Below are 121,274 nucleotides of genomic sequence, written 5' to 3' on the forward strand. Positions count from 1 at the left end.
GAAGGGCAATAATTTTTCCAAAGTCACGAAGGTGATAAATGTTGAATTCAAGTTTTAAACCCAAATATCTGACCCCAAACTAGGGTTTTTTCCTCTTTATCATGTTGCTTCCATCAGGCTCAAACCAGTCAGTACAGGGCAGACATTTTCAACAGTATGGATTTATTGTATCTCTAGATCTATTTTGATGTTACACATGAATCACTTTAAGCAACTAGTATTCATAGGTGGAGCATTGGTTAACAAGAAACAGAGTTCAGACTGGAATCTAAGGACTGGATCTGGAAACAACAACCCACCTCTTCCATACACTTGACTGATAAACGATTCGAATTCTCCATAGTGACAAAAAGGTTTTTTTAAGAGACTGAAACTTCCTATCCCCAGTATAAGATGGTTGATTTAACCTCAGGGCAGCTTGGGAGAAATTGCTTTGTCTGTCTCAGACTCAGTTTCCTCAGCAAGAAATGATGCTAGATATTGAGTGTTTTATTGCTATCTCTTTTTTTTAAATAAAGAAATAGGAGATCTCCTTAGAAACTGAGAGAAATTATGACATCCTAAATAAAATCTCTCCCTCTCAAGAATTTTTTGCCCCAAAGTCACTATAATTTGATAAAAAGAAAGGAGAGAAAGTAATTTTAAGTTGTCTGATTCTCTCCTGGGCTCAACAACTCTTCTGGGATCCCAGTCAGTTACTTCATTCCAGGCATGATAGTGCATAAAGGAGTTATTGCACGTTCTTAGAGGAAACAATTTTTCTGTCATTGTGATTCATTTCAGTTCAGTCACTCAGTCGTGTCCGGCTTTTTGCAACCCCATGGACTGCAGCATGCCAGGCTTCCAGGTCCATCATCAACTCCCAGAGCTTGTGCAAACTCATGCCCATGAAGTCGGTGAAGCCATCCAACCATCTCATCCTCTGCCGTCCCCTTCTCCTCCTGCCCTCAATCTTTCATAGCATCAGGGTGTTTTCAAATGAGTCAGCTCTTCACATCAGGTGACCAAAGTATTAGAGCTTCAGCTTCAGCATCAGTCCTTCCAATGAATATTCAGACCTGATTTCCTTTAGGATGGACTGGTTGGATCGCCTTGCAGTCCAAGGGACTCTCAAGAGTCTTCTGCAACACCACAGTTCAAAAGCATCAATTCTTTGGCACTCAGCTTTCTTTATAGTCCAACTCTCACATCCATACATGACTATGGAAAAACCATGGCTTTGACTAGACGGACCTTTGTTGGCAAAGTGATGTCACAGTTATTACTCCTAGTACATTGGTTTGTTTTGAACTCCTTGAATAAAAGTTGTATCCTATATTATTCAAGGTTTACATTTGTTGCAGTGCTCTGCCAATTTTCAAATAAGCAAAGTAATCTCAACATTTTCATATCAATAAGAGATCACAGGGTGGAGAAACTCACTTGTTAATTTGCACTAGTGGTCTTAGGGACTATTGAAAATTGCACTTTATAGATTAAAAGGTATGGACAAACAATTAAAACCCACTAAATATATTTTTTTCATGGCAATTTCCTACTTCAAATTATTTACATAAACATCCTTTGCTCTAACTGTACCATGAAAGTGAAATATCACCAAGTTTTAGCAGCACTTTGAATCATTAAGTCTTTTCTAAGCAATGGAATGAGACACTCATTTCTCTTTTTAGCAATGGGATGAGACATTGTATACTTATTTTCTCCAATAAAGCAAGAACAGGAAAAAAAAGATTTAAATTCTGCTTATAAGAAAATTCATTTTAAATGAAGGATAAGGATGGGGAAATAAGGAAGGGAAAAGCTTAAAATAGGAAAAGATATATTTTAAGTAGAGAATAGACTTTGTATCTCCTGGAAAGTTTCAGTTATGGCCCAAGGACTGTCAGTTCCTATACATTTAAAACGTGTTGTCTGTTACTGTTGTGCTCAATTGTGTCCGACTCTTTGCGACCCTGTGGACTGTAGCCCTCTAGTCTCCTCTGATAATGGAATTTTCCAGGCAAGAATACTGGAGTGGTTTGCTATTTCCTACTCCAGGGGATCTTCGTAAGAGTGAAATAATAATAATAACAATAACAAGATAAGAAAGTGGTGTTTTCACTACAAAAGTGAGAAACTGATAGGAAGAAATATGTGGGTCAAAGTTTTAATATACATAAAGTTATACATGTTTACTGTTAAAAATGAGAAAACAGGCCTCAAATGGAGTACCTTATGCTAAACCCTATATCACCAAACTAAGACTTAATTACAGGCTCTAGTTTTGCAAAAATGATATATTAAAGCAGTCAATCAGGAATGGCCTGATCAGGACTAGTTAGGTGGTCTGCCACCATGCCATAAAGGAAAGTAACCTTCCAATAACCAAGCTGCCTTCTTGACTAATGCAAGCTCCTTGTTTCTGCTCCTTTCTGCCTGTAAAATTCTTTCATTTTGTACAGCCCCTCAGAGCTCCTTTCTATGTGCTAGACTACGTGCGGCCAGATTCTAATGAATTTTTGCTCAGATAAACTCAGAAGCTTTAACATGCTTCCATTTATCTTGTAACAGCTCTGATGTCAGAAGAGGGAACCACAGACGACCCTGACAGTCCCCAGGAGTGACAAATAACTAGATGCTGGTACTTGTTGAGCCCCTTGAGTTTACTTCTTTCTGGAGGCGATAAGTCCCTCTCAGATCCTAGGCCCATAGATTTTGCATTAGGAGCTTAAAAGTTTGAGTGTTTCTTTCTCTGCACTGGATCCAGAAATCAGCCAGAGATGAACTGTGTTTGACTTAGAAACCAGACTAGGTACAGCTTAAGCTGAGCCAGATCTGGTGTAAGGCCTTGGGCGAATAAAAATTTGTTTTAAGGCTGAGCAAGCAAATTAACCTTAAGATAATTACCAAAGATAATCTTGAATTACAATAGCCACAGTGGAGAAATTTTAACCTAGATAAGCTTACCCATTTATGAGATGCCCTAGAGAAAATAAAGAACTCGTGGGCAATCCAGGAGATAGGAGTTCAACCCACAACAGTGTTCTTGCCTGGAAACTCCCATGGACAGAGGAGCCTGGTGGGCTACAGTCCATGGGGTCACAAAGAGCTGGACACGACCTAGCAACTGAACCAGCACCACTAAAGAAAATGGGGTCTCGGTAAAGCACTCACCAGAAAGTATGGAGGGAAAATGATTTTTTCTCTCCAGTTTATGGTGGTGAAAATGACACACACCAGGACACCCCAATAATACCAGAGCCTGTAGATGGTGGGAAGACTGGCAGACACTGGCAAAGAGTGAGAGTTCATACCAAAGTTTTCCCAGGTTTCTCTCTGGTGTGTCGACCACAAATCGGCACTTGCCGTGAGTGCTTGCCATCTCTTTCTGCAAGGATTGAATCATGTGCTGCTTTAGCTGCTGACCTTCAACACCGCCTGAATGAGTTCAAGGTGGAGAGCAGAAATGAGGCATTCTGTGCTCTGGGAAACCAGCAGGACAGGTCTTCAGAGAGCTAGATATTTTCAGGAGCTGGTTTTATGAGCCATTTCTTATATCTCCTCCTATCTTGAAAAGCACTAAAATCCTTCCTGGTGACAATTGCAGAAGCTTCACGAGACCAGCGAAAACTTTCTACAAAAAAAAAAAAAAAAAAAGTGTTTTTGATTGCAGATACTCCCCCTTTACCAAAATCACATATATTCGCTCCTTTCCCCCTGCCTCTTTGGAACAGTTCCTCAGAGCTGTCTGAGGTGCTGTCTCCTGGGCTGCAGTCCTCATATGGCCCCAAATAAAATTTAACCCACAACTCTCATGTTGGGCATCTTTTTCAGTCAACAGGTGCTTGGTCAAGAAAGGAAGATTATATTTTGTCTCTTCCTTTCCAAATTCAGGTTAACAGGCTGTCAGAGGAGACCAGACCATCAAGAAAACATGACTTCTGATGACCCCAGAGATTGACCTAGGCCATGGGAGATTCCTCAACTCTTCCTTTGTCCTTAGAATGTATTTTTGGCCCATCATTCCCACAATGGGGACCTTTTTCAAGGATACAATCTTGAGAGCTAATACGTTGTTGAGATCATCTAGGCAGTGTTCTTAACTGAACCCAGTTAAGGCCTCTATGTAAACTTTTAAGATTCCAGTGAGTGAGGGCAAAGATTTACTTACCTTACAGACACCAAAACATCTTTCCATGTAAATTCCCTTGCTTATTAAATCTTTACCTACCTATCAGAAACCATCTGCCTCTTTCTTCAGTCTGTCCCTGCCTTCCATGTAGGGAGGTCAGTTTCAGATTTCACCCAGGAAGATCCCAAGGTTTCAAATCAACAATTCACAATCCAGCCAGGAGACCAAATAGGGTGGGAAGGAATCCCAAATTGGTCATCAATCCCTGTGTGGGGAGGGTGGACCACTGAATGCGTGTGGGACAACTCCAAAAAGCCAGCTGGTTTGATGTGTTTGTTTGAGGAACTTCTGCAAAGTGGGGGAATGAATGGTTACACTGTGTGTGGCTCTTACTATGAACAGGTCTGTGGTGGCCACTGATGCTTAATAAGAGGCTGACTCTCACGTTAGAAAACTGGAAAAAGACTTTAGGTTAGAGAAGGATGTGTACCTGTCTCTGCTACATTCAGGGCTGGCCAACAAGGTGGGAGACCGGGATAATAAACTGAGGACTGTAGCACGCCATTTTGCAAAGCTAAGTAGGGAAAACCTGCTGTGAATTACTGTCCAAGTGCTTGTGACAAAGCCTGATTGGGATGCTAAGAGGTGGAAACCCTAGGAAAATGAGGAGAGTAAAGGAGAGGATGTTGTGGTGATTGACAGTTAAACAAACACTCCAAACTAGACGAAAGCAACAGTGCAGTAACAGTAACTCAACCAGCAATTGCTGTTCAGTCACTCAGCTGTGTCTGACTCTTTGTGACCCCATGGACTGCAGCACCCCAGGCTTCCCTGTCCTTTCTGGAGTTTCCTCAAACTCACATCCGTTGAGTCGGTGATGCCATCCAACCATCTCATCCTCTGTTGTTCCCTTCTCCTCCTGCCTTCAGTCTTTCCTAACATCAGGGTCTTTTCCAGCGAGTAGGCTCTTTGCATCAGGTGGCCAAATTGTTGGAGCTTCAGCTTCATCAGTCCTTCCAATGAATATTCAGGGTTGATTTCTTTTAGGATTGACTGGTTTGGTCTCCTTGCTGTCCAAGGGACTCTCAAGAGTCTTCTCTAGCACCACAATTCAAAGGCATCAATACTTCAGTGCTCAGCCTTTTTTGTCTACCTCTCACATTCATACATGACTACTGGAGAATCCATGCTTTGACTATTCAGAGCTTTGTAGGCAAAGTAATGTCTCCGCTTTTTAATATGCTGTCTAGGTTTGTCATTGCTTTTCTTCCAAGGAGCAAGTGTCTTTTAATTTTGTGGCTGCAATCACTGTTCACATTTCCTACCAGGGAACCAAAGAAAAACTCTGGGTTCCTTAAATTGAGATATCTGGTTTTCTTTAATTACCAATAAATTTTTGATGTCCAGGCTACCTGACTTCTGTTACAAAACTTCTATATAACCTGGTTCCTCCCTTTGACTCCTCAGAGCAGTTCTCCCATGGTTACTTGAGATGCTGTCTCCTGGGCTTGAAGTCCTAAGAATTCCTACTGAATAAAACATAACTCTTGATCAAATCAAGGTGCTGGTGTAGAAGGACATGCACTCATCTCCTCCAGCAAAAGCACTGAAATCACAGCTACTTATTGAACAGCCATTAACAGGAGGACACTGGAACCCACCAAACTAAAAGGCATCCCACATCCAAAGCCAAAGGAGAAGCCGCAACAAGATGGTGAGAGGGGTGCAATCATGATAAAATCAAATTCCATAACTGCTGGGTGGGCAACCACAAATTGGAGAACAGTAATACCAAAGAAGTTCTCCCACTGTTGTGAAGGCTCTGAGCCCTACATTAGGCTTCCCAGCTTGGGGTTCTGGCACAGAGACTAGGAACCCCCAGGGAATCTGACTTTGAAAGCCAGTGGGATTTGATTATAGGACTTCCAGTGGACTAGGGGAAACAGAGACTCTACCCTTGGAGGGCCCAAAGAAAATCTTGAGTGCACCAGGACCAAGGGAAATGAGCGATAACCCCACAGGACACTGAGCCAGACTTACCTACTAGTGTTGGAGGGTCTCCTGGGTAGGTGTGGGTCAGCAGAAGCAATGGCAATAGCAGGCCTAGGAGGTGTCCCTTGGCAAATGAGCCCTCTTGGAAGTCACCATTAACACTACCAGAGAGCCTGCAGACCCCAAGGCTGGATTAACTCGGGCCAACCAACTGACACGAGGGAGTGCAGCCCCACTCATCAGATAACTGGATTAAAGCTTTACTGAACACACACTGCACACCAGAGCAAGAAGCAGTGTTTCCAGCTACAAGTCCCTCCTGTCAGCCTCACCCACCACAGGCCAGACAGAAGAAGTGATAAGAACCACAGCCCCACAGCCTCCACAACAGAAACTCCAACCACAGAAAGTTAAATGAAATGAAAAGGCAGAGGACTAGCTCCTAGATGAAAGAACAAGATAAACCACCAGAAAAACAACTCTATGAAGTGGAGAGAGGCAGCCTTCCAGAAAAGTAATTCAGAATAATGAGAGTGAAGATGATCCATGTTCTTGGAAAAAGAATGGAGACTATGCAAGAAATGTTTACCAGAGACCTAGGAGAACTAAAGAGCAAAAAAAAAAAACAGAGATGAACAATCAATAGTAGAATAACTGAAGTAGAAAAGCAGATAAGCGACCTGGAAGACAGAATGGTGGAAATGGTGCAAAACAGAATATAGAGAAAAAGAATGGAAAAACAAAAATGAAGACAGCCCTAGAGACCTCTGAGACAAAAGCAAATGCACCAATATTTGCATTATATGGGTCCCTAAAGAAGAAGAGGGCTCCCCTGGTGGCTCAGAGGGTAAAGCATTTGCCTGTGATGTGGAAGACCTGGGTTTGATCCCTGGGTCGGGAAGATCCCCTGGAGAAGGAAATGGCAACCCATTCCAGTATTCTTGCCTGGAGAATCCCATGGACAGAGGAGCCTGGTAGACTACAGTCCATGGGGTTACAAAGAGTTGGACACAACTGAGCGACTTCACTCACTCACTCAAAGAAGAAGAGAAAGATAAAGAACCTGAGGAAATATTTGAAGAGATAATAGCTGAAAAATTCCTTAACATGGGAAAGGAAATAGTCAAGTCCTGGAAGCACAGAGAGTCCCAGGCAGGATAAACCCAAGGAGGAACACACAGAGACTCATAGTAATCAAACTGACAAAAATTAAAGACAAAGATAAAATATTAAAATCAGCAAGGGAAGATGACCACCTATAAGGGAACTCCCATAATGTTATCAACTGATGTATCAATAGAAACTCTACAAGCCAGAAAGGAATGGCTGATATATTTAAAGTGAGGAAAGGGACGAAACTACAGCCAAGAATACTCTATCCAGCAAGACTCTCATTCAGATTTGATAGAGAAATCCACACCTTTCCAGACAAGCAAAAGTTAAGAGAACTCAGTACCACCAAACCAACTTTACAACAAATGCTAAAGGAACTTCTCTAGGCAGGAAACAAGAGAAGCAAAAATGCTACCTAGAGAAAATAAACCCAAAATGATTAACAAAATGGTAATAGGATCATACATATTGATAATCACTTAAAATGTAAATGGATTAAAAGCACCAACCAAAAGACATAGACTGACTGAGCAGATGAAAACATGTGCATTTATACACATCCACTTACCACATCACTACTTAACATGCGATATTGTATGCAATTATTTTATATTGTTAGGTTAATTGTGTTTCCATTATGACTTGCAATTGTAATTATCTTTTGTTTCTTGTCTGGCTATTAATTGTGAGAACTGATAGACATCACTTACTATTGTAATTATGTAACTATTATTCACCTAATATCATCATATCATGATGGGTGAACAGAACATAATAGAAGTGTATATCACTAAAACTACCATTTAATAGAAAAACTGCAATCATTTTTTAAAATCCAGATGCATATCAGAATTATCCTGGAATTTTTGAAAAACACAAATGCCAAGGTATTGTTTTTTTGCTCAAAGCTCTAGATGTAATTCTAATGAGCAGCTATGTTTAAAAACAACTAGACTATATGATGATTTCTTCACTAGTTTGTTTCACTTTTTCTATTTCCTATTCAGTGCTCCCATTTCATTTAGTTTTTATTTTCCGATTTCTCTAGCTCTTTTGTTGTTGTTGTTCTTTCTCAAGACTTTATCAAGTGTAGTAGAAAAGCTTTTGTGTACATATATATACAGTATATATGTAGTAAGTATATATATTTTAGAAAATGTGAATTTTTGCTAAATTTTAGCTAAAATTTTTTGAAATTTTGGTTCCACTTGTTTGACTAAGGATGACTAGAATGCTGGATTTCTAACCTATATTCACTCAAAACTGATATATTTCCATTTATTTTGGTATCTAGCATTATTGCTAAAAGTTTAGAAAGTTTATTACTTTAGTGATTAAAAAAAACTTTGAATGAGGCTTCAACTTCTAACACAATTCTAAAAATATAAACAAACACTATGTTTTACGATATAGTATTATTAAAAAAGTATAGGTTTGTTCAAATTTCACAAAATTTAATGCTAGTATCCATTATTTGTTTATATATCTTACTAAAGATTCCACATTGTATTTAGTTGCATTGAGCTGCTTCAGCTGAATGCAACAAGTTCTGATAAATTCTCTTTTCATTGTTTTATTCATTTTTATTCATATTTAGAATATTTTCTACCTTTCCTTGCTATGGCTTCTTAGATACACCCATTATTTAAAAGTGGATATTAAATTTTCAAATCCATGGAATTTTTAAAGTATCCTTGATATTTATTTCTCACTTTGATATTAGTTTAGCATTTAAATGCATTCTTCTCTGAAATCACCCTCTGTGTTTTTTCAGTCTTTTAATTGTTTTGAAGCTTTCAATGGGTAAGTCAAAGATCTCTCTAGGTAAAAGTCATGTTGCACTTGAAAATATGTGGGTTATTTTCAATGATTTTGATATTGATTTCAACATAATTCCACAGTTATAAGAGAACAGATTCCATATGATTTCAATACCTTTAGACCATGAAATTTTTGCACCTTGTTGTATGTCCCTGGATATGTTCCAGTGTTTCCTGGTTTATAGTCTATGGGTCTTGAATAGAATTTGTACTGTGCTGCTCTGTGAAACTTGTATAAATCTTAATTATGTTAAATTGGTTCACAGTGCTTTCAAGGTCCACTAGGTCCACTATGTGCCTTCTGGACTTCCGTGGTGGCTCAGACGGTAAAGCGTCTGCCTACAATGCGGGAGACCTGGGTTCGATCCCTGGGTCAGGAAGATCTCCTGGAGAAGGAAATGGCAACCCACTCCAGTATTCTTGCCTGGAAAATCCCATGGATGGAGGAGACTGGTAGGCTACAGTTCATGCGGTCGCAAAGAGTCGGACATGACTGAATGACTTCACTCATGTGCCTTCTACTTTTCCGTCTATTCATTCTATTAAATTTTTTGTCTGTTAAATTTATGTTTTAATGAAACAAAGATGAATTTTTCATGATAAAATGTACAATTCACAAAGAAGATAAACATCATAAATCATTAGACACCTTAACAACAAAGAAACAAAGATATATTGCAAAGATACAAAGCAAAATTCAGAAGAAAGATGAGAAAAGGAAAAAATATATAATCATTGTTAGACATATTAAATTTCTCTGAGAATATTTTATCAAGTGCAGAAAAAATAAGAATAGGAGCATCTTGAATGATGTCGTTAATAATTTAAATATAATAGGTTTATATTTAATTTATATTAATCATATCCTACACAAATGTATTTAAAATTTTGTATCTCATATGTTGTTATTAGATGTCCATAGGACATTTAGAAAAACTGGCAAAAAGATGAAAGTGAAAGTGAAAGTTGCTCAGTCATGTCCGACTCTTTGCAACCCCATGGACTGTAGTACGCCAATCTCCCCTGTCCATAGAATTCTCCAGACAAGAATACTGGAGTGGGTTGCCATGCCTTTCTCCAGAGATCTTCCAGACCTAGGGATCGAACCCAGGTCTCGCACACTGCAGGCAGACTCTTTATTTTTTGAGCTATTTGGGAATCCATTAAATGTCCATAGGACATTTACAAAAACTAGCAAAAAGATAAACATGACTAAATTTCTATTAAATGCTAGTTTTGGTGATATAGATTTCTATTTTCTGTTGACCAATCATGATACAATAGTATTAAGTGAGTAATAGTTACATAATCACAATAGTAAAAGATGTTGATCAGTTTTCAAAATCAATAGCCAGACCAAAAATAAAAAGATAATTACTATTGCAAGCCATAATGGGAACATGAGTAACCTAACAAGATAAAATAATTACATGCAGTTTGGGGGATCAAGCAGAGTGATGTGGTAAGTGGAACTGCATATGTGCACATGTTTTCACCTGTTGGTGCATTTAATCCATGGAGAAGGAAATGGCAACCCACGCTAGTATTCTTGCCTGGAGAATCCCACGGACAGAGGAGCCTGGCAGGCTATACAGTCCATGGAGTCACAAGCATTGGACACAACTTAGAGACTAAACCACCACCACCACATTTAAGGTAATTATCGATATGTATGATCCTTTAACCATTTTCTTAATTGTTTTGGGTTTATTTTCTGTAGTTAGGGCTTTTGCTTCTCTTGTGTTCTGCCTAGAGAAGTTCCTTTAGCATTTGTTGTAAAGCTGGTTTGGTGGTGCTGAATTCTCTTAACTTTTGCTTGTCTGGAAAGCTTTTGATTTCTATCAAATCTGAATGAGAGTCTTGCTGGGTAGAGTATTCTTGGTTATAGGTTCTTCGCTCTCATCACTTTAAATATATCATGCCATTCCCTTGTGGCTTGTAGAGTTTCTGTTGAGAAATCTGATAGCCTGATGGAAGTTCATGGTCTGGTTAATGGTGATCTCCAAGAGGGTTTACACCAAAGGGGACTTTCCAAAACTGCTTCCAGTCCCCCCCGTCCCTGTGGTGAGCCCCTTCTGACCCACGGCTCCACAGGACACCCTCCAATACGTGCAGGTAGTTTCATCTCAGTCTCCAATGGGGTCTTTGCCCCTTTCCTCTGAGTCTTGGTGCGTACAAGGTTTGGTGTTTGCCCTCCAAGCCTGGAGTCCCTGTTTCCCCCAGTGGAAGTCTTGTAGTCAAATCCCTCTGGCCTTCAAGGTCAGATTCCCTGGGATTCCCAGTCCCTTTGTCAGGTCCCCAGGCTGGGAAGCCTGGTGTGGGGTTCAGAACCTTCACAACAGTGGGAGAACTTCTTTGGTATTATTGTTCTTCAATGTGTGAGTCACCCACCAAGTGGATATGGGATTTGATTATTGTGATTTTTCCCCTCCTACTGTCTCACTGCAGCTTCTTCTTTGTCTTTGAACGTGGGGTATCTTTTTTTGGTAGGTTCCAGGGTCCTCCTGTTGGTGGTTGTTCAACAGCTAGTTGTGATTTTGGTGCTCTCACAGGAGGACGTATGTGTGCATCCTTCCACTCTGCCATCTTGAACCAGACTCGTTCTATTAATTTTTGAGAGTTGATATTGAAACTCCAACTGAACATCTTAATTTATCTACTGAAAAAATAATTGTAATATACAGTGGAACTATATGTAACTTTGTTCTCTATTTTCCAAGTCTCCTGTAAATGTGTTATCATACTTTCATCATTTAAAATATATACTTCTAAACTTTTAGGTTATGACTATTTTTTAAGTCAACAATATGTATACATAAATACATATTGTGTGTGTGTATGTGTGTGTGTGTGTGTATACAGATTCAGTTCAGTCTCTCAGTTGTGTCCAACTCATTGTGACCCCATGAACCGCAGCATGCCAGGCCTCCCTGTCCACCACCAACTCCCAGAGTCCACCCAAACCTATGTCCATTGAGTCGGTGATGCCATCCAACCATCTCATCCTCTGTCATCTGCTTCTCCTCCTGCCCTCAATCTTTCCCAGCATCGGGGTCTTTTCAAGTGAATCAGTTCTTTGTATCAAGTGACCAAAGTATTGAAGTTTCAGCTTCAGCATCAGTCCTTCCAACGAATATTCAGAGCTGATTTCCTGGGTAGATAAATTGTTCAGTATAATTCTTGTGTCAATTCTCTCTCGTTGAATCTTAACTTTATTTAATACCAGGCTCCGCCGTCCCTGGGATTCTCCAGGCAAGAGTACTGGAGTGGGTTGCCATTGCCTTCTCCAATGCATGAAAGTGAAAAGTGAAAGTGAAGTCACTCAGTCATGTCTGACTCTTCGCTACCCCACGGACTGCAGCCCACCAGGTTCCTCCATCCATGGGATTTTCCAGGCAAGACTACTGGAGTGGGTTGCCATTGCTTTCTCTGGAAGACATGCTTATTAACCAGCAAAGTTTCTAATCAGAATATGACTCTGGTCACTTAATACACACACACCAAAAAAACAACCTCTAGGGTTATTGCTCAGCAAAAAAAGGACAGAAGCATATTTCAGATGTTTTGCAATGTCTCTCATTTTAAAATTTTTGATATCCGCAAGAGGAAATGATTATTCTTTCACTACTCACACTTCACATCCACTAATGTTAATGAAAATGGCACTCAGGAAACAAACGCCAAAGTTGCCTATAGTGTTGCTGGAGCCCTCAAAGAGGCTAGCTGAAAATATGCATAGATGATGACACAGTAAATGAATCTCATTGGGATAATTCCGCAGCTGAGTAGCTGATTTGCACCAGCAAATTCTAATTATACTAACTAGCTTCCTTATCACCCCCTATGGCGATACAGACCTATTTCAAAATCATGGGAGTCAGGTGAACTAGTTAACATTTTCGGGTTGTGTACTTTAGTTACTGTTTTTTTCCATAGAACAGTTTATTGAGATGCCGTTATGTAACATATTTGCTTTTGAATCACATTCCATTGACATATCTCCATAGTAAGATTTGAAATTACACAATTCAGAAGTTTTAGTATTTATTTCAAGGGTATCACTAACTATAAAGGATCACTCTAGCTCCAACATGTTACTAACATGACATTTTCTCAAGGGATAATTATGACCTCTCAGATACCAAGAAGTCCATAATGGAATTATATTAAACACAGGTAAGCAAAACGTTGAATTTCATTAAATGAGATCCAAATGTTCTTAACTCTAAATACTTTTGGTTTAAATTAATAAACATTTATTTCACATAAACCCAATGTCTTTTTTCCTGAGAATTATCTGGTACACAAAACATTTATTTTGGCTAAGTATTAACATTTTTATTTATAGCTGGTGGTGTTTTCAACATGCTAATAAAAATATAAACATTATAAAAACATATGCAAGTCTTTCAGCTTTTAAAAGCAACTTAAAATATTCATTCTTTGTCTATGATGAATGTTCTCTTCCCATCCTCCTCCTAACTCTCCATCCTCGCTCTGCTAGTCTTATAGGGACTATGCAGACACGAAATCTCCATATAGGAGAGTCACGGTACAAATGTTCAAGCCGGGGTACCTCAGTGTCACAGTCCTCTTCACTGGGGAAGATTTTCTAAAGCCACTTTCTTAGACTCTCATAGAACTTCAGAGTTGGAGGAGATCTTAAGTGTCAGTTAGTCTGATTCCTTTCTGGTTCTTGATTTTCATCTTCAACAGCCCAAGATACAGAATATCTCGCCTACCAAGATTCCATTTCTGGATAGTTTGACTTGTGGTTTTTTTCTTAAATTTTGAAATTAAAATCCCTATGCCTCTTATCCATTGGCCTTTTGAGGAAACTTTTTAATAAAAGGCAAGAAAAAGGCAGATGGTGTAGGAAATTTTAAGTGCTGAGTAAGTCTGACAACCCAGAAATGTCGATGAGAGCAGAGAAAAGTACCAAGGCCAGTTCTCTGTAGTCAAAGGATAAAAAAGGGGCTGTCTATCAAAAACAGTAAACAATGATAGTAGGCAATAACCTCTCTACTCCAACCAGGTATCATAAAGAAAACCATGGCTATACCTTACCTCTGTCAGCAAAAGTCAAGTGAAGAACACTGACTTCCACGCTTCCTGACTACTGCTGCTAAGTCGCTTCAGTCATGACCGACTCTGTGCGACCCCATAGATGGCAGCCCACCAGGCTCCCCCGTCCCTGGGATTCTCCAGGCAAGAACACTGGAGTGGGTTGCCATTTCCTTCTCCAATGCATGAAAGTGAAAAGTGAAAGTGAAGTCGCTCAGTCGTGTCCGACTCTTCGCAACCCCATGGACTGCAGCCCACCAGGCTCCTCTGTCCATGGGATTTTCCAGGCAAGAGTACTGGAGTGGGGTGCCATCGCCTTCTCTGAGACCAGAAACCAGGCTTAATCACTCAAAACCTTTTCTGTAGAGTTTTATCAATGTGGAGGCAGGAATTCATCCCTGCTCGGAAGTAAGGAGCGTCCCTCACGGTGTCGGCGGAGGCCTTGTGGAGAGTCTCCCATCTCTTTCCAGTCAGAGTGGTATCAGTGCAGGTTCAGCAGGGAGCTTGAACTCCTGCATGCTCAGCAATGACGAGGAATTCTATCCCTACTCTGGGCTGTTAGTGGAAGCTGACTAGAGAACCTGCATTTCCACCTCCATGTGACAACAGGACTTCATCTTTCTTTGTCCACAGACATGTCAGAGGAGACTAGTTACATCTTAAGATTTTCAAAAGATCCATAGTCTCACTAGATGATACCCAAGATGTACAGGGTACAATTTAAAATCTCTCATCCTATCAAGAGTCAGAGAAATGCCAACATGAACAAGAAAAGACATTCAACAGACATCAACACTGAGATGACACACATGGCGGAATTACCTGACAAGGGTTTTTAAGCAGTCATCATAAATATGTTGAAGTTAGCCATCACACTCTTCTTAGTTGAAAAAATAGAGTTTTAGCAAAGAAAATGGAGGTATAACATTAAAACCACATGAATTTTTAAAGTTGAAATATTAAGAAACCTTTTTTAAATTCAGTGATGGCTTTAACATCAGAATGTAGAGGACAGAGGAAAGAACCTGTGAACTTGAAAACAGAATAATAAAAACTGCCTGAACTGAGTAATGGGTAGAAAATAGACTGATCAGCGTTAAACAGGGTTTAAATGGAGCTTCAAAGTTCTGTGAGACTGTAACAAAATATCTAATATTTACATCATGGGAGTCTCAGAAGTAGAGGAAGAGGGAAGGCCTAGAGAAATAATGAAAGAAAATAATGAGGCCCAAATTTGACAAAAAACATAAGCCGGCAGATTCAATAAACTAAAGAAACCACAAACAAGATAAACTCAAAGTAATCTGTGCCAAGACACAGCAAGGATAAATTTCAAATTTCTTACAGCTAAGGATAAAAAAACAAACAAACAAAAACTGGAAAACAGAGAGAACACCATACCTTCAGTGGAAAAGGTATTGGAACGACAGGTCGTTTCTCACCAGATACCAGCCCTGAAAGAAAAGAACTATCATTCCCAAATTCTGTGTTCACTGAAAGTATTCTTAAGAAATGAAGGCAAAATCATAACATTCCCAAATGAAAGGAAGCTAAGAGAATTTGTCACCTATATACCTACTACAATGAATAACTAAATGAAGGTTTTGAAATAGAAGGGAAGTGATGAAGGGATCTTGGAATATCAGGAAAAAAGACAGAAGAAAGGTAACAGTAAGACTTGGGGTCTGTAGAGTTTTCTTCCGCATTTTCTAAATTGTGTTTGACAATTCAACACATTTAACATTAAGAATTACTCATTGAACTGAACATGCATATTTATTGAAAATCTGCACACACAAAAATCCAATTTAAAAAAAAAAAAATCAAAGAACTAAAATGTTGAAGTAAGAGAACTCTAAATCTGAGAGCCGTGAAGCATAGTATTGCAGTTCAGCTGAAGCATAAATATTTAGAAAAGGAGTAAAGAGTTAAAATTTAGTGACTAACAGTGTAAAGAAACTGTTGTTGTTAAGTTGCTCAGTCGTGTCCGACTCTTTGCGACCCCACGGACTGTAGCCCACCAGGCTCCTCCGTCCATGGGATTCTCCAGGCAAGAATACTGGAGTGGGTTGCCATTTCCTTCTCCAGGGGATCTTCCTGACCCAGGGATTGAACCCAGGTCTCCCATAATAGAGGCAGACGCTTTAACCTCTGAGCCACACAGAATGCTGAAGAGGGCTAATGGCTGATCTGAAAAGGGCTGAATAAGACATACAAGTTTTACACGTGCAACTATTAGTTGTAACCTGAGATTCAGTTTCCTGAACCCTAAAACAACTATGTTGAACCATTTCAAAGACCCTTTAAAATGCCAAGATTCTAAGTTTTGTCCCCCAGAGAATGGAAAGCATTACGTAGTAAAATGAACTGCTGATTTTGTGAGTATATAGCTATGCACAGTGGTTGAGAAGGTAGGTTCAGTTACAACCTGAAAAAGAAAAGGTTATTTAAACTATTTAAACATCTTGAGAAATCTGTGTGCAGGTCAAGAAGCAACAGTTAGACCCAGACATGGAACAATGGACTGGTTCCAAATTGTGAAAGGAATACATCAAGGCTGTATATTGTCACCCTGCTTATTTAACTTATATGCAGAGTACATCATGAGAAACGCTGGGTTGGTTGAAGCACAAGATGGAATCAAGATTGCCAGGAGAAGTAGCAATAACCTCAGATATGCAGATGACACCACCCTTATGGCAGAAAATGAAGAGGAACTATAGAGACTCCTGATGAAGGTGAAAGAAGAAAGTGGAAAAACCTGGCTTAAAACTCAACATTTAAAAAACAAAGATCATGGCATCCAGTCCCATCACTTCATGGCAAATAGATGGGGAAACAATGGAAACAGTGACAGACTTTATTTTCTTGGGTTCCAAAACCAATTCAGATGGTGACTGCAGCCATGAAATTAAAAGACATTTGCTCCTTGGAAGAAAAGCCATGACCAACCTAGACAGCAAATTAAAAAGCAGAGACATCACTTTGCCAACAAAATCCATCTAGTCAAAGCTATGGTTTTTCCAACAGTCATGTATGGATATGAGAGTTGGACCATAAAGAAACCTGGGAGCTAAAGAATTGCTGCTTTTGAACTTTTTTTGGAGAAGACTCTTGAGTGTCCCTTGGACTACAAGGAATTCCAACCAGTCAACCCTAAAGGAAATCAACCTTGAATATTCATTGGAAGGACTGATGCTGAAGCTGAAGCTCCAATGCTTTGGCCACATGATACGAAGAACTGACTCATTAGAAAGGACCCTGATGCTGGGAAAGATTGAAAGCAGGAGGAGAAGGGGACAACAGAGGATGAGATGGTTGATTGCATCACCAACTCGATGGACATGAGTTTGAGGAAGCTCTGGGTGTTAGTGATGGACAGGGAAGCCTGATGTGCTGCAGTCCATGGGTTCGCAAAGAGTCAAACATGACTGAGTGACTGAACTGAACTGACTCATTTAAACTAGTGATGAAACACAATAATGAATGTATCTGCCTCCTTCCATCTCCACATGTTCTTTCCTAATATTAATTTATCAATCATGATCTAGTCTCTAGCAATAGTGTGCTAGATGAACTGGCTCTCAAGAGTCAATTGTTTAAATGTTGGAGTGGGTGTTGAGAAATGAGAACCCTCCTACACTGTTGGTGGGAATGAAAACTGATACAGCCATTATGGAGAACAGTATGGAGATTTGTTTAAAAAAAAACAAAACAAAACTAGGAATGAATCTACCGTATGATCCAGCAATCCCACTACTGGGCACATATCCTGGCAAAACCATAATTCTAAAAGACACATGTACCCCATTCTTCACTGCAGCAGTATTTACAAAAGTCAGGGCATGGAAACAGTGTAGATGTTCATCTACAGATGAATGGACACAAATGTGGTGTGTGTGTATATATATATATATATATATATATATATATGCCTTCTCTGAATGGAATATTACACAGCCATAAAAAGAACAAATTTGAGTCAGTTCTAGTGAAGTAGATAAAGTTAGAACCTGTTACACAGAGTGAAGTAAGTCAGAAAGAGAACAACAAATGTATATTAATGCATCTATATGGAACCTATAAAAATGGTATTGATGAAACTCTTTGCAGGGAAGGAATGGAGATGCAGATGTAGAGAATAGACGTGTGGGCACAGTGAAGGAAGGCGAGAATGAGACGAATGGAGAAAGTGGCACCAACATACATCCACCATCATCCAACATGCATACACCATCTGTGTAGAACAGATAGCTGGTGCGACGTGGCCGTATGACACAGGGAGCCCAGCCTGGTGCTCTGTGATGTCTTAGAGGGGTGAAATGAGGAGAGGGGAAGGAGGTTCAGGAGGGAGGTGATATACATATAATTATGACTAATTTGCATTACTATATGGGCAGAAATCAATACAACATTGTAAAGCAATTTTCCTCCAATTAAAAAAAATTTTTTTTAAAGAGTCAGTTGTTAAATACTGAGGGATTTTGCATGACAGTTGTTAAACCATTGGCAGCATACAAGTGACCACGGTGGGAGGATTTACAGCACAGAAATGGGCAAATATTAAAACAACGGAGGATTTTATTCAGAGAACTGTTTACTGGCACACCACAGAACAGCAATTCTCCTTCTGTAGGCTAGAAATGTATTCATATACTGCCAGCCTCATCGCTCACCGTCGACTTCTTTCCATTCCCCCACATTAAACAATGCTTAAAATATGCAGACCTGCAAACACTCCATGCTCTCTCCTGCTTCTCTGCCTAGAACACCCTCTACCATCACAAACACAACCATCCTAATTGAGCATCTACCATCATCACTGGGCCCACTATAGCCGCACTCCACTCCATTTTCCCTAGATAATAATTTCTTGTGATTAGATTTTACTGACTCCAGGAGACTTACCCAGCTTCAGCTGATTGTGTTAAGTATGGTCTGTTTTCTCCCATACTACTCAGCATCATCTTTTTATATCACTTTACATTGTGTTGAAATTCTTTGTTTACTTCTCTACACCTCTAACTAAAGGATAAATTCCTTGGAATTAGAGACACAGAGCTTGTGATTCAACACTGCATCCTCAGCTTGTTTGCAGTAGAAGGCACATAGGGATTGTTGAAAAATTATTTTTGAGTTAAAACTTTGTACACATTTCAGACCAGTATTTGCTTCTCAGTTCCATCATATCCCATGGTAAATGTTCCCAATTATATGACTGGGATAGGTTGGAAAATAGGATTTGCTACATGGAAACTCACTTTAAATTCAATTTCATTAGCACAAATCCATTTCATAAGGTGAAGTATGGCTCATCAACTGCTGATAAATGGAACGTACCTGCCATATCAATAAACAAAGGATGTCACGGTCATCAGTGGTTGCAGCCACCACCCCACAGAGACCTGGTGAGCCCTGAGGGATCTCAGGAAGAGAAGGATACCTGCCATCTAGCAGCCATCGTCGCTTCCCCGGTAGCTCAGCCGGTAAAGAATTCGACTGCAATGCAGGAGACCCCGGTTCAATTTCGGGGTCTGGAAGATTCCCTGGAGAAGGGATAGGCTACCTACTCCAGTATTCTTGGGATTTCCAGGTGGCTCAGCTTGTAAAGAATCCACCTGCAATGCGGGAGACCTGGGTTCTATCCCTGGGTTGGGAAGATCCCCTGGAAGGCTACCCACTCCAGTATTCCGGCCTGGAGAATTCCATGGACTGTAAAGAGAATTCCATGGGGTCACAAAGAGTCAGATATGACTGAGCGACTTTCACTTTCAGCAGCCGTCCGACAGCAGTGACTCCTGCAGTGTGCCCCGAGGAAAGGAAGCTCCATATGTGAAAAGAGGATAGTGTGGCCCCAGAGTGAGGTGCACATCAAAGGAAAGATTTCAGTGAGCCAGACTCTTGCATCTTCCATACATAGAAAAGCGCTAAATTCCTTCACTTGGGATATCTGGCTTTCTTTAAGCATAATCTTTTGATGTTCTAGACTACTTGTCCTTTGTTGCAAAACTCCTATATATACTAGCTCCCCACTCACATCCTTGGAGTAGTTATCTTGGGGTTGCTTGAGATGCTGCCTCTCAGGCTTAATGTCCTAAAAATTCCCACCAAATCATACATAACTATCAACTTTTAGGTTGTAAATATCTTTAGTTGACATTACATATGCTTGTGTGTGTGTATATATATATACATATGTTTCCTTGCATGCGGGCGTGCTAAGTCTCTTCAGTCACGTCCTTAGTACATATTTATAAATAAAGCTCTATCTATTCAGCTTCAAATAAATTTTAAACCTTGTTCATCATAATTAACAGTATGATTATTAGCACTTTAGTTATTTTGCATTTCCCTGGCACCAAACACCATAGTGCTGGATGCAGTACCTCTGAGAATATTCTAATTGTTGTTCATCTGTCTGTTAAAATGCTTCTTTACTGCTCATCACTGCTCTTCCTGGGCACATACATGATTTTTAAGATAAAAATATATGTTACTAGCATTTTCCTAGAGGACATTAAAAGTATAACGTAAAAGCTCTCAGTCTGATTTATTCCTAACCATTCCAAAGTGCTATTATTCTAAGGAAAAAATTATAAAAGAAATCAACTTTTAGATTTTTCCTGGTGTCCAAGAGCATCCTTTTTATTTTATTGGTTTTTTTTTTTTTTTGGCTGTGCGGGGTCTTTGTTTCTTTTCTCTCATTGTGCCAAGCAGGGGCTGCTCTCTGGTTGTGGGGCACGGGCTTCTCATTATAGCGCTTCTCTTGCTGCAGAGCAGGGGCTCTGGGGTGCATGGGCTTTAGTAGTTGTCGCAGCCTGTGGGATCTTCCTGCATCAGGGATCAAACCCATGTTTCTCGCATTGGCGGGTGGACTCTTTATCACTGAGCCACCAGGGAAGCACCCTGAGAACATTCTTCACGTTTTATTTGCAAAAGACACTCACAAATGTCCTGGAATAAAATTTGGTTTGTGTGAACTCGTTCTCCTTGTTTGCTTTCTTTTTGTTGTGTTACTGATTATCTTCTTTTACCCTCATTTTTATGGTGGCCTTGCTGCTCCTGTTAGTTGCTAAGTAATGTGTGACTCTTTGCAAGTCCATGGACTGTAGCCCGCCAGGCTCCTCTGTCCATGGGATTTCCCAGGCAAGAATGCTGGATTGGGTTGCCATTTCCTTCTCTAGCGGATCATCCTGACCTAGGGAGCGAACCCCCATCTCCTGCTTCACAAGTGGATTCTTTACTGCTGAGCCACCTGGGAAGCTCCTTTTTTTCATCTTTCATGAAAGCATTTTTCCCAGGAGAGTTTTGTAATTTCATGTCATGGCTGATTGGAAATGGATTTCCTAAGATTCGTTTACTGAGACTGTGCTCAGCTTTAATTGTCACGAAATATTTCAAAAACACTGTGATAAACAGACCTCATGCGTGTATGCAAGCTCAGTTGCTCACATCATGCCCATCCTGATGTCTTCTTTCTCTTTGATGTGGAGGTGTGTGCCACCTCTGAGCACTAAGCCTTGTGTCCTTGTTCCAGTATGAATGTGACAAGGAGAACCCGACCTTGCAGCTTCGTTTAGCCAACGGCTGCCAACTAGCTCAGGTGAGACCTTGACTTTCTAAAGGGAATTTTGGAGAACTAAAAAAGATTCATACAGAATACAATAAGACAGAAAGTGAAAGTCACTGAGTTGTGTCCAACTCTTTGCAACCCCATGGGCTATAACCCGCCAGACTCTTCTGTCCATGGAAAATTCCATGGACAGAAGAATACTAGAGTGGGTTGCCATTGCCTATCCCAGGGGATCTTCCTTATCCAGAGATGGAACAGATATCTCCTGAATCTCCTGTATTGGCAGGCAGATTCTATACCACTGCACCATCTGGGGAGCCAAATAGACCTCATCTTTATATCTTAATTCATATTGGCATTGCTTGCAATGAATAAGTCAAAAGGTCATTCAAAATATCGTGTCTAGTTAATGAACTGTGATCTCTGAATGAAAATTAACAATAACCATCCAATAATTACACAGCAACAAAAATTAACTTGGAATTTTGCTACATAAAGGGCATGGGAATACTTTCCCCAGTCAATTATAATGAATCAGGATTAGAGAGTTTTAAGATAAGAATCTTGAATCTAATTGAGTACTCTAATATTACTATATTAATCACTAACTACTTGACCCGGCTAGTAGCCTACCAGGCACTTTGCCTCAGGTTTCTATTTTAATTTTACAGTACCATGAGACAGATATCACCATTTTACCATTTCAGAACTCCTCTTAACCAAAGTTACAAAATTAATAAATAGTGAAATCATTATTTTAAACCGGTCTTCCTAGCTGTAAAGTCTGTGCTTTTCCTATTATCAAGTGGTTCTTAATCAGTGATACCTGTTTTCATTTAATGAATACAGAATACTAGCATAAGATATTAATATTTAAAAAACTCCCCATAAACACACAAAAAAGCTTGTCATACTGAATTAAAAAAGCAAAACCCAATAATATGCTATCTAAAAAAGATCTGATAGATAGAGTGCCTGATGAACTATGGAATGAGGTTCATGACATTGTACAGGAGACAGAGATCAAGACCATCACCATTGAAAAGAAATGCAAAAAAGCAAAATGGCTGTCTGGGGAGGCCTTACAAATAGCTGTGAAAAGAAGAGAAGTGAAAAACAAAGGAGAAAAGGAAAGATATAAGCATCTGAATGCAGAGTTCCAAAGAATAGCAAGGAGAGATAAGAAAGCCGTCTTCAGCGATCAATGCAAAGAAATAGAGGAAAAAAACAGAATGGGAAAGACTAGAGATCTCTTCAAGAAAGTTAGAGATACCAAGGGAACATTTCATGCAAAGATGGGCTCTATAAAAGACAGAAATGGTATGGACCTAACAGAAGCAGAAGATATTAAGAAGAGGTGGCAAGAATACACAGAAGATCTGTACAAAAAAGCTCTTCACGACCCAGATAATCACGATGGTGTGATCAATCATGTAGAGCCAGACATCCTGGAATGTGAAGACAAGTGAGCCTTAGAAAGCATCACTATGAACAAAGTTAGTGGAGGTGATGGAATTCCAGTTGAGCTATTTCAAATCCTGAAAGACGATGCTGTGAAAGTGCTGCACTCAATATGCCAGCAAATTTGGAAAACTCAGCAGAGGCCACAGGACTGGAAAAGGTCAGTTTTCATTCCAACCCCAAAGAAAGGCAATGCCAAAGAATGCTCAAACTACCGCACAGCTGTGCTCATCTCACATACTAGTAAAGTAATGCTCAAAATTCTCCAAGCCAGGCTTCAGCAATACGTGAACCATGAACTTCCTGATGTTCAAGCTGGTTTTAGAAAAGGCAGAGGAACCAGAGATCAAATTGCCAACATCCACTGGATCATGGAAAAAGCAAGAGAGTTCCAGAAAAACATCTATTTCTGCTTTATTGACTATGCCAAAGCCTTTGACTGTGTGGAACACAATCAACTGTGGAAAATTCTGAAAGAGTTGGGAATACCAGACCACCTGACCTGCCTCTTGAGAAATCTGTATGCAGGTCAGGAAGCAACAGTTAGAACTGGACATGGAACAACAGACTGGTTCCAAATAGGAAAAGGAGTACGTCAAGGCTGTATATTGTCACCCTGCTTATTTAACTTCTATGCAGAGTACATCATGAGAAACGCTAGACTGGAAGAAACATAAGCTGGAATCAAGGTTGCCGGGAGAAATATCAATAACCTCAGATATGCAGATGACATTACCCTTATGGCAGAAAGTGAAGAGGAACTCAAAAGCCTCTTGATGAAACTGAAAGTGGCGAGTGAAAAATTTGGCTTAAAGCTCAACATTCAGAAAACGAAGATCATGGCATCTGGTCCCATCACTTGATGGGAAATAGATGGGGAAACAGTGGAAACAGTGTCAGACTTTATTTTGGGGGGCTCCAAAATCACTGCAGATGGTGACTGCAGCCATGAAATTAAAAGACGCTTACTCCTTGGAAGAAAAGTTATGACCAACCTAGATAGCATATTCAAAAGCAGAGACATTTCTTTGCCAACAAAGGTCCGTCTAGTCAAGGCTATGGTTTTTTTCCTGTGGTCACGTATGGAAGTGAGAGTTGGACTGTGAAGAAAGCTGAGCGCCGAAGAATTGATGCTTTTGAACTGCGGTGTTGGAGAAGACTCTTGAGAGTCCTTTGGACTACAAAGAGATCCAACCAGTCCATCCTAAAAGAGATCAGCCCTGGATGTTCTTTGGAAGGAATGATGCTAACGCTGAAACTCCAATACTCTGGCCACCTCGTGTGAAGAGTTGACTCATTGGAAAAGACCCTGATGCTGGGAGAGATTGGGGGCAGGAGAAGGGGATGACAGAGGATGAGATGGCTAGATGGCATCACCGACTCAATGCACATGAGTTTGAGTAAACTCTGGGAGTTGGTGATGGACAGGGAGGCCTGGGGTGCTGTGATTCATGGGGTCGCAAGGAGTCAGACAAGACTAAGTGACTAAACTGAACTAAACTGAACTGTTGGCTATAACTGCAAAGAATCTGCCTGCAGAGAAGGAGACCAGGGTTCAATCCCTAGATGGGGAAGATCCCCAGGAGAGGGAATGGCAACCCACTCCAGTCCTCTTGCCTGAAGAATTACATGGACAGAGGAACTTAGCAGGCTAGTCCATGGAATCACAAAGAGCTGGACACAACTAAGCAACTTACACTTTTACTTAAGATAAATTCAGGAGGTCGGGAGAAAGTTTAAGTATTGAGGTGATAGCTTTACACTCTATAAATTCATTAAAAATCACTGAATTTTACACTAACAGTTGGTGAACTTTATGGTACATTTCAATAAAGCTATTAATCTGAAAGTGAAAGTGTTAGTTGCTCAGTCAGGTCCAACTCTTTGTGACCCCATGGACTGTAGCTGGCCAGACTTCTCTGTCTGTCCATGGAGTTCTCTAGGCAAGAATACTGGAGTGGGTTGCCATTTTCTTCTCCAGGGGATCTTCCTGACCGAGAGATTGAACTGGGTCTCCCGCACTACAGGCAGATTCTTTACTGTCTGAGTCACCAGGGAAGCCCCAATAAAATTATGACAAATATTAAATGAGAAAGGTTCTTCAACCTTGGATGCACATTTGAATCACCGGGGTAGTTTCAAGATGTACTCATGCCTGGAGCCCAGGACCGATATCCTTTAGAATGGACTGGTTGGATCTCCTTGCAGTCCAAGGGACTCTCAAGAGTCTTCTCCAACACCACAGTTCAAAAGCATCAATTCTTCAGTGCTCAGCTTTCTTCACAGTCCAACTCTCACATCCATACGTGACCACAGGAAAAACCACAGCCTTGACTAGATGGACCTTAGTCGGCAAAGTAATGTCTCTGCTTTTCAATATGCTATCTAGGTTGGTCATAACTTTTCTTCCAAGGGGCAAACATCATTTAAATTCATGGCTGCAGTCACCATCTGCAGTGATTTTGGAGCCCAATAAAATAAAATCTGTCACTGGTTTCACTGTTTCCCCATCTATTTGCCATGAAGTGATGGGACCAGATGCCATGATCTTAGTTTTTTGAATGTTGAGTTTTAAACCAGCTTTTTCACTCTCCTCTTTCACCTTCATCAAGAGGCTTTTTAGTTTCTCTTCGCTTTCTGCCATAAGGGTGGTGTCATCTGCATATCTGAGGTTATTGATATTTCTCCTGGCAATCTTGACTCATGCACAAAGACAGTGTGTGAAAATGCTCCAGGAAGCAGGAAGTAAATGTGCAAATACCCTGGAAAAAAGAAAAAAGAAAATTTTGAACAACTGAAAGATTCATACAGAATACAATAAGGCAGAAAGTGAAAGTCGCCCAGTAGTGTCCAACTCTTAGCGACCCCATGGACTGTAGCCAGCCAGGCTCCTCTGTCCGTGGAATTCTCCAGGCAAGAATACTAGAGTGGGTTGCCATTTCCTTCTCCAGGGATCAAACTCAGGCTTCCTGCACTGCAGGCAGATTCTTTACCACCTGAGCCACCAGGGAAGCCCAATCCACATTAAAGCAAGTGTGCTGGAAAGAGATGATTCTAAAAAGTGAAACATCAGACTTTATTAATAACTTTTAAATTCTTAAACAATACACAACTGTTTCACTGATTGACTAGCTATCCATTTTCAATACCCTATTCCATTTTTTAATGGCTGATTTTTAAAAATTCATTGCATGTATTGATGAGAACTTTTCATACTTCCAAGTGTTACATCTATGGGCGGGGGGAGGGAAAGCACAATTATAAATCCAAAGATATTAACATATAATGGGTTTCTTCTAGTTAGGTATTAACTCAGATTAAAATCAAATGTGACAAATTTCCTGCCCTGTTGTTAGCCAAGATACTTCCCTTTATCTGGACCTTTAAAGCTACTTTACAAATAACTGTATAATAAAGCTGAGAGACCAGACAGAGAAAATACAACACAGTAATCTACTCAAAGTTACTCAACAAAAAGAAGTATTATTTCTTGGTGAGAGACAGAGAGAAACACCTGGCAATATCTAAACCTGTAGGAAGCTGCTGATTGGGTAGTACTCCAACAGGGAACTATTGAAGAAGGAAAAAAAAAATTTCCTAGAAAAAGAAAAATAACAGGAGCAAAGATTTTCTGCAAATATGCAAGTGGGGTGTATGTATGTGTGTGAGGTTGGAAAGTTAGAAATTATGGGAATGTGTTGTAAATAAGACTTAAAACATATTGCATGGGTCACAGGTCTCTGATTTCTAGTCTGAGAGATTTAAATTCTAGTCTTCACAATCTGTAGATTCAATGCAATCCCAATCAAGCTACCAATGGTAAATTTCTCACAGAACTAGAACAAATAATTTCACAATTTGTATGGAAACACAAAAAACCTCGAATAGCCAAAGCAATCTTGAGAAAGAAGAAGGGAACTGGAGGACTCAACCTTCCTGACTTCAGACCATACTACAAAGCTACAGTCATCAAGACAGTATGGTACACACAAAGACAGACATATAGACCAATGGAATAAAACAGAAAGTCCAGAAATAAATCCACACACCTATGGGCACCTTATCTTTGACAAAAGGGGCAAAAATATACAGTGGAAAAATCTGTTTAACAATTGGTGCTGGGCAACCTGGTCAGCCACATGTAAAATAATGAAACTAAACACTTTCTAACAGCATACATAAAAATAAATTCAAAATGGATTAAAAATATAAATGTAAGACAAGAAACTATGAAACTCTTGGAGGAAAACATAGGCAGAACACTATCTGACATAAATCACAAAAAGATCCTCTATGACCCACCTCCCAGAATAATGGAAATTAAAACAAAAATAAACAAATGGGACCTAATTAAACTTAAACGCTTTTGCACAGTGAAGGAAACTATAAGCAAGGTGAAAAGGCAGCCTTCAGAATGGGAAAAAATAATAGCAAATGAAATAACTGACAAAGAATTAAGCTCCAAAATATACAAGCAGCTCATGCAGCTCAATACCAAAAAAGTAAACAACTCAATCAAGAAGTAGGCCAAAGAACTAAACAGACATTTCTCCAAAGAAGAGATACAGATGGCTAATAAATACATGAAAGATGCTCAATATCACTCATTATTAGAGATATGCAAATCAAAACCTCAATGAGGTATCATCTCACGCTGATCAGAATGGCCGCCATCAAAATGTCTACAAAACAATAAATGCTGGAAAGGATGAGGAGAAAAGGTAACCCTCTTACACTGTTTGTGAGAATGCAAACTGGTAGAACCACTATGGAGAAAAGTACAGAAATTCTTTTAAAAACTGGAAATAGAACTGCCATATAACCCAGGAATCCCACTGCTGGGCATACACACCAAGGAAACCAGAATTGGAAGAGACACATGTACTCCCATATAGCATCTCAAAAGGGCTAAGACTGACCTGTAGGGGCAATTAGGGTTTTTATCACTGATTTTAAGAATTGGTTGGCTCTTTCTACTTTTCCTGAAGACTGAGGCCTCCAGGCACAATGGAGGTAATAAGTAATGCCCAGTGCTTTAGAGACCCCCTTAGGTAGACTTTAGAAGTAAATGATGTCCCATTGTCACTTTGTAGGGACCTGGGCAGGCCAAATCTTGGAATGATTTCATAGAGCAGCTTTTTTACAGCCTCCTCAGCCTTTTCAGTCTACATTCAATCCATCCAGTGAATATATCTATCAAGCCTAGTAGGTATTTATATCCTTGAGAAATTGGCATCTGTGTAAAGTCTATCTGCCAGTCCCAGGTAGGTCCCTCACTGTTGCTGGATGGGCTGGGCCAGCTGGGGTCTTTGAATTTCCTGGGGATTATTTAATTGGCAAGTGGGAGATGAGGAGAATACTTGCCTTATAGTTTGGAGGTCTGATCCTCTGAAGGACCTTTCTAGTAATCTTTGGAGGGCCTTGTCCCCTAAATGAGTGGTGGCATGTAAGGAGTAAATGAACTTCCACTGGATGTTCCCAGGCAGAAAAAGGAGTCCCTCCTTTTGGAACCACCCCATATGATCTTGAAAACCCTCCCTCTTAGCTTTAAGAGTCTCACCTTCAGTATATGAAGGAGTTTCTGGCAAATTAGTCTGTGGAACTAGGGTGGCAACCCCTATTAGGTCATGGTTCTGTAATGCTGCTCTCTTAGCTGCCCGATCAGCTGCTTGGTTCCCTCATGCCACTTCTGTGCTCCCTTTTTGGTGTCCTTTACAATGGGAGACTGGAACCTCAGTGGGCAGATGGACTGCCTCCAAGAGTCTAAGGATTTGATCACCATACTTGATTGGGGACCCTCAGGTGGTCAAGTGGCCTCTTTCCAAATAGCAGCATGTGTGTGTAGCACCAGAAAGGCATACTTGGAGTCAGTGTAAATGGCTACTCTTTTTCCTTTTTCCAGCTCTAAATCTCGAGTCAGGGCTATGAGCTCAGCTAATTGGGCTGAAGTAGCTGGTGGCAAAGGTTTAGCCTCTATGGTCTCAAAATTGGAGACTATTGCATATCTTCCTCTCCTTTTTCCATCCAAGACAAAGCTGCTTCCATCAGTGTACCAGATTTCCTCAGGATTGGTCAGAGGATCTTCTGACAATCCCTCTCAGGGTTTTGTCCAATGGTCCAAAGTTTCTAGGCAAGAGTGAAAGGAGAGAGAGCTCTCAAAGGTAGGCAGGAGGGCAATTGGGTTAAGAACCTCACAAGGGGGTATAGTCAGGCCTGGATTTTCCATCAACACTACTTGATATCTGAGGATCCTTTGATCAGACATCTATAAATGGCCTCTCCCATTCAGGAGTTGTTTCACTTGGTGGCTGGTAAAAATAGTTTGCAAAGAGTTGGACACGACTGAGTGACTGAACTGAACTGAAGAGAAAGTTTTAAAGCATCTTCTATCAGGACTGCAGTACCTGCAAGTTTTTGAAGGCAGGGAGGCCAGCCTTGGGTGGTTGGGTTGAGCCTCTCGAATAAGGAAGCTACTGATTGGGGCTCAGGCCCCAACCTTTGAGTAAACATTCCCAAGGCTATTCTTTCTTTTTCATGGACATATAGATGGATTGCTTTCTCTGGGTCTGGCAACATCAAGGCGGGTGCTTGGATCAAGGCCTGTTTTAGTGTAGCCTCTGCCTCCTTTTGCAGAATCGTCTTGTCCCTTTAAGCATTCATATAAGGGTTGGACGATTAGGCCATAGCTGAGTATCCAGATTCTACAGTGGTGGCTTCCCTGGTGGCCCAGAGAGTAAAGCGTCTGCTGCAGTGAGGGAGACCCGGGTTCAATCCCTACATCGGGAAGATCCCCTGGAGAAGGAAGCAGCAACCCACTCCAGTACTCTTGCCTGGAAAATTCCATGGACAGAGGAGCCTGGTAGGATACAGTCCATGGGGTCGCGAAGAGTCGGACACGACTGAGCGACTTCACTTCACTTTATTCTACAATACCGGGTTAGCACCAGGAAAGCTCACAATTGCTTTTGAGTCGTGGGGGAGGGCAACTGGAGGATTCCTTGTACTCGGTCGAAGGACAGCCTCCTGGACCCATGTCTAATCTGAACTCCCAGGTCTTTGACTGGACCATCTGTGCCTTAGCACAAGACTTTATATCCCCTCTCAGCCAAAAAGTTTAGAATCTGAATCACATGTTGATGAGCATTTTCCTCATCTGAGGAGCAGATTAGTAGGTCATCCACATATTGCAATATTTTCCCATTAGGTCTCAGGTCCAGGTCTAGAAGATCCCGACTAAAAGCCTGTCCAAAGAGGTGGGGGCTATCTCTGAACCCCTGAGGTAATACTGTCTGAATCATCTGTTGGTGCTTTTCTCCTGGAGTTTTTGGTCCCTCCTTATTGGAGAGACCATAATGGGCTTCTCAGTAGTAACCAGGAGCTGTAGGGTGCTAGGGGCTGAGAAGCTTCCCATCCCAAGGGTGGTCCCCAGCTTAGTGAGTATGTCTCTTCCCAATAAAGGAGTAGGACTCTCAGAGACCACCAGAAACTGGTGGGAAAATATCTGTCCATCCCGGCGACAAAGTGTTCAGGTGCTTTTTTTTGTAATTGCTTTTCCTGTAGCACCCAAAATGCTACAGGTCTGAGGGGAGAAGTTCCCAGAGTAGGAGGTCAGGACAGAGTAGGAAGCCTCTGTGTCAACCAAGAGATTCTCGGAACTCCCTGCCACATCCAGTTGCACCCTTGGCTCTAGCCCCGTGATGGTTATCTGTGACAGGTGGCCTGGCTGGAGCAGGCCGCTTCAGTCCTGTGGAACCATCGTGAGGGAAGGCTTGGCACGTGACCTTGAGGCTCTTGGATCCTGAGGACAGAGGGCCGCCCATGTCCCAAATGATGACCTTTGTAGTAAGCCATTTTAGGAGACTTGCCATGATTTGGACACTCTGATGCAATGTCCCTTCTGTCTACAGGTCAGGCATTTGCCTCGTGCCTTGTCCTTCAAGGACTCAGGGTTTGCCACAGGGCTTCCCTGGAGGGCAGGCAGCATCTCGTCATGCCTTGTCTCATTCCTTTTCTCCCTTTCCTGGGCCCTGGCCTCCCTCTCCTGTTCTCTGTTATAAAAGGTATTGGTGGCTGTCTGGACTGTCTCATCTGGAGGCAGCAGGGCCCTGCTGCTGTAGCTGTTGTAACTTTATCATTATGTCTGATGTACACCGGGACAGAAACTAGTCCTTTAAATCACCTGTCCCTTGTAAGAGTCTAAGTCCAGTTTGGTAAACTTGTGGAGGGCCTCTCTTAGCCTTTTGAGAAGGCAATGGGGTTCGTGTTGGACTCCTGAGTTACTGCTGAGACTGGGCACAGCACCACAACTAAGAGGCTTCCTCCTATTTCCCTGGGTGGGCTTCCTTAGGGGTGAGTCTTTCAAAAGCTTATCCTACCCAGTACTATTGCAACCTGAGAGCCAGGTGTCTCCAGGTCAGGCTGCAGATCCCCAGGCAGGTTAAGGCAGTGATCCTCCTGAAGATCGAATCCCCAGGCAGGTCAAGGCTGGTTGCTTCCCTGGAATTGGGTCCCTGGGCAGGTTGAGGCATTTTGACCTCTTGGGACTCCCAGACTGGCTGATCCCCAAGCAGACTGAGGCATGTCAACCTCCCGAGGACCAGATCCCCGGACAGGTCAAGGCAGGTCAACCTCCAGGGATCCCCAGGCTGGAGCTGGGTGTCCCCAAGGTCTCCAGCATGACTAGCGCTGGGTAGGATTAAGGGGTTGTAATCATAACTCATTGCTGGTTTGCCCACCCCAGAAGGAAATAGATAACATGATGTAAATCAATCCAAGCCTGTGCCCTGAAACTGTGAACCTGGTAAAATAGCCACAAGCCTAATCCTTTTATTGCTGTGAAGGAATGTTAAGTCACTGACTTCCTTCCCTAGCCTTCCATAAGAGCATTATAGGGTGCCTCCAGTGGTAAACATTTCATGTCACAGACCCATTCTAGGTAATAACGGAAGTAATGATAAAGGAGTAGGTTATCTGGTCCTGCTAAGAGTATTAAAATAATGGGCTGAGTGGAATGATGTTGCCTACGAGGGGGCTTCCCTGGTGGCTCAGACGGTAAAGCATCTGCCTGCAATGCGGGAGACCTGGGTTCAATCGCTGGGTCGGGAGGATCCCCTGGAGAAGGAAATGGCAACCCACTCCAGTACCCTTGCCTGGAAAATCCCATGGACAGAAGAGCCTGGTAGGTTACGGTCCATGGGGGTGCAAAGAGTCGGACAAGACTGAGTAACTTCACTTCCACTTTCACAGAGGGGGCAGGCTTGTGGTTGTAGGAGTTGAGGCAAAGCGGCTTAGGGACAAGACGATAAGAGGCAACACACCAGAGGTTCCATAAGTGGAGTGGAGACTTGATCCAGGGGATATGTTTGTAGCTTTAGGAGAAGGATGGTAAGGGTTTGAGCTCAAATGGTCTGCAGGGCTAACCCCCAAAGTGGCAAACATTGTACCTGGACACCCAATCACCCTTGAAGGTTTGCCACCAACTGATGGACTTCTCGCAGGCATTGCGTGCCTGTCACCCACCCTAGTGGGTCAACGGAGAGGTGCTGTTGTCACACATGTAGGAAACGTAGACGATAAAGGCCTGAATCTCTACAGGGATTGGAAACTATACAGTATTTCCTTGCCAAGGTCAAGCCATTTTCTAGTTTTCCCACCAGAAAATTGCAGAGGCAACACTGTGTGCCCGGACAGGGCTCACGAAAAGAGCATCCTTTCTAGAAATAGAAAGCTGATGACCTACCCAATACTTTGCAAACAATGGCATCGATAGAGGGAGGAGCTGAAGGACAGGAGAAAAAAGCAACGGGAAGAACGTACTAAAGAATCAATCCCCTTCATAAATGCCTGACCTGTGCCCACAGTTTTAATTGGCCTGATCCTTGACACAAGGGAGATTAAGGACAGAACCCTCACCCACTTGGGCAACAGCTACCAGGACACAGTGGATAGTGGTGTAACAGGAGGGAAAGGGGCAGGGCACAACTTTTGAAAGAATGACATAGCCCAAGGACATAACACAAACCAATTAGAATTAAATGTGTTGAAGATGGCAGACAAGTAAACTTTGACTAGACCTTGATCTGCAATCAGCAAGCTAAATGACATACCCAGAGGCTCCATGACAGTTTCAAAGTACTGTCCAAAGACCAAGGAGTGGGCAGTGGCCCAATTTCAGGAAATTTCTACCCTTTCCCCAAAATAGTTGGAATGACCCTCCCACTCATTCAGTTCAGTTGCTCAGTCATGTCTGACTCTTTGCAACCCCATGTCGCAGCATGCCAGGCCTCCCTGTCCATCACCAACTCACGGAATTCACTCAGACTCACGTCCATCGAGTCAGTGATGCCATCCAGCCATCTCATCCTCGGTCGTCCCCTTCTCCTCCTGCCCTCAATCCCTCCCAGCATCAGAGTCTTTTCCAATGAGTCAACTCTTCGCATGAGGTGGCCAAAGTACTGGAGTTTCAGTGTTAGCATCATTCCTTCCAAAGAAATCCCAGGGCTGATCTTCAGAATGGACTGGTTGGATCTCCTGGCAGTCCAAGGGACTCTCAAGAGTCTTCTCCAACACCACAGTTCAAAAGCATCAATTCTTTGGTGCTCTGCCTTCTTTACAGTCCAACTCTCACATCCATACGTGACCACAGGAAAAACCATAGCAAAGTAATGTCAGCAAAGTAATGTCTCTGCTTTTGAATATGTTATCTAGGTTGGTCATAACTTTCCTTTCAAGGAGTAAGCATCTTTTAATTTCATGGCTGCAGTCACCATCTGCAGTGATTTTGGAGCCCAAAAAAATAAAGTCTGACACTGTTTCCACTGTTTCCCCATCTATTTCCCATCAAGTGATGGGACCAGATGCCATGATCTTCGTTTTCTGAATGTTGAGCTATAAGCCAAAATTTTCACTCTTCACTTTCACTTTCATCAAGAGGCTTTTTAGTTCCTCTTCACTTTCTGCCATAAGGGTAGTGTCATCTTCATATCTGAGGTTATTGATATTTCTCCCGGCAATCTTGATTCCAGCTTGTGTTTCTTCCAGTCCAGCATTTCTCATGATGTACTCTGCATATAAGTTAAATAAGCAGGGTGACAATATACAGCCTTGACATACTCCTTTTCCTATTTGAAACCAGTCTGTTTTTCCATGTCCAGTTCTAACTGTTGCTTCCTGACCTACATACAGATTCCAGCATATAAAATTACCCAGCCCATAAAAACTAACCATGCCACATTTCATAGCCGCTGCACTCACCCATTGCAATAGCCCACACTCTGTGGAGTGTGCTTCTCTCTGAATCTGAACAAATCCACTTCTTACCTATCACTTTGTCTCTCACTGAATTCTCTTGGCAATGAGACATCAAGAACCTAAGTTTCACTAGATCCTGAAACCAGGTACCAAGGGTTTTGGCTGGGTTTGAGTCCCTGAAAGTTTGTTGCAGAGCCGTGAAAGATGCCAGGATTCTTGGCCTTCAGAGAAGAATTCAATCCGGGGCCAGCAGTGAGGCTTGATTGCTCAGAGCTTTTGTGTAATAAAGTTTTATTAAAGTATAGAAGAGATAGAGAAAGCTTCTGACATAGACATAAGAAGGGGGCAGAAAGAGTGCCTCCCTGCTAGCCTTTAGCCAGATGCTATATAGCTACTAGCAGTCGACTAATTAGAGAAAGGAAATGTTTCAGAATTCAGAGAATGGCACCAGGCCCCTCAACCACAACATGCCCACTTGCAGTTTGTTCAAGGAAACAAGAAAAGAGAGATTGTAATGGAATTAACATTTTGTTAGCCATATGTCCTTCCATCCATAGGGGCGAAGACTTCCTACCTTAAACAGAAGTTTTCTGGATTCTGAGACTGAGCTGTGTAAGCTTTCTGCCACGTTTGTTTTGCTGTGCCAGTTTCCAGCACGCTGGGCTTCTTGTCACTTCCATGCACTGGGTTTCTGTCGTGTTCTCCTTCCACCTTGACAGATTTTGCTGAGTTGGGCTTCTGCTGTGCTTGGCCTCTGCCTCACTGGGGCCAAGCTGAGGTAGCTTCAGCCAAGTTAGACCTGAGTCACAGCACCAGCTATGTCGGGAGAGTGTGTAATTTCCTCGGTTCTGTCTCTCCACAACAAAGATTTGAAATGGTGGACCAGTGTTACAGCTTGGTTACAGCTCAGAATTTTATTTGGTAAACAGAGGACAGTACACCCTCAAGGCATGAGGGTGGGCTGACCCCAAAGGAGAGGCCTCAACCCATCATGCATCCCTCTTTTTATACATTTTGTCTCCACATCACCCCCTTCCCCCCCGCCCGCCCGCCTCCCCTCACCAACCCTGAGCCTGCCCTACGCAAATTAGGCCTAGCCAGGAAGGGGGCATGTTTATTTTTCACCTGAGGTTCTTGCTTTGGTCCTCAGATATATCCTTTATTCCCTTTTTGTGGGCTTTTCCCTTTCTTTGTCTTTTAGCTACTACAATTTTGGACTCTTTTCTCTATTGTAACTACCTAATAAAGGGACTCTATGTCTTTAAAAAATGAAATCACAGTTAATGCAAATATTTGTTGCAGCATTTACTGGTGTTTGTAACTCAGGTTAGATGGAGCATTTAGTGAGGTCAAGGACTTCAGAATTATCTTAAGTAGGTCAGATAGTCACCAAGAAAATCATTTTTGCTCAAGGCCACAGTCTGTACTCGTACACTAGATGTCTATTTAGCAATGTATACTATCTATCACAAAAACACGAGACCAAGCAGAGTCACAAAATTACAGAATTGAAGAGTTGGGAAGGGTCACAGAAATTATAAAATCAAAATGCCCCCAGTTCTCACAGCCTGCCATTGGACTTCTACATTCATTCCTGCTAAACTGTAACCCCCATGAGGACAGAGACCGTCTTTTTCACCATCATAGCCCCCTGAATAATATGTGGTCAGTAAATATTTTTGAGCAAACAAATGGGTATTCTTATGGGGGAGACTGTGCCAGCTATATTCAGTAGTGGCGCTAGTAGAAAAGAATCTGCCTGGCAATGCAGGAGACATAAGAGACATGAGTTCGATCCCTGGGTTGGGAAGAACCCCTGGAGAAGGGAATGGCAGCCCACTTTAGCATTTTTGCCTGGAGAATCTCATGGACAGAGGAACCTGTTGGGCTATACTCCATAGAATCTCAAAGAGATGGACACTACTGAAGCAATTTAGCAAGCATGCAAGCTTTCATTAAAAGTGGGAAGTTCAAAGTCTTTCCATTTGCATAGTGAACTGGAGCCGCTGTAGCTGAATATGAAAGGAGATATGGTAATTTAGTACCATGAAATGGGAAATGCATTTTAATTACCCCAGGCATTTTCTTTTTGCAAACGAATTGCTTCTGTTTTTATGACAATATAAGATCATGAATCCATTCACCTTAACGGTGGTTAATAAGGCCTATAAAGCAAGTAATAAAAATGCTTTGTTTGCAGTGCTGTTTTTAGAAACTCCTATGTAAGAATTAAAGATTTTAAAATTTAATAAAAAAAAAAAAAAAGAAAAAAAATCTTTAAAGCTAAAAAAAAAAAAAAAAAGAAACTCCTATCTTATGGAAAAATCATCTCATTATTGAAAGCTTTTTAGTTATTTAAGAATCCTGGAAATGAAAGGATTCCCATGAACTTAAGAACATCCTTCATACCTCAATTAGGGAATCAAAGTATTTGAAGACAGAGGTAAGAATTATTTATAAATTTACTTCAAATCTATATAAACTATACATTTCTTTTGCTGGTACCATAAAGTAGAATTTAATCTGGAAATGGCTGAAAATAGTCTGAAAAAAGACACTGTATGTACAATGAGGTAACAGTCTGAGACAATAGACCAATAATAATTTCAAGGAAAAATATTTTCTATTGAATGATATGTCTTCCATTAAATATATATATACATGAAGTCACTCAGTCATGTCTGACTCTTTGCAACCCCATGGACTGTAGCCTACCAGGCTCCTCAGTCCATGGAATCTTTCAGGCAAGAGTACTGGAGTGGGTTGCCATTTCCTTCTCCAGAGGATCTTCCCAACCCAGAGATTGAACCTCAGTCTCCCGCATTATAGGCAGATGATTTACTGTCTGAGCCACCAGGGAAGCCCATTAAATACATATATATGATTTTTTAAAAATCTCACCTTAGAAAATGAAAAGGTAAAATTTAAGAATAGTGAATGCAAATTAAGGGAAGACTAATAACTTAGTTTTGCAATTAGATTAGCACAAAATTTTAAGGCAATGCATTTGCATTTAAAGGCAATGCAGTAGCTAGTGAGGCTAAGTATGAGTTGCTACAAGTTGAGAAAAATAATCTGGAAATATGTATTAAAATTTAAAGTATGTACACTTCTGAACTAGCAGTACTAGTTTTTGGGACTCTGTTCTGCTGTAATAAAGAATACATGTATTGGAAATTCTCTGGCAGTCCAGTGGTTAGGCCTTGGAGCTTTCACTGTGGGAAACCAAGTTCAAATCCTGGTACCCTGGTTGAGAAACTAAGATCCCACAAAGTGAAAAATGTCAGTTGCTCAGTGGTGTCCAACTCTTTGTGACCCCTGTGGACTGTAGCCAGCCAGGCTCCTCTGTCCATGGAATTCTCCAGGCAAGAATACTGGAGTGGGTAGCCATTCCCTTCTCCAGGGGATCTTCCTGACCCAAGAATTAAACCCAGGTATCCCACACTGCAGACAGATTTTTTTTTTTTTTTTTTTACCATTTGAGCCACCTGCAAGCTGAGGGCCAAAATACAAACAAAACAACAACAAAAAAATACATGTACCTAAGATAAATGGATAAAGGTGTATGTTACATTGTTATAGCATTGTTTGATGCTGCAAAAGAAAAGAAAAAAGGAAAACAAACTAGAAATAAATTGAATGTCTATAATTATAGTTAATCAAAAAAATATTTGACTATAAAAATTATGTTAGGTTTTGACTCAATACTGGAGGGATGCTTTGATTTAATAATTAAAAGTTATGGAGTAATATGAAGAATATAGTCTCTTTTCTGTGAAACCAATTTTTAAATAAAAACCATATGTGCATATTTGTGTGTTTATAGAAGCATGGAGCTTTTAATATTGATTGCCCAAGGTAGTGGCAGTACTAAGAGGTGATTTAAAAGGGAGCTTTAGAGCTCCATAATCTACATTACTTCCTCAAAAGCCACTCTACATATACATAAAAAAAAGGAAAGTGCTTCCCTGTTAGTTCAGTGGTAAATAATCTGCCTGCCAATGCAGGAGGCATGGGTTCCAACCCTGATTCAGGAAGATCCCACGTGCTGAGGAGCAGCTAAGCCTGTGCACCACGACTGCATAGCCACAACTACTGACACCACGGGCTGCAGCTACTGAAGCCCAGCACCCTAGAGGCCATGCTCTTCAATAGAGAAGCCACTACAAGGAGAACCCCATGCACAGCAAGGAGAGGGCAGCCTGTGAAGCAATGAAGACCCAGCACAGTCAAAAATTAAAAAAAAAAAAAATTAATGTATTTTAAAAAGAAAAAGAACTAAAAAGAGTGTTCCTGGTATTTGCACACAGCTCCAAGAAAAGTCACCTGTTTTTTTGCTGCTACTGTTAAGTCACTTCAGTTGTGTCTGACTCTTAGCGACCCCATGGACTGCAGCCTACCCGGCTCCTCCATCCATGGGATTTCCCAGGCAAGAGTACTGGAGTGGGGTGCCATTGCCTTCTCCAAATCTGTGTGACTTGAAGAAAATCAGTCCTTTTGTTATGTAATTTCCGAACTTAATGAAATCACTACACCTGAACAATGCTGCATGGAAATTCTGAAGTCTTCTTAGCTTCGACAAAGTGAAATGGAAAAGAGACAGTTTTTTCATATACACCTTTTTTTGTTTGTAAAAAATTAAGTTACCATGTAATATTTTCAAAACTTAAAATGATATTCTAAAAATGTTGTGGTGAAACTAATTAGGAATTTATATCACTGTGTGTTGAGCAGGGGAAGCGGGGAAGGAGTGTTCAGGAGGAGACTATTCATTGTTCAGGAGTAAACTGTTCAGTGTTCAGGAGGAGTGTTCAGTTGTTAACTACCAAAAGTAATAGAAATGTTAGTGGTCTTTTAATTGGTTTGTTCATGTTCCTTCGTTTTTTTCCCCAGTATTTTTTTTTCCTTCTCTCTGAACTGTACCCAAAGTCTAGACATTCTTAGCTGTTAGGACTAGACAGGGTCAAGGTTCTTCCTCAAATCATTCTATAGTCAATTCTTTTTCATGTTCTCTTCGAAGTTTATCCTCCAGCATTGGTTTCCAAATTCACATACTATACTTTTTCATATAAAGTACCTGTTGCTAATATAGTGGCAAACTAGATTTAGGATTAGTCTTCCAGAAATTATGAATTTGCCCAAGCTATTGGTCTTTCATTTCCATGACCATTTCTCCTTACAACCAAAGTGCCCACCATGGAACAAAGTTTTCTCTGTGCCTATTATCTAAGAAAAGTTACAAAATTTAAGCTTCAACTCTCATGCAAGCAAATTGGGAAGATTATCCATACATAGTATCTTGTGAATAACCCCAATATATCTATTATATCATGTGTGTGTGCATGTGACTGTATCCCCATAAATGTAAGCTTCAATAAGTCAGGGATCACGTCTTTTATTTCATCTTTTTCCAGTGTCTAGCAGAGGGCTTGACATAAGTACTAATAAATGTTCATTGGATACATAAAAGTATAAACAAATGAACATTTAATGATTGCCTACTTAGTCCAAGAATATTGATAGCTCAGTTGGTAAAGAATCTGCCTGCAAAGCAGGAGACCCCAGTTCAGTTGCTTGGTTGGGCAGATCTGCTGGAGAAGGGATAGGCTACCCATTTCAGTATTCTTGGGCTTCCTTTGTGGATCAGCTGGTAAAGAATCCACCTGCAATGTGGGAGACCTGGATTCGATCCCTGGGTTGGGAAGATCCCCTGGAGAAGGGAAAGGCCACCCACTCCAGTATTGTGGCCTGGAGAATTCCATGGACTGTATAGTCCATGGGGTTGCAAAGAGTCAGACACGACTGAGTGACTGAACTGAACTGAACTGAATCAGATACTTAAGATACATCTTCAGTGGATCTCAACTTTTAAAATATTCAAAACCAAATACTTTAGAAGTCTTTCAGTTCAGTCCAGTCGCTCAGCTGTGTCCAACTCTTTGAGACCCCATGGACTGCAGTACGCCAGGCCTCCCTGTCATCACCAACTCCTGGAGTTCACCCAAACTCATGTCCATTGAGTCGATGATGCCATCCAACCTTCTCATCCTCTGTCATCCCCTTCTCCTCCCACCTTCAATCTTTCCCAGCATCAGAGTCTTTTCAAAAGAGTCAGTTCTTTGCATCAGGTGGTCAAAGTATTGGAGTTTCAGCTTTCACATCACTCCTTCCAATGAATGTTCAGGACTGATTTCCTTCAGGATGGACTGGTTGGATCTCCTTGCAGTCCAAGGGACCCTTCAAGAGACTTCTAAAACACCACAGTTCAAAAACATCAATTCTAAAACACTCAGCTTTCTTTATAGTCCAACTCTCACATTGATACATGACTACTGGAAAAACCATAGCTTTGACTAGACAGACCTTTCTTGGCAAAGCGATGTCTCTGCTTTTTAATAAGCTGTCTAGGTTAGTCATAACTTTTCTTCCAAGGAGCAAGTGGTTTTTAATTTAATTTAATTTTAATTTAATTTAATTTTGGATCCCCCCAAAATAAAGTCTCTCACTGTTTCCATTGTTTCCCCATCTTTTTGTCATGAAGTGATGGGACCAGATGCCATGATTGTAGTTTTCTGAATGCTGAGTTTTAAGCCAGCTTTTTCATTCTCCTCTTTCACTTTTATCAAGAGGCTTTTTAGTGCCTCTTCACTTTCTGCCATAAGGGTGGTGTAATCTGCCTATCTGAGGTTATTGATATTTCTCCCCACAATCTTGATTCCAGCTTGTGCTTCTTCCAGCCCAGCATTTCTCATGATGTACTCTGCATAGAAGTTAAATAAGCAGGGTGACAATATACAGCCTTGACATACTCCTTTTCCTATTTGGAACCAGTCTGTTGTTCCATATCCAGTTCTAACTGTTGCTTTTGACCTGCATACAGTCTGTAAGTAAATAATAAATAATCATTTATTATATTAAAATACATAACATGTTCAGTTAGATTTCCCCCCCCCCCCCAATTCCATGGTAACTTCCAAAAATGTTTGCAAATTTCTTTAACAGAACTTGCTTGGCATAGCAAAAAGGAGAGATATGGTGTCCCAGCCACTGAGCAGGCAGGGCCTTGGCTCTTTAGCTCACCTAGGTATGGTTTCTCTTTCTTTAGTTTGCTAAGTCTTTCTATACCCAAAGAAGGTAAACCATAGTATCTCTAAAGATAACTTCCTTCTCTTTACATTTTATGATTTTATAGTTTAAATTCTGTCACTTTTAAATTATAATTCTACTTCAAGTTGAAAAAAAAATCATCGTGCTTTCTCATGTTGGCAAGGCTTGTTTATATAAATGATCAGATGGTGATTGCAGCCATGAAATTAAAAGACGCTTACTTCTTGGAAGGAAAGTCATGACCAAATTAGATAGCATATTCAAAAGGAGAGACATTACTTTGCCAACAAATGTCCATCTAGTCAAGGCTATGGTTTTTCCAGTGGTCACGTATGGATGTGAAAGTTGGACGTGAAGAAAGCTGAGTGCCGAAGAATTGATGCTTTTGAACTGTGGTGTTGGAGAAGACTCTTGAGAGTCCCTTGGACTGCAAGGAGATCCAACCAGTCCATCCTAAAGGAGATCAGCCCTGGGATTTCTTTGGAAGGAATGATGCTAAAGCTGAAACTCCAGTACTTTGGCCACCTCATGTGAAGAGCTGACTCATTGGAAAAGACTCTGATGCTGGGAGGGATTGGGAGCAGGAGGAGAAGGGGACAACAGAGGATGAGACGGCTGGATGGCATCACCGACTCGATGGACATGAGTTTGAGTGAACTCCAGGAGTTAGTGATGGACAGTGAGGCCTGGCGTGCTGCGATTCATGGGGTCACAAGGAGTTGGACAAGACTGAACTACTGAATTGAACTGAACAAATACTCATGTGATGGTCCTCAACAAGCACAAAACAGAGTAGCTATTGATATCTATAGTTCATTGCATATGTTCATCACATTAATCTAATATTTGCTAAACTTTCACCTGACTTTGTTCAAACAAATACTCAAATGTCTTGGAGAAATCACACCCACACAGAGACACATGCACAATATAAGCATCCTTTATGTGGTTCCACCCTTCATTAACTTTCCTCTTCCATCTGCAAATCAAAACCTCTTCACACACGATATTTCACTATACTCTTCAGAAATAAGATCCCTTTCGGACATGAGAATGTGGAGGGAAATGAATGTTTTCCGCAACCTGTCTCTAAGCTAAGGATTTCCCACCACCTGCTGCTTTCTGCACTTCACAACTAGTGCTCCAGCTCGCTTTCCTGGGAGGAGAGGAGGAGACGGGAAGGGAGGGGTGGAAGGTTGCTGCGAGCAAGAGGCGGGATTGAGGGATGGGAGGCCGGGGCAGGCGTGGCCCGGCCCCACGGCGAGATAAATACGGAGAGCGGGAGCCCCGGCGCAGAGGACTCCCGGGGACGCCTGAGCCGAGCAGCACCGAGGACAGCGACTGGCGGCGCCGGCGCCCTGCGTTTCCTTCTCCTGCAGCCCGGGATTTCTTCTTACACACACACACACACAGACGTCCACACTCGCGCACGTGCACAGACTCACGCGCACCTATACCCTGAGGTCCTCACCCCACTTCAGCGCTGACACGCGCATACTCCACGCAGACCACCCACTCCGCTCTACGATGGCAGAATCCCACCTGCAATCATCTCTGATCACAGCCTCACAGTTTTTTGAGATCTGGCTTCATTTCGACGTTGACGGTGATTATCTTTTATCTTTTTAACTGCTTGAAGAACCTTGTCCCACCCTTTTCCCTTCCTTGAGCCTCCTGATCCGATTATCCTTCATTTCTTTTCTTTGCTTCTTTCCCCATCTCCCTAATCTCTCTCCAGTTGGCTGCCAACCATGAACTTTAAAGTGTATGTGTTGTTTCTATGTTATCCCAAAACCTTGAAAGTTTTTTGTTTTTTTTTTTTCTCTCTCTCTCTCCAAGGATGATACAAATAGAAGCTGGGGGGTTGGGGTGGAGGGTAGCGACAGCGAGAGAGACCCTACAGTGCAAAGTTTCTATGGCTACACTCATCAACCCAACCATCCTCCTTTGCCCTTAGTGGGTCTCTCCCAGGAGGGGACCACTGCCCTGTCGTGTATCTTTTGCGGGTTAATCAATAATCAATATTAAGGCCAAGATGGGACCTCTCCAGTGGCCGGAAAATAGCCATTGTGGACATTGAACGGGGAAGAAACTGGAGTGAAATGTCTGACAACTGGGTGCTTCTTTGTCTTTACAGGAAGTGGTTACCTGGAAGGAAAGGAGCTTCAGAACTTGATTCAGGAGCTCCAGCAGGCGCGGAAGAAGGCTGGTTTGGTAGGTTGAAGTTTGCAAGGGAGGAAAGAGACCTTTGTCTTTGAATAAATATTCTAGCGTTCTCATAAAGAGCCATCGAAATCAAATGGTTTCTGGGAACGTAAACATTTATTTACTGAGAAGGGGAGAAAGAGTGCCTTTTGAAATTGCGTAGGGATAAAGAGAGGGAGAAGGAGGGGGAGACGCAGAGACAAAGGAGAGAGAGAAAGAGTAATTCCTTAAAGGGAAAAAGCCTTACAATATGAAATCAGAGCTTTTAAAAGATTGTATACTTGTATTTTAATAGTACTTAAAAGGAAAGTGTGGGTGAGACCTGTTAGCAGATCACCACCTCTTCTATTGAGTTCAGTTAGGTAATTTTTAACCTCTCTTTAATAGCCTGAAAAGTAAACGAGTAGAAATACATTTCTACCCCTTGGAGGTCAGGAAACCAATCTGTAGATTATGGATCTCTCATTCGATTGCCAATTAATGCCAATTATTATTCTTGTAATGTTGATGTGGTTGGAGTGAGGAGAAAATGTCCTTCCTCACTGGGGGAAATTTGTACAACTTTGCAACATAATAATGAGCAGGAAATTTAGCAAAAAGGGGGTTCATTTCTGTTGTGAGGAAGAAAATCAAAAGTTAGTGATGTAAAAAGTAATTTTAAGAACTTGACACATTTTAAACAAGCAAAGTGATTCTCTAATGGGAAGCAATTAGTGGCATTTTGAAAACTAGCTATATTTGTAATTTAAGCTATCAGTTAATTTTTACTAATTATGAATAGCTTCCTTTGGCATAAATTAGCCTGTTAAGAATATATATTGTCAGCATAGAGATTTTACATTATATATATTCATATATATGAAGATACAAAGATATATCTTTAGAGGAAAATATAATTGTGTGAGCTTTTAGCAAATCACCACCTCCAGCACTGAGTTATACACATAATAGTATACATAAATGGGCTTCTCTGGTGGATCAGATGGTAAAGAATCTGCCTGCAATGCAGGAGACCTGGTTTCGATCCCTGGGTCAGAAAAATCCCCTGGAGAAGGGGATGGCAACCCACTCCAGTATTCTTGCCTGGAGAAACCCTTGGACAGAGGAGCCTGGTGGGCTGTGGTCCACAGGATCACAAAAAATTGGACAAGCCTGAGAAGTATGGCCATACATATATATATCTATACATATAATTCACTAATAATCACCTTTTTGTTCTATCTAAATTGAAAATTGTGTGGCACATATCTCTGTACACATATCAAAAGAACGCCTAGCCCTCCAGGCTCTTCTGTCCATGGGATTCTCCAGGCAAGAATGGGTTGCTGTGCCCTCCTCCAGGGGATCTTCCTGACTCAGGGATTGAACCCAGGTTTCCTGCATTGCAGTCAGATTCTTTACCATCTGAGCCTACAGGGAAGCCCAAGAATACTGGAGTGGATAGCCTATCCCTTCTACAGGGGATCTTCCCAACCCAGGAATTTGAACAGGGGTCTTCTGCACTGCTGCAGGTGGATTCTTTACCAGCTGAGCTATCAGGAAAGCTCCAAAAGAATGCCAGAGGACACTAAAATGATTTATAATGCATTAAAAGCTATCAGTTGCTAAAATTCAATGATTTAAATCAAATTGATTTAAAACCAGAGAGCACTCTGGGACCCTGGGTCAGGAATATACCCTGGAGAAGGAAATAGCAACCCACTCCAGTATTCTTGCCTGGAGAATCCCATGGACAGAGGAGCCTGGCAGGCTACAGTCCATGGGGTCACAGAGTCAGACACAACTGAGCAGGCACAGGACACTCTGGGAATTGTTTTATCCAGATTTGATATTACATAAATTTGAAAGTGTAATAGGATGGGATCAAATAAAATTGAAAATGTTTTATATACTCTCTCCATACCATCTTATACATTACCATGTACATAAATTCATGCAATACTATCATTATAGATCTATATATCTTTGACTAATAATACAAAACATTTTCTTCTACAGTTAAAATATATGTATTTAAAATATCTGGTTGGGAAATCTTACTTACCATAAAACTTCTAATTAAAACCTTTAAAGATGTTTCCAGCAGCTAAATGATTATATTTTAATTTTCTAAGAAGTAATTTTAATATTTATTTTCAGCTTAGAAATTTAGATATTTAGAAACTCTATACATGTTTTCAGATATTTCTTTTCCTCTTCTCATTTTAATATATATACTTTTTGTAAACAATGACTTCATCTTAGTCTTTTTAAAATTTTAGATCTTAATTATTTTTTTCTACTGTATGTTTCCAATCTTAGAATATTGGAAGATGTTATTGTTGGATTATAATCCAATAACACCAAATCTGAGCACAGGTTCAGGATTATATCAAGTTGCTTAACAGCTTGATTATTGTAATATAGGTTTGAATAGTTAAAATCTAAATCAAGATATGAATTGAAACATTCATGTACTAGACAAATATTTCACTACTGGCCTCACTGTATTAAATCAATTTTTATCTTTTTTTTCTTCTCTCTTTTTTTTAGAACTTAAAGGTTGAACTTATAAACCAGGTTTCTTTGCATTTCTAGCAATACGATAACAGATTTTACTGTATTAATGGAAAAATTATTTGGCTTAGCATATTAATAATGTGAAATTTCAAAGTTTCACTAATATTAACTGTAGGTGAATATAACATTAATGAAATATCATAACAATATACTTTCAGAACTAGCATTTTCCACTAAATAGTCTTTAAATTTACATTTATTTTTTATAAAGCTTTAACTTATTATCATTATCATTGTAATTATGTTTTATACTGTTTAAGGTAATAAAGGTAAGTTGAAATTAATCCATATTGGAAGAGGTTTTTTAAGGCTATTTTAAGCTGTTTAATTACTATTTGTTACCTTCTATTAAAGAAATTTACCTTTAACCAAAGTAGGATTTTTTAACACGAATAATAATAATATTCAGCCTTAGTACAGTCCTCATACTCTATTAAACTATTTATCCCTAGAGCAAATGTGTGTGATAGATACTATCACCATCTTCTTAGTTATGATAAAAACTGAAACCTTAATTTACTTTTCCAAGGGCACAGAATAGGACATTCATAAAGGCTGACCTATTTTACATCAGCTTCAGTTAATGCAATAGGGCTCTTTTAAATGGGCTATGTTGAAGACCCAAGGGTATAAAATCCAACTTCCTGAATACTAGTTCTATCTATGTTCAGGTCATTAGTTTACAGTTCAGAGCTATCTATTCTGTCAATATGTGAAGAGGTTATGTAAGCAAGAAAATAGATTGAAAAAGATAAGTCAAACGAGATGAAAGCTTTCACTTTGTCCCTCTTCAATATATCTTCTGTATGTAACTAAATGGAAATGAGAACATCCTCTTGGTAGAAAATGGAAACAAGGAAACACTGGAGAACTACTCCCTAAATTACTCTTGGAAACAAAGATCTTTAGCATATACAATCAGTAATCCAAACTAAGGTCATCAGTATTGCATATTTTTAATGAAAGTATAAATTGGTCATGTCATTTTTGTTAATTTGACACAAATTTTTCTGATTTTTAATTTGTAAGAACATTTCCAGCTTCATCCACACTGGAAACTTTTTTTGTTTAGAAATGAGTTGCTTTTGAACATTCACATTTGCTTGTCCAAATTGAAAACACAATATTAACTTCCATGGATAAAGCATGTTATAATAAGGAAAATGTTATAGGATAATTAGTGCAGCAGTATAAAATAATCTTCCCTGAAGCAAGTAATGTTAAGGTGCATTCATGAGGATCACTATATTTAAATTCACTAAAGGTTATGAACAGAATAATTCTGACTACATTTTTAAAGGATAACATATTCTCAAAACTAATAATAGAAGATAAATCATAATGACTGATTCAGAAATTATGTCTTTCATTTCAAATGAGTAAAACTGGTACAACAGTTATATCCTAATTTTCATGAAAAAGTTAATCAATATGCATAATTCTAAATGGTTCTAATTCCAGTTTTTCTTTGTAACAAGTTATTAACATGATAACAAGCATACTGTTTGTTTGTTCTTAAAAAAAACCTTCTTCTTACCTGGCTTGTTATAATTTTAGGAGTTATCACCTGAGATGAAAACTTTTGTGGATCAGTATGGACAAAGAGATGATGGAAAAATAGGAATTGTAGAGGTAAGGAATTTATGCATTGTTCTCATATGGTTTTAATAAGTGAGCTTTCTGGAGTTGTATTCAACTCAAACATGATAGGCAAAACCTGTTCTAAGAGGCTTATTTTACTTAAGTAACATGCTATCTTTTGTTCAGAGATATAAAAATCAAAAACTGCTCAGAAGTGCAACAGACCTAAGAATTTTTATAATCCAAGCCAAAATTTAATATATTAGGAAACTAAGACCTAAAGAAGTCAAATGATTCATCTCTGGCTATGCAACTCTCTGCTGGCCTTGGTGCAGTTAGAGACTCAAGTTCGCAACTTCTGGATGAGTACTCATCCCATTACCTTACCAGCCTCAGTTCAATAAAACGCTAACTAAGAACACGGTTCACTGGAATTTCTTACTAATAGTGTAGATTTTTCTATTAGAAAATAAAATGAACTATTTGCAGGCCCTAAAGATGATATCATGGCAAAAAGTTGCATCTTGTTTTCTGAAGTTCCATTTTAAATTGCCAGTTGGCCATGTAAAAACACAAGAACTTAAAGTGAGTATTTTATGATGTGTAGGTGTTTCTTTTGACTATTTAAAAGCTGAAACTTCAATGTCAAATCTTATCTTTTCCTAGTGAGGACAACTTTTTTGTCTATGAATCAAGGAAGCAAAACTTTGACTATACATTAACTCTTTTGCATTCTTCAGATATGTGAAACAGTACTTTTACTTTTATAAAATCTAATGTCTTAGCTACTTTCTTTATCTCTGCAACCAATTAGAGAAATTGAGTGGATAACTTTGTCCAGAAAAATTAATAAGGTCATAGTTAAAAATATATCAAATAATAGACATAATTATGTTCTTTATATAATGTTCTTAGTGTATTAGATTGTGAAGTATTCTTAGTCATAATTTACCTTTGATTCAGAGAACTAACCTGGTTTTCAAAAATTGATGTTATAGGACACCAGTGATGTCAATGTGAAATATACTTATTTTTAAACAGCTACTACAAATAGAGTTAAAGAAGGACATACTATTATTATCTTTGTAATTAAAATATTTCCCTGGAGTATACACTTTTCCCTTTGCCTATGCATAACTCATTACTATATAAATAGATAAATTAATAGTAATGGGACTTATAGATTGACATAGAAGCCAACTAATCAAAATGTGAATCATCAAGGATAAGAAATAACATTGAAATGAACATAAATGACATGACATAAATCTAGTTATTCAAAACTAGTCAGAAATTCTGAAATCAGTGAAATTATAGATGTGGGTATTTGAGAGTTTGGCATACTTTATAATTCTAGTACAGGAAAGACTGTCATCTTGTATTTAATGTATTTAACCTTAAGGACTCCAATGGGCTCAGCTATTTTTAATTTCTTCTGTGACCCTAGGTTGTTAACAATAGCACAAAAAGCATGGATCTGATTCACATAGATTCTATATTTTCAAAAGGATAAGATGAAAAAAGCTACTTTGAATCTATATTTTACTGTATATTATATGGGATGGTCATTTATGAAGTATTATTTGAGGTCTAATTTGAATGAGAAGCTAGGAGTTATTACCAGATACATTTTCCTAGAGATTTGATGTAAGGAATTTCCACAGAAGTTTGGGAAAGAAACTGTTACATGAAAGAAAAGGATTTCTGTGTGAGGAAAGATAGAGTTAACAGAAGAGAATGAAGAAGTTAATGAAGACTGAAATGAAGACTTGAGGAACTTTTATAGCAATAACAGTAAGAAAGAGAATGTTCATTTATTTGTATGACATTACACAATCATGGAACCCACTCTAGTATTCTTGCCTGGAGAATCCCATAGACAGAGGACCCTGGAGGGCTATAGTCCAGGGCTAAGGGTTGGACACGACTGAGGGGACTGAACACGCACACAATTATGGAGTGTTTTCAAACACATGATCTCATTTGATCCTCATAATAACAAAATAAAATAAATTTATAATTGAGGAAAGCTGTAGCTTAAGTAGAATTTCAGCCACTTTCCTCTAAACCACTCAGCCCTTTTTTTTTTTTTTTGCAATTAATAAGTCACATGTTTTCTGCATTAAAAGAAAGTATTTTCAAGCTTCAGTTCATTGGTTACTTATGGCAAGGCTTAAATTTAGCCTGGTTGAACAGGGATGCACAAAGTATAGAGAAGTTATTTGACCCAATCACTTGAAACGTGATTTGGGAAGAACTTTCAATCAGTGAAAGGACTTACCTGGTGGCTTAGAGGGTAAAGCATCTGCCTGCAATGCAGGAGGCCTGGGTTCGATCCCTGGGTTGGGAAGATCCCCTGGAGAAGGAAATGGCAACCCACTCCAGTTCTCTTGCCTGGAAAATCCCATGGATGGAGGATCCTGGTAGGCTACAGTCCAGGAGGCTACAAAGAGTCAGACACAACTGAGAGACTTCACTCACTCATTCATTCAATTGGTGAAAGCAGAAAGAGTTTAAAAGAAGAGAAGTGAAACACATAAGACTTAATTAGAAAATTTAATTATTCCAGGACATGGAACTTTTTGTTGCATGGGACCCAGAAGAAAAGCTAGCCAAGGTTTCTCACTTTAAGGGTAAAGAAATTGAAGCTCAGAAAGGTTGAATGACGTGTCTAAGGTCCCACTGGCAAGGAGTGACAGAACATTTATTCAGGTCTAGATCTGACTCTGATTCCAGAATTCTTTTTGTTAATCAGAGTTATCAGCCAAGACACAGAAGGAAGTGAGGAGGGTCTGTACTTGGAGAAACGAGGAGAGAATGGGGGAACAGGGAAGAGATTGCTGCTGTCGTTCACGTGCAGGTTGATTGTACTTAACCTGGTTAAGGAGGAGGGATAAGGAAAAAGGAGAGATTCCGAAAAATCATTGGAAAAAAGGAACTGAAAGCTACAGATTACATGTACAAAATGGAGGAGAGTGGGGAATGCCTGAATTTGTAATGTGCCCTCTAGTGTCACCAGTAAGTTGTATTAAATCAAGTTCATCCTTTCTGTTTTCCAATCTGACATATATCACTTGCTAAGAAATCCTATGTATAACATGGAACATAAATACACGAATTTCAGCCAGCTTTGAGGGAATTAAAAAAACCCAGGTTTTCCAGAATTTATAATAGTTTACAGATTCCAATCAGCTCACATCAAGTATACATAACTTTCATGTTCAAAGTGAAAAGAGATTTGATTTGCTTATGTATTGCCCACTTAGTAGGTGTTATTCAAGGGCTCCTCAAAATCTAATCCAAGTAAACCAAATGGTATTTATGTGGTAGTCTGCTTTCCAGGTCAAATTGACATGGCTCTAATTGAAATGTGTTGTTCAAAAAATCAGAAAATATAGTGGTTAACTTTCAAACTTCTGTTTTAACGAAGTTGACTGACACTTTCCAACAACATGCTGTTACTACCTAGACATGTGAAAACATGTAACAAGAAGGGCAATGTACAAATATGCTTTCTTGTGAACTTTTAGGTTTCATGTCTTTTAAATAGATTTTCAAATTCACACAAATACAGCTTGATAATAAAGAGATTGTTGATACAAACTCAAAACAGGAACTCTGAAATTCTGAGATAATTTAACAAATACCATGGCAGTCAAATGTTCTAAATTTATTCAGACTAATAGCTCTATTGCAGAGAAGATTGATTAAAATAGTCAAAGAGGGAGACTGAATGATTTAGCAGATAATAGAAATTCCTTCTCTGGTGCTCACATTAAGTATAGATGTTTCCCTTAGCTGGATGTCAAACCTGCAAACTTTTCACCTGATTGCTTGAGCACTGTGTGAGAAAATAGCGTCCTCTCGAGTTTTACTGTGTCTATTTGTCCGGGTCAGTGCATCCACTGGAAAAAAATAGATCTGAAAGCTATTTCAGTTGTAAAATTGTAATAACTCTCCCAGGGAAGCAGGCATTTTTCTAGACTTTCCTTCTTTTCTTGATAGTGGGATTTGAGCATATAAATTTAACCATAATAAATGTAATTTTTAAAATAGTAAACTAGTTTTCTACCTCAGGCTTTCCTGGTGATTCAGTGGTAAAAAATTCCCCTGCAATGCAGGAGGCTTGCAGGAGATGAGGGTTCAATCCCTGGGTCAGGAATATACCCTGGAGGAGGAAATGGCAACCCACTCCAGTATTCTTGCCTGGAAAATTCCAAGGACAGAGGAGCCTGGAGGGCTACAGTCCATGGGGCTGTGAAGAATTGGACATACCTGAGCAACTAAGCATACACAGTTTTCTACCTCAGAGTTTGGGGAAATGACTGACAATAAAATCTGATTTAGAACTCCATTCTTGATAGATTTTTTAAATAGTTTATTAAGACTGAAGATTTTAATGGAGGGTGATAGTTAAAGGACAAGAGTCTCAAAATCAAAACATCAGACTGATTTCAAATTTGGCTCCAACTGTAAGCTATGTGATAGCAGGTCATTTCCCTTCTCTGAGCCTGTTTCCTTGGTTGTGAACACAGATGGCATATGAATATCAACATCAGATAACACATGTTAAAAATAGATAAGCCCTGGTACACTATAAAAACTAAGTAAATGTACTTGCTATTATTATTAAAAATAAAAATATTTCATTAGAAAATCTATGCCATTTTTCTTAACGTCAGTCTTTTTCCCATTCTTATAACTTGTCAAATTCAAATTATTAAATTCAACTAGCCTTTAATTTGTGTGATAAGATTATTTGCCTTTTAAATTTCCTAATTTCCTGGACTCACCTCTCATTGGCTAGAAAAATATTTCTTTGGCTTCCAAACCAAGAAAGTGAATGTTTTACTAATATGTGTTGAAAGAATCTAACATGCACCAAAATTGTCTTCAAAAATTAAGCTTTGTGTGTATGCTTTAAAAGATATACCTCAGTCATTGTCATTTATATTTCTTGTAAAGTTGTCCTTCATGTCTTCTCCCAGCACCTAGCATGTAGCTTTACCACTGTAGTTATCTCTTGCTTTGAAATTGTCTGAAACAAAATTTTTAATTTTCTGCCTCCCTGTAAAGTTCTTACTGTCAGTGACTATGAATCCCCAGCATGCAGTCCAGCGCCTCATAGGTTCTGAATCACGGCCACGTGAGCCACAGCAAGGGATTTCAACCTGATCCAAAACATAATCAAGAGCTCCATATTATGGCTAGTAATAGAAGAGAGGTGGTAAAGATCCCTGTCCTGGGATAGGTTGGTTCCTTTGGGGACCATATCTGAGTTGAAGAGAAGCAATGAGGAAGTTTATTAAGAAGTGCTCTTGGAATCAGTGCCTATCTGAGGGAAATAAAAGAACAAAGCTGGGCAGAGCAAGACGTTGGGCTATGAAACAGTCTCAACGTTAGCTGACCCTACAGTGAGCTCTGAACTGGGACAAACCTTGGGAGATGTCCCAAGTTTTGAGTGAGAGAGCTAGGTTTTATATCCCTATGTGCATCTTGGGAACATAACTCGTCAGCCCAGGTAATCTCCCAAAGAGACCTGACAGCTGGGACCACGACAACACTCCTAGCACCTAAAGAGAACTGTGGATGGCAGTCACAGTGGCCACTCCAACCCCTGTCCACAGCTTAGTAGCAAGCTATTTGAATTCTGGCAGCCTACGCTGACCCTGGATAGTCAACTGCCTTCATTCATTGGTTGAGTAAAATATCTATAGAAATTCTTGCAGGTGCCAGGCAAAAAAACATTAATTAAGTCACAGACCCTTTCCTCAAGATGTACAGAGACTGAAACAGAAGCCAGGCAAGTAGAGAGAAATCTTTGCCTCCCCACTCTCAGGGACAAGCAAGCGATTTTCATAAATGAAGCTTTGAAAGATTCTCCTAGTAGCCACACTTATCTGACTTCTATTCATTTCTCTGCTTTTCTTAACTCTCTTCTCCAACTCATAATAAAGTTTTGAGAGTTTATAAAAAAGCAGGCTGGTGGACTGAAAATTAAGAAATCACCAATAATCTTGGAACAAGTAATACAGGCTACTCCTGTCGACAAGAGTGACTTAGCAAAAGAGAGGCAACAACAGCCCTACTTAACAGCTTCTATAAAAGACCTCAGTCACATTGTAGATATGGTCTTAGAATCAACAGCTGGAGAGTTTCGGCACCCAGCTCTGAAATTTTAATATTGATTCATATGCTTTCCCTAGTGGTCCATTGATTAGGACTAGGTGCTTTCACTGCCAAGGGTCTGGGTTCAATCCCTGGTCCAGGAACTAAGATCCCACAAACCACATGACGTGGCAAAAAATATGTAAAAAAAAAGATGATTTGTTATGTTATTTGTTTGTTGTGAAGGGGCTTCCCTCATAGCTCAGTCAGTAAAGAGTCTGCCTGCAATGGGGGAGACCAGGGTTTGATCCCTGGGTTGGGAAGATCCCCTGAAGAAGGAAATGGCAACCCACTCCAGTATTCTTGCCTGGAGACTCCCATGAAGAGCCTGGCGGGCAACAGTCCATGGGATTGCAGAGCGTCAGACACAACGTAGCAACTGAGCACATAGCTACATCCTATCCACACATACTTACTTTTTTCTTAGTGGCTGGTTTGTCTTATGACAGTGTTTTATGTGTTTAAGAATCATTGCTAATGTCTATAAAATATGATGGTACTGTATTGAATTTAACATTAACAGTTCAATTAAATTAAAAGATTGACTGTGTTGCATGTAGATATAATATGTATTTTATTATAATTAAACCAAGTAGGAGCAAAATAGCAGGGGTGAAGAAATATGCATTTATACTAAACATGAAGAGCAATTTTACCATCTTTATATTTGACATCCTTAGAGACCTGTGAACTTCATGCAAGTTATGTAAAGTTTAATTTTTGAAACAAAAGAGGTTAAAATTTCCCTAATTTTACATGTGGTCATTGCTTGCTAGTTTAGTAATTTAGTTTTTCTGTTTTTATCTATTTGGTTGGTTTTGATAAGTAGATTTTTAAAGAAAAATTATTATTTTGTTCAAAACAATGTACAGTAATTTTGAAAATCCGAACAATATAGAAAATCACAACGAAGATAAAAAATATATGCTCATTACAAATCATGTTAAGTAGGTACTTTTAATGAAGTAAAATTATTAACCAAATCCAAACATTTATGTCAAGCACCTAACATGTTGAGTACCACACTAAGTATTCAGGGGATGCAGACAAAGAATAGTCTTTACCCTCCTGAAATGGGAGGGCTATGGGTAGGTCTACCAAAAGCTTACAAAGGGGTATCTGACAATTTACATACCAATAAAGAAACAGTTGGCATTGGCTATTTCCTGTTTCCTAAATTAATGCTTACATTAATGCATAACCATACTATTGACCTTTGGAAATAAGAAAATGTTTTCTGATAGTCATACTAAACATCCTAATAAGATATCTGGCTCTGCCCCTTCATTTTATCCCATTATTAGTGCCTGAATGATTCTAATTTGAAATATTATTTCAAAGATCTAAAAATAAGATAAGTTAAAGGACATATACAGCATAAAGAAGCTGAGGTTACTTGCATATAAGATAGAATGATACATTTTATATTTAAAATTTTTTAATGGACCTAAAAGGACAATATATATATATTTTTTAAGTGTGAGAGTCTGTTCTATAATTTGGTAGACTTTTGGGATTTATGCTGACCTAGAGGTTAATCTAGACCATGGGTTTTTTAGTTTAAAATTCACAGATGAGGGTCCATGCCTGTACTTCAGGGGATTCATCAACTTCTGGGAATTAGATGAAATATAGTATTATAGGTTCATTCTTTAATGGTGAAAATGCAGTAATTCTAACAGCTTCTCAAAGTCATTTTGAACCCAATACATTTAAGAGACACTGGTTTCTATTTCCACTCCTCATTTTAAGTGATGAGCATGCTAAGTTCCAGAAACAGCTGAGGGAGTTGCTGCGGACCACAGCTAATTAGCAGCTGCCCAGGAATAGAGCACACACCTTCATTAGGCCATCAGTCCAGCTCCCGCCCTCCCTGCGCACAATAGATAGATTGTATTCGTCATAAAATGGGATCTGGAGTCCTTCTTTCCACCAAAAAAAAAAAAAAAAAAAGGAGCATTCAAGTTACAAAATGAGATCTTAGGAGAAATGTCAGTGGGTCACTCAAGGGAGATCATCAAATAAAATTTAAGCCCTGGACTCAAGCAACAGATGTCCTTTTAGCAGACACCAAACATTTGAGAACTGATATTCCCTGTTACCATTCAGTTTCCACTGTTCACTGTAAAGTGTCTTTTCCCATCTCTCTTTCTCTTGTTTTACAATTGTCCTGAGTTTATATTCCATTGCATCTCTTAATAAGCTTTCTCCTCCGACTTTCAGAATTCATTTCTTGCCGTCTGTGCTCCCTGCTACATTCATATATCTCAGCTTCTTCTTTTATGAAATGCGTGGCCCCACGTGTGCCATCTTCTGGGCCCTCACAGGAAAAGACCTGATCTGGCTGGGGCACAGGAAAGATGCAGGGGTCGAGCCACCGGCATGAGTCTGCCTGTGTGTCTAGCAGACGAGAAGTGTCAGTCACCCTTCCTTGCGCTCCCCAGGCATGCTTGCTGCAGCCTCCTCCCTGACCTGAGAACCGGTCCCTCAAAGGGCAGCAAGCGCTGCAAAACACGATGGCACTTTGTAGGGACAAAGTATCCAAAAGGGAAAATCGATTGCCATGTTTCTCCTCTCCTAGTTTTCTGGGTAATAAAATCATGGCCAAGCACAACTAAGAGCAGGAAACGAGAGAGACTTGCTTTCGAGCTCCTCACACCAGCTTCTTCCATCTTTTCCAGTTGGCTCATGTGTTACCCACGGAAGAGAACTTCCTGCTGCTTTTCCGATGCCAGCAGCTAAAGTCCTGTGAGGAATTCATGAAGGTATAGGAAACCTGTCACTGAGTGAAATCTTCAGATATCTGAACGTAGGGGAATTATGACCTTTTCTAACGTGTTTGGTCTTCCTTATCCAAAATTATTTACAGACATGGAGAAAATATGATACTGATCACAGTGGCTTCATAGAAACTGAGGAGCTTAAGGTAAGCAAAGAAAAATGTGTACATTTTCCCCTTTCAAATACAATCATGAATTTCGTGGTTTTTTAAAAAAAAAACTTCCCACAAAAGAAACTAACGTTAAGCAATGGCACATTTTCATCCACTCTTCCACATGGTTAATAAAGTACCCCATCAAAAAAAAGACTTCAAGTACCTTTTGAAATTCTATTCAGCAGTTGACATTTTCTGTGGGGTGTACTAATTGTTAATAAGGGATAGACAGATGATAGAGAGATAGATTTATAATGGCATACTAAGCCAAATAAGTCAGGTTATTTTCATTAAAATTTGACATTTTATCTTATAAACAACTATATAGATTTCCCTTTAAAGATAAAGAAGCAACTGTTGGACACCAGTTGTATGCCAGGCACTTTATACACGTCTTATTTAATCTTTTTGTGAGTACTGTGGGATTAATGTTAACTCAGTAAGGAAAAAAGTGAAGAGAAGTTAAGTGATGAACTGAAGTCTACACAGAAACAGGACATAGAGCTGTGATCTCTGAACTAGTTTGTTTCCAAGGCCCCAGGCTTACAAAGTCCCACTATAATCAAACTTCTGAAAAACTGTAACTTTGGAAATGAATTTATCAATTCGTATCTCAGAAACGTACATAGGAACTGGTAGGAGAGGAGGAAGATAGGAAGGAGAAGGTAAAGAGATCTGAAATCAAGTCTTGTCTCTGGACAAATGTCTTTATCATTCTGCCTCACTTTTTCATCCTTTATATGAGGGTAATAACACTTACCTTTCAATTTATTGTGAGGCTCAAGTAAGATGTTGCATCTGAGAGGTTTTGTGAAATACAGGTACAATAGAAATTATATTATTCATGAACTCAATAATTTACTAGCCTTTCAGAAATACAAAACCATCTTTCCCTCATTTTTTTAAATTGACCTCAACACTTCTCAGTCTGAAAGTCTCTATTTTCTCTATCTTTAGGATATAGAGTAACTAGAAGGGAAACAAATTAATAATTATTGAGCACCTGTTATGTGGCAGGCATAATACTAGGCTTAACATGTATTTTATCATTTAATCCTCAAAGAAAATTTGCAGAGGAGGTATTATAATTCCCATTATACAGACAAACTGAAATTCAGAGAAATTAGATAATTTTTCAAGAGTACTCAGCTGCTTGGGGAAAAAACCTGGCTTTGGCCACAGAATATCTGATAATAGCAATAATTTTCTTTCCCACAATATCAAAAGTTTTCAGCTTTAGTCACCAAGAGTTACCTCTTCTGCTCTTCTGTAGGGAAACAGGAATATCAAACATGGTTTCCCGGTCATAGTTGAACATTGTTTGAGTTACACGTATTTATATAATCGAGGGCTTCCCAGGTGGCACTAATGGTAAGGAACCTGCCTGCCAATGCAGGAGACTCAGATGTGGGTTCAATACCTGGGTCGGGAAGACCCCTGGAGGAGGCCACAGCAACCCACTCCAGTATTCTTTGCCTGGAGAATCCCATGGACAGAGGAGCCTGGCAGGTGACAGTCCACAGGGTCACAAAGACTGAAGCTACTTAGCACACATGTATAATTGCAAAATCGTTAAAGCATGTGGGACTAACAACACTTAGAAATGTAAACATTTTTCGCATGATATCACCAAAAACTATATTTTTCACAAATTTGTAATTCAGCAACCCACAAGGTAACAGTTAAATTATTGTGTTTTTATTCTACTAGACCAAAAAAATTCTTTTAAAAATCATTTCAAGTTTATAAAGAAACTTTAGCTCATTTCCAATACTGACCTTCTTTGTTCTAAATTTTATTCTCAGAAGAGATTCTAAATAGAAGTACTTCTCTCTGGGGAATTTTGAAGATAAGTTGGCATTCTTTTTTAATGGATCTTTCAAGAAAGCTAATTTTAAGATTCCATAATGGAGTAAAACATTGCTTGCTCTCAGACATGACTTTGAATCTCAGCGTCCTGAAGTTTCTCCCAGGCTATTTTTGTGACCACCATTTTAGTCTCTGATGAGGATTTTTAACCCAATTAGTCTCTGACAAAAGCTTCATATGGTTCAAAAATAAAATTCATCCCCAACAGATAACTTTGAATTTTCCATGCTTCACTTTGAATTTTAAGTGGAATGTTTGAAGTGAAAATAAAATTATGAAATATAATAAGGAAAAAGTCTCCTTCATTGAAAATAATGAAGTTAAATCATCCCAGCAGAACTAGAAAATTTGGGAGGGAGATATATGACAGCAAACCTGAAGAAACCCGATCCTTTGGTATTGTCTTAACATATCAGCTCAGTTTTCCATAATTGCAGTAATTCATTTTTCTGAAAAATAAAGAAATTGCAAATGAACAGCACTAGACAAAGTGAAAAACTATTATATTCTTAAGTACTTAGATTGTCATTTATATAGCAAGCTTTTGAAAGCTTTTATTTGATTTATTTCTCTGGTAAAAAAATTAAAATCACTCCTAAATGTCAACTGTCAAATTAATAATCATCTTTTTTTGCATCTTTCCCATATTAATTTCTACTTTGGTGTGATTTGTATCCTTCAAGAATTAGGTAACGCCTGCAGCCAACTATTTTAGTTTGAACAGTCAGGTGAAACACTAACCAAGGTGCTTTGGACTGCATCAAACCTAAAAGCTAATCCAGCCTCTAGTGAAATGTGCTTCATACTGGCTATACACTGATAAGGAAATACAGATTGCAAGGGCAGAAAATGCACTTGAGATTAAGGGTAGATCTCCACCTTGTATACTAATAATCATTCACATACTTCAAAAAGGTATAAGGGGGTCCATTCTGTTTCTTGGGCTTCCCAAGTGGCTCTCCTGCCTGCCAGTGCAGGAGACATGAGAGACGCAGGATCAATCCCTGGAGGAGGGCATGGCAACCCACTCCGGTATTCTTGCCTGGAGAATCAAACCCATGGACAGAGGAGCCTGGCGGGCTACAGTCCATGGGCTTGCAAAAGAGTCGGACACGACTGAAATGACTTAGCACGCACACACGCACAGTGTTTCTTATTTCTTGGAGAAGAATCGCATGAGTATCTGTGAAGATACCATTAGGAAGAAATGCATCCATTGGGCTGGGTGGCTTTATAAGTTTTTACTCTGATTCCTACATGGTGCACAATCTAACTTCTCTTTTAATTGAAATCATAAAAGCATAGCATACCATAGCATGGTCTGACAGATCAGTTCTCAGTAAAAGGCAGATATCACGCCTGTCAAAGGCAGCATCCCTGCTGGAATGCCAAGAGGACCTCTCTTCTAATGTCCTCCTTTTATCCAGTCCTAGTCTCAAAAAGAGACTTTCTTTGTATTCCTGGGGTGTTCCATTTCAAGGCAGGCTGTAAAGAAGGCAGATTGTTATTGATGAAATTTATCTGTTTTTTTGTCTTAACAGAACTTTCTAAAGGACTTGCTGGAAAAAGCAAACAAGACTGTTGATGATGCAAAACTAGCTGAATATACAGACCTAATGGTAGGACTGATCTTGGAAAGACTATAGCCAAGAGCCTACGAAATATTACTGTGTTCTGGCTAATTCCCAAGACTACACAGGATGAAATGAATAAACCATGGTGTGGGCATCATATGCACACATGTATCATTTCACTTGAAAAGTGAAATACCTGCAAAGCTTCTGCCTTGTAAGGCTAGCTTCAAGGCTCCGTGTATGAGCGTTTCCTTTTTTGTGGAGTTAGGTAATTTTCAGCTATCAAAAGATCACTTACTCAAAAATTTATTCTGTAAGGATTTATCCATATTATCTGCTTTACTCTCTGATGCTCTAAAAGAGGAAAACAAGTTAAATATTTATTTTCCTACTATTATTTGGAAAGTTTCAGGATGTGTACTGCCAGATACCATATCTCCCACATCTTGATACATATAAACATACATATTTGCAGGTTTATATGCAAATATAAACATATACATATTTGCAAGATATTGCAAATATAATACATACATATATTGCAAGAAAAATGAACAATGATGTTCCAGAAGTCTAGTGTAAGATCACTCTTATTCTATTTTCTATTGTTGTCATAAACTTTGGTAATTGACAAGTCACGGAACTGAAATTTTTCACCAAAATTTTAATAAATGCTAGTTTCTAGAATTTTGCCATCTATATAGGTAATTGATTACTCAAACTTCTTTATTTTGAATTTCCTTCTCTATGCAACAGGTATTTTTTTTTCAATACAAAATAATGCCTTCTGTCTTTCAGCTGAAATTGTTTGATTCAAATAATGATGGAAAGCTGGAATTAACTGAGATGGCCAGGTGAGTTTAGGAGCTATGCAAATAAAACCATTATAAGCTGACCTTTGTCAAAAATCTAATGCAGTTATATAATGTTTTTCTCTCAAAAGATTACTACCCGTGCAGGAGAACTTTCTTCTTAAATTTCAGGTATTTCTCTTTTTCTCTACTGTACATAATATTTCTCAAAAGGTTAAAACGTGGGATATCTGCCAAGGGAAGCACAATGAAATGTAATTGTAGCATTTTAATCTTTGCCCTCTTCTCTATCATCTAGGGAGTCAAAATGTGTGGGAAAGAGTTCAATAAAGCTTTTGAGTTATACGATCAGGTAAAAAAAAAAAGTGTTTCTTATCTGTAATTTAATTTTTTAGAAAAATTTGGAAAATGCTCAGAAAGGGAAAAAAAGCCTCAAACTCAAGGTTATATTTAAAGAAACATGAGCTATTAAAATTATTCAGCCAATTTATTCTTGTCATAGGAAATGAATTACGTTATATCCCAAATTAGACGAATTTGATTCAAATGCCATGCTACATTTTATATCCTGTGAGCTGTGAATAAGATACCAAACTCCTCTGACCCTTAATTTCCTCATTTGTAACCAAGAGATAATAATAGTCACTCTGCAGGGTGGCTAGATGAAAATATCCAGAGGGGATTCTCCCACGTAGGGGATAGTGAGATCACATGTGTGAGGAAAGGTTGTGTATGACGTCAGTAGTTAACATGCTCTATCTCTTCTCATTTCTTTCCTCCTGGACCAAGCCAGTCCTCTGGAGGCCCTAGTACAGCTCTCCCGTTGCATGATGTGATAACAGCCCGCCTCTATTACAGGCTGGGAATATACTTCCCTCATGCCTATGTCCTCCCTCCAGCAAAACATTTGTGATTAATTTCTTACTTCAACGAGAGGTAGTGATATTGTTAACATACAGGGAAATAGTAAATGTAAAACGGCTTTGAAAATTTCGAAGCATTTTACAAATGTAAGGTGCTGAATGAGAGGAAATTCGTATCTGTTTTGGAACTTTGGAGCAGTTCAAAATTTGAAGGTCTGACCTACAAGGTTAGTATATCTGCCAAATTTGCAGTAGGTAGATTTTCTGAGGATTTCAATGATTTCCATTTACTGCCTTTGCATTTTTTGCAGATGAGGTTGCTTATATATTGTTTTATTAACCCTCTTGTAGGATGGCAATGGATACATAGATGAAAATGAACTGGATGCTTTACTGAAGGATCTGTGTGAGAAAAATAAACAGGTAATCTAGTTACCTTGCCATTTCCTTCTTAAGCAGACTTGATGGATCCATCCAGATGCAACCACACATCTACTCTGGAGAATCTACTTTAAAACTTTATAGAGGAGAAGCAGATTTCAGTTCTTAACTTGATTTCATACTGGTCTGAATCAGTGTTTAACTATGATAAATAGATTTTAAAACAACCTTGTGATTTATTCACATTTGTATAAGAATTTAATCCAACTCTTCTTAATGGATTGGTATAACAAGCAGTTTTGTCTCATATTTTATTACTTGACAGTGGTTAATTCACTTCGATGTTTAACTGGATTGTAATACCATCTATGTCCTATTTAGGATCTGGATATTAATAATATTCCAACATACAAGAAAAGTATAATGGCTTTATCGGATGGAGGGAAGCTATACCGAACGGATCTCGCTCTCATTCTCTCTGCTGGTGACAACTAGGGTTGATGACCATGATACTTATTAGTGATACGTTGTATCTAAAAAGTAATTGTGCACCATAAGGATGTAGGCTGTATTTTCTTTTCTATCTGTAAATTTAACTGCATATAGGTAATTATCCAGGATCTGTGGCACACTCTTTTCAGTTTGTTTCTATACTCTTTGTAATGTACAGTTTTTGTAACCATATGACTGAAAAGGAGGATGTCTATGCTTAGGCCAGTCAATACACCCAATTAAAAGAAAAAAATAACCTAACCTATTCTTCCTTCCATACATGTCATTGGACAAGAGTTCCCTCAAACATCCACCTGGATTAGTCTCTAAAATCCTAGTCTCTGATGTTTGTCACTATTGAATAGAAGGATTATACATAACAAGCTAAGCATTCTTATTTCAGACAATCTGAAGTCTGCCCAACAAAATAGTTCTAAGCTGTATTTCCAATTAGAAGAAATGTGCTTTTGCATCTAAAATACCAAACTATCAATCCATAGTTAATCGCGGCTCTGTGAGGTTAACAGTCTCACTTCACTGGGCAAGATATGGTGAATCAGCAATACATCTACTGCTTGAATTCTTATCAGTCTACTGGTTCACGTTGATTTGATGACAAGGAAAAGCAGACAGTGCATAGATCTACCTAATTCTACATTTGTATTTATAAGTCTACTGTCAAAGCGTAGGACCTCAACCCGTTTTCTAACTGGTTTCATGTCTTACAGCCTATAATTATTCTAGGAAACTGCTGTTTTATGTCATAGTCTATGTACTATCTGATTAAATTATATATATCAAGTATCCTGGTGTTTACTTTGCATACTTCTTGGATTTTCTTTCTATGTAGAACTGTTCTTTTCCACCCAGGGTAACTGCTGTCTCTGAAAATAATTTTTTCTAGCTATGACAGCTCTATTTTTACTACATAAGTGAATTTTAATGTAAAATTCATAGCACCCTGATTATTGAATGCTACATCAACAATTTTGTCTATTCTGTGAATTCTGTATTTCATATTGAGATCAGCATTCAAACTAGTTCTATTTCTATCTGCAGATAGTTTGAAATGAGTTAAAAAGAACATCTGAAAAGAAATGCTAATGCAGCCATTTATCTTATTTAGAAGGGTAATTCTAAAACATTCTCTTGACACACATTCAAGCCACAGTTTCATATATTTGTAGCTAGAATATACTATACTGGTTATAGTTGACATGTAATGCTTTGTGATTTCTCAGTTTTTGATTGTGAAGCAGGGAACTATGAGAGATGTGTCTCTGAAATTTATAGTTACTACCAAAGAGTTAATGGTTCTGGGTCACTTTGAATGTTGCCATTCTATAAATTCAGCACTGATCTCCTCAATTCATATAAATAACAAAAAGATAGGAATTTCTTTCCCTCAAGAATGAACAGAAAAGAGATTGCCAAAACATAAAATTTGTCATGTGATTTCAGTGGTAGACTGGCTTTGCTCTTAGTGTGTAAATGGAAGCACTGGTCTTAGGCTGAATTTAACTACTAAGAATAAATAAAAACAGAAATAACTTTAATAATTTCTTGTATTTTTCTTTTCTTCCTCAAGTCAGTGAACACGTAACCCATGATCAATCCATGGGAAATGTAGGTTACCAAAATTATTACACCCTAAGACATCTAATGGGCTTCCCTGGTGGCTCAGATGGTAAAAATTCTGCCTGCAGTGGGGGAGACCTGGGTTTGATCCCTGGGTTGGGAAGATCCCCTGGAGAAGAATGGCAACCCACTCCAGTATTCTTGCCTGGAGAATCCCCATGGACAGAGGAGCTTGGTGGGATACAGCCCATGGCGGTGCAAAGAGTTGGACACGACTGAGTGACTAAGCACAGCACAAGACATTTAAATAAATGTAAACCTGTTTAACTCATTATCATCAAACTGTGGGATGCCTCATTGAATTAATAGGTGTCTCTGACATTAAGATTTACAAAGAAATCTCAGCAAACATAATCAAATATTTCTTTGTGAAAGATGTTCTCCAGAGGCATAGGAATAATATACAGAATTTCCCTACATTTCATCTGTGGGTGAACAGCTGTTTATTACGAAGTATACACCATAACTAGACCAGGTTTGGTGCTCTTACAATAATAGCAAGGAAAAAGAAAGAAAAGCAACAGCAAAAATTCTGATAGGAGGGTGTCTGAGGGAATTTCCTAGAGTGCTGACAGTTATAAGGGCCACAAATTGAGCACCTGGCCTATCAGGGTGGACTTTAACTCCTAAGCACTCCTGGGGAAAATTCTTACAACTCAGCTAAATTAGTCACAATTACATATAGGTGACAGGCCAGCCTCCTGGAGCAGAGAACAGAACGAAGAATGGAAAATGAATCTGAAAGAATAAATGTAAGGTAGCTTGTATAACACCTTCCTCATATCACGAAATCCATTCCAACTATGTTACCAGTCTAAATGGGAAGTGTACGCAGACAGCAAGGGAATATCTCTAATACTTCAAGCATGGAAAAATTCCTTAACCAGTTATGAAAAAGCAGACTGAAAATTTGGACTCTGTTAAAATTAGGAACTCTGTTCTCAAAAATATGTTATTAAGAGAACAAAGTTGCTTGTAGCTTGAAAACCAAACACCAGCGTGTGAACAGGTGTTTGTGTTGGCTCACAATCTTGAGAGTTTCCCAGGTGAGACCTGAAACTGGCCCCAGTACATGGAGGGCATGGAGCGACCTAGGAAAGAGGCAGGCCACTCCAGACTGGCAGGTGGCTGTTTTAGTAAGTAAGGAAATTGACATACAAGGTTTGGCTTGGGTGTTAAGTGAGTAGATCTCCACACTCACCCACCTGAATCTGAGAGTTTCTATAGAGCCTTGACTCTGGGTTCAGTCACACATTCAATCCAGGTGGTCTCACAGTACCTTACCTACTCGTGGCTGAAATAGCTCTGGTGTAGGAAGGGTAGGTCAAATGGACATCCCAGGAAGGAGAGAGTGAGGAGCCTGGACTCAGCTCTTGGGTCAACCTGTACTCAAGTGCACTTGATGACCTCCTTCAACGATTTGTAACACTGACAAAGGTACAAATATATAAACATTGTTTCTGAAAACAGTGTTTATATTGAACACAACATAAAAATGTGTACGAAGGCTGAACGGGCATTTCACAAATAAAAGGATATCTAACCAAAATAAAAATAAAATAATCAGTGTTATTAGTAATCAGGAGAAATCAAATTAGAATAAGTGGAATACTATCATGCACTCACCAGAGAGGCTAAAGTTAAAGAGATTTTTGAATGCCAAGTATTGGTGAGGTGTGGCACAGGGAACATGTTTACACACTGCTTGGTGGGAAGCTAAGTTGTGAAGACCTTGAAAAGCCATTTGGCAGTATCTACTGAATTTGAATGCATGTACAGTTCATGGGCTTCCCAGGTGGCTCAGTGGTAAAGAATTTGCCTGATGATGCAAGAGATGCATGTTCGATCCCTGGGTCAGGAAGATCCCCTGGATTAGGAAATGGCAACATGCTCCAGCTCCAGTATTCTTGCCTGGAAAATTCCACGAACAGAGCCTGGCAGGTTACAGTTTATTGGGTTGCAAAGAGACATGACTGAGTGACAAAGCACATGCACACACACTTCACAATCCAGAAATTTCACTTTTAGGCTTAGGAACATTTCATGCAAAGATGGGCTCAATAAAGGACAGAAATGGTATGGACTTAACAGAAGGAAAAGATATTAAGAAAAGGTGGCAAGAATACACAGAACTATACAAAAAAGATCTTCATGACCCAGATAACCATGATGGTTCAATCACTCACCTAGAGTCAGACATCCTGGGGTGCGAAGTCAAGTTGGCCTTAGGAAGCATCACTACGAACAAAGCTAGTGGAGGTGATGGAATTCCAGCTGAGCTATTTTGAATCCTGAAAGATGATCCTGTTGGAGTGCTGCACTCAATATGTCAGCAAATTTGGAAAACTCAGCAGTGGCCACAGGACTGGACAAGTCAGTTTCCTTCCCAAAGAAAGGCAATGCCACAGAATGTTCAAGCCACTGCACAATTGCACTCATCTCACACGCTAGTAAAGTAATGCTTAAAATTCTCCAAGTGAGGCTTCAACAATACATGAACCAAGAACCTCTAGATGTTCAAGCTGGCTTTAGAAAAGGCAGAGGAACCAGAGATCAAATTGTCAACATCCGCTGGATTATAGAAAAAGCAAGAGAGTTCCAGAAAAACATCTATTTCTGCTTCATTGGCTATGCCAAAGCTTTGACTGTGTGGATCACAACAAACTGTGGAAAATTCTTAAAAGAGATAGGAATATCAGACCACCTTACCTGCTCATGAGAAATTTGTTTGCAGGTCAGGAAGCAACAGTTAGAACTGGACATGGAACAACAGACTGGTTTCAAATTAGGAAAAGAATATCAAGGCTGTATATTGTCACCCTGCTTATTTAACTTATATGCAGAGTACATCATGAGAAATGCTGGGCTGGATGAAGCACAAGCTAGAATCAAGATTGCCAGGAGAAATCTCAATAACCTCAGACATGCAGATGACACCACCCTTACAGCAGAAAGGAAGAAGAACTGAAGAGCCTCTTGATGAAAGTGAAAGAGGAGAGTGAAAAAAAGTTGGATTAAAACTCAACATTCAAAAAATGAAGATCATGGCATCCAATCCCAGCACTTCATGGCAAAGAGATGGGGAAACAGTGGGAACAGTGACAGACTTTATTTTCTTGTGCTCCAAAGTCACTTCAGATGGTGACTGCAGCTGTGAAATTAAAAGACACTTGCTCCTTGGAAGAAAAGTTATGACAAACCTAGAGAGCATATTAAAAAGCAGAGACATTACCAACAAAATCCATCTAGTCAAAGCTATGGTTTTTCCAGTAGTCATGTATGGATGTGGGAGTTGGACTATAAAGAAAGCTGAGCACTGAAGAATTGATGCTTTTGAACTGTGTGGTGTAGGAGAAGACTCTTGAGAGTCCCTTGGACTGCAAGGAGATCCAACCAGTCCATCCTAAAGGAAATCAGTCCTGAATATTCACTAGAAGGACTAATGCTGAAGCTGACGCTCCAATACTTTGGCCAACTGATGGGAAGAGCTGACTCATTGGAAAAGACTCTGATGCTGGGAAAGACTGAGGGCAAGATGAAAAAAAGGTGACAGAGGATGAGATGGTTGGATGGCATCACTGACTCAATGGACATGAGTTTGAGCAAACTCAGGGAGATGGTGAAAGGTAGGGGAAACTGGCATGCTATAGTTGATGGGATTGCAGAGAATTGGGCACAACTTGGCAACTGAACAATGACAAAGCAATTGCTATGTAGATAAAATCCAAAAATATAAGAATACATGTTTTATAATTCTAAATAGAAACTTCAAAATCAGCTTAACTTAGATGTTAGAAGTCGAAATATCGGTTAGTTTTAGGGAGAAAAATGGAGTCACAGCGGGGAACATAAGGAAGGCTTCTGAATGCCTGGTGATATTTTGTTTCTTACATGCTTATTGGTTATACAACCAAATTCTCTTTGTGAAAATTCATGATTTGAGTATTTTTAGCAATCATAGGTCAGTTAAAATTATTTTTGAAAAATTAATGGTGTCCAAAGCATCCCTGAAAAAGCCAGCTTTATAAAGATAAGGAAAAGCACATTCATAGGATGAATAAACTGCTAGTGCAAAGGCCCTAGGCCGAATAATTCTGAGGAATAGAAAGAAAGCTGCTGTGAGCCTGGGTTGGGGGAGAGGGTGTATAAGATAGAACAGGCAAGATCACCTCTACCAGCGTAAGGAGTTGAGATTTTTTATTAAGCACCATGTTTTCTGTCTCCAGACCCAAGGGTTATATTACTGTACACTTGAGAACTGCAAGACCTTGGAAGGAAATTGAAGTTAAAGGGACTGAGGCTGTGAATGAATTTATGAAAATACAACAAATATTTTATGTTCAGTTACAACAAAATAAAATTGATCAAGAACCAATCCCCCCATGCTGAAAAATTAATGGGTCTTTTCCTTTTCAGGCTTTTGTAATAGAACTGTATCTCATAAAGACCTTATTGTTGTTTCCTTGTTTAAATGATGATCCTAAGAATCTGGTCCAGTTGAGCAGGAAACATAAGCTTAGCTTAATCGTACGACCTTGGTCAAGTCCTAACTTCCTTGAGCTTCAGCTCTCTTTATAAAATGAAGGGGTGGAAGGGATATTGTCCAGATGGAGGAGAGGGAGCACATGGAGTCCACATCTCTGCAAAGCCAAGACACTGCCAGATGCTTGTGGGGACTTCAACACCCAGGTGGATGGGATAAATCCTGGAGCAACAGGACAGGGCTTCAGGGGGAAGGAGGGGGAAGAAGGGGAGGCCGAAGGCGGTCAGGGCCCCTGGGGGAAGCTGGAGGAGCGGAGGTATCCACACACCTGAAGAGGCACACTTACCTTGAGGGGCCAGTGGGGGCAGGAAGGGACCTGGGGGTTGGAGGATCAGAGGGGAATGTGGCTCACATCCCCGCACCAACTCGGCCTGGGGGACCTGCTGAGGCCCTGCACCTGATCCACCACCTTCCAAGGCTCCTTCTGCTCACAGAGGAGGAAGAGACAAGCTGGATGGGGAGGGACCCTCAGGGAATAGATATCAGGAGAAGTTACTGGCAGTCCCCCAAGCATTCAGCCCAGAGCAGCCTGTGAAGGACGGAAGCACTTTTTTGTTTTTGTTATTGGGGTTCTGTTTTACTTTCCAGTTGTTTCATATACATATTCTCTAAAATATGTTAATATTCTCAATTTATTTGGTATTCTTTGTTACTCTTATTTATTTATTATTATTTTTTCTTTTTGCCACACTGCACAACCTGCAGGATCTTGGTTCTTAGGCCAGAGGTCAGGCCTGAGTTCCTGTACTGGGAGTGCCAAGTCCAAACTACTGGACTAACAGAAAACATCAGAACCCAGGGGATATTAATCAAAGTAAGGTCTCCTGTAGGTCCACGTCTCACACTAAGACCCAGCTCTACCCAACTGCCTGCAATTTCCAGTGCTAGAAACTTCAGGCCAAACAACCAGAAGACAGGAATCTATTAAAAAAAAAAAAAAAAAAGACATGACAAAAAAATATGTTACAGATGAAAGACCAAGGTAAAAATCTATGTGACTAAATACATGAAGAGGAAATAGGCAATCTGCCTGAAAATGAATTTAGACTGATACTTGTAATGACTGAAAATCTTAGAAATAGAATGGAGGCATAGATTGAGAAAATACAAGAAATGTTTAACAAAGACCTAGAAGAACTAAAGAACAAACAGAGATGAACAGCAAATGAAATGAAAAATACAGTAGAAGTGTTGGGGTCCTTTAATGGATCGGAACCTGGTGGTCTGGAGTCGATGATAAGAAAGTGAAAGAGAGAGCCAGAGGGAGGGAGAGAGAGAGAGAGAGAAAGAAAGAAAGACATGGGGACCCAAGCTCTGATGGAGCAAAGGTGCTTTAATGATCTTTCTGTGAGTATATATAGGCTGTGGTACAAGAAATTTCTTTCGACAATGATAAAGATCAGAAAACCAAACATACAGCAACTGTTACCTAGGGAACAAGGGATCAATAATGACCACAAGGTCAGGAGACAATCCACATCTCAAGAAAGAGGATCGAGACTAAGCAGTTTTGTCATAAGGAGAATGTTTACTGAAGGAGATTCAAGCCTGTCTCATCCTATGATCTCAGTCCTGGGAGCAGCTTGCCGTTCCACTAGTTTCTGACAACAGAAACTGATAAGGAATAGAGGATTTATGAGAAATAGCACATAGGAATCCTCTTGTTAAACATTCCCTGACATAGAAAGAATTAATAGCAGAATAAATGAGACAGAGGAACAGATAAATGAGTTGGAAAATAGAATGGTGGAAATAACTGCCAAGGAGTGGAATAAAAAAAGAAAAAAAAGAGGGAAAAAAATTGAAGACTGTCTTAGAGAACTCTGGGGCAACACTAAATGCACTAACATTCGAATTAGAGGAATCCCAGAAGAAGAGAAAAGGAAAGGATATGAGAGACTATTTGAAGATATTATAGAAAAAAATTTCCTAGCATGGGAAAGAAAATAGCAACTCAAGTCCAGGAAGACCAATGAGTCCCATAAAGGATAAACCCTAGGAGAATCACATCAAGACATATATTAATCAAACTAACAAAAATTAATTCAAAATTAAATTCAAAGAAAAAATGCAGCAAGGGAAAAGCAAAAATAATATACAAGGAAATCCCCATAAGCTTCTGCAGAAGCTCTGCAGGAGAGAAGGGGGTAGCAGGCTATATTTAAAGTGATGAAAAGGAAAAACATACAACCAAGATTACTCTACCCAGCAAGGATCTCATTCAGATTTGATAGGGAAATTGGAAGCTTTACAGATAAGCAAAAGCTAAGAGAATTCAACCCAAGCAAACCAGCCTGAAAAAACAATGCTAAAGGAACTTAGCAGAGACATTACTTTGCCGACTAAGGTCCATCTAGTCAAGGCTGTGGTTTTTCCTGTGGTCATGTATGGATGTGAGAGTTGGACTGTGAAGAAAGCTGAGCACCGAAGAATTGATGCTTTTGAACTGTGGTGTTGGAGAAAACTCTTGAGAGTCCCTTGGACTGCAAGGAGATCCAACCAGTCCATTCTGAAGGAGATCAACCCTGGGATTTCTTTGGAAGGAATGATGCTAAAGCTGAAATTCCAGTACTTTGACCACCTCATGTGAAGAGTTGACTCGTTGGAGAAGACTTTGATGCTGGGAGGGATTGGGGGCAGGAGGAGAAGGGGACAACTGAGGATGAGATGGCTGGATGGCATCACTGACTCAATGGACGCAACTCTTGAGTGAACTCCGGGAGTTGGTGATGGACAGGGAGGCCTGGCTTGCTGCGATTCATGGGGTCGCGAAGTGTCGGACACGCCTGAGCGACTGAACTGACTGAACTGACTGACTGACTAAAGGAACTTCTCTAGGTAGGAAACACAAAAGAAGAAAAAGAATCATGTAAACAAAACAATTAACAAAATGGAAGTAAGTACATATTAATAATTACCTTATATGTAAACAGATTAAATGCTCCAACCAAAAGAGACACACTGGCTGAATGGATTAAAAAACAAGACCTGTATATATGCTGCCTAAAAGAGACCCGCATCAGACCTAGGGACACATACAGACTGAAAGTATAGTGATGGAAAACGCTATTCCACGCAAGTGGAAATTAAAAGAAAGCTGGAGTCGTTATGCAGTTGCTAAGTCGTGTCCAAGTCCTTGTGACCCCGTGGACGGCAGGACACGAGGCTTCTCTGTCTTCTACTGTCTCCTGTAGTTTGCTCAGATTCATGTCCATTGAGTTGGTGATGCTATCTAACTATCTCATCCTCCACCCCCGCTTCTCCTTTTGCCTTCCATCTTTCCCAGCATCAGGGTTTTTCCAGCGAGTCAGCTCTTTGCATCAGGTGGCCAAAGTATTGGAGCTTCAGCTTCAGTATCAGTCCTTCCAATGAAAACTTAGGACTGATTTCCTTTAGGATTAATTTACTGGTTTGATCTCCTTGCTGTCCAAGTGACTGCAATCCAAGAAGACACTAAGACACACCAGCATCATAATTTGAAAGTATCAATTCATCTGCACCCAGCCTTCTTTATGGCCCCACTCTCACATCCATACATGACTACTGGGAAAACCATAGCTTTGACTATGCAGACTTTTGTTGGCAAATTGATGTGTCTGCTTTTTAATACACAGTCTAGGTTTGTCATAGACTTCCTTCCAAGAAGCAAGCATCTTTCGGTTTCATGGCTCCAGTCCCTGTCCACAGTGATTTTGGAGTCCAAGAAAATAAAATCTGTCACTGTTCCCACTTTTTTCCCTTCTATTTTCCATGTGTTTTTTTTTTTTTATATAGAGTTTCAAGCCAGCTTTTTTACTCTCCCCTTTCACCTTCATCAAGAGGTGATGTTCCTCTTCGCTTTCTGCCATTAAAGTGGTATCGTCTGCATATCTGAGGTTGTTGATATTTCTCCTGAGAATCGTGATTCCAGCTTGTGATTCATCTAGTCTAGCATTTTGCATGATGTGCTCTGCGTATAAGTTAAAAAGACTGACAGTATACAGCCTTGACATACTCCTTTCCCAATCTGGAACCAGTCTGTTGTCCTATGGCCAGTTCTAACTGTTGCTTCTTGACCTGCACACAGGTTTCTCAGCAGGCATGTACGGTGGTTTGGTATTGCCATCTCCCGAAGAATTTTCCAGTTTGTTGTGATCCCCACATTGAAAGGCTTTAGCATAGTCAATGAAGCAGAAGTGAAATTCACTCAGTCATGTCCGACTCTTTGTGTCCCCATGGACTATACAATCCATGGAATTCTCTCGGCTAGAATACTGGAGTGGGTAGCCTTTCCCTTCTCCAGGGGATGTTCCCAAACCAGGAATTGAACTGGGGTCTCCTGCATTGCAGGTGGATTCTTTACCAGCTGAGCCACAAGGGAAGCCCAAAACATGTTAGTCATTCAGTCGTGTCCAACACTTTGCAATCTCATGAAATTCCAGAAAAAAAAAATTAAAAGAACTGAAGATAGTTACATGGGAAGACACCTTTGGAGTGGGGATTTCAGTGTACTCTTTCCTATATAAATTATATAAACAAATTACTTTCATAAAAAAATAAAGATTAAATGAAAAAAGGCAAAAAGTTGAAAATAAACATACCAAAATGTTAACAGAAGTTTGCTTTAGGAAGTTAACTTTCAATTTTTTTATTCTTTTGTATTCTCACATTTTCTATGATAATAATTTCTTAAAAATCAAAGAGTAGAAAAACAGAAGGGCCTTTTCTTTCATTTGCGTGCTTGACGCTTAACATGGTGTTTTTAGTTCTCTCACCTAATCCTCATAACAACCCTGTGAAGCAGATATTGCAATTTTGAATTTTATCATGAAGAAAATAAGAGTGATGAAACTTACAAAAGTCATTTACGTAACTACTGTCACTTTTTTTCCCTACACCATAATAAGTATTGATAATTTAAAAATAAAGAAGAAAGATGTGGATAGAAGAGAGGAAATGGTTATTTTTAAAGGTAAATGGAGATAGGTAAAAGGTAAAAGGCAAAATTATCATATATGTAAAGGATACAAATTCTAAACCATTTATGTACACAATTTAATGTAATTAATGCATATAATTAACATCAATGTAATAAGGATTTGTATATCAGGTTTATAGTATATAAGTTCAAACAGAAAAACTAGATTCTTTTGCAGGAGGTAAGATGGAAGCTGCTGGTGCCCTCTCTTAGTAACTTAGGCAATGGGGAAAGTCAGTCTGCCGGGCATATAATGAATGATTCCTAAATGGCAAGCCACTCCAGTATTCTTGCCTGGGAAATCTCATGGACGGGGAGTCTGGAGGGCTATACAGTCCATGGAGTCACGAAAGAGTTAGTCATGACTTAATGACTAAACAACAATAATGAAAGCAAAATACTTTTTTAAAATATAAACTCAAAATTATATCTATATCAACTTGAAACTGTGGATTTTTTGTTATTTGATTCTTAGGATGACAAATTAGTCAAATTAAATATGGAATAAAATGAAATTATACACAAAAAGTTTTTATAAGCTTTGTTCATCTTTTCTACATAGAGAATACACACTTAATTTTTTTAGCATTTCCTATTCTAGTAATTTTATTTTTTTCAAAACAAGCATTTTATTAAAAAAGTTTTTTTCTCTATTCTTTTCCAAATTCTTTTCCCATCTAGGTTATTATAGAATATTGAGCAGAGTTCCCTGTGCTATCCATCCTAAATATTGCAGTGTATACATGTCAATCTCAAACTCCCAGTCTATTCATCCCCACCTCATCCTTTCCTTCTGGTAACTGTAAGTCATAGGGAACATATCCTTTAAACGCTGAGATGAAATGCTATCTACTAGGTGTCACTTTCTCTAAACTCTAGAAACAGAATGAATTACTTCCCCCTCCACAACCCTGCTGGAATATTTATCACAATGAATCATAAATAATTATTTACAAGTTTATCCTGTTAGATAATGAGTTTTAAGGGTACAAATGCTGTAGATTATTCATGTTTTATTCTTACAGCCAAATAAAATTTCTGGTTACAAAATAGGTCCTGGCAAAAACTTGTTTGAATTAATACTAAATTAACTGAGTTAATACTGAGTTAAAACTGAATTAATACTGAGTTAAAGAAGACAATTCATAAGTACAATGAAAAGGAAATACACTGAAAAGACTGAGTCCATTATTAGATTTATTGTAAATCCTCTGTTTTCTTTTAGACACCGTCACCAAAGACATAGTTTTAACATGTAACTTAAATGCTACTTCCACCATTAAGTTTCTCCTGATTTTCTCCAGTTACAAATATCTGTCCCTTTCTCTGCATTTCTAAGCACCTTTCAGTTCTATTAATAGCCTTTCACTTTCCCATTTTTATTGTTTAAAAATTCTTTGAAGAGACAATATCCCATCTTATTCATCTTTTAATGTACAAGATCTACCTACCATTGGCCTAGCATATAATACACATTCCAGGAATGTGTGCTAATTAACAATTTATTAGACCTGAAACTATTCAAATCATTATAGATAGTCTGCATAATTTCCATTATAACCAAGATGAGGCCAGAGTAGTTTTAGGAGCCTTTGGTCTTCCTGATAAGTCCTTCTATTATGTCCCACTGATCCTTGCTGACCTACCACAAAAAGAAAAAAGTCAATTTAATGAGGTTCTTGAGTGTTTTTAAAGCTTAGTATCCTCACTGTTAATATTGTATTACATTCACAAAATGGCATTACCTTCCTTAGACTGTTGAATTCCCCTGAAATAAGTACTTCCTCTCCACCATCAAATCTAATTACCTAAAAAATGATAATAAAAGCTGTGAAATTAACTTCTTTTAAAAAGTTTTCTGAACCATTAGCTACTTCTCCCTCCTAACTGATCGGAATATCTCTTTGACACTTTCAATCCAAGCACAAGTTTTAAAGACAAAACTGACAATTAAAACTAAATTGATTTACTCTCTTAAAAATCCTCTTTCCATCATTTCTATGATTTCAAATTCTACCCAGTCTTAAAGATCAGCTTAAAGGCATGTCTACCAGAGTTATTTGCATTTAATAAAATTAATTTATTAATGAATCAACTCCATAAGCTTAAACTATATTAGTATTTCTATATTATAAATAACATACTAAATACAGCTAATTAAATAATTTAAATCATATTTACATTCAACATCATCAGGGTTGGTTCTACAATCCACCTCCACACCCCAAATCCACCTCCCCACCCCAAATCCACCTCCCAAAAGTGTTGAGAGAGAAAACTATGCTTACAGCTCCATTAATCCAAGAAGCATAATCACTACAAAGGAAAGCAGCAAGATTTGCAAGTTCTTCCACAGTTCCCAGACGACCACAGGGAATTCTGTCAATAATTTCTTTTTCAAATGCTCCGGTTGGGTCAAGACGGCTAAAGGCACCCTTAGAAGTTAAGAAAATAATTAGGTTGCTTTTAAAAAACAAAAACAAAAAATCCTATTTAAGAACTAAATTTGCAATAAATGGAATGTTACTAAGGCAGCCTGTTCATATCTTACTCCCTATAAGCAAAAGTTTTGCCAAATTCTTCCACATTCATTTTGCCTAATATTGACCCTTAAAAAACCACTAGAACATATAATCTTTCTACATTAGTTTCTTCATAAGTAAAATGAGGGTGCCTGTCTGAGCTATCTCACAAAAGTTTTGCCTGGGAAATGAAAAAATGTATACAAAAATATTCTGAAATATGTACAAGTTTAGTGTGACGGAAGTAAGGGGGCTACTGTCATTTGATTTAACACAGAAAAATGAGCCAAGTAGAAAATATTTAAGAGGAAATTCCTTCTCCTTCTCCTTTTTTTCTCAAAATCATAGGAAAGGAAGAAAATCAGTATGTAGTAATATCAAATTCAAGTAGGTCCCAGAGAGAGAAAAACCATAACTAAATCTGCGAAACGATTTCTGCCTTCTGTTAATGATGAAAAGGAGCAGACCAAGATAAAGTTTGCACGCGTGTGCTCGTGACTGTGTGACAGTTTGCTCATTCGTGTCTGACTCTCTGTGACCCCATGGACTGTAGCCTGCCTAGCTCCTCTGTCCATGAGGATTCTCCAGGAAGGAATGCTGGAGCGGGGTGCCATGCCTCCTCCAGGGGATCTGCCCAACCTAGGGATCGCACTCTCACCTCTTATGTATCCTGCATTGGCAGGTGGGTTTTTTTTTCACCAGTGGTGCCAGCTGGGAAGCCCAAAGTATGCATGCACACTGATTAATAAAAAATCATTGACTTTTCCTCTACTACTGCCTGGAAGTCTGGGTGACAATTCTTTTCAGTAACACAGACATGAGACAGAGCAAGCACACACAGGCTCCTTGTGAGTCCTTCAACTTTTCCTAGACAGGTATAAAGAAAATCATAGACAAAGGTCTCAAACCTGGTTCTATCAGTGCTGGCTACAGAGTTTCCATATTTTAATTTTCTTTTAATTTCTTTAAAATTATATGCTTGTCACTTGCATAAAACTCATACCTAGATTGCTAGCTAGACTAAAGCTCCTTGATGGCAAGCATTTTGTCATAACTGTTTTTATATCTTTCTCAGCACCTTTGCACACAGAAGGCACTCAGTAAATATATATTAAATAAATAATAAAATGCAGATGACCTTTCCTAGATATTCAGGTCCTAGAATGAAGTTTTGATGACTGTTTAGTCCTTTTCAGACAGTGCTTAACACAGTGATACTCTGAATCAAGTATTTTAATGTGCATTTGAATTATTTTTCCATTCATTTTATCATATTTTATAATTTAACTGCCAAACAAATAAGATATTCAGTCAAGTTTCACTTAGGCAGTTTTTCTATTTTCCACCCTTCAAACTACTTAATACAACCATCTTCATGTTAATATTTAACAACCCAGAACCACCATAAGGCAAATATTCCTTAGCATTATTTTCCATTTATATAACAATACTGGAGTGGGTAGCCACTCCATTCTCCAGGGGATCTTCCTGATCCAGGGATCAAACCCAGGTCTCCTGCATTGCAGGTGGATTCTTTACCATTTGAGGCACCAAGGAAGCCCCCTCAGTTTATTAAGTTAAAGTTAGCAAATTTCACCTGGGCCTTCAAAGCAACATTTCAAGTGGGATTAAAAATTCCTGCTTTACATGAAAACAAAAAGATATGAGAATGAAGTTATTTGGGATAATGTGAGAGAACAGAGAACCTGTGAACTTTTTGAGCAATGTCTGTAATAGCATAAGTGATAATATGAATTGCAATGAATATCTGATTACAGGTAGAATGAATGCCATCAGAAGAACTTTTAATCCCAGAGACACAGGAATTAGATGACATGAGTGTTTAAAGTGAAAAGGCACAGATATGACTCAAAGAAAATGCTACCTATTTTCTACATATAAGACCAAGCTTATATGATAAATTTAGAAAGCATCTCTTAAATTTAAAATATAGTTAAATTTCCATGATTTTAAAAAAAAGGACGTCAAAGTAAGAACCTGTAAAATATAGTAAAAAATAAGAAATATAATAACAGATCATTAAAACAAATCAGACAAAATGCCAAAATTCAAGGCATAGAAGATCCCAGAAATATTATATTAAGACACTGAAATAGACCTTATGAAGGAGTTGTGTAACTACTATTTTCTTTCCTAGCTCCTTATTTCTTATGTTACTGCTACTGCTGCTACTGCTAAGTCGCTTCAGTCGTGTCCGCCTCTGTGCGACCCCATAGACGGCAGCCCACCAGGCTCCCCCGTCCCTGGGATTCTCCAGGCAAGAACACTGGAGTGGGTTGCCATTTCCTTTTCCAATGCATGAAAGTGAAAAGTGAAAGTGAAGTCACTCAGTCATGTCTGACTCTTCACCACCCCATGGACTGCAGCCCACCAGGCTCCTCCATTCATGGGATTTTCCAGGTAAGAGTACTGGAGTGGGGTGCCATCACCTTCTCCGATTTCTTATGTTGGATAATACCAAAACCCTCTGCCCTTCTACCAGGGCTCCAAACTCTGGTATCCTTGGAAAATGCTGCATATTTCAGAATGTATCTATTAATCATCCACTTCTTAATCATTCAAAATGTGATCATCAGCAAACCAAAACTTACTTTGGTTTTTATAGGCCCCGGTTGAATCACATTGAATCTCATTCCATATTTACCCCATTCAGCTGCAAGAGACCTAAAAATTAAAACAAACAGTACAGATTTCTAAAATAATATACTATAAATTACAAATACTATTAACCAAGACTTACGACATGCTTACTACGTGCCAGAGACTGCAACTCCAGTAGGTAAGTACTGCTATTATTCCCTCTGTTACAGACAAGGAAACTGAGGCACAGAGAAAATAAGTCATTTGCTCTGGGTCATATGGCTAGTGAGTCAACTTCTAGCAGTCCAGCACAAGAATATGTGCCCTTAATCACAGTCTTCTGTACTATATAATATTTACATTTTAGTGTCCTAAGCACTATGCTAGACTACCTACCATTCACATTTTAGTATGAAGACCAATATCCGTATACATATTTAAAGAGGCTATCATTATTTAGCGTAAAGAACTGAGAGAATCATGTCTCTTCCTCTCATTGTCTGGAGTTCAGTCCCGCACTTATAAAGTTCAATGCAACTTTACTTATAGTACATTAGATCACAGTGTCTGCAACATTACAAGTGCCTTCATCAAGTAAAAGATGGAAACTGTGTAATACGTGCCAATATTACTCAGAGGAAGAAGTGCCCGTCTCTACCAGGAGTAAGAGGGAAGGCTTCCTTCAGGAGGTGATAAGTGAGCTAACACTTGAACAAGGATTAGGAGGATTTTGTGGGAGTAAGGGGGAAAGAGAAGAGGATGGAAGATATTGGAAGGGAGGGTGGAGAAGAGAAGACTGTCCAGGAACGTGGGTCAGTGGGTATAAAGGACAAAGGCATAACAACACGCAGTCTCCAGGACCTAAAAGACCTTATGTAGCATGACTGTGTGCTACAAGGTATGGAAGAGGGCTGATGGGAACTCAGGCTGGGGAAGAACATACACAGTTACTGAGCAGCTACTATGTGCAATTCACCGTGTAGTAATACAATATCAAAAAAGCAGCACAGGATCATGGCCCTTAGAGAACATGAAATTGAAATATCTAATAAGATCTCGACAAAACAAATATAGATATTGTACAAATGGTGTCAAAATGGTCACATTCTAAGCTGTTATTTCCAATATCATTTGACCTTAAAAACGGTAATTATCTCTATTCAGACTAAGTTTAAACTGCTGAGTAAAGTACAATTTTGTCTCCCAAAGAAATGTGTATTATCAGTTTACATGTTAAAAAGTACCTTAAAACTACTCAAAAGAGAGAACTGTGTAGTTCAGCAGGAACTGAGCATTGGTTATGTACCAGATCTTGCTGAGCAATGAGCAAGATGAATAAGATCTGCTTTCTTCTCTCACAGTACACAGATCCTACTGGGGAAGTTATATAACTTTAATCATAAGTTAAAAATGGTCTACCATGCCCTTCTCTCTGCACCTTCATTTTAGAATCTACAACACAAGATGGCATTTATTAATGTGTTACTCTTCTCATTAGATTTGAATAAACAACATTTTAAAGCTGCAAAGGGTTATTGTTCAGTCACTAAGTCCTGTCTGACTCTTTGTGACCCCATGGACTGCAGAACGCCAGGCTTTCCTGTCCTTCACTCTCTCTCAGAGTTTGCTCAAATTTATGTCCATTGAGTCGGTGATGCCATCCAACCATCTCATCCTCTGCCACCCTCTTCTCCTTTTGCCTTCAATCTTCCCCTGCATCAGAGTCTTTTCCAACGAGTCAGCTCTTCCCATCAGGTGACCAAAGTATTGGAGTTTCAGCTTCAAAATCAGTCCTCCCAATGAACAGATGATTATCTTCAGGACTTACTGGTTTGATCTCCACACAGTCCAAGGGACTCTCATGAGTCTTCTCCAGCACCACAGTTTGAAAGCCACAATTCTTTAGTGCTCAGCCTTCTTTATGGTCCAACTCTCACATCTGTACATGACTACTGGAAAAACCATAGCTTTTCTGTATGGACCTAAGTCAGCAAAGTGATGTCTTTGCTTTTTAATACACTGTCTAGGTCTGTCATAGCTTCCCTTCCAAGGAGCGTCTTTTAATTTTGTGCCTGCAGTCACTGTCTGCAATGATTTTGGAGCCCAAGAAAATACAGTCTGTCACAGCTTCCAATTTTCCCTATTTGTCATGAAGTGATGGAACTGGATGCCATGATCTTTGTTTACTGAATGTTGAATTTCAAGACAGCTTTTTCATTCTCCTCTTTCACCTTCATCAAGAGGCTCTTTAGTTCCTTTTCACTTTCTACCATTAGAGTGGTATCATCTGCATATCTGAGGCTCTTGTTATTTCTTCCAGAAATCTTGATTCCAGCTCCTGATTCATCCAGTCTGACATTTTGCATGAGTACTCTGCATCGAAGTTAAATAAACAAGGTGACAATATATAGCCTTGTCGTACTCCTTTTCCAATTGTAAACCAGTTACTTGTTCCATGTAAGATTCTAACTGTTGGTTCTTGACCCTCATACAGGTTTCTCAGGAGACAAGTAAGGCGGTCTGGTATCCCCATCTCTTTAAGAATTCTCCACTGTTTGTTGTGATCCACACAGTCAAAGGCTTTAACACAGACAGTGAAGCAGAAGTAGATATTTTTCTGGAATTCCCGTGCTTTCTCTATGATCCATCAAATGCTGTCAATTTGATCTCTGGTTGCTCTGCCTTTTCTAAACCCAGCTGTACATCTGGAAGTTCTCAGTTCACGTACTGCTGAAGCCTAGCTTGGAGAATTTTGAGCATCACTTACTACCATGTGAAATGAGTGCAATTGTGAGATAGTTTGAGCATTCATTGGCATCACCCTTCTTTGGGTTTGGAATGAAAACTGACATTTTCCAGTCCTGTGGCCACTGCTAAGTTTTCCATATTTGCTGATATATTGAGCGTGGTACTTTAACAACATCAACTTCAAGGATTTGAAATAGTTCAGCTGGAATTCCATTGCTTCCACCAGCTTTGTTCGTAGGAATACTTCCTAAGGCCCATTTGACTTCACACTGCAGGATGTCGAGCTCTACGTGAGTGACACCATCATGGTTATCCCGGCCATTAAGACCTTTTTTGTATAGTTCTTCTGTGTATTCTTTCTCCCTCTTCTTATCTCTCCTGCTACTGCTAGGTCCTTACTGTTTCCATCATTTGTCGTGCCCAACCTAACACGAAATGTTCCCTTGATATCTCCAATTTTCTTGAAGAGATCTCTAGTCACTTCCATTCTACTGTTTTCCTCATCTACTTCTTTGTATTGTTCATTTAAGAAGGCCTTCTTATTCCTCCTTGCTCTTCTCTAAAACTCGGTATTCAGTTGGGTGTATCCTTCCCCTTCTCCCTTGCTTTTTGCTTCTCTTCTTTCCTCAGCTATTTATAAGCCCTCCTCAGACCATTTTGCCTTCTTGCATTCTTTCTTGGGGGATGGTTTTGGTCACTTCATCATGTACAATGTTACAAACCTCTGTCCATAGTTCTTCAGACACTCTGTCTACCAGATCTAGTCCCTTGAATCCATTCGTCACCTCCACTGTATAATCATAAATGATTTGATTTAGGTCATATCTGAATGGCCTAGTGGTTTTCCCTACTTTCTTCAATTTAAGTTTGAATTTTGCAATAAGGAGCTGAAGATCTGAGCCACAGTCAGCTCCAGGTCTTGTTTTTGCTAACTGCATAGAGCTTCTCCATCTTTGGCTGCAAAGAATATAATCTGATTTTGGTATTGACCATTTGGTAGCATCCATGTGTAGAGTGATCTCTTGTGTTATTGGAAGAGGGTGTTTGCTGTGACCAGTGCGTTCTCTTGACAAAAATTGTTAGCCTTTGCCCTGCTTCCTTTTGTACTCCAAGGCCAAGCTTGCCTGTTACTCCAAGAAATGAGAAAAACTATCCCAGAAGAAGTGATATGAGAGCCCTGAAGGGAGGTGAAATATATTATAACAAATTCTAACAACAGCACAATCTAGGCATAGATATATGAAAGTGCATGATGTGTTTAAGTAAGTATAGAGCATAGAAATAACAGTGATTAAAGCAGAGGAAGAATGGTAAAAGAATACAAGCTCAGGTGAGAATGAGGATTGTTCTATTTCCATTACTACCATATACCTCTACCTACTAGAAGTGCCACGTACACAAAAGGTACACAATAAATATTGATCTAACAAGCCAATGAGTACAGAAAGGCCAAAGGCAAGTCCGTTTAGAATATTATACTGAGTTTTGGCTTTTATTCCAAAGATGAATAGAAAATGATATAAGGTTTTTACCTAGGGAATTATAACAAGCAGGCATACATTGTTAGAAAGATGAGTCTGGTGGGAACGTGAATAAAAAATAAACTGGCAGCAGAGAAGCATATTATGGGGCTATTGTAATAAGAAAGAAAAGCAATAAGAACTTACATTAAAACAAAGACATTGGGGAAGTCCAATGGGGAATAAACTCAAAAAGCAATCATATACTGCTGAGAAAAAGCCACAAGACCTGATAGGTGGGCACTGTCTATGCTAGTTCTATTAGTCCTGTATAATAGTGTAGCAAGTGCAATAAAAGGATGAAAGCGTATTTAAGGGAGGTCAGAGGGGGCACTGGTAGAGACACATGGACACTCCAGTCTAAGCTCCTCTCAGCCCTTTCCTCAAACTTTATAATACAGTCGTACTAGATAAGTGATTAAAATTAAGTAATAATTAGTTTCTCAGTCGCAGTAACCACAATGCAAGGGTTCAATGGCCGCTTGTAGCTACTGGATAGTACAGATCTGCAGAATAGTTTAATCACTACAGAGAATTCTAATGGACAGTGCAGCTATAGAAAAATAAGACTATTCACGAGACACGATGTCTCCTGGCAAATCCAAATTAGTCATTGTTTCAGTTACACAGGCTTTCAAAGCACATCATCTTCAGGGACAAGATTAACCTGAGAGTACTTCTTAGATTACCATATACACAGTAATATAAGATTAACAAGATAGTACTCACTTGTTCAAGGCCTCCACTCCTGCCTTGGCAGAAGCACTTGGTACCACAAAACCTGATCCAGTCTCAGCATAGATGGTTGTAATAGCAAGAAATGATGCTCCTAATATTTTAAAATGATACAGTAATTGACAATAGAGCTAAACCAATTCACATCAGGAAAACATTTAAAATAACAGGATCTGATTCAAAAGAGTATAACAAAAACTGAAGAATTTTTAAAAACTTTACTAAGGCTAAATTAATGAAACAGTAATCTAATAAAAGTGCCTCATCTTTCTTTGCTAGTAATCTTGCTGTCATTCAGGATGGCCCAATCTTAATCAAAACTCTATACCAGGTGAGTCAATACCTAGGCTCAAATCTCAGAGGCCCTGCATAATCAGCAGGATAGAATTTCCATTAGCTATCCACCCATTTAAACAAGAATAAATCAGAACTAAAACTAAATTAGCAGGGACTTCTGCCGTCAGCACCATGGACTTGCCTTCCTCCTATAAACATAAAGAAACTGCAGAAATATATGATACAACTATTTTCAGATACTGTTTAGCAGGGAGGGAAGACCGCAATTTCTGAGAGAAGAAAAACAAATGAAATGAGCCCTAAGATCACATTTTACATAAAGGTACTATACATATACTACAGTATGTACTCCATATATATATATATATATATACATATTATAGTGTATATTACCGTCTATATAGTATATATCCTATATGCATATGTCATATAGACTGTGGCATGCTGCTGCTGCTAAGTTGCTTCAGTCGTGTCCGACTCTGTGCGACCCCATAGACAGCAGCCCACCAGGCTCCCCTGTCCCTGGGATTCTCCAGGCAAGAACACTGGAGTGGGTTGCCATTTCCTTCTCCAGTGCATGAAAGTGAAAAGTGAAAGTGAAGTCTCTTAGTTGTGTCCGACTCTTCCTGACCCCATGGACTGCAGCCAACCAGGCTCCTCCATCCATGGGATTAGCCAGGCAAGAGTACTGGAGTGGGGGTGCCATTGCCTTCTCCAGACTGTGGCATAAGGAGTGGGAAAACAGTAACATATAGCATTATCACTGTGTTTAGGAGACAGAATGGGGTTTGGGGAGAATAAGGAAGTTTGAATTTGTGAGGAGATTTATGTCAAAGAGAAAAGTATGTAAAGATAGAGCCTCATAAATCTGCATAGTCTATCTTTGAGTCTGGTCAGACACCAAAATGTACTTGTTAGGGATAAGAGTCCATAAAGCCAGGCAAAGAGTAGCTTCCTGGGAGTCATAAGCTGAACAATTCCCATAGTACACATAGGGCTGGGAGATAAGTTTGTTCAAGTAGGCTTGTTGAGTATTGGGGCTTTCAGTGGAAAGTTCAGAAGGGCTGTGCATTAGTAGGAGGGTGTTTGTTGTTCAGCTGCTAAGTTGTGTCCAACTCTTTGCAACCCCATGGACTACAGCACCCCAGGCTTCCCTGTCCTTTACCAACTCCTAGAGTCTGCTCAAATTCATGTCCACTGAGGCAGTGACACCATCAAACCATCTCATTCTCTGTTGCCCCCTTCTCCTCCTGCCTGCAGTTCTTCCCACCATCAGGATCTTTTCCAGTGAGTTGCCTCTTCATATCAGGTGGCAAAGTAGGAGGATTTAATTAGCCCCAAGTAAAGTCCACTCTAGACTCACCCAAATAAAGCTTAAAAGTGAACCTGAACTAATGGACCTGATCCACAAGCTTTTGATTCAAAAGGAAATGAAAATGCATACACATATGGGGACATACCACATACATACACACACATGCACACACCTCAATGACATAAAATTTATAGCAGGCAACCAAAAATTACTACTCATGAAAAGACACAGAAACAACCAGGAAAAAAATCAGATAATAGAAAGTCTCCCAGAAATGACACAAAAGATAGAATCAGCAAATGAAGACCTTTCAGATGATATTGTACATAGGACAGCTACATGCAAAAAATGATTAGAACATATCCTCATATTGTATACAAAAATAAACCAAAAATGAATTAAAGGCCTAAATGTAAGACCTAAAACTATAACAGTCCTAGAAGAGAATAAGGCAGAACACTCTCTGACATAAATCATAGCAATATTTTTGTAGATCTGTTTCCTTAGACAAAAGAATAAAGGCAAAAATTAGCAAATGGGACATAATTAAACTTAAAAGCTTTTGTACAACAAAGAAAACCATGAACAAAATGAAAAAAAAAAGCCTACTAAATGGGAAAAAATACTGACAAATAAGATAAGCAATAAGGGGCTAATAACCAAAATATATAAATAACACATACAACTCAATATTAAATAAACCAAACAGCTCAATTAAAGAATGAGCAAAAGATCTGAATAATCTATTTCCAAAGAAGATATACAGACGTCCAGCAGACATAAGAAAAATGCTCAACATTGCTAATCATCAGTTCAGTTCAGTTCAGTTCAGTTCAGTCGCTCAGTCGTGTCCAACTCTTTGCGACCCCATGAATCGCAGCACGCCACGCCTCCCTGTCCATCACCATCTCCCGGAGTTCACTCACACTCACGTTCATCGAGTCCGTGATGCCATCCAGCCATCTCATCCTCGGTCGTCCCCTTCGCCTCCTGCCCCCAATCCCTCCCAATATCAGAGTCTTTTCCAATGAGTCAAATCTTCACATGAGGTGGCCAAAGTACTGGAGTTTCAGCTTTAGCATCATTCCTTCCAAAGAAATCCCAGGGTTGATCTCCTTCAGAATGGACTGGTTGGATATCCTTGCAGTCCAAGGGACTCTCAAGAGTCTTCTCCAACACCACAGTTCAAAAGCATCAATTCTTCGGTGCTCAGCTTTCTTCACAGTCCAACTCTCACATCCATACATGACTACTGGAAAAACCATAGCCTTGACTAGACAGACCTTAGTCGGCAAAGTAACGTCTCTACTTTTGAATATACTATCTAGGTTGGTCATAACTTTTCTTCCAAGGAGTAAGCGTCTTTTAATTTCATGGCTGCAGTCACCATCTGCAGTGATTTTGGAGCCCCAAAAAATAAAGTCTGACACTGTTTCCACTGTTTCCCCATCTATTTCCTGCCTGGGGCCAGCGTGAGGAATCCCGCCCGTGACAAGGTCATGTGGAAGGAAGCCTGACAAAATGCAAGGACGTGATCAGGCTTCAGGGGTTCCCCCTGAGCATCCACCCCCAAGACCAGAGTCTGCCTGCTTTACTGTGTTATGCTTTCCACCTACTCTTCTGTCATTAACAGGGGGCTGTCCCCCCACCACCTTTTTCTGGAAAAAATTGGAGCTTTTAGATAATAAATCTCCAGGGCATAATATGAGCGTTTCAATCCAAAAACCCCTCTGATGGCTTTCTAGCCTGCCTGCAGGACTCGTTACAGCTGTGCATGTGATTGTTTGAGGCCTCCAACTGCAGGAGGCACAGGAAGCTTAAAACATCCTAGGAATGTAGAGGCTTCTGAGGAGTCAAAATCATTAGAATAGGACTGATTAAAGGTTTCATTTGTTGAGCCAATACTGCTGCCAAATTTTCATATCTTTCATTTGTAGAGATAGTTGGTATATAGAAAAACAGGTGGTAGACCTGGTATTAGCAACATTAGATCTTTGAGTTAAGTACTTTCTTTGTTATAACCCACTGCACCTTTGTTCTACAGGAATGTAACTTTATTTATTACTTTGAGGGTGATGCAGAGTAAAGAAAAAACACTTCTAGGGAAAAGTTTTCTGGTTGATAGACAATTATCCAGGAAGAGAGCCATAAAAATGTTAACAGGCCTCTTGGCCAGAAGATAATGTAAACCACCTGAGACCTTTTGTGTACGGGAGGGTATGCAAAAAGAAAGCCTGGTCTCAGTTAGGGTCAGGACTGCTGCCCCTGCATAACTCTGCATATTCCATTATTTCTTTATGTACAACTTGGGGTATATAAGCTGATTTTGAAAAATAGTTTTTGGAGTCTCGCACTGATGCTGGGCTCCCCCATGTTGTTCTTTTCTCCCCTTTCTCGGCTGAATTCCCATCTGGAGCGCGGAGGCTCACCACGTCTACTTACTTGCCCTGGCTGCTAAGATCCATGTGAAAGGGAGCCTAAGGTGGGGCACCCTTCAATATTCAAGTGGACACTGGTGGTCTAACGTAGATGGTGCAAACCTCTTGTCTCGAGGTTTTATTGGTTTTCCCCATAAACCAAGTTATTCAGCATTTTTTCTCCACCTAAATTCCCTACTATACTATTTCTTCCTAATCTAATCTTATATCTCTAAATAAATAAGTTTTCCTCGCCTATCCGTCTCCCCTTCAAATCACCCTGGATTCACAGGGGCTGGACCCCGGCAATTTCCCATGAAGTGATGGGACCGGATGCCATGATCTTCATTTTCTGAATGTTGAGCTTTAAGCCAACTTTTTCGCTTTCCTCTTTCACTTTCATCAAGAGGCTTTTTAGTTCCTCTTCACGTTCTGCCATAAGGGTGGTGTCATCTGCATATCTGAGGTTATTGATATTTCTTCCGGCAATCTTGATTCTAGCTAGATATAAATCAAAACCACAATGAGATATCACCTCACACCTGTAAGAATGGCTATCACCAAAAGTCTACAAATAACAAATGTTGGCGAGGATGTAGAGAAAAGGAAACCCTAATATGTTGTTGATGGGACTGTAAATTGGGGCAGCCATTATTGAAAACAGTATGGAGTCCTCAAAAATTAAAAGTAGAATTACCACATGATCCAGTAATTCCATTGCTGGAAAGAAATGAATGAAGAAAAAAAATATACTTATTAGAAAAGAAACCAGCACCCCAATGTTCATAGTGGCATTATTTACAATTGCCAAGATATGGATGCAATCTTAAGCGTCCATCAACAGATGAATGAATAAAGAGAATGTGATGTATATATACACAATGGAATATCACTCAGCCATAAAAAAGATGAAATTGTGACATCTGCAACAAAACGGTCCAAAAGAGTATCTTGCTTAAGGAAATAAGTCAGAGAAAGACAAATGCTATAGGTTATCGCATATATTTGGAACCTAAAATCTAAAATGTACCGTACTCTGTGCTCAGTCGTGTCTGATTCTCTGCGACCCCATGGACTGACACCCACCAGGCTCCCCTGTCCATGGAATTTTCCAGGCAAGAATGCTGGAGTGGGTTGCCATTTCCCTCTCCAAAATCTAAAATAAATGAATATATATAACAAAACAGAAGCAGGCCCATGGATATAGAGACCAAACTAGTGGTCACCAGTGAGGCAAAAAAAGAAGGGAGTGGTGAGACAGGAACAGGATTGAGACACAAACTGCTGTGTATAAAATAAGCGATGAGGATACATTGTAATGCACAGGAAAACACAGCCACTATTTTGTAGTAACTTTAAATGGAGGATAACCCATAAAAACAATGAATCACTATGTTATACACCTGAAACTAACATAATATTTTAAATCAACTATCCTTCACAATTTTTTTAAAAAGATAATAGAAAAGACTTCTGTTCAAGACGTCAGAATAGAAGTATGTGCGCTCATCTCCTCCTGTGAGACCACCATAATCACAACTAGCTATTGCACAACCACCAACAGAAGAACAGTGGAACCCACCAGAGAAAGATACTCCAAAGTATCTTCTTTGTCCAAAGACAAAGAAGAAGCTGCAGGGAGATGGTAGGAGGGGCACAATCATGATAAAATCAAATCACAACCCCACTGGATGGGCAACCCAGAAACTGGAGAAAAATAATACCAAAGAAGTTCTCCCACTGTAGCGACGGTTCTAAACCCCACGTCAGGCTTCCAACCTGGGGATCCAACAAAGGGACTGGGAATCCCCAGGGAATCTGTCCTTGAAGGCCAGTGGGATCTGATGACAAGATTTCCACAGGACTGGGAGAAATGGAGCCTCCAGTTTTGAAGGTCACAAACAAAGTCTTGTGTCAACCAAGACTCAGAGGAAAGCAGCAGTAACCCCCACACCCCCAACCACAGGAGACTGAAGCAAAACTACCCGCTAGTGTCGGCAGGTCTCCTGAGTAGGTGTGGGCCAGCAGAAGCTCTCTACAGGAGGTGGGGGAGAGGCAGCGGCAGCCTCAGAAGGTCCCCCTTAATGTAAACCCTCTTGAAGCTCACCAGTAACCAGACCAAGAGCCCATAGACCCAAAAGTTCAGTTCAGTCACTCAGTCGTGTCCGACTCTTTGCGACCCCGTGAATCACAGCACACCAGGCCTCCCTGTCCATCACCAACTCCCAGAGTTCACTCAAACTCATGTCCATCGAATCAGTGATGCCATCCAGCTATCTCATCCTCTGTCGTCCCCTTCTCCTCCTGCCCCCAATCGCTCCCAGCACCAGAATCTTTTCCAAAGAGTCAACTCTTCACATGAGGTGGCCAAAGTACTGGAGTTTCAGCTTTAGCATCATTCCTTCCAAAGAAATCCCAGGGCTTATCTCCTTCATAATGGACTGGTTGGATCTCCTTGCAGTCCAAGGACTCTCAGGAGTCTTCTCCAACACCACAGTTCAAAAGCATCAGTTCTTCGGCGCTCAGCCGTCTTCACAGTCCAACTCTCATATCCATACATGACTACTGGAAAAACCATAGCCTTGACTAGACGGACCTTTGTTGGCAAAGTAATGTCTCTGCTTTTCAATATGCTATCTAGGTTGGTCATAACTTTTCTTCCAAGGAGTAAGCATCTTTAAATTTCATGGCTGCAGTCACCATCTGCAGTGATTTTGGAGCCCAAAAAAATAAAGTTTGACACTGTTTCCACTGATTCCCCATCTATTTCCCATGAAGTGATGGGACTAGATACCATGATCTTCGTTTTCTGAATGTTGAGCTTTAAGCCAACTTTTTCACTCTCTACTTTGACTTTCATCAAAGAGGATTTTTAGTTCCTCTTCACTTTCTGCCATAAGGGTGGTGTCATCTGCATATCTGAGGTTATTGATATTTCTCCCGGCAATCTTGATTTCAGCTTGTGCTTCTTCCAGCCCAGTGTTTCTCAGGATGTACTCTGCATAGAAGTTAATTAAGCAGGGTGACAGTATACAGCCTTGACATACTTCTTTTCCTATTTGGAACCAGTCTGTTGTTCCATGTCCAGTTCTAACTATTGCTTCCTGACCTGCATACAGGTTTCTCAAGAGGCAGATCAGGTGGTCTGGTATTCCCATCTCTTTCGGAATTTTCCACAGCTTATTGTGACCCACACAGTCAAAGGATTTGGCATAGGCAATAAAGCAGAAATAGATGTTTTTCTGGAACTCTATTGCTTTTTTGATGATCCAACAGATGTTGGCAATTTGATCTCTGGTTCCTCTGCCTTTTCTAAAACCAGCTTGAACATCTGGAAGTTCACGGTTCATGTAGTGCTGAAGCCTGGCTTGTAGAATTTTGAGCATTACTTTACTAGCATGTAAGATGAGTGCAATTGTGCAGTAGTTTGAGCATTATTTGGCATTGCCTTTCTTTGGGATTGGAATGAAAACTGACCTTTTCCAGTCCTGTGGCCACTGCTGAGTTTTCCAAATTTGCTGGCATGTTGAATGCAGCACTTTCACAGCATCATCTTTCAGGATTTGAAATAGTTCAACTGGAATGCCATCACGTCCACTAGCTTTGTTCGTAGTGATGCTTTCTAAGGCCCACTTGACTTCACATCCCAGGATCTGGCTCTAGGTGAGTGATCACACCATCGTGATTATCTTGGTCTTGAAGATGGAGAAAGAAAAGATAGAAGCATCTGAATGCAGAGTTCCAAAGAATAGCAAGAAGAGATAAGAAAGCCTTCCTCAGCGATCAATGCAAAGAAATAGAGGAAAACAACAGAATGGGAAAGACTCTAGATCTCTTCAAGAAATTAGAGTTACCAAGGGAACATTTCAGGCAAAGATGGGCTCCAAAAAGGACAGAAATGGTATGGACCTAACAGAAGCAGAAGATATTAAGAAGAGGTGGCAAGAATACACAGAAGAACTGTACAAAAAAGATCTTCAAGATGAAAAAAAGAGACCTTTAGGACAACATTAAACACATCAACATTCGCATTACAGGAGTCCCAGAAGACGAGAGAGAGAAAGCATCTAAGAAAATATTTGAAGAGCTAATAGCTGAAAACTTCTCTAACATGGGAAAAGAAACAGTCAACCAAGTCCAGGAAGCACAGAAAATCCCAGGCAGGATAAACCCCAGGAGAAACACACCAAGACACATAGTAACCAAATTGACAAAAATTAAAGACAGAGATAAAATGTTAAAAGCAACAAGGGGGAAATGACAAGTAACTTACTAGGGAACTCCCATTAGGCTATCAGCTGATTTCGTAACTAAACTTGTAAATCAGAAGAGAGTGGCATGATATATTTAAAATGATGAAAGGGAAGCAACTACAATCAGGAATACTCTATCAAGCAAAACTCTCCTTTGGGTTTGACGGAGAAATCAAAAGCTTTCCAGAAAAGCAAAAGTTAAGAGAACTCAGCATCACCAAATCAACTTTACAACAAACGCTAAAGGAACTTGTCTAGGCAGAAAACAAGAGAAAGAAAATATCTACTTATAGAAAATAAACCCAAAACAAGAAAACAGTAATAGGATCATATATATTGATAATTAACTTAAATGTAAATGGATTAAATGTATCAACCAAAAGACACAGACTGGCTGAGCAGATGAAAACATGTGCATGTATGCAGTTCCACTTACCACATCACTCGGCTTGATCCCCCAAATTGTATGTAATTATTTTATGTTGTTAGGTTAATCATGTTCCCATTTTGGCTTGCAACAGTAATTATCTTTCATTTTTCGTCTGGCTATTGATTGTGAAAACTGATCAACATCTTTTACTACTGTGACTATGTAACCATTACTCACTTAGTACCGTGGTATCATGACTGGTCAACAGAAAATAGAAATCTGTATCACCAAAAGTAGCATTTAATAGAAAAACCTGTAATCATTTTTAAAAATCCAGATGCATATCAGTATTACCTTGGAATTCTTTGAAAAATATAAATGTCCAGGTGTTACTTGTTTTTTATAGGTCAGAGTTTCAGATATGTTCCTAATGAGCAGCCATGTTTAAAAACAACTGGACTCTATGAGGATCTTTTACTTTCATCCAGCTTGGTTCACATTTTCTATTTTACATTCGGTGCTCCCATTTCATCTAGTTTATGTTTTCCAATTTCTCCACCTTCTCTTTTTTTTTTTTCCTAATGTTCTTTCTCAAGCCTTTAACAAGCATAGTAGAAAATCTTTTGTATACATATATATAAATAATATAGGGCTTCCCTGATAGCTCAGTTGGTAAAGAATCCACCTGCAATGCAGGAGACCCTGGTTCAATTCCTGGTTCGGGAAGATCCCCTGGAGAAGGGAAAGGCTACCCACTCCAGTATTCTGGCCTGGAGAACTCCATGGATTATATAGTCCATGGGGGAGCAGAGTCAGACACAACTGAGTGACTTTCACTTTCACATATAAATAATATGTATAATATATATATTTGAAGATTTATCAATTTTTGCCTAACTAAAAAATTTCTAACATTTTGATTTCACCTGATTGACTTAGTATGAATAGAACGCTAGATTTCTAACTTTAAAAATAGATATGGAACAAGCAACCAAGGTTTACTATGTAGCACAGGGAACAAAGTCAATATCTTATTATAACCTGTAATGGAAAATAATTTCCAAAATAATATATGTGTATTTGTATAACTGAATCACACAAGAAAAGAATTCTACTTCTTGAAATTTAGTAATGTTTACCTTTTTGTCAGTTTTTCTAAATGTCCTATGGAAACCAAATAACAAATGAGATACAAAATTTTAAATATAGCTCTGTAGGCTATAAGATTAATATAAATATAAAACTATTATATTTAAATTATTAATGACATCATTCAAGACACATCTATTCTTATTTTTTCTGCAATTGAAAAAATATTCTTAGAGAAATATTAATATGTCTCACTATGATTATATATTTTTTCCTTTTCCCTTACATTTCTTCTCATCTTTGCTTTATGTATCTTTGTTTCTCTGTTGTTAGGTGCGTAATGGTTTATGATGTCTATCTCCTTTGTGAATTGTACCTTTTATCGCTAAAAATATCATCTTTGTTTATAAAAACAAAAGATGGAAGAAAAAAGATATTGTAAGTATTCTAAAATATTTCAAGGAAAACATGAGTATAATTAGAAATACAAAAGTAGAACCAAATAGAACTTCTAATGCTAAAAAACATCTGAAATGAAAAATCAAATAAATGGTCTTAGTTGCAGAAGAAAAGATCCACACTCTTGAACATCACAAATATCAAGCATGAAAAATAAAGGACAAAGAAGGGATAAAAATTGAGGGGGAAAAAAGGCAGAATATCAATAAGCTGTGGAAGTATCTAGCATGTTAACATATATATAATTGAAGTCCCATAATAAACGAACAGAAAAATCATTTGGAGAAATAAACATTGCAAATGTACTATATTTGATAAAAACTACAACCTCCAGAGACCAAACAGAGAAGGTAATGGCATCCCACTCCAGTACTCTTGCCTGGACAATCCCATGGATGGAGGAGCCTGGTAGGCTGCAGTCCATGAAGTCGCTAAGAGTCGGACATGACTGAGCGACTTCACTTTCACTTTTCACTTTCATGCACTGGAGAAGGAAATGGCAACCCACTCCAGTGTTCTTGCCTGGAGAATCCCAGGGACAGGGGAGTCTGGTGGGCTGCTGTCTATGGGGTCGCACAGAGTCGGACACGACTGAAGTGACTTAGCAGCAGCAGCAGCAGCAGCAGCAAGAGACCAGATAACCTACTCCTTTATCGCTACTTCTGTTATTACCTAGAAAGGGTCTATGATCCTCTGGATCAGAGAAAAAGCCAGAAAATTCCAAAAAACATCTACTTCTGCTTCACTGACTATGCTAACACCTTTGACTGTGGATCATGACAAACTGGAAAATTCTGAAAGAGATAGGAATACCAGACCATCTTAACTGTCTCCTGAGAAACCTGTATGCAGGGCCAGAAGCAGCAGTTAGAACAAGACATGGAACAGTGGACTGGCTTGAAATTGAGAAAGGAGTACATCAAGACCATATATTGTCACCCTGCTTATTTAACCTATATGCTGGGTTCATCATGCCAAATGCTGGGCTGTACACTCACAAGCTGGAATCAAGATTGCTGGGCCAAATAGCAACAACCTCAGATAAGCAGATGATACCACTTTAATGGTAGAAAGTGAAGAGGAACTAAAGTGTTTCTTCATGAAGGTGAAACAGGAGAGTGATAAAGCTGGCTTAAAAACTCAACTTTTAAAAAATGAAGACCATGGCATCTGGTCCCATCACATCATGGCAAATAGATGGGGGAAAATTGGAAACAGTGAAAGATTTTATTTTCTTGAGCTTCAAAATCACCATGGACAGTGACTGCAGCCACAAAATTAAAAGATGCTTGCTGCTTGGAATAAAAGCTATTAAAAAACCTAGACAGCATATTAAAAAGCAGAGACACTACTTTGCCAACAAAGGTCCCTATTGTCAAAGCTATGGTTTTTCCAGTAATCATGTACAAATATAAGAGTTGGACTATAAAGAAGGCTGAGAGCCGCAGAACTGATGTTTTTGAACTGTGGTGTTGGAGAAGACTCTTGAGAGTCCCTTGGACTGCAAGGAGATCAAACCAATCAATCCTAAAGGAGATCAACCTTGAATATTCATTGGAAGGACTGATGCTAAAGCTGAAGCTCCAGTACTTTGGTCACCTAATGTGAAGAGTGACTCATTGGAAAAGACCCTGATGCAGAGAAAGATTGAGGGCAAAAGGAGAAGGGGGTGACAGAGGATGAGATGGTTGGATGGTATCACTGACTCAATGGACATGACTTTGAGCAAACTCCAGGAGGTAGTGAAGGACAGGGAAGCCTGGCATTCTGCAGTTCATGGGGTTGCAAAGTGTCAGACACAATTCAGTGACTGAACAACAGCAGACTAGGAGGAGATATTCTAAATACACACTATATCTCACAAAGCACTCAGCTCAGAATCTATGAAAAATCTCTACAAATCAACAATAAAAAGGTAGAACAAAATGGAACAACAGACTGGTTCCAAATAGGAAAAGGAGTATGTCAAGGCTGTATATTGTCACCCTGCTTATTTAACTTATATGCAGAGTACATCATGAGAAATGCTGGGCTGGAGGAAGCACAAGCTGGAATCAAGATTGCCAGGAGAAATATCAATAACCTCAGATATACAGATAACACCACCCTTATGGCAGAAAGTGAAGAAGAACTAAAGAGCTTCTTGATGAAAGTGAAAGAGGAGAGTGAAAAAGTTGGCTTAAAGCTCAACATTCAGAAAACTAAGATCATGGCATCCAGTCCCATCAGTTCAGTTCAGTTCAGTTGCTAAGTCATGTCCGACTGACTCTTTGCAACCCCATGCAGCACGCCAGGCCTCCCTGTCCATCACCAACTCCCAGAGTTCACTCAAACTCATGTCCATCGAGTTGGTGATGCCATCCAGCCATCTCATCCTCGGTCGCCCCCTTCTCCTCCTGCTCCCAATCCCTCCCAGCATCAGAGTCTTTTCCAATGAGTCAACTCTTCGCATGAGGTGGTCAAAGTACTGGAGTTTCAGCTTCAGCATCATTCCTTCCAAAGAACACCCAGGGCTGATCTCCTTTAGAATAGACCGGTTGGATCTCCTTGTAGTCCAAGGGACTCTCATGGGTCTTCTCCAACACCACAGTTCAAAAGCATCAATCCTTTGGCACTCAGCTTCCTTTATAGTTCAACTCTCACATCCATACATGACCACTGGAAAAACCATAGCCTTGACTAGAGGGACCGGTCCCATCACTTCATGGCAAATAGATGGGGAAACAGTGGAAACAGTGTCAGACTTTACTATTTTGGGCTCCGAAATCACTGCAGATGGTGACTGCAGCCATGAAATTAAAAGACGCTTACTCCTTGGAAGGAAAGCTATGACCAACCTAGACAGCAGGATTGGGAACACGTGTACACCCATGGTGGATTCATGGTGATGTATGGCAAAACCAATACAGTATTGTAAAGTAAAATAAAGTTAAAAAAAAAAAAAAAGCAGACATTACTTTGCCAACAAAGGTCCATCTAGTCAAGGCTATGGTTCTTCCAGTAGTCATGTATGGATGTGAGAGTTGGACTGTAAAGAAAGCTGAGTGCAGAAGAATTGATGCTTTTGAACTGTGGTGTTGGAGAAGACTCTTGAGAGTCCCTTGGACTGCAAGGAGATCCAACCAATCCATCCTAAAGGAGATCAATCCTGGATGTTCAATGGAAGGACTGAAGCTGAAGCTGAAACTCCAATACTTTGGCCACCTCATGCGAAGAGTTGACTCATTGGAAAAGACTCCAAAGCTGGGAAAGATTGAAGGCAGGAGGAGAATGGTGTGACAGAGGATGAGATGGTTGGATGGCATCACTGACTCGATGGACATGAGTTTGAGTGAACTCCAGGAATTGGTGATGGACAGGGAGGCCTGGCGTGCTGCAGTCCATGGGGTCACAAAGAGTAGGACACGACTGAGTGACTGAACTGAACTGAACTGAAAACTGTCAGGTTACAGCATCTATAACTGACAGGAATTTTGGCAGAAAAAAACTGGCTCCATCTTTTAAGAAGCCTGAGCTAATATAATTTTAATGAAGTCCATAGAATTTTAATTTTAATCCAATGTGATGAGTAAAAATAGATCAAAGTCTATATTACAATGAAAGACAATAATGAGAAAAGGAAGGAGAGTCAGACAGAAATCAAGAATAACAAAGACGGGCAGGGGATGAAATAAAACAGACAAGACAGGGAAATACCAAGTGATGAGAGAGACCAAGATGAAGAAATAAACAGAGAAACAAAAGTGAAGAGTTGATAGAGAGTGGGAGTGAGACAGACATACAGAGAGCAACAGAGAAATGAGTAAGAGGTATGGAGAGAGAAAATCGAACACAATGTGGATAATAATCAAATACACTTGAAAAAGGATATAGTCAGAAGAGATACAGAAGAGATACAAGGATCCTGGGAGAGAGAAGAGAGAGAAATCAGCCCACATGCAAAGAGTTGACTCATTGGAAAAGACTCCAAAGCTGGGAAAGATTGAAGGCAGGAGGAGAATGGGGTGACAGAGGATGAGATGGTTGGATGGCATCACTGACTCGATGGACATGAGTTTGAGTGAACTCCGGGACTTGGTGATGGACAGGGAGGCAACTCTTCTCTGTCTCCCCACTCATTCATCCCTCTTAAAAACTTTTTTAAAAAAAGCAAATTCCCTATCTCAATCATATTCGCTTTGCTATAATAGAAATTGAAACATAGGACTTCAACTTCAATAAGAGAATGGGGAAAAGATGGAAATTGTTAGCACATGTGTAGAAAAAAAGCTAATGCCCCTCTAGAATCCTTCTGTCTGTTCCTATATCTTTCTCAAGCTGATTTGAGAATTATCCACACTGTACAGAAGAAGAAATTGAATCTAATGAGACAAAAGCTTTGAACAAATGGAAGGAAACTGATCAGCTCCATGCCACTCCCCTCAAGCCCCAAAGGACATCCTTCAAGCAACACAAGGATACTTCCTCCTGTCCTGGTTCAGAATACTCTATCACCTCTCTGAGAAAATACCTGCACCCTTCAAGTCCCAACCACAGCCTGATCAGGGACAGTGTCTTATTCACCTCTGTCATTTGGGCATGCAGCACAGAGTATGGTACACAAAAGTCATCAGTAATTGTTAAGTGAATAACTGTACACTGATTCTAGACATACTGGTTTTTCCTGTAGTCATGTATGGATGTGAGAGGTGGACTATAAAGAAAGCTGAGCGCCAAAGAATTGATGCTTTTGAACTGTGGTGTTGGAGAAGGCTCCTGAGAGTCCCTTGGACTGCAAGGAGATCCAACCAGTTCATCCTAAAGGAAATCAGTCCTGAATGTTCATTGGAAGGACTGATGCTGAAGCTGAAACTCCAGTACTCTGGCCACCTGAGGTGAAGAACTGACTTATTGGAAAAGACCCTGATGCTGGGAGGGATTGGGGGCAGGAGGAGAAGGAGACGACCGAGGATGAGATGACTGGATGGCATCACTGACTCGATGGACTTGAGTCTGAGTGAACTCCGGGAGTTGGTGATGGACAGGGAGGCTTGGTGTGCTGTGATTCATGGGGTCAGATGACTGAACTGAACTGAACTGACTCACTTGGTAACATTGTATCATGACTGGTCAACAGAAAATAGAAATCTATATCACCAGAAGTAGCATTTAATAGAAAAACCTGTAATCAGGTTTTTCTGAGTGACTGAACTGACTGTTCCTTGGACTGCAAGGAGATCCAACCAGTCTATTCTGAAGGAGATCAGCCCTGGGATTTCTATGGAAGGAATAATGCTAAAGCTGAAACTCCAGTACTTCGGCCACCTCATGAGAAGAGCTGACTCATTGGAAAAGACTCTGATGCTGGGAGGGATTGGGGGCAGGAGGAGAAGGGGACGACTGAGGATGAGATGGCTGGATGGCATCACGGACTCGATGGACGTGAGTCTGAGTGAACTCCAAGAGTTGGTGATGAACAGGGAGGCCTGGCATGCTATGATGCTTGGGGTCGCAAGGAGTCGGACACGACTGAGCGACTGAACTGAACTGAACTGAACTGAACTGAACTGACTGTACAAGTACAGACATTGCATCATTGAGTATCCCAGAGCTTAGTACAGAACCTGCACACAGTAGGGAGCCAGTTAATATGTGAAGAATAAATACACATACCTTTCTGTGCTTTGATTAGTTCCTTCCCAATTGCTAGAGTCACAAAGGCTGTGCCATTCAGAACTATGTCAGTTATTGTCTTCCAAGCATTAGGAGAGAGTCTTTCGGAGGGAGAAATAAAATTCCCTGCTGCATTGTTTATTACAATCTAATAAGTGAATAAGGCAAGTTATAGAAACTTAGATGAGGAGGAATGTTTTTCCTAAAGGGCTTTTATTTCTGAAACTTATCCAAATAATATAGTAAAACTAAAGTTCATAGTCTGTTATGAAACAATACCATGAGATTTGGTTCAGTTTTACCTTCTGTGAGCCTTTGAAAATTTCCTATTATTGTTTACCAAATTTTGGAATTCTAATCCCTGTCTCAAAATTAGGGTAGAGTCTATTACTAAAAATATACATATAGATTAAGCATGTCTAGGATGTGATTATTTATTTCAAGGAATCTCAATTAAAGTGCCTTTAATTTCTGGTATCGCTTTGGCTTAATTTAGCTAATGAAATTCTTGGTTGATGACCTGCTTCTTCAATAACAATAAAAATTCCACTTAGTCCTACAGTAGATATTGATTTGTCCAAAAATATCTTTAACATAGAAAAGTGCTATCTTTGAGACTACTGGAGAAATGGCTTCTTTCCAATATGTGAACCAAACAAAAGCAAAACATCCATGTATATCTCAAGTCTTATAAGGAGAAATCTGGAGCCATTTTGTAGGTTTCCTTGTTTGTATTATTTTCCTCCATGGACAGAGATAATCCAAAATTATAAAGAAAAGCAAAGAGCATGAATCATTTAAACTAAATATTGTGCTGTTGGATAGCTTACTCTTATTTATTTATTCTTATTAAACAAAGTGAAATAAAGTTTGTTCTATATGATTATAAATGTATTTTTAAAGTATTCCTGAAAGGAAATAGCATAGCAGTCTATCTACTCTACTCGCTGGCAAAAAGAGCTGGCTTTTTGCTAGCAAAGGAAAACAGGGGCTTCTTAACACAGCACTCGCTCAGCATCAATATTTTATTTCATTAATACACCTTGGAAGGTGCTATCAACATCAAACACCTCATACTGTCGCCTCATCACCATCACACTTACATCAGGATGTCCAAGGACTTTGATCGTTTCTGACACAGCGTTTTGTACCATGTCAGGGTCCCTCACATCACACTGAATTGCATGGACCTGCAAAACAACAAAAAGAAAAAAGAATTCTACATTTTTTCAGACTTCTTAATCCATAAGCATGAGTTACTTACTTAAGCATGTTATAATTCCTAAATCTGATTTAAATAACTTTTTAATGTACCTTATTTCCAGTTTGAGAAGATATCTGCTCTGCAGTTGCTTTCAAAACATCAATTTTTCTAGAAATAAACACATGGTATTTTGCATGAGTTCTGAAATAATTTCATGTTATATTTTTCTTTTTAATTTCATACATTAAGAAAGAATTTACAGCTTAAAAACATGTATTTTGAGGACAATAGAAAAGCTAAATCTATAAACAAGTATGAGTGCATTTATTTTCCAGAAGTTAAATTTAAGCAATTTTCATATATCTGACATTAATTGATAGAATTACTTTTAAGCCAGTTAAATTTTAAATTATTTCCTTAATTATATTCTTTTCTATGTGTTTGCTTGCCCAGGCATGCTTTAGAAGGAAAATACATTCCTGGAATGATGTAAGCTTAGGTTAAACTATTTTTTTAAAATCTATGTTATATATAAAATCTATGTTACCAGATTTTATACCAAATTGATGGGTTTGGACAACCTAGATGTATTCAGAATCTTACACTCTTCAGAAAAACACACACACACAAAAGCAATGTAAATCACATAGCATTACAAAGAAAATAATATATTAACACACTTAAAAACATTTGCAACATAAAAAAAATGTTCCGGCCAATTTGCATTAAAAGAAACATCTGAAAGAAATTCCTTTGGGTCCTTATAAATTACATAGTGACTTATCATTCAGACTATTACTTATCCTATCTAAAAATGTTACAGTATTCCAAACTGAAAGAAGGGATAGATTTTTTGGCCAGTCTCTAAACTTCTAACTTGAATAGCTATAAGATACCAGGACATGCCTAAGTAAATTCTTTCCACGAGGCCTCCCCCTTCCTATATTCATCACAATAGATGTTTTGAAATATTTGTCCATCTCATAGGAAATGGAAGCATTCTATCCATTATCCTGGTGCAAGGTTAACTATCTACTGAATCAGTAATTATAATCACTGTCACTGAAAACAAAGGAGCCTCAATATAATACTTTATTACTTCATACACAGAAAAAATTTTGTTACTGAATTTGTGTATGTTATTGAATTTAAGTATATTATCAGTTCCATCATCAATCATTACTTCTATCATCACAAATAATAACTGACTTTTTCCAAGGAAAAGTTATTATTATTATTTTCAAATAATCTAAAGACTATTTCATAGAGATTAAGATGCAAATCAAACAAATCTGGCTAAAAGTCTTTTCAATGTTGTAGCACAGACTTATTCCATCAATAGACTCTTGCCAGGCAACTTACTAAGACTCACTTACCGGCTGGCTATCACACACTGTGCACCCAGGCTGGAGAGATAAGTTGTCATTCCTTTTCCAAGGCCAGTGCCTCCCCCGGTAATAAATGCTACTTTTCCTTGAAAACTATTGGGTGGTAGCATCACTTTTGGAAAAGGTGGAAAGAATTTAGACTGCAAAGCTTCATTGTTTTGATATAATATTTTTGTTCCATAACTGAAAAACTAATAGAAGAAAAATGAATAGAAATATGCATACTTGTATTCCCATGAAAGATATGAGTTTTTAAACTTATTCTTTAATATTAGTCAAATTCTTGGATTAACACAAACACTGTAAACAGGTTAGCACTATATTTAATCAATTTTTATACTTTTTCTGTTGGAATGTTAAGTAACACAGTAGAATGGTTTAAAGCATGGGCTTTGGAGCTAGACTACACAGGAGAGAACATTCTCCCTAGTCATACAATCTTCAGCAAGTTATTTAATCTCTATTTGCCTCAATTTCTTCTGTAATTGGAAATAATGATAGAACCTTCCTCACAGGTCATTATAAGGGTTTCATGAGACAATATAAACAATAAACTTAGAAAATTGGATAGCACATAGAAAACACTCTATAAATGCTGGCATTGTTAGTTTCTGTGTTTAGCTTAAATTTAACTTTAAAAAAGCTTAAAGCATGTTTGTCTTTTAACAAGAACAACTTGGAAGAAAATCACATTCCATCTTTTGAATCACTTAAGAACATTATAAAAGTCCTTTATAAGGTTTATCAAATCAAATGCCTCTTCTCATGTTGTCTTTGAATAATAAATTTAGAACGGGGGGAAAATACTTGTTATAATTAAAATGGGGGAAACAATAAAACCATTTTCAACTAAAAAAGTATTTGGACTGCCTATCTTGTACTTTACTGCTTACCCTCATATTACTTATCTAAAACACTGCCATTCTCTCATTTTTAATTATGAAAACAAACTTTTAAGTGTTAAACACAGTAACAAAGAGCTAACAATATTCATTAAGTGTTTACCACGTATCAGGATTAAAAACTAATTGTCACCACCCCATGAAATAGGTATTAATTTTACCCGATTGTACAGGAGGGGCCCAGAGAAGTTAAATATGTTGCCCAAGTTGCAAAACCAAGATTATAAAACCTTGCATGTTATCTCTCTATATTCACTGAGATCCTACTGAGTTTAATGATCATACTATTTGGGTATCTGATATTCCCCATCAGGTCATGGCTGTAAGATTAAAACTTCAGAATATATAATTTCCCACTAGAGCATTCTTATACAGTAAATGGGCTGTCATTATTTGCCTTAAGATATCTAGAAATTTACTGTAAGGAAATAGAAATGTAGTCAATAGCTTAGGATAAGGCTATTCACAAGTAGAAATTGAACAAGAAAATGCTTATAATATGATGTAAAAAAGAGAGAGAGAGAAAATATACAGGATGTCCTGAACTATAAATAAAAATACATGCTTAGAAAAATGACTAGAAGGAAATAACAACAGTGTAGTGGATTCGATATTTGCCAAGTGCCAGGTCTACTTAGGACTTTCTACAACCCTATAAGGTAAACTGTATTGTTCCAATAGAATGGGAAAGACTAGAGATCTCTTCAAGAAATTGCAGATATCAAAGGTACATTTCATGCATGGATGATCACGATAAAGGACAGAAACAGCAGGGACCTAACAGAAGCAGAAGAGATTAAGAAGTGTAAAGAATACAGAAAAAAGAATTATACTAAAAAGGTCTTAATGACCCAGATAACCATGATGGTGTGGTCATTCACCTAGAGTCATACATCCTAGAATGTGAAGTCAAGTTGGCCTTATCCTAAAAGATGATGCAGTTAAAGTGCTGCATTCAGTATGTCAGCGAACTTGGAAAACTCAGCAGTAGCCACACAGCTGGAAAAGGTCAGTTCTCATTGCAATCCCAAAGAAGGGCAATGCCAAAGAATGTTCAAACTATTGTACAATTTCACATGTTAGTAAGGTTAAGGTCAAAATCCTTCAAGCTAGGCGTCAGCAGTATGTGAACCAAGAACTTCCAGATGTACAAGCTGGTTTAGAAAGGCAGAAGAACCAGAGATCAAATTGACAATATTTGCTGGATTATGGAGAAAGCAAGGGAATTCCAGAAAAACATCTACTTCTGCTTCATTGACTATGCCAAAGGACGGACTGGATCACAACAAACTGTAGAAAATTCTTAAAGAGATGGGAGTACCAACTACCTTACCTAACCCCTGAGAAAACTGTATGTGGGTCAAGAAGCTGTAGTTAGAACTGGGCATGAAACAACTGACTGGTTCATGGAGTTCTCTGCTGGTTCAATGCAGAAAGGAGTATGACAAGGCTGTATATTGTCACTCTACTTATTTAAATCTATGCAGAGTACATCATGAGAAATACCAGGCTGGATGAATCACAAGCTGCAATCAAGATCTCCAGGAGAAATAACAACACCCTGCGATATGCAGACCATAACACTCTAAAAAGAGGAACTAAAGAGCCTCTTGATAAGGGTGAAAGAGGAGAGTGAAAAAGCTGGCTTGAAACTCAACATTCAAAAAACTAAGATCATGGCATCCAGTCCCACCACTTCATGGCAAATACAAGGAAAAAGTGGACACAATGACAGATTTTATTTTCTTGGGCTCCAAAATCACCAGAGATAGTGACTGCAGCCATGAAATTAAAAGACACTTGCTCCTTGGAATGGAAGTTATGCCAAACCTAGACAGCGTATTAAAAAGCAGAGACATTACTTTGCTGACAAAGGTTCATATAGTCAAAGCTACGGTTTTTCCAGTAGTCATGTATGAATGTGACAGTTGGACCATAAAGAAAGCTGAGAGTCAAAGAACTGATGCTTTTGAATTGTGGTCCTAGAGAAGGCTCTTGAGAATCTCTTGGACTGCAAGGAGATCAAATTAGTCAATCCTAAAGGAGATCAACCATGAATATTTGTTGGAAGGACTGATACTTAAGCTGAAGCTCCAATACTTTGGCCACCTGATGTAAAGAGATTGGAAAAAATCTTGATCCTGGGAAGGACTGAAGGCAAAAGGAGATGTGGGCAACCGAGGATGAGATGGTTAGATAGCATCACCAACTCAATGGCCATGAATTTGAGCAAATTTCAAGGGATAATTGCGGACAGAGAAGCTTGGCATGCTGCAGTCCATGGGGTCACAAAGAGTTGGAGACCACTTAGGGGCCAAAAACAATAACAACACTGTTACTCCAATTTTATAGATGAGAAAACTGAAGGACACAGGTAGGTCAAGTAACTAACTTTTAGAGGCAAATAATGAAAGTAGTAAAGATTCAAATCTAAGATCTGACTTCATTCATTACCTTTCACAGTCATTATGTATGACTAGGTGAAGGGATAATAGAAGATTCTTTGTTCTTTTTGTTAGGTTGGTTGATTTTGAGTAATTTCAAATTTTATTCAATAAATATTAATATGATTTGATTTTTAAACCAGGGGGGAAAAGTTACTGAAGTATAAAATTTGAAAATGTGTATAAATGATAAAGAAAAATTTGCAGATCTGGCCATCTTCCAAGCTGGTCATTATATTCCCTTTAGTTTCATGTTGACAAAGCCTTTAAGGACTTCTTATCTCTCCTTGTTATTCTCTGGAACTCTGCATTCACTTCGATATATATTTCCCTTTCTCCTTTGCCTCTCGCTTCTCTTTTTTTCTCAGCTATTTGTTAAGGCCTCCTCAGACAACCACTTTGCCTTCTTGCATTTCTTTTTCTTGGGGATGGTTTTGGTCATCACCTCCTGTACAATGTTACAAACCTCTGTCCATAGTTCTTCAGCCACTCTGTCTACCAGATCTAGTCCCCTGAATCTATTCATCACCTCCACTGTATAATCATAAGCAATTTGAATGTCCTAATGGCTTTCCCTACTTTCTTCAAATTGAGTCTGAATTTTACAATAAGGAGCTGATGATCTGAGCCACAGGCAGCTCCAGGTCTTGTTTTGCTGACTCTATAGAGCTTCTCCATCTTTGGCTATAAAGAATATAATCAATCTGATTTCGGTATTGACCATCTGGTGATGTCTATGTGAAGAGTCATCTCTTGTGTCATTGGAAAAGGGTGTTTACTATGACAAGTGTGTTTTCTTGGCAAAACTCTGTTAGCCTATGCCCTGCTTCATTTTGTACTCCAAGGCCAAACTTGCCTGTTATTCCAGGTATCTCTTTACTTTTTTCTATCTTTTTCTACTTTTGTATCCCAGTCCCCTATGATGAAAAGGACTTTTTTTTTCTGGTGTTAGTTCTAGGAGATCTTGTAGGTCTTCAAAGAACCATTCAACTTCAGCTTCTTCAGCATTAGTGGTTGGGGCATAGACTTGGATTACTGTGATGTTGAATGGTTTGCCTTGGAAACAAACTGAGATCATTCTGTCATTTTTGAGATTGCATTCAAGTACTGCATTTTGAACTCTTTTGTTGACTATGATGGCTACTCCATTCCTTCTAAGATTCTTGCCCATAGTAGTAGATATAATGGTCACCTGAATTAAATTCTCCCATTCCTGTTCATTTTGTTTACTGATTCCTAAAATACTGATGTTCACTCTTGCCATCTCCTATTTGACCACATCCAGTTTACCTTGGTTAGCATGTATGCACACAAAAGGTGGAGTAAGGTAACACCTGAGTCTGAGTTGACTCAACACTGCCCACAACAGGTCCAGAGGCCTTGCTACAAATATTGCATGACTTTCTGAGCAGGGAGATAGACTGAAGAAACCTGTGTGGAGAGGGAAATGGAGGAATCACAAGGATATTCTTCATACTGCCACTGTCTCTATATTTTTCTCTTTTTTCTCATATGTTCTTATGTTGTCCTTTCTTTACTATTCTCTTAACTTTCACTTTTTAACCTACTTTTTCCAGTTTTAAAACATCTTATTTTTTAAAAAATTCATTTCAGTTTTTCCCTGCTTTTAGGGTACTATGTAATTATATTGCATTTTCCCCCATGCTTTCATTTGGCATTTTTGCTGGTCATGTTTTTACTATACATTTTCACTTAGGGGCTTGTTTATTGGCTTGATTGCTCTCTTCCGTGTTGACTCTAGTTTTTATCCTTTTCTCTGTTTTCTCTCTTCTTTTTATAAGTGTGTGTGAGTTTCTTTGGGTGTTATTGGCTACTGAGTGTTGCTTTCACCATTAGCCTTGGAGTTTTGTCTTTGTCTGGAGAAGGAAATGGCAATGCACTCCAGTATTCTTGCCTGGAAAATCCCATGGATGGTGGAACCTGGTAGGCTATAGTCCATGGGATCACAAAGAGTCGGACACGACTGAGCAACTTCACTTTCACTTTTTCACTTTGTCTTTTGTGCTGCATGGCCTATGAAGTCTTGCTGCTACAGTTAGGGGTCAAGCCTGAGCCCCCTAGGTGGGAGACCCGAGTCTAGGACTTGGCACCACCAGAGAACTCCCAGCTTCATGGAACATTAATTGATGAGAGCTCTCCCAAAGGCCTCCCATCTCAACACTAAGACCAAGCCCACCGAAAAGCCAGCAAGTTCCAGTGTCATGCCAGCACTTTAGCAAAACAGGAACACAACTTTGCTCATTAGCAGAAAGGCTGCCCAAAGCCTCACCAAGGCACAGACACCCAAAAACACATGACTGGAAACGGCACTACCCTTCAGAGAGACAAGATCCAGCTCCATGCACCAGAACACAGACACACATTCCCCCAACCAACAGACTTTCACAAGGCACTGGTCCAACTCCACCCACGAGGGGCAGACTTCACAACTGAGATGAACTATGACCTACCACCAGGCAGAAAGGAGACTCCAAACTCAGTAAGTTAAATAAAATGACAGAGAGACATGCAGCAGATTGAAGGGCCATGGTAAAAAAAAAAAAAAAAAAAAACAGAAAAACGAGGCCAAATGAAGAGGAAATAAACAGCTTACCTGAAAAAGAATTCAGAGTAATGAAAGTAAAGATGATCCAAAATCTTGGAAATAAAATGAAAGCACAGATAAATAGACTGGAGGCATGGATCAAGCAGATACAAGAAAAAGTTAACGAGGACCTAGAAAAATTAAAGAGTAGACAATCAGCAATGAACAACACAATAACTGAGATTAAAAATACACTAGCAGGAACCAAGAGCAGAATAACAGTCAGAGGCAGAAGAGCAGGCAAGTGAACCAGAAAGCAGAATGGTAAAAATAGGTGAAGCGAAGCAGAATAAAGGGAAAAGAATAAAAAGAAACAAAGAAATCTCAGAGATATCTGGGACAACATTAAGCGGACCAACATTCAAATTGTAGGGGTCCCAGAAGAAGAAGAAGAAAGAAAAGAAAAGGCATGAAAAAAATATTTGAGATTAGAGTTGAAAACTTCCCTAACATTGGAAAGTGACTAGCCTACCAAGACCAGGAAGCCCAGGCAGTCCATACAGGTTAAATCCAAGACACATATTAATCAAACTAATGAAAATTAAATACAAAGAACAAGTATTAAAAGCAGCAAGGGAGAAGCAACAAATAACTTTCAAGGGGATCCTCCTAAGGCTAACAGTTGATTCTTCAACAGAAACTCTGCAGGCTAGAAGGGAATGGGAGGCTATACTTAAAGTGATAAAAGGGAAAAAACCCCACAACCAAGACTACTCTTTTAAGCAAAGATATTCAGATTTGAAGGAGAAAGCAAAAGCTTTACAGCCAAGCCAAAGTTAAGAAAATACAGCACCACCAAACCAACGTTACAACAAATGCTCAAGGAACTTTTCTAGACAGGAAATACAAGAGAAAGAAAAGGTCTACAAAAACAAATAATACAATACAGCAAGTGGTAATAGGATCATGGATGTGCATGCCCAGTCACTTCAGCCATGTCTGACTCTTTGCAACCCTGTGGACTGTAGCCTGCCAGGCTTCTCTATCTGTGGGATCCTCCAGGCAAGAACACTGGAGTGGGTACCCCATGCCCTCCTACAGGGGATCCTCCCGACCCAGGGACCAAACCCATGTCTCCTGCATCTCTTGCTCTGCAGGCAGATTCTTTACTGCTCATTCACCAGGGGAGCACAGACATAACAATAATTATCTTAAATGTAAATGGACTAAATGCTCCAACCAAAAGACACAGACTGGCTAAATGGATACAAAAAACAAGACCCCTATATATGCTATCTACAAGAGATCCACATTAAACCTAAGCACAAATACAGACTGAAAGCAAAGGGCTAGAAAAAGATATTTCATGCTAACAGAAATCAAAAGAAAGCAGGTGCAGCAACACTCATATCATAAAACAGATTCAAGTTGATGTATGGCAGAAACCAACACAATACAGTAGAGCAATTATCCTGCAATTAAAAATAAATAATTCTTTAAATGTCAATTTGGTGAAGACCAAACAATCTTATTTTTCAAGCAACTTTGAAAAGTTCACACTTTTGCATTTCTAAAGGAATTCATATAGCGCATGAACAGAGTAAGCCTGCAATAACTACTTTGGAATTTATTTCATCCAGTTGCTAGAAGGCATAAGTCTGTGACATGCATGGATTCTTTTCAGTGCCCAGACCCTACTGTCACTTCCGCATAACTGACATGGTTCATAGTGTCTGGAAATATAAGGAGCAGACAGGACATTATTCCCTGCAGAATAAAAAGATCATCTCACCTGCTAATGCCAATAGTGTCAGTATACTACAAACTTTAACAAAATTGAAGAGCCCAAATTCTACCCATTCCATTCTTGCCACTGCTGCTGCTGCTAAGTCACTTCAGTCATGTTCAACTCTGTGTGACCCCATAGATGGCAGCCCAGCAGGCTCCCCTGTCCCTGGGATTCTCCAGGCAAGAACACTGGAGTGGGTTTTCATTTCCTTCTCCAATGCATGAAAGTGAAAAGTGAAAGTGAAGTTGCTCAGTCGTGTCCGACTCTTTGTGACCCCATGGACTGCAGCCTACCAGGCTCCCCCGTCCATGGGATTTTCCAGGCAAGAGTACTGGAGTGGGGTGCCATCGCCTTCTCCGATTCTTGCCACAGGCTTTATTAAACTCAAACTCCACCCCTGTATGGTTTGCTTGAGCACCTCTACCTGCTCCTTCACTTAAACCAGGCACTGCACAGAGGACTCTGATATTCTAAGCTTCTGCAGAACACAGATCTCATTGCCACAGCAACATGAAGGTAAGGCTAAGCAAATATAAAAGAAAGTTAGCTGACTCCAAGCTTCAGTGGCTAGGCTGAATTATGTGGTTGTTACCAGTAACAAAACAAAAATTACATTTTTGAGTGATGATACGTTTCATAGCAATGAACATCAGTCCTTGAAAAAGTAGTTGCTCTGTGTTACAGGGTGTACTTGCTAATTTTTATTATAGTTCTTATCTGTATGCAATTAGATGTAGACTAAATAGATGCTTCACCAAAACTATGCAATCAAGGAAGATGAAATTAAAGAGATAAATTAATAGGCAATTTGAAATTTTCAAGTGGAGTTTTCACTCCTGCTTGCCTCTCATTCAAGTCATCTCCTCTTGGTCCCTATCACATTAGCCAAAACTAATATGACTAACTTTTTTGAACCAAGAAATAGAAACCCTGTGCTTGAAAGAGATTTGTTTTGATTTGGGAATTTGCTTCTGTGAAAAAGTACTAGAGACAAATATGATATTATAATTAGGTATACTGTTAACTCATTTTATTTTTAGCAAGTTTTTACTGAGCATATGCTATGCCCAAGACACTCTTCCAACCAATGGCAATATAGTGGTGAGCAAAACAGATACGATATTCCACCCACAGAGAGATTATCTTTGGGATGAGGGCAGATAAATTAAGTGAAATATATAGTACAGTAAAAGCTAGTGTGTTGCTGTGAGGGAAAATAAGGCATAGAATATGGGTAGAGTGTTGCTATTTTAAACAGAGTGGTCAGCAAAGGTCTCACTGAGGTGACATCTGAACAAAGACCCAAGGGGAGTGAGGGGATGAGTCATGTGGTTCTTTCAGGCAGAGGAAAAGCTAAAGGCAAAGCCCCTGAGAAGGAAGCCTACCAAGCACATGAAGAGTCAGAGGGCCAGCATGGCTGAAGAAGACGGAGGAAGCAGAAAGAAGGACGGAGGCGAAGTCAATGAGGCATAGAGGCCGGGATCACAAAGGCTGAGTCAGCCACGACATGGACTGACATTCTTACTCAAGTTGTGTGGGAAACTCTCCAAAGTTTTGAGCACAGGACTGTCATGATCTGCCTTAGGTTTGTAGAGACTTGTTCTGGTTACTAAATTGAGAAGAAAATGTAGCAGGCAAAATTGAAAGCAGGGAGAGTAGGTATAATGTTTTGTAGCAGAACGCCACCATAGAAGGAGTGTGAAGTTGGCAAATAAAATTACTTGCAGGTGAGAAGGTCCCAGAAAAAGAAGATGCAGTGAATTACTATTTCCTCTTGCCTTAAAGTCCAACCTCAGCACACCTTGATCTATATCACTAAAAGAAGACAAAGAGGTCTCTCTCTTTAATCAAGGCTATTTGGTGGACTGAAACTTTTCCACTTCTCTCACCTTCATCTCGTATCTGAAGCTACTTTGTGCATTGCCTTTGTGTTTTAGAAAGAATAAGATTTAACGGTGAACTAGAAGGAAATGGAGATGAGTCAGACAAAAGTCATTAGTCTGGGTGAGAAATAATGAGGACAGCAGAAATCAAGGCAAGACAATACTTTCTGCACGTTTAACACGTTGGTTAGCCTGAACTCAGAAGCCAGCCAACTGGAAATGGTAAGCAAGAAGGGGAGAGCTGAGGATGACAGAGTTTAAATAGTATAAATAGCTGTAACTAAATGACTCGGTTGATCTGAGAAGACTCAAGTTGGAGAATTGAAAATAACCAGTTCTGTGTCAGAAATGTTTCACCTGGAATGCCTGTGGAATATTCAGCTGGAGATATCTAATCTGGAGTTAAAAATATAATTTTAAAGCATAAGTAAAATAAATCAGGGCTAAAGGTGAATGGCAACATCATTTCACAAATTGTGAAAGCCTACAGTTCTATCACAGCTTTCGATGCAAGACAGCATGGGAGTTTTCCCATTCTGGAAGGGATCACAGTACAGTTGTCCCCTTACTCTGAACTTACTTGACTTACCCAGGCATTTCTACTGTCAAAGTAAGTTATCATTTTAGGAAGAGAATATAGGACAGTTACGTTTGCGATTATTTTCCACCTGGAATTTTCTTTACAAACTAAGGGCTGGGTTTCCCTGGTAGCTCAGTGGTAAAGAGTCTGCCTGCCAATGCAGGAGACACAGCTTCGATCCCTGGCCCAGGAAGAGCCCACATGCCAGGGAGCAGCTAAACCCATGTGCCACGACTATTGAGCCTGGGCTCTGGAGCCCAGGAGCCACGACTCCTGAGTCCATGTGCCGCAGCTACTGGCCCTCATGCACCCTAGAACCGGTCCTCTGTAACAAGAGAAGCCACTGCAAGGAGAAGCCTGAGCACCTTAACAAGGAGTAGCCCCTGCTCTCTGCAACTAGAGAAAGCCTGCATTCAGCAATGAAGATCCGGTGCAGCCACTAACAAATAAATACAACTAAAAGAAAAAAGAAAACACCAAGAGTTGCCAAGCATTAATGAAATGCCTTCTAATATGGGCACCTAATATATTCCATCCCTGTCCAAATTGCCCGTATTCTACCTGCCTAGTCAGTATCTTTCCTCTCTGCCTACTGTCCGACTTCAAAGACTCCCATCTTCCACCATTCACAAATACTGCGGGTTTGAGCTACATCGTCTCTTACGTGGTCTCTGTCCTCCAGTCTCCCTTTATCCCAGCACATCTGCAATACTGCTCTCCAGAGTACTGCAAACCTGCCTGTAGCACTTCTCTCTTTGACCTCCTTCAGGGATTCCCTGCATAAAGTTCAGATTCCTTAGCTTCACCCAGCACAGCAAGTCATCATGATCTGGCTCTTCTCCATCTATCCAGCCTTATCTCCCTTTGCTTTCCCCTCCTTAAAATTTATACTCAGATAAACAAAATATTCAGGGTTCCCCAAATACCAACTGTGTCCACCTCCCTATCTTTATACAAATGGATCTCCACCAACACTCAACATGCACCATTCAAAGGCTAAGGTCTTCGTTAACACTCCCGACAGACTTATCGTTCTCCCCACCACCTCTACAACTTAGTCAAATCACCTGTATACCAGTTTATAAGTCCTAGAGGCCATCCTTAGGGCAGAAAGTGAAGAAGAACTAAACAGCCTCTTCATAAAAGTGAAAGAGGAGAGTGAAAAAGTTGGCTTAAAGCTCAACATTCAGAAAAATAAGACCATGGCATCCAGTCCCATCAGTTCATGGGAAATAGATGGGGAAAGAGTGGAAACAGTGGCAGACGTTACTTTTTTAGGCTCCAAAATCACTGCAGATGGTGATTGCAGCCATGAAATTAAAAGACGCTTCTCCTTGGAAGGAAAGTTATGATCAAACTAGACAGCATATTAAAAAGCAGAGACATTACTTTGCCAACAAAGGTCCGTCTAGTCAAGGCTATGGCTTTTCCAGTGGTCATGTATGGATGTGGACTATAAAGAAAGCTGAGTGCCAAAGAATTGATGATGTTGAACTGGTGTTGGAGAAGACTCTTGAGCGTCCCTTGGACTGCAAGGAGACCCAACCAGTCCATTCTAAAAGAGATCAGTCCTGGGTGTTCATTGGAAGGACTGATGTTGAAGCTGAAACTCTTAATACTCTGGCCACCTCATACAAAGCACTAACTCATTTGAAAAGACCCTGATGATGGGAAAGATTGAGGGTGGGAGGAGAAGGGGACGACAGAAGATGAGATGGTTGGATGGCATCACCGACTCAATGGACATGGGTTTGGCTGAACTCCGGGAGTTGGTGAGGGACAGGGAGGCCTGGCGTGCTGCGTTCTTGGGGTCGTAAAGAGTCAAACACCACTGAGCAACTGAAATGAACTGAGAGGTCATTTAACATTTTCAAGTACATCATTTACCCCCTCTCTTCTCTCTGGCTCCCTCTTGTAAATTCTCTGAGAGAGGAACATTTTCCTTAGCTCAGAGGCCAACGATAGAAATCAGGACTTCATCTCACACCACGCACCCAATCCACTGAGTTCATTTTAGTCCTAAATAGCTACAAAAACTGCCCTTAGCTCAGACCCCTGTCACTTTTACTTACACTCTAGGATCCCTATCTCAAGTCCCACCTGATGGCATTACTTTCCTGCTTCCACTTCTGATGGTGCCATTTGCCTCCTCAGCCTGGCCCCATCTTCCTTTCTCACCTCCTGCCATGGACCAAGCAGCAAGGACTCTCCATTTACCACTTGAATATCACCAGACTTCAAGCCTCTCACGTACGGCCATTCCCCGCTTGAGGCCACCATGGTCTCTTATCCAGAGAGAGTCTTGCCCAAGTTGCCTCCATTCTCACCCTGCTCTCAGGCCTTCAGGACAAAGCTCTGACTCCTTCCTGGGGCTCACAGGCCTCCCCAGTCTGTCTCTCACAACCCACCTCCTTACTTGGGACCTATAACTCTAGTCTGGGCCTTCACTAAGGTCACTCTGCTGCCTAGAACTTTCTTTCTCCTCCCCCTGGCTAACTTCCACTGATCCTTCAGGTCCTAGTTTAAATGTAAAACCCCAAAATGATACTCCTTAAGATTGTACACTTGTCCCACGGTGAGTGGGAACATCTTCTTCCCCAGTCCTGATGCTTCACTTCCCCCCAGGAGGGAAGATGTCTTAGTTTAACTCCAGGCTTCTTTTGCCCCTTTAGTCACCCTGTCCCCCTACAAATCGTTTATCTGACCAGAAAATTTTGAGAGAATAATTGGGCATGAGTAGTCCTTCTTAAACCTTCTCCCTCTTGAAACCAGAATTGAAAGAGACAGGTTCAGAACTGACGTGACTCAGCACTCACGCGCGCCAGGTTGGTATTAATCTTTGAACAACAAACAGGTGAACGAATTTCTTCGTTTAAAAAAAGGACTCCAGCTAAGGCCAGTGTTTCCTCTGGGCCCCGCTCCCCACCCCTCCCTCTCCCCCTCGTCACCAGGCCGGCAGGTGTGTGCAGGGTCCTTCTCTCTATTTACATACAACTTGGACTCTTTGCGACCTCATGGACTATACAGTCCATGGAATTCTCCAGGCCAGAATACTGGAGTGGGTAGCCTTTCCCTTCTCCAGGGGATCTTCCCAAGCTAGGGATCGAAACCAGGTCTCCCGCATTGCAGGCGGATTCTTCACCAGCTGAGCCACAGGGAAGCCCGACTTTCACTGGAAACCCACAAGAATGTGCAACTTGTGAGAACCACGCAGGCGCTCAACGTGCCCCTCCACACGGGCACAAAGGTACCCCAGGGCTTCTCCCGAGGGCAGCTTGGACGTGACCGCCCCGCTTCATCCCAGTCCGGGGAAGCCGCAGCCCCCCCGCCCCGACCCCGCGCCCGCAGGACCCCCGCGCCTCGCTCCCCGCTCGGGGACCGCGGGGCCCCACGGCGCTCCTCCCCGCGCCCGGGACGCCAGGTCTGCGCTCCGCGCGCCCCCTGGACGGGGCACTTGCAGGAGACACGCAGGGCCCCCAGCCCTTTCGGAGCTGCCTTACCCGCCGGGGACCGCGGCCCCAAGAAAAGAGAAGCTGGCTTAGCACCGCCATGTCTGGCCTTCCCAGGTCTGGCCGGAAATGCGCGCGCGAAGGGAGGCGGGTCAGAGAGCCCCAAGTTGGCAGGACTGGACTGCCCCGGGGGCCGACCCGCCTGGGCGGCTGGGGCTCCCCGCCCCCGAGGTCAGAGCCCAGGCCTCTCCTGTGCTTTTTCGTGCTCTAATTACCTTTGTTTTCCCCATTGTTGTTGTTGTTTTAATAGGGTCTTTAATGGAGGTTCATCGGTCCCTCTGAGTGCACGACTTCCTGTGCCAGAAAAGTCTGGAGATTGCAGATATGCATGACATGGACACACGTGTAGTTTAGCTGCTGAGCCCTCTCTGCCTCTTCGGCATCCCCATGGACTGTGGTGGTAGGGTAAGGGAGTTAGAGAAGGCGAGGTTCGGAAAAAGAACCAGACCCGCACTTTACAAGAACAGATCACCTTTAATGAGGCGAGAAGGGGCAACTTGGTTGCAATTTCAAAAAGGAACGAATGGTCTCAGTTCATTTCTAAGGCAAACCATTCAATATCACAGTAAATCAAGTCTATACCCCAACCACTAAGGCCGCAGAAGCTGAAACATAATTATTCTTAACAGAGTTTATCTAAAACCTCTTATCTCATTTACATTTTCTTTCCTTAAACATTTCTTCACATTGAAAGTTTCCTTGCTGGCAAATTTGTAACAGATATAACAAGATTTTATTTAGCTTGTATTAAACCTAGGCAGAATGAAAATATTATGCTTAATATTAATGACTCTTAGACATGTCTATAATAATTAGATCAACAAACATTAATACCAGGTATTAATTTAATACTGAACACTTCCCAGTTCATGTGAACCTGAAAATCATTAATTATGACTTCAGTAATTCATAATTGCTTAATTTCTCTTGTATTTATAATTGTTTATTTGTAAGTGCTTACTTTTTTTTAGGCCAATTAGATTAAAGCTCATTTACAAATTAACCCCCAGTAACATTATCCAAAGACAAAGACACATACTGAGGCATACATATATCCAAACAGACACAGGGACAGATCTAGCTTCATTTTCTAAACTTAGTCATGAATCAGATATCACAATATTAAACTCACTAATTTGTAAATTAGTAAGCCTCTTGATGTAAGTGAAAGTGGAGAGTGAGAGTTGGCTTAAAGCTTAACATTTAGAAAACTACGTTCATAGCATCCAGTCCTATCATTTCATGGCAAAGAGATGGGGAAACAATGGTTACAGAATGTGGTTCACTGGAGAAGGGAATGGTAACCCCTTCAGTATTCTTGCTTTGAGAACCCCATGAACAGTATGAAAAGGCAAAATGATAGGATACTGAAAGGGGAAGTCCCTGGGTTGGTAGGTGCCCAATATGCTACTGGAGATCAGTAGAGAAATAACTCCAGAAAGAATGAAGGGATGGAGCCAAAGCAAAAACAATACCCAGCTGTGGATGTGACTGGTGATAGAAGCAAGATCCGATGCTGTAAAGAGCAATATTGCATAGGAACCTGGAATGTCAGGTCCATGAATCAAGGCAAATTGGAAGTGGTCTAACAGGAGATGGCAAGAGTGAACGTCAACATTCTAGGAATCAGCGAGCTAAAATGGACTGGAATGGGTAAATTTAACTCAGATGACCATTATAGCTACTACTACGGGCAGGAATCCCTTAGAAATGGAGTAGCCATCATGGTCAACAAAAGGGCCCAAAATGCAGTACTTGGATGCAATCTCAAAAACGACAGAATGATCTCTGTTCGTTTCCAAGGCAAACCATTCAATATCACAGTAATCCAAGCCTATGCTCCAACTGAAGAAGCTGAAGTTGAATGGTTCTATGAAGACCTACAAGACCTTTCAGAATTAACACCCAAACAAGATGTCCTTTTCATTATAGAAGACTGGAATGCAAAAGTAGGAAGTCAAGAAACATCTGAAGTAACAGGCAAATTTGGCCTTGAAATGCGGAATGACGCGGGGCAAAGACTAATAGAGTTTTGTCAAGAGAACACACTGGTCATAACAAATACTCTCTTCCAACAACACAAGAGAAGACTCTACACATGGACATGACCAGATGGTCAACACTGAAATCAGATTGATTATATTCTTTGCAGACAAAGATGGAGAAGCTCTATACAGTCAGCAAAAACAAAACCGGGAGCTGACTGTGGCTCAGATCATGAACTCCTTATTGCCAAATTCAGACTTAAATTGAAGAAAGTAGGGAAAACCACTAGACCATGCAGGTATGACCTAAATCAAATCCTTTATTATACAGTGAAAGTGAGAAATAGATTTAAGGGACTGGATCTGATAGACAGAATGCCTGATAAACTATGGACAGAGGTTCGTGGCATTGTACAGGAGATAGAGATCAAGACCATCCCCATGGAAAAGAAACGCAAAAAAGCACAATCGCTGTCTGAGGAGGCCTTACAAATAGCTGTGAAAAGAAGAGAAGTGAAAAGCAAAGGAGAAAAGAAAAAATAGAAGCATCTGAATGCAGAGTTCCAAAGAATAGCAAGGAGAGATAAGAAAGCCTTCCTCAGTGATCAATGCAAAGAAATAGAGGAAAACAACAGAATGGGAAAGACTGGAGATCTCTTCAAGAAAATCAGAGATACCAAGGGAACATTCATGCAAAGCTGGGCTCAATAAAGGGCAGAAAAGGTATGGACCTAAGAGAAGCAGAAGATATTAAGAAGAGGTGGCAAGAATACACAGAACAACTGTACAAAAGAGAGCTTCATGACCCAGATAATCATGATGGTGTGATCACTCACCTAGAGCCAGACATCCTGGAATGTGAAGTCAAGTGGGCCTTAGAAAGCATCACTACGAACAAAGCTAGTGGAGGTGATGGCATTCCAGTTGAGCTATTTCAAATCCTGAAAGATGATGCTGTGAAAGTGCTGCACTCAATATGCCAGCAAATTTGGAAAACTCAGCAGTGGCCACAGGACTGGAAAAGGTCAGTTTTCATTCCAATTCCAAAGAAAGGCAATGCCAAAGAATGCTCAAGCAACCACACAGTTGTGCTCATTTCACACGCTAGTAAAGTAATGCTCAAAATTCTACAAGCCAGGCTTCAGCACTACGTGAACCGTGAACTTCCAGATGTTTGAGCTGGTTTTAGAAAAAGCAGAGGAACCAGAGATCAACTTGCCAACATCCGCTGGATAATGGAAAAAGCAAGAGAGTTCCAGAAAAACATCTATTTCTGCTTTATTGCCTATGCCAAATCCTTTGACTGTGTGGATCACAATAAACTATGGAAAATTCTGAAAGAAATGGGAATACCAGACTACCTGACCTGCCTCTTGAGAAACCTGTATGCAGGTCAGGAAGCAACAGTTAGACCTGGACATGGAACAACAGACTGGCTCCAAATAGGAAAAGGAGTACGTCAAGGCTGTATATTGTCACCCTGCTTATTTAACTTCTATATAGAGTACATCATGAGAAATGCTGGACTGGAAGAAGCACAAGGTGGAATCAAGATTGCTGGGAGAAATATCAATAACCTCAGATATGCAGATGATACCACCCTTATGGCAGAAAGTGAAGAGGAATTAAAGAGCCTCTTGATGAAAGTGAAAGTAGAGAGTGAAAAAGTTGGCTTAAAGCTCAACATTCAGAAAATGAAGATCATGTCAGCCGGTCCCATCACTTCATGGGAAATAGATGGGGAATCAGTGGAAACAGTGTCAGATTTTATGTTTCTGGGCTCCGAAATCACTGCAGATGGTGACTGCAGCCATGAAATTAAAAGATGCTTACTCCTTGGAAGGAAAGTTATGACCAACCTAGATAGTGTATTGAAAAGCAGAGATATTACTTTGCCAACAAAGGTCCATCTAGTCAAGGCTATGAGTTTTCCAGTAGTCATGCCTGGATGGGAGAGTTGGACTGTGAAGAAAGCTGAGCACCGAAGAATTGATGCTTTTGAACTGTGGTGTTGGAGAAGACTCTTGAGAGTCCCTTGGACTGCAAGGAGATTCAGCCAGTCCATTCTAAAGATCAGTCCTGGGTGTTCATTGGAAGGACTGATGCTGAAGCTGAAACTCCAATACTTTTTCCACCTGACATGAAGAACAGACTCAATGGAAAAGACTCTGATGCTGGGAAAGATTGAAAGCAGAAGGAGAAGGGGATGACAGAGGATGAGATGGTTGGATGGCATCACCGACTCAATGCACATGAGTTTGAGCAAGCTCTGGGAGTTGGTGATGGACAGGGAAGCCTGGCATGTTACAGTCTATGGGACACAAAGAGTTGGACACTACTGATCGACTGAACTGAACTGAACTGAATTCTAAATAAAATTAAAATAAGATAATTTTAAGAGTTTGTTCCTCCCCTCATTGCCTCATTTTCAGGAATTAGATATGGTCTAGATAAGGTAATTAGATATATAGAAGTGATTTATACAGTAGAGACACAAAAATGATTTAGACACAGCCCCTACACTTAGGAACTAGAAAGGATGGGGAAAAAAAAGGAAACTAATATTTGTTCAACACCTACCATACATAGTATGGTATCTCGTTTAATGTTAACAGTAATACCTCAAGATAGTTATTATTTAAACCCTATTATATGTCAGAGGAGACTGGGCTATCTTTGTTAGTCTGTGATCTGGAGACAGTTAAATCCTAGCTCTATTAAACCTATGCTCTAGCTTAACATTAGTTAGAAAATAATGGCAGATTAATGGAATTTTTGGAGAAGACAAGATGGTCTCTTAAATACTTAAGGTAAGGTGAAGGAAACAAAGAAAGAAATTGAAGATAGATTGGAGAAAGAGGTAATTCATGAAGCAAAACCTTAGTGGGAATGAGAGGAGATGGGCTTGAGAACAAATGTAGGATTTGATTCCAAACCGAAACGTCAAATCATACCATGAAACCAAATATAAGAAGGCTAGAATAAGGAACTTCCTTAGT

The 121,274-nt window shown here is 39.7% G+C and overlaps 2 protein-coding genes across 4 annotated transcripts; one reads left to right on the plus strand and one right to left on the minus strand.

Moving 5' to 3' along the window:
• The first annotated feature begins 43,018 nt into the window (after window positions 1-43,018).
• Window positions 43,019-62,933, plus strand: CALB1 (calbindin 1). Of its 2 annotated transcripts, XM_068983810.1 has the most exons (11): window positions 43,019-43,097; window positions 43,629-43,705; window positions 47,813-47,887; window positions 56,686-56,769; window positions 56,874-56,930; window positions 60,350-60,427; window positions 61,181-61,236; window positions 61,326-61,365; window positions 61,493-61,546; window positions 62,409-62,480; window positions 62,820-62,933. In XM_068983810.1, exons 1-11 carry the CDS (start codon window positions 43,019-43,021, stop codon window positions 62,931-62,933), a joined length of 786 nt encoding a protein of 261 aa, XP_068839911.1. The 2 variants fall into 2 exon arrangements, with proteins under 2 accessions (XP_068839911.1, XP_068839912.1); XM_068983811.1 differs by lacking the exon at window positions 47,813-47,887.
• An 11,113-nt stretch (window positions 62,934-74,046) lies between these two features.
• DECR1 (2,4-dienoyl-CoA reductase 1) lies at window positions 74,047-116,360 on the minus strand. Of its 2 annotated transcripts, XM_068983489.1 has the most exons (10): window positions 116,282-116,360; window positions 102,627-102,829; window positions 101,361-101,418; window positions 101,150-101,236; window positions 100,047-100,194; window positions 84,189-84,288; window positions 79,203-79,275; window positions 76,357-76,503; window positions 75,814-75,876; window positions 74,051-75,710 (listed from the first exon to the last, which is right to left on the minus strand). In XM_068983489.1, exons 1-10 carry the CDS (start codon window positions 116,330-116,332, stop codon window positions 75,651-75,653), a joined length of 990 nt encoding a protein of 329 aa, XP_068839590.1. In that variant the 5' UTR covers window positions 116,333-116,360; the 3' UTR covers window positions 74,051-75,650. The 2 variants fall into 2 exon arrangements, with proteins under 2 accessions (XP_068839591.1, XP_068839590.1); XM_068983490.1 differs by lacking the exon at window positions 75,814-75,876 and having other exon boundaries at window positions 74,047-75,710.
• Between the last annotated feature and the right edge of the window lie 4,914 nt (window positions 116,361-121,274).

This window comes from Capricornis sumatraensis, chromosome 11 (assembly GCF_032405125.1).
Source record: "Capricornis sumatraensis isolate serow.1 chromosome 11, serow.2, whole genome shotgun sequence".
Classification (NCBI taxonomy): domain Eukaryota; kingdom Metazoa; phylum Chordata; class Mammalia; order Artiodactyla; family Bovidae; genus Capricornis; species Capricornis sumatraensis.

Bases quoted from the DNA above. Each gene is read 5' to 3' on its own strand.
- CALB1 (XM_068983810.1), top strand. From the start codon at position 43,019: ATGGCAGAATCCCACCTGCAATCATCTCTGATCACAGCCTCACAGTTT. The intron at 56,770-56,873 runs GTATAGGAAACC...AATTATTTACAG, and splicing joins CCTGTGAGGAATTCATGAAG to ACATGGAGAAAATATGATAC. The intron at 61,237-61,325 runs GTGAGTTTAGGA...TTCTCTCAAAAG, and splicing joins GAATTAACTGAGATGGCCAG to ATTACTACCCGTGCAGGAGA.
- DECR1 (XM_068983489.1), bottom strand. From the start codon at position 116,332: ATGGCGGTGCTAAGCCAGCTTCTCTTTTCTTGGGGCCGCGGTCCCCGG. The intron at 102,830-116,281 runs GTAAGGCAGCTC...TTCTTCTATTAG, and splicing joins GGGGCCGCGGTCCCCGGCGG to TTTTTCAGTTATGGAACAAA. The intron at 101,419-102,626 runs GTAAGTGAGTCT...GTTTATTTCTAG, and splicing joins CAGTGTGTGATAGCCAGCCG to AAAAATTGATGTTTTGAAAG.